Source organism: Staurois parvus, unplaced genomic scaffold, assembly GCF_062004578.1.
Source record: "Staurois parvus isolate SC_StPar_1 unplaced genomic scaffold, SC_StPar_1.0 ptg000155l, whole genome shotgun sequence".
In the NCBI taxonomy this organism is placed as follows: Eukaryota; Metazoa; Chordata; class Amphibia; order Anura; family Ranidae; genus Staurois; species Staurois parvus.
In genome coordinates this window covers 30,392,344-30,536,522 of record NW_028317951.1, presented here as the reverse complement: position 1 = coordinate 30,536,522, position 144,179 = coordinate 30,392,344, and the positions used below count along the sequence as shown (strand labels likewise).

Genomic DNA, 144,179 nt, shown 5'->3' with positions numbered 1-144,179 from the left:
AGGAGGGTAGCAAGAGTGTGGGTAACAAGACTGGATAAATACACCCCTAAGAATAGATTCATCAAAAGACTGACGAGGGACAGTTGACTAAATAGTCAGTTTGAGCGATTCAGCCTGACTGCTAACATGGATGACTTAAGTGGCTAGGCGCTGAAGGAGATACATTGCCCTGACTTCCTACGAGCTTGCACTGATGGATTAGATGAGTAGTTGATGGAGCAGGGGGTTAGTTTGCCCTTCCACTTAACTCTTGCATTGAGGCAGGAGTGTGCACCAACCATCTGTGGTGTTGTTGATGACAGTGTCAAGAGAAGGTCCATAGAAGTGACATCACTCGATAGACAACGGAGTATGTACCATCGGCGTCCCAGTTCCCTACTCATGTGAATGGACATCAGAACCATGCGATAAACAAAGAAACTTAGAGGTTTTGGACATTTGTGCCAAATGTTCAAAGGATGAGGGTCTACTCTGGCAATGTGAGGGTCCTCTTTAAAAAGGGACTTAATCCAAAGAGATACAGGGGAAAATTCATTAAAAGGTTATCGCATGTGTTATGTCGGTCATCGTCGTAAGCGATAATGAAAATGTCAGTTCACTATTGCTGGTATGCGGTATTTACTGCAAACCGCAAAACGTTTGGCAAATACCTCATAAAAATGCATTAAAGTCAATTCACAGAAGGAAATAAATAAATGTAGTAATTAAGTAGTGGTCCAGGCTTCCAATAAGTATAGGAATTGTCAGACCTGGTTTAGGGGGTCAGGGATTGGATTAAAAAAAAACAAAATAGCCAGGAAAGTGCAAGCTGGACCAGATGACCACTAGATTTCACTCAGGAGTGGTCTCTGGAGGCTGGCAGACTGCATATCACAGGCAATATAGTCCTTTGAATGCAATCTTCAAGAATTTAAAGCAATGCAGAAGAGAAAATAAAGAGTGTCCTTTTAAAAGGAAAAATGCTTTAAAGGAGTGCACTTTGCTGGATAGTTACACGGATGCCCTCCAGTTTTGGTTATCCAAGGCACTAATTATGGAGCTATATGCCCAACTCATAGGTTACCATCAAACCAGCAAAGTCATGCCATACCAGCCATGACTAAATTGTTGGCTGCATTACATTGTTTTGGGAAAGCATCCTATCAGATGGTAGCTGGCAAGATAGTGAGAATTTCTAAAGGCATAATTTTCCCATCTTCTCACCAAAATATTGCATGGTTTTTGCGTAATAGCACTCCAATATACTAACTTTCTGGAATCTTGTCAGAAGTGGGATCAAATTAAAAATGATTTTTATCAAATTGCTGGAATCCCAAATGTGCTTGGTGCAACTGACGTTTATGCAATATGCTTCTGATAACTCTTCGCATGGTTTCATGCAGTATTTACAAATATAATGCATGCGATATATTAAGGAGTGTTTAAAGGAAATTATGCAGTTCTTTTTTCAAAAAACGCTGTTATTTTACAGCATACTTGGATGCGATAAAATATCACTTAGTGAATTGTCCCCATAGTTTCAAAAGTTAATACCACAGCCAACACAGGGAACAAAAGTAATTTCAGTTAAATCAAACTGGAATTTATGTAGGTAATCCAACCGTCAGGGAAAGGAAAGTACACTGTCAACCTGTTTGTAGTATGTCTGTGGATTATGACAGCATCTACAGTGGGAAAAGACCATAGAGCAGTAAACTCCTTTTCTTTTCCCAAAAAGGAAAAGCTCCATCATACTCTCTGAAGTGCTCTGTGGTACTGAATAAAGTCAATAAATTAAAAAAGCATAGCAAGAGAAAAAGCAGAGATGAAGACAAAATGTGTCCCATCTTCCTAGGACAGCAGCAAAAACAAACAAAAAGAAAATTTAAAAAATGCTGGTTAGTGGAGGGGTTATACAGGGGTCAGTTTTCAATGTTTTTTTTGTTTGACAGTGTCCTAACCTCCTGTAGCTGACAGTATAACCCCACTTTAATAGATTTCCTGTGTCCTTCAGTAGCCATTATAGAGAATTATTTAAACATATCAACTATCAATAACTTTTCCTGACAAAGTTAGTTTTTATTTTAGTCTCAAGAATGGCAATATCATCAGTGTACAATAATGTAAATACATTTTTTAATAAGGTCAAAAAAGGAAAGAATCTAGTTAGACTTACCACTTTCTCTGGAATCCTCCATGAAAGCACCAACAACAAGAGTGCCCCATCCTACCTATTGGGACAGGAAGTAGATAGTTCAAAAAGCCCTCCCCTCTAATTCACCTTGGTGTAAATTTAAAGAACAACTTCACACCCAAATACCCATAAATATTAGAGATGTTTAACTGAATACTTACAACTTTAACACAATTCACTGATTTGGCATTGCATGCAAGATCAAAGTCATAAAAATAAAAAGTCACTCTCCTGTAAGTGTTAAGACAACATAGGTGTTCTGCATTTAGCCTATGCTTGAATGTGATAAAAAAAATGTGATATGAGCATGTACAAAAGTCACAAATATTTCTACAGCCATTATATTCTCTAACAAAATTATTATGACCCAATGCCTAGGGCCTTTACCACAAACTTCCTATTGAAAACAGGGAAAAAATGGGTGCTGCCATGGAGGATTCCTGGAAAAGGAATTCTTGATAAGTCTGTATCTGTTTCATAATCCCAGATAGCAACAATAAGACTAAGATTTTTTTTCTCCAAATTCTTTAAAGACGCAGAGGAAAAAAAAGACAGTTGAGTCCAAGGGTTACAGTTGGTACCATGTTATCAGTAAACACGGATGGCTTCCATAAAATAAATATAAGGCATCAGTGCTACTAAGTTAGCATTTTCCACTGTGGGGCTTGTTAAAAAATATTATGGCTGCCATACATGGCTAAAAAGTAACTAGAGGTTAATCTTGGTTAGTGCCTTATAATGGGCCTTCTCTGGAACAGCAAGCGTTAAGTGCTCATGTAGGTTCAAGGTACCATAAAAACTGGATTTTTTGTTACTCACTGCAAAATCCCTCTCATTCATTGATGGGCACAGTTTCTCTTCATTACTCATGACCAAATAGGGATTTGTAGCCCCACCAACAGGAATAGGACACTAGGCAGAAAAAAAAAAAAAAAAGAAGGACTCGGCACCTCCTATGGGCAGTTCCATATGGACATAAAACGCCCTCTCTGCTATAGACCTCCAGTCAGCCACAAGCAGTGTCAAAAGGAGAAAACTCCAATTGAGGGGTGGGTGCTATGTCTGTCAACGAACTCAGAGAAATGGATTTTACGTTAACAAAAAAAAAAAATCATGTTTTCTCTTACATTCATTGGCGGACACAGCCACACTACATTATTCATGACCAAATAGGGATGCCCCCAAGCAGTGCCACAACAAGGAGTGGGCAAACCAACAAAAGGAGAAAACCCAGGTCAACATGCAAACCCCCTCCTGATGGGGTGCCTGAGAGTCCTAAACAGCAGCCTACAAAACGTTGCAGCTAAAATGAGCATCTGAGGATGCCAATACATCAATAATTTTAAAGCCAGTAAACAAGCGCACAGATAACCAGTTTGCTGTCTTGCAAACCTGAGAACCAGACACCAGATAACAGAACACCCAGGAAGCGCCTGCAAATATAAGGGGAAAGGGGAAGTTCCTGCCCCAAAACAGTGTACGCCTACACAATCACCTGTTGATCAAAATGGGCAATAGTGGTAGCAGAGGTCGCCTTGCCTTCCTTTGGACCATCTGTGAGCATAAAGTGTGAAGCAGACCTCTGGAAGGAAGCCAGCACAGAGAGGTACATTCAAAGCGCGCTAACCACCTCCAGGGGGTGCAGCGTCACCTCCTCAGAGTGCGACAGCCGAGAACACAATAAAGGACAATGTCCCTAGTCAATTGAATATCCGACACCACCTTTGGCAGAAAAGGGGACAGCCCAGGCACCACCTGTTCCTTATGCAAAATACAATAAGGAGGCTAACAGGACAAAAGTTGTCAACACAGACACCTGCCGAGCAGAAGTAATAGCGACTAGGGGGGCAACTTTCTGAGATAGTAAGCAAGGCAATATCCCAAATGCTCTAAAAAGGAGGCTTCCAAAGAACCAACAATACCAAGTACCACGGCAGTAACAGAGAACGCAAAGGGAACCCAAGTGATGAACCCCCTGAATAAAAGGTGCAGACCAAGAAATATGTGGCCAAGTGCCGTTGAAAGAAAACAGCCAGAGCAGAGACCTAACCCTCAAAGGTTCTCTAAGTAATCTTCTGATCAACGCCACATTGGAGGAAGGCCAACACCCGAGCCACTGAGAGGGAACGGGGATGGAACCCCAAAGCGGCGTGCCGAACAAGATAGACTATGCAGGTGCGATGATAATCATCCAGGAGGGAGGACTCACAAGCCTTTAAACATAGTTGGAATCACCGCACAAGACAACCCCCTGTCCTTCAGAACCTGGCTCTCAACGGCCAAGCTAATAAAGCCAGCGAAGGGAATGCTGGCTGAAAGACTGGACCCTAAGACAGATGGAAGTTCCAAAGAGGGAGACGCTAGGGAGCATCTGCCACCAACCATACCAGATTGGTGTACCACGAGCGGCAAAACTAGTTCAGGGCCATCAGAATGACCAGGATTCAATCCTGTGCCGCAGATGAGGAATCAGCCCGAGAGGCGGAAAAGTATAGATGAGATGGAACTGACCTTATGGCACTACCAGCTAATCTGTCGTGTTCGCTAGAGGATGCAACTTTCTCGCCACAAATCTCAGAACTTTCCATTTGAGGTAGGATGCCAGAAGATCCAGATCCAGCACTCCCCAGTGAAGACAGAGCTGATGGAACACCTCCTGATGCAGGGACCACTCCCTCTGAACCAGCGTAGACACCTGAGATAATCTGCCTGCTGGCATTCTACACCTAGAACATGTACAGAGAACAAAGTTGGACATCGTTCTGAACCTATGGGACGAGACACACCTCCAGCACCGCTGCTGTATTTCCTGTACCACCATGATGATTGGGAGAAGCCACTGCAGTGGAGTTAGCCGATTAGAGCATCCCTGAGAAAATTCAGCCAGTAGGCCAGGGCCAACCTAAACTCTCAAAGCCCCAGAACATCAATCAGTACTCAAGCTTCCTCCAGGGTCCAGAGGACCTTGAGCCAACCTCAAGCCCAGAGACTATCCTCTGTCTCAACTACTGTCCAGCAATAAGAACAAAGGACTTCCCAGCCCATAGAGATGGAGACTGCAACCAACAGTAGAAAGCGGTGCTTGTTGACCTCTCCAGAGCAATCCAAATTGTCTGAGGAAGTGACAGACCTGTTCTATGTGGATAGGAGTTCTTTCTGTAACTCCCATATAGAACTGGGCATATGGAACCACTCGAAGATAGCCACTATCAGACCTAAAGCCTACATGCAAAAAACTCAGAGAGGGACAATTGTAAGGCAAGAGCTGCCAGGTCACTGACCAGAGCTTCTGGAGTGTGTCTGAGGAGAGGAACACCTCCACCTGCTATGAATCAAGCATCAGTCCCAAATATTCCCAGCGCTTGGGTGAGGTCAACACAGATCTGAACCCAGCAATTTCAGCAAAGTCCTGTAGGAAAATGCTTGTAGATCTTCATACTGTCCATCAGGGACGAATGAGTTTCTACATGTACAGGCCAGTCGTCCAGGTAACCGACTGTCGCAATCCCTCATTGTCTCAGCAAGGCAAGGATTGGGACCAACACCTTGGTAAGCACCTGAGGACAGAGGCCAGGCTAAAAGGAAGAGCTACCCTGAGCAAAACATAGGAAAGACTGCTGTCCCCTGTAGAAGGGAATATGCAGGGAAGTGACCTATAAATCTATGGCAGCCAAACAGAGACAATCTCCCAGTGGAAAGAGACCATAGCTGAGCTAACGGAGTCCATGTGGAACTCTGAAACCCTCAGGCAGACATGCAAAACCTTGAGAACTTGAAACAGCAAACCTTGTCCTTGGGAAAAAAAATTCTGTCCAGCAGGAACAAGAAGAATACTAGCTCCCAACCAGAGGGAACGACTCCGAGAACATACTTGCCAGGGAAGAGGGTGGTCCACGGGCCTGAAACCGGAGGTGAGCCCTCACCCCGGAAATAGGAGAAGGCAAACCTGCATGCCCACAAAGACTCAGACTTGGAGGGCTTTCTGGGCCAGGAACACTTTGCACCATTTGTGGGAGTTTTGAAGGGTTTGGAGCACTAATCTAGGGATCCAGGGGGGTGAAAAATCCATTTATGTGCCAGGAAGGCGGACCCGGACATTGGATGCGATCCCTGTCCTGCCTTGGCCCGAGAGAGGAAGGAACTCTTGCCACCCATAAGATTCCGAGAACATTGTCCTGTGTAACCCAAAACAGGTGGCCAGCCCGATTGGAAGTCTGGGCAACCGACCATCGCTCCAGCCAAGGGACCCTGCCAAAACACCACAGCCGCAACAGAAAAATTGGAGAGGTGAGGAACTGCATCAGGGACACGTCACAAAAGTGCATCAATCCCTGGGACCATATGCTCCCATAGTTCTCCATACACTTGGGGAACCTGACTAGTAGTCAAGCCTTAGCGCAGGACCAATGCCCAGGAGGACAGCATCTGGAAAACCAGGGCCGTGTCCACACCGGCTGAAGTGCTGACCCAGCCATGGAGAAGATAGAAATGGGCCACCGCCCCTCACCCGCAGGGAAAACCTTAAAAGCGAAGGATGTCGATCTGCAGTTGACCAGATGCAACATCAAGGCCCCCTCAGTGAGTACCTGAGGCACTAGGGCCTAGGCCAACACTGGCTGAAGCTCCGAGCTGGCGGAAGCAAACCTGGTGCGGTTGACCGCCACCCCTTCCAGCCCGGATGGCCTCTAACATGCGGGGACCCGCCACCAATTGCTATAATTGGATGCAATGCATCTGTCAACCCATGCTGCTAGGGAACATCATAGAGTAGTTATCCAATTAGCCAGAGCCCCAAAAGGTGCACCAGGAGAGCACCAAGCTGCTGCTGTCAATCTCAGGTCATATGCGAGATACAAACGCATGACCTGAAAAAGGAGACCAGAAAACGCACCAGGGCTATGAGACTGTACAGACGGGGATACGCACCAGGGCCTTCAGACATCTCCCAGGAAGGCAGTGCCGAAGCCAACACGAGCCTCCCCAGCTCATTTTTAAGCACACCCAACTGAGGGCAGGAGGAAGGGGCACATACACCAAGTCCCTGGCTAAACCCTCTTGAGCCAGATCAGGGGCCCGCTCACCTATACAGGGGAACAGGCAGTGCAACCTGATATCAAGTGACACTGTGGCCCCAGAGAGACACCCCACCATAGTACAACCAACCACCACAGCAGGGAAGGGAGAAGGGGGGTAGTACAGCAGTCCAGGCCTGTATGGGAGGATGAGAGCCCGCAGGACAGACCACCACGGGGAGTACCTGCACCCCACATAGCATCCCAATCCTTTGGAGTATGCGGGTAAGGCTCCCATGACAGATCATCCTTTACACCGAAGTGGGGTGCTGTCTTCCAGGATAACAATGACACAGACTATAGGCGCCTGGTCATATGTGTCCCTGCGAGACGTTTAACTCACTGATTGCCCTGGTCCATCATGGGGCATTGTCGCAGCTGACCCAGCACAGTGCTAGCGGTCTGCTCGTTCTTGCTGGTCAGACTGGGGTGACCACTGGATCTAGATTATAAGAACAGATCATAGATTATAGACAAAATCCCAGGAAAATATAAAAAGAAAGCTATGGGACAAGTCCCAACATTAAAAAGTACATCCATACTCCTAAAGACACTTGCCAGAAATGTCTGGAGGCCAACAGCAGAGAGGGGGTTTAATGTCTAGATGGGACTGCCCATAAGAGGTGCCAAGTCTTTTTTTCTGCCAAATATCCTACTCCTGTAGGTGGAGCTATAAAACCCTATTTGGTCATGAATAACGAAGAGAAGCTGTGTCCATCAATGGATGTGAAAAAAGCAGTTTTACTTACTCAAGTGTCCACTTCGCAGGCTCCCTCCACACCGATCAACCAACTCCTATAGTCTCTTCCCTCCTACGCTCCGGTGGTTGCAGGTCCTCTAACAGCACTAAGTACAATGCAGGGCTCAAAGCCTTGCATTGGATTTGAGGATGTCAAAAGGACACTCCGCAAACCAAAGTGAAAGGAGAGTGCTGACTGCGAGGGGTGTATAAGTAAAACCGATTTTCCAAGTCCCTAGCCCTAAATGAGGATTTTAAACCTTGCAGTGCAGATGCCGCCCCACTGAAAGGAAGGATTTTACCTTTCCCTGGAGATTAGTCATCTAATAACCAGTACATTTGTGTCTTTGTGACTAGCTAAAGCTGGGTATAAAAACACACAGATTTTTCTTCAGTCTGCAGGCACCACTGTCTGTGAAAATACCCAAACAGTGCCTGCATCTGATTGGATACAGGCATTGTTAGACCAATAAATTTCCACCTAGCTTCTTCAAATGTTCAAAAGGATGTTAGGCAGGAGGCTGCTAACAGGGCTACCCACAGAGCTAATTCCCTGATGAACTGGCTGAAATTTGTACCATGTATGGCCAGTTTAAGTGATTATGACAACACCTTTTTTTTCTCTTTATCAAACACTAATTACCTTTGGTCTTCTGTATTCTGGACTTTCATCCCTGAATGTGCACAGGGCCCTAAACACGAGTACCACTCACTACAGCATTCAGTCACATCCATCCACAGCCTGCCTTAGACTTTGACAGGCTGCCTGCAGGAGAGCTGGATGCTGCAACTGTCAATCCCAGGGCCATTAAAACACCAGAAGAGATGCACTGTTCCTAGATGGCCCTGTGTGCAAGGGGCGTAAAAAGCATTTTGCACAGCACCCTACATTGGTATGTTATTAACAAAGGAGAATAAAGTCAACAAAAAACATTCCAATGACAGTGAACACCAGCTGAAACATAATGTGCCCTTTCACTGTAAGCATGTTGGTAGGAATTCCTCAGCCACACAGGGGCCTGGACTTTTCTAGTTTCTAAGAGTTCAAGCACATCCAGCACTGAGTAGAATGACAGGAGAGGGGTGAGGGTTCAGAACTTGAAAAAGTGAAAAACCCCTTCCCCAATTACTCAATGGGGCACCTCAGCAGTCAACAGAAGGGTGCCCCATTTATTATTGTGTTGGTAGGATGCACCAAAGCTCTAAGTTGTCAGAAATTAAGCCCCTGCAAAGGAAAAAAAAAATACAGGGCATATTAATCAGATTACTAGATATATTTGACATTTTTTCTTTAAAGCCTCGCTCACACCACGTGCAGAAAAACTGACCCACGGATTTCACTTGCAGAGACATCAGTTTACCTCAGTTTTCATGGGCACTGCAATTTCTATACACGTTGCAGATTCCTATGCAGAAAAAAAATCTGCATGTGAAACCAGTGGGGCACATAGACAACAATGATTTTGTTGTTTCCTTGCAGAACGCATGCAGAAATACGGACCTCTCTGCACCATGGTGTGAACAAGCCCAAAGACTCACTTCAACAGCTAGGGAATCAAAGTGTCAGTTTACCAAACCTGATACAGGTGAAACTCGAAAAATTAGAATATCGTGCAAAAGTTCATTTATTTCAGTAATGCAACTTAAAAGGTGAAACTAAAATATGAGACTCATTACATGCAAAGCAAGATAGTTCAAGCCGTGATTTGTCATAATTGTGATGATTATGGCTTACAGCTCATGAAAACCCCAAATCGACAATCTCAGAAAATTAGATTACATGCAATCAATAAACCAAGGATTGTACATAGAACAATATTGGACCTCTGAAAAGTGTAAGCATGCATATGTACTCAGTACTTGGTTTGGGCCCTTTTTGCAGCAATTACTGCCTCAATGAGGCGTGGCATGGAAGCTATCAGCCTGTGGCACTGCTGAGGTGTTATGGAAGACCAGGATGCTTCAATAGCGGCCTTCAGCTCTTCTGCATTGTTCGGTCTCATGTCTCTCATCTTTCTCTTGGCAATGCCCCATAGATTCTCTATGGGGTTCAGGTCAGACGAGTTTGCTGGCCAATCAAGCACAGTAATCCCACGGTCATTGAACCAGGTTTTGGTGCTTTTGGCAGTGTGGACAGGTGCCAAGTCCTGCTGGAAAATGAAGTCAGCATCCCCATAAAGCTCGTCTGCGGAAGGAAGCATGAAGTGCTCCAGAATCTCCTGGTAGACAGCTGCGTTGACCCTGAACTTAATGAAGCACAGTGGACCAACACCAGCAGATGACATGGCTCCCCAAATCAACATAGACTGTGGAAACTTCACACTGGACTTCAAGCATCTTGCAGTGTGTGCCTCTCCATTCTTCCTCCATACTCTGGGTCCTTGGTTTCCAAATGAGATGCAAAAGTTGCTCTCATCAGAAAAGATGACTTTGGACCACTGAGCAACAGACCAGGTCTGTTCTTCTTTAGCCCAGGTAAGATGCTTCTGACGTTGTTTGTTGTTCAGGAGCGGCTTGACAAGAGAAATATGACATTTGAAGCCCATGTCCAGGATCCGTCTCTGTGTGGAGACTCTTGATGCACTGACTCCAGCCTCAGTCCACCCCTTGTGAAAGTCCCCAACACGTTAGTATGGCCTTTTCCTGACAATCCTCTTCAGGCTGCTGTCATCCCTGCTGCTTGTGCACCTTTTTATTCCACACTTTTCCCTTCCACATAACTTTCTATTAATGTGCTTTGATACAGCACTTTGGGAACGTCCAACTTCTTTTGCAATTACCTTTTGAGGCTTTCCCTCCTTATGGAGGGTGTCAATGATGGTTTTCTGCACAACTGTCAGGTCAGCAGTCTTTCCCATGATTGTGATTCCTACTGAACCAGACTGAGAGACCATTTAAAGGCTCAGGAACCCTTTGCAGGTGTTATGGCTTAATTAGCTGATTAGAGTGGGACACTTTGAGCCTAGAATATTGCACCTTTTCACAATATTCTAATTTTCTGAGATTGTGGATTTGGGGTTTTCATGAGCTGTAAGCCATAATCATCACAATCATGACAAATCACGGCTTGAACTATCTTGCTTTGCATGTAATGAGTCTATCTCATATATTAGTTTCACCTTTTAAGTTGCATTACTAAAATAAATGAACTTTTGCACGATATTCTAATTTATTGAGTTTCACCTGTATTTCAGTTTGCGGTAGATGATTGATAGCTCAACCACCACCTGACATGTACTTGGATCTCTCCCTGTTAGAATGCAGCAGGAGGCAAGGTAGGTAGGTAGGAAGGTAGGAAGACCTAAAACCTCCCAGGTGGAAAAGAGCAAAGAAGGAAATTATGGCAAGGAGATCTCACAGTTGAAATACCCAGAACATATAAGACACTAGCATCCGATTCAGTCCATCAAACTTCACTTATAAATAAAACACCTTTTGGTGGAAATACCAACAAAGCAAATGTAACAAGGACTTACAAGCCAGAAAAGGCATGGCTCATGTCTGATGGATATTAGACTAATTGTTAAAATGTCTAAAAAGCAACTAATTACACCTTAATTTCAAATACCATTGTCTAACGGAGATTTTTTGATTTTTTGCATTGATCCTAAATTTTATATCATCCATCAAAAATAACTGTTTTGTGTGAATGGAGACTGAGTAAATTGTGTGTATCATATATCTGTTTGGCAGCTTCGCTGGCTAGTAAAGCTCTCCTACTCATTCCCACTCCTAACCTGTTTTCTGCCTGTCTGTTGTGATTCTATACAAAAGGTCACTGGGGCAAACAAAGAAATCGGACATGCGGTAACAATACATGCAGCGAAGGGATGAGACTGCTGAAAGAACTACCCAGAGCTGAAGCTAAAAAATGTGGGCTGCAATTTTAAGTGTTCTTAATAAGTGAACATTTATTCACAGCCTGAACCATAGCACTTTTTTGAGCATAGCTTTGAAAACTTGCATATTAACCAGTTAAGTAATAAAAGCATACCACCTATAGGATATAGAGTATATGGTGCAATGAACTACCCAGAAATGAAGAAAAAACCCAAAAAACAAAACAAGACAGCGGAGTGCAAATATAAGTGCACTTTTATTCTGCTCTACGACCTACTAGTCGAAGCATGATAACATTTTTTGAACAGAGCTTTATTAATTTGCATATTAAGCAGTTAAGAATAAAGAGTGCACCAATTATAGGGATCATTTTCAGTAGCTTTAAAGAGTAATCTAAACAAGAATTCCTCTTCAGAGACCAATTGACAGGTGGTTAGGAGGTTGTGTCACTTCCTTACAGCCTGCTTTAACCCCTTGTTCCCTGCACTTGGAAGTGGTTGCAGGGAGCTTGCAGAGCAGTCCCACTCACTTACTGAGCCTTGAAAAAGTATTTATACCCCTTGAAATTTTCCACATTTTGTCATATTACAACCAAAAACGTAAATGTATTTTATTGGCATTTTATGTGATAGTCCAACACAAAGTGGCACATAAAACTGTGAAGTGGAAGGAAAATGATAAATGGTTTTCAAAATTTTTTTTACAAACAAATATGTGCAAAGTGTGGGGTGCATTTGTATTCAGCCCCCCCAAGCCAATACTATAGAGAGTGACATTTTTTTCCCATTCTTTGCAAAATAGTTCAAGCTCTGTCAGAGTGGATGGAGAGAGTCTGTGAACAGAAATTTTCAAGTCTTGCCACAGATTCTCAATTGGATTTAGGTCTGGACTTTGGCTGGGCCATTCTAACTGATGAATAAGCTTTGATCTATACCATTCCATTGTAGCTCTGGCTGTATGTTTAGGGTTGTTGTCCTGCTGGAAAGTGAATCTCTGCCCCAGTCTCTAGTCTTTTGCAGACAAACAGGTTTTCTTCTAAGATTGCCCTGTATTTGGTTCCATCCATCCTCCCATCAGCTCTGACCAGCTTCCCTGTCCCAGCTGAAGAAAAGCATCCCCACAACATGATGCTGCCACCACCATGTTTCACGGTGGGGATGGTGTGTTCAGGGTGATGTGCAGTGTTAGTTTTCCACCACACATAGCATTTTGCTTTTAGACTAAAATGTTCAATTTTGGTCTCATATGACCAGAGCACCTTCTTCCACATGTTTGCTGTGTCCCCCACATGGCTTCTCGCAAAATACAAACAAGACGTCTCATGGCTTTCTTTCCACAATGGCTTTCTTCTTGCCCCCCTTCATAAAGGCCAGATTTGTGGACTGCACGACTAATAGTTGTCCTGTGGACAGATTCTCCCACCTGAGCTGTGGATCTCTGTAGCTCCTCCAGAGTTACCATGGGCCTCTTAGCTGCTTCTCTGTAATGCTCTTATTGCCCGGCCTATCAGTTTAAGTGGATGGTCATGTGTTGGTAGGTTTACAGTTATGTCATACTCTATTTTTGGATGATGGATTGAACAGTGCTCCATGAGATGTTAAAAACTTGGGATACTTTTTAATGACCTAACCTTGCTTTAAACTTCTCCACAATTTTATCCCTGACCTGTCTGGTGTGTTCCTTGGCCTTTATGATGCTGTTTGTCCACTAATGTTCTCTAATAAACCTCTGAGGGCTTCACAGAACAGCTGTATTTATACTGAGATTAAATTACACACAGGTGGACGCTATTTACTAATTAGGTGACTTCTGAAGGCAATTGGTTCCACTAGATTTTAGTTAGGAGTATCAGAGTAAGGGGGGCTGAATACAAATGCACACCACACTTTTCAGATATTTATTTGTAAAACATTTTGAAAACCATTTATCATTTTCCTTCCAAATTTTTGGTTGTAACATGACAAAATGTGGAAAATGTCAAGGGGTATGAATACTTTTTCAAGGCACAGTACATGGGTCACATCCGGCAGGCGCAAAGCCCATCAAAATTGGCAGGCAGTGTAATTCTTGCAACAAACTATGTACACCCCTGGCCACTAGTGTGAATTAGCATAAAGAACAAAAACTTTTTCAAACTTTACAGCAGACTTACCTGCATGTGTTTGTGGAAACCAAGAGTCTATTTTGCCAACATCCCCAAAAGAGACTAAGTGGGAGAGTTTGCCTGCTATAATTAAAGATCAGTCCAATGTGTTGTAAAACAGAAAACTGGCTGTGAAATATAAGATTCATGATTGCTTACCTAAAAGTTATATCGGTTTCAGTTAAAAGTATAGAGGTTTTCCTCCTTTTTCAGGGAAGTTTATCAACGTTTTTGAAGCCTGGGACGAAGGCTGTCCGTACACAGTTAAGATGGTCATATACTAAGAGCTTTGTTCAAAATGTTTCGTTTTAAGAACTGTAATTTGTTTGATTTTCTAATCATTCGTTGATGGGGTCAAATTGACATTTGTTTTCAACTGCAGTGACAACAAAATTCAAAGGGGCAAGATGGAAAAATTTTTTTGAATGAATTTTTTTTTTTTTTACACCATTTGTGGTGTTCATTTCAAAATTAAAAAGTTAAAAGTAAACAAAATTTTGAAGTACTTCAGCTGTCAATTTTGTATGAATGTTTTTTCAAAAATCTACTAGTGTATGGCCAGCTTTCATTTTTTCCCCATTCAGCCGGTGGGCTGTATTAAAAAAAAAAAAAAAAAACACACCTAACAAACTCAGAATACAATAATTATTTTTATGATAGATTTCCTGGCAAGGCAAAAAGGCAAGGAGTACATAATACACCTCTTTACAATGCATAATTTTATTTAACTTTTAAAATCCTGTCACATTACATCTGCTGCCCACCATATTCCAAGTGTTATTTCTGATGCTCTACTCACTTACTGACTGGCCTATTTTACAGGTGTCAGTAAATACCCTGCTAAGCAAAGAAAAGAGAGTAGCATGGGGATTGACAATGTAAACAGGGCCTATGGGTAAATCACAGAAAAAAAGCCAATAAGAACAACTTCTGGCCTGTATCAGCTATTTGTGTGTGAATGCATGGCTTGACAGAAAAGCATCCCACATCAGTTTTGGCCCTACATCTGAAGACCAGTTGAGACATTCATGCTGTGTGATTTCATCTAGCAGTATTCATAGCCAGATGTAGGAAACTACAAAATCAATCAGTAATGACCTTTCCAGTACAATCTGCAGTCAGCTTTTTCTAGAACTACAAAAAAATAAAAATTCTTTAAAAAAAACTTACAAAAAAGGTAACCAGAATTATTATTATTTTTTTAAAACAAATCTTGAGTTTCCCTTTAACAAAAGAAAAAAATTACATCCAGTTTAAAGTGGTTCTACAGGTTTAAGGTTTTTTTTTTTACCTTCATGCATAGCATTCTGGGTACAGCCCCCCCCCAGCCTCCCCCTTATGCTTACCTTATGCTTAGTGAGCCAATGAGGACAGGGTGGGGGGCGGGGCTGAGCCATGCTCCATATGTGAAATGGACACACAGAGCGTGCCTCGGGAGAAAGCATGCTCGAGTGGCCCCATAGCAAGAGGCTTGCTACTGGGGGCACTTGGCGGGGGGGGGGGGGGGGGGGGAAGAGAAGCCAGGACTGTCAGTGGGGGACCCAAAAAGAGAAGGATTCAGGCTGCTTTGTGCAAAGCTATTGCACAGAGCAGAGAACTATAACATGTTTGTCATTAAAAAAAAAAAAAAAAAAAAATAATCTTTCCTTTAGAATCACTTTAAACTTTATGAATCATGCCAAAAACTTCAAACAAAGCTACATTTTTGGCAAGCAGCTACATACATTACTGAAATACATACATGGGAAAGATTAACATGCAAAAGGAATTATAAATCTGTGGTTGTGTTGGCTTTGAAATCCACGCACCCCTGCAACACAGCAAAGTGACTGCTCAAACTCCACTACAGCAGCAGCACAGCTTGAGCAAGAACACGGATCAGAACACCACCTAAGTCTGACTGGACAATGAATCAGTAGCACTCCCATCTGCTTGCTCTTCTATTTTCTTCTGTCAGCAAATGTGTTTGTAACAGAGTTGCATTAAAAAATGTCCTGAATTGAGAAGAGATTTGGATTCCATTCACGAAGTGGTATCTCATGATTCACTGTAAAATAACTTAGAAATTTTAAAAACTGTTTTTGCAATTCCCCCCCCCCCCCAAAAAAAAAACCTTCTAAAATACCGCATGCAGTATTTAGCTCATGATGTTATATCTAATGGGATGGATGCAGAGGAGAGGGATTATAACACCTGTCAATTTTTCTGCTGTCTGTAGCTCCATTAGAGGGCATTCACTCTAACTTTTATGGAAAATAAATTCACACATTTTGGGTTGACATTAAACATGAATAGTGGGGAATTTCCCCATTGTGGCACAGATGGCAAACCACCCCCCCCCCCCCCAAAAAAAAAACAGACAGGTGTTCTAACCCTCCTCTTTCCGATCCAAAATGAAAAAAAGTTTTGCCTTTAGTTACATTTTAAAGTCATTTTTGCTGTGATATTTGGTAATGTCATTGCTATATCTTTGGACAGGTCTTGAAAAGTGTCACTCCTGTATCCATCTGCCTTCAAATTGATGACACCCCCCTCTCCTAACAGCTCAAGTTCCACACCTTTGTAAGAGTACTTATCTATTCCTAATCAGATTCTGTCCTAGGAAAATTTTTGCCAAACATCTTTATAAAGATATTTGTAAAAAAAGTCAATTTTCCCACTACATAGGACATACTGTATGCTCTAAAAAAGGAACTAGACCACTGTGATATGCATGTGCATTGTATTATGTTTTGAGTGACTGGGAGGTTTTTTTTGCAGCAAATGATGTCTCTGCTTGTAAATACGCAAACAAAAGTCTCTGAAAATCTGGCAAAATGACGAGAAAATAAATAGATTTTACTACTTGTAATGGAGTTGAGTTACTAAAGGCAAAGAGACTGTGCACTTTGCTAGTCCAGTTGCTCCAGAGCTTGGTAAATGAGGGGGAGCTCTGACGACTTCCTTCATACAATCATGTGCAAGCAAAAAAGTAGTTTTTAAAAAAATTGTCCTTACATGTGATAGGATACTTTGTAAACTGATGCTTTACCTCATTTACCAAGCTCTGGAGCAACTGGACTTGCAAAGTGCATAGTCTATTTGTGTGTGTTTTTATCCAAATTTAGGTTTCTATGCATTACTATTGAGAGACTACTGATCCACAAAGGTAGAGACTACTCCAAATTGGCTAATATATTTATACATTCCTTCAATGTTGCATGCCTGGACCACTACTTATTTAACACATGCATTTATTTATTTTCATTAGTGAATTAACTTTAAAGCCATTTTATGAGGAATTTACGGAGCGTTTTTGAGGTATTTACCACATAAAAAGGATAAATAATTGACATTTCAGTATTGTATGCGACATTTGGAAAAAATGGGTAAGATCACCTAAATACTATATGCAATCTGCTTTAGTGAATGGAGACCTTTATCACTTACTCTCCTCATTTGCTGCGGGAACCAGGGATAGGGCCAAGCCGCATCTGTGTGTGAATAGACACACAGAGCAGCGGCCCGGGATCAAGCTTGCTTGGGTGCCTCCATAGCAAGCTGCTGGCTGAGGGGACACTTGGCAGGAGGGAGGGGCCAGCAGTGCTGGCGGGTGATCCGAGAAGAGGAGGATCGGGCTGCTCTGTGCAAAACCACTGCACAGAGCAGGTAAGCAAAACATGTTTGTTATTTTAAAAAAATCACAATCACTTTACAGCTGAACTCCAGGAATTCAGACACTTTGCAAAATCTGGTGGCTTACTACATATTAAGGCCAACGAGGAGCATGTCACCTTGTGGAGTTCTTTTTTATTTAAATTTGACAGCTTTACTGAGTGTCAGGAGTACAGCTATCACTCCCGGCACTTTGACAGGAGACGCATCATCTTTTTACACAGTAGTTCTGCTCACCCATCTCCTCTGCTCAACATTCACAAAGCCTTTGTATTTTGTGAATGGGTTCACATAATGAAAAGTGCTCTGTGATTGGGCATTAGGAGGGGAGGGGATGGGAACATCAGCTGCATGCAAATCCACACCTACAGAAGCTGAGATCAGAAGGTCTAGTGTCGGTGTTCCAAAGTATAGTAATAGCTGTACTCCCAGCAAAAAGTAAAAATTTTAACTGTACAATAAAGAAACAAGTCCATGAGGTGGCATGCACATTTTTCAAAGTGGTTGAATTCCTGGAGTTCAGTTTTTACAGAATTTCTGACGGGTTCCACCACCATTCTGATAAAAAGAGTGACAAAGCTAGAACAAGACATTAGTCCCTTGGAAAACACTCACCCCTCTCCCCTATCTGGCTCAAACCCCCTTATTTGTATGGGACAGATCAATTATAGTCAACAAACCTTTACACTGACCTGGCCCTCTCAAACCTCTATTTGGCTATGCTGCTTCCGTCCCTGGAGTTAGGGTCAATGAAGTATCCGAATTTTCCAGAGACTCCTGGCTACAGCTCCATGAAATTGTGCCCACCAAGCAGCAATACGTGCACTACTGTTACCTTACATTTAACAAGCTTGTCCATCTCAACAACTATATAGCTTCATTCATAAAATCAAAAGACACTTGCCACAATCTGTTAAAAACTTAACTCCATTTAAATCTCTTCTCAGCCACATCATCTCCCACTGGATACAGTATCATAGCTGTACCGCATGGTGAGAAAGGACACCTCCTCGAGTCGGCCTCCTTTTATACCTAAATGGGAATATTACTCAATCTTTAAAAGACCACTGGAAGAAATGTTTCATTCTCACTCATAAAACATTCACATCTTCCTGTTTTCAGGAAACGAACTACAAAGTCATCTCCCTCTGGTATCTAACTCCCTGGGTGAACCAGGGTGGATAAAAATCAATGATTTCTTTAAAAAAATCAAAAACAAAATCGGATTTTTTTTATTTAAATCGGATTTTTTTGAATAAAATACTTTTTGAGGAAAACATATTACCATCCAAAGGTTATTCCATCATGAAATAAAGATTAGTTTTTAATTATGTAGAATAAGGCTGTATATGTTTAAATTTTTTGGTAATTAAATTCCATGTCATGCTCTTCCAGAGGTTTTTGTAAGATTATTGGGCAGTTTCTCTGCCTACAAGATATTATCACAGATGCTTGGTTTACTTTTGCAGTTCTCAAAACTGAATTTGACTCAGCGGAGATCACATGCCTCTTCTTCACAGCAAAAATGTTATAACATGAACAGAGTTAAGAAAAAGACATTAATCCTAACTTCTAAAAACCTATGAATACAGAATCAACCCCTTCAGTGCTAAGTTTCAAGAATAGAAACAATATTTTTCTGATTGTTTGGAGTGGAATAGATCTGCACAAGAAGAAAGTGAAACTAAGTGTGAGGAGGAAGGGGCTGACAGTCTAAGTTTCTTAAAATATATATATTTTGTTTTGCCAAATTAGTTAACAAACATGGATGTTTGTTTAAGCAAATAACATATGCTGGAATGTTATTGTTTCAGATGAATAAATCTATTTAAATTGTTATTATTAAGGGAATGATTATTTTTCTCCTTCCTAAGTACAACAGAAAAGTTGTCCAAATATGAATGATTAACCTATTAAACTGGGGATAAAAAAACTAATATGAAAAGTTGTTATTCTAAAAATCTTCATCTACTTGCATATTAAAGTTATACCAGCAATAATTAGTCTATGTAGAAAACTAGGATTTAAATCAAGCCTTACTGACTAGTGATTTAAATCAAATCCACCCTGCTTTGAACTAAGCTGTATTTACCCATTAATCTAGAGCTCTTGCTGGAGATGCTCAGAGAAGTGCTTTAGCTTAATTGCATATTTGATGGGGCTGTTACCTACTCACTCCATTCTGGAAGGCAGTTTTACCACATACAATAACGTGCATATTTTGCCATTTCTTTTATTGGCTCTGCTGCAAAGGATTCCTGGATGCCTAACCAAAATGAAGAAAGGCACCCTGAGACACTACCTCTTAGGAACTTGTGTGACCATTTCTCACCATTGGAAATCAATCTCTCCTCCATATATTGTAGAATGGATCTAAGTATTCAAAGAAATCATGAATATGGAAACCCTGTTGGCAGTCGACAGCAACAACCTAGAGAAGACCCAAACCTCATGGACCTGATGGCTGGCTCAGTCACAGATTCTTTCAGTTATACTTATTCCTTCTCTGTAGTATCTGAAATACACCCTCTGTCCATTCCTTTTCTCCTGTAGGACACTAACGACCCTAGCCTCCCCATTAATGCTTGATCTAGTATAATACCCTCAAAAGCACTACTTAGGTATATATCTTCCCATGTCTGTCATAACCTGTTAATTTATGATTAATGCCTTGTTTGATCTTTCTTTCCTACTCCCCCACCCACTCTTTTCTGACTTCCTTAATCCTTCTCTTCCTTTCCTGATATCTTCTTACCATTTAATGTATACTACAATGTTCTATACTGAATCTGTAAAACTGAATAAAGACATATTTAAACTTAAAATGTCGATTTTTTCCTGAACACACATTAACTGGTGTTTTAATTAGATTTGTCAGAAAGCTTCTAGAGAATTGTTGATAAAATAGTCAAAAGGGCAATAATTTAATGCAGACGTGTAGGAAACTGCTAAATTCACAGTTACAATACACAAGTGTGAACTATTCACACTGCCAAAAAATGTGTAATTCTGTTCAGCTATGTTTCAGATCTAAAACACCCTAGATTATGACTCACTTCTCTCTTAAAGAAATATAGAGCTAGGATTAACTTGGCCTGTGAATTTATTATGAAGAGCAGAAACACAATGGTGAGGTCTAAATTGAGATATTTTATATTTTCTACTTTAAAAACAGAATTCAGAAAAAGCTCCAAAATCTCACCATCGTTACCATCTGTGTCTGTTATATCTTGCATCTCCTCATCTTCATCTTCTTCTTCATCTTCTTCATTTCCTGCAAGTTCTTTTTCTATTAACTGCCTGCCCAGCTTTATATTCATGCCTTCATTGTAGTGGTGTTTTCTTTTCATTTCAAACTCCTTTTTCTTTTCTGAGTTTAACAATAGAAGATTCTGAATAAGTTTATGCATCAGTAAAAATAAACTATAAGCTGAGGCTTCAAAGTAAATCTCTTACTCTAGGAGAGGGCAGTAGAAATGATAAAGGGGCAGAATGAATTTACAGTGGGGAAAATAATTATATGATCCCCTGCAGATTTTGTAAGTTTGCCCACTTACAAAGAAATGAAAGGTCTATCATTTTTATCATAGGTGTATTTTAAATGATAGAGACAGAATATCAACCAAAAATCCAGAAAAAAAACACAATACAAATGTTATAAATTGAGTGCAGTTCAGAGAGTAAAATAGGTATTTGATCTCCAAGCAAAACATGGCTTAGTACTTGGTGGGGAAACCCTTGTTAGCAAGCAGAGAGGTAAGACATTTCTATTAGTTGGTTACCAGGTTTGTACACATCTTAAGAGGGATTTTGGTCCAATCTTCTTTACAGTTCTCTAAATCCTTAAGTTTTCTTGGCTGTCGCTTGGCAACTTGAAGTTTCAGCTCCCTCCATATACTTTCTATAGGATTAAGCTCAGGAGACTGCCTAGGCCACTTCATGACCTTAATGTGCTTCTTCTTGAGCCACTCCTTTGTTGCCATGGCAGTATGTTTTGGGTCATTGTCATGCTGGAAGATCCATCCACGACCCATCTTCAGTGTTCTGGCTGAGGAAAGAAGGTTCTCATCCAAGAGTTTACAATACATGGCCCTGTCCATTGGCCCCTCAATGCGGCAAAGTCAGCCTGTACCTTTAGCAGAGAAACAGCCCCAAAGCATAAGGTTTCCACCTCTGTGGGGATGGTGTTCTTAGGGTCATAGTCAGCATTTTTTTTCTTCCAAACGCGGCGAGTCAAGTAAATGCCAAAAAGCTCAATTTTGGTCTGGTCTGACAACAGCATTTTCTCCCAATCCTTCTCTGAATCATTTACTGTAGAGGTTTATTGGCAAACTTCAGATGGCCTGTACATGCCTTTTTGAGGAGAAGGACCTTGTGGGTTTTGCAGGATTTCAATCCATGGCAGAGTATTGTGTTACCAATGGTTTGTTTGGTGAATGTGGTCCAAACTGCCTTGAAATCATTCATAAGCTCCTCCCATGTAGTTCTGGGCTGATCCCTCACTTTTCTCATGATCATCCTTACCCCATGAGGCGAAATCTTGCATGGGGCTCCAGACCAAGGGCGATTGATGGTTATTTTGTATTTCCTCCATTTGCGAATAATAGCTCCAACAGTTGTGTCCTTCTCACCATGCTTCTTATTGATGGTCTTGTAGTCCATTTCAGCCTTGTGCAGGTCTGCAATCTCGCCCCTGCCATCTTTTGACAGCTTTTTGGACTTGCCCATGTGGTGAGGTTTGAAGAAAGATTCTGTGGACAGGTGTCTTTTATACACATAATGAGCTGTAGTTAGGAGCACCTTCTTAAAATTGACAGGACTAATCTGTGTACCACATGAGCACATAGCAAGTCTGTGGGAGCCAAAATTGTTGGTTGGTAGGGGATCAAATACTTATTTTACTCACTGAACTCAACTCAATTTATAACATTTGTATCATGTGTTTTTTTGGAGTTTTGGTTGATATTCTGTCTCTATCATTTAAAATGCACCCTATGATAAAAATTATAGATCCTTCATTTCTTTGTAAGTGGGCAAATTACAAAATCTGCAGTGGATCAAATAATTATTTTCCCCACTGTAAGAAAACCTTTCATGGAATAAATTCATAGTTTCAATTTTCAGAATGAGATCAGAAATGTCAGCTTATGTATTTATCTCATGACAGGTCACTCTGAATGTAAACCTGTGGTATACGAAAAAAGAAAGCTGAAATAAGGAGAGGAGGACATGCACCATATACCACCTTTATTAATTTGCGCAATTTTGGGACCCCAAGGTACATCATTTACCCAATGCAAGCCCTCAATCTAAAATTCAGGAGGCACAACCCCACCCCACACCACCACATCTCTTCATGTGCTGTGTTTGCTAGTCAGATTTCCAGTATTGCGCATTGCTGGTGGATTATACCAAAGCTTCAACCTTGGAGCTGAAAATGATATTGATATACAGACCACCACACTGGCCGGGGGGATAGGCCAGTAGAAAGAAATTATTATAACATGCAATAGGAAAATGCAGATCAGACTTTTGAAAGTAAACTCAGTATGAAGTCTGTTTAAAAAAAAAAAAAAAAAAAAAAAAAAAAAAGTACCTCTTTCCTCTGGTGTCAGCTCTTCCTCCTCTTCTTCACTGCTCTCCTCTTCAGCCAGGAATTTTGGATCCATTCCTTCTGCGGCAGCTAGCCTAAAGACACCCGAGGCTTTAAAAAACTAAATATGACCACGCTTTCTATATTTAACATCACATAGTGCCAACAGACATGTTCAAAGCCTTTAAGCTGAACTCTAGAACTAGAAAAAAGAGCTAACTAAATACCAATGTATTGCTTCACCTTGACAAATGATTTGTAATTACTGGGTTTTGTAAAACCAGATTACAAACTTTTCCCTTTTAACATATCATAAATGGGCCTGCTGGAAAGCATACTAGGGAGTGAGCTTTGTATACTGGGGTGCCGATCTCACTAGGGACAGACACCAAGTTGTAAGGTGTGTATTGGGGTAAATAAAGTGTACTGGATTGCAGATCTCAGTGGTCACATGAATACTGCGAACTGAGCCATGTGTGCGGAGAACATGTATACTAGTGAGGGAGCTGTGTGTATGGGGGTTGATCTCACTGCATACATGACCATTAGAGAGTGAGCTGTTTGTTTTGGACGGCATCTCTCATTGAGAGGAATGCTAGGTAGTGAGCAGTTTGTACTGAAGCATAGGCTTCACTATATGGATCCTGAACAGTAAGTTGCACATGCTGCAGTACAGATATGATTGGGAAGCAGGCATGTATGTGTTTAGTACCAGTTCAATATGTGTTTGGGGCTCAAGCAGTGCATAGTAGGGGTGCTATTGAACTAGTGAAGCACTGTTCAGCTAAATTCATTACTGGAGGAAAAATATCAGAAGTTGTAATCTCCTGAATCACTTTAAATATTAGTTAGGAATAGAAAAGGATAACCTCCAGTGGACTATTTAATTTCTACTACTTACTATTTTGACCTGAAAAGGTTTATTTTTCTGTAACTTTGTGAACTTAAGTCATGGTAATTTTTTTTACTGGGCATGAGATAACAGAAGACATACTCTAGCTGAGAATTATTAAGGTAATTTATTAAGGACACCACGCACTTGGAGTTAAGTCAGAAGGAAGTCAGAATCAAAACATACAAAAAAAAAACAAAAAAAAAAAAAACAAGCCAGTTTTAAAAGAAATATCCTTTACTGATCAAGGGTTACTACCTTGATGAAAATTCACATTAGAGTTTTAACCCCAACCATTAATTCTTACTTCTCTGCCAAGACATCTGCTGTCAGCGCTTCATTTGACTCCGAATCACTCATGGCTCCTTCATCATCATCATCGCCAACCATTCTGTGAGGAAAAGTTATACTGCTGTCACTTCAGAATTAGATGCTGTGAAAAAGCATCCTATTTAGTAAGCAAATCTACCCAAGCCTTAAAATCAGGGTTAAACTTTTAAACCAAACTTTCTAAACAAAGGGACAAGTTTTCTGTCCTTCAGACTTAAGGGGGCCGGAGTGCAGCCGGCAGAAGTAGAGAAAACCCTAACCCCAGTGGGAGTAAACCACACCCCTTTGATATTAAGGGGAGGAATAGTGCCCCATCGTTGGTGCCAATGGCAGGAATAGTGCCTCATCGTTTGCGCCAATGGCAGGAGTAGTGCCCCATTGTTGGTGTCAGAGAACAATACCCCATTGTTGGTGTCAGTGGAAGCAACAGTGCCTCATTGTTGGTGATGTAGGAGGATAACGCCCCAAGGGCCAGATAAAACAAGCAGAGGCTCACATCAGGCCCCTGGGCCACAGTTTGGAGACCTCTGCTTTAAATGATAAGTTCACCTTTGGCAACATGTTATATCCGTATTCAGGGTGTAACATGTAACATGTTACTAAGTCAGCAGCTCTGCACCCCCCAATCACTCAAAAGGCAGGGGATCCTCTCCCTACATACACTGTCACAATTTGCACAGTGTACCTGTGCAGGGCTCCACTCACACAGCCGCACCATTTATTCACACAGATCTGAATGAATGAGCTACAAAAGTCCCATCTGCCACTGCTACAGACAGCTTGTAGCTCTCAAAGAACTGCAAGGAGGCTGGTGAGTGCTCTCGTAGTTCATGGATTCTTCCTGCAGTTAAGTAACTGTCTGAACGTACTGTACAATTAAGACAAATTTAATTTTGACTTGCATGTAAATTCTTTATGATTGAGTGTACAGTACAGATCACCCTCCTCTATACCTGTGTTACTGCATTGCTTGCAACAAAACTGAGCACTCAGTGTGTAGCAGATTTATAGTGCGGGAAGCTTTGCAAGTGTGCAGTCACCTGAATGCACTAGTCTCTCACCCAGGGTCTATGAATATCAAGCCTGTGTCCTATACTGTATTCCAATTTACAAAAGACTAAGTACACCTTTCTGAACATGTTACACACGTATATAGGGTGTAACATGTTCAGCATGCAACCCCTCTCCCCTGAATTCCCCCTTTATGACTCTGCCCACACAGTCACATCCATCATTCACAGTTTTCTGTGAATGAATAGACTACAAGTACCATCAGCCATTGTGGCTAATGGCTTGTAGCTCTTAATGAGCTACGAGGGCGTTCTCACAGTTCAATGATCTTCCTGCTTTTAAATAGCTGCCTGCCCGTTCGAGGTATGGGCAAACAGCTATACTAAGAGTCTGCAGGAGCCGAACATTGCATCTACGATCTGTTCATTGCGGGTGCAATGATTTCCAGGCTGCAGTGTAAAAAAAATGACTGCACATTTTTGTTCTTTACCTGCAAAATAATGTGCATTTATTATTATTATTTTTTTTTTTATACAAAAGATTAACTTATCCTTTAAAGGACAACTCCATCCTTTGCACCATGTTACACACACATTTAGGTATCATAGCACAAATGGTCCTCCCCCCATCAAAACTGCCCCCCACCACAGTAGAGCAAAGAACTTGCAGTCCATTGACACTCTCTCTAGTTCTCCTACTGAAAGTCCATACCTTGGTACGGACATGGAGCTGGAGGAAGAGTCTGGCAAGACAGGCATTGCAAATGCGATGGTTTGCTTTAGAGTTCCAAAGCAAGTGAAGCACCAAGCACATTTGTAAAGCATACTACTGGGCTATATATAGGTGCCTTTTATGGCCATACTTCTGCTTTATAGATCAGTCAAGGTATACTTTGTTATAAGCAACATTACATTTTAGCTTCTGTCTTTTGAAAAGAACCAACCAGTAATCAAAAACCCTTGCTGTTGGCTATTTAACTCTTTCCCTGCCAGGTTGGTATGTCATTCTGCCTGTCAGATGGACGTAATCTGGCAGCTACGCAAGTGCCCAATTGCTCCTAGACCTCTCTGGTAACAGGCACCCTCCCCCACCATGTATCCTGGTCTGTGTGCGCCCATCAATGCACCTGGGCCAGCATGGTGGGTGCCACCGGGTAGAGGGGAGGGAGCTGAGTGGACATGCGTCCACTTTCCTTCCCTTCCTCGTGCTGACCTGCAAGCAACATGTTTTAAATTTGTAAAAAATGAAAGTTACACCCAAGCACATAAAATCCCCCCCCAAAAAATTTTTTTTTGAGGTCTCCCCACCCCCACATGAGCATAAATGCACGCTTTAGGGATGCCTATGCACAAAAAAGTTGATTGCAATACTCCACGCACATAACAATTCTAGTTCCAGAGCTCCTGCGTAACACTAAACTGATGACCTATAGAAGACTTTTGAAGTGCTGCCTATGGATAAGATACGGTACTAAAATTGTCACCATTTCACGGGCGCATGCAAATTTAAGGGTGTACATTGACTGTATCTAATTAATCGGTGCAACCTCATCTTTTATATTTTACAAAAAAAATGGTTCATTTATTCCATGCCCTAAAATTAACTTTAGTGTATTTTTTACTCATATTTTGCATTTCCTAGACCTTAAATAAAGTAATATTAAAAAATTGTAACTACCACTATTTTATTCTCTAGGGTGTCTGCTTTCAGAAAATATATAAATGTTTTGTGGATTTTATGAAATCTTCAGGACTAAAATTATTTTTTTTTTAAATATGTGTGCAAAAAATGCAAAAACTGATCTGGCAGCGGAAAGCTTAAAGGGTAATTCATATTTTGCATCCAAATATTAAAATGTTACCCATCGACACCCTACACATTCCTCTGGTCCACCCTAAAAACTTACTGGTTCCTGACAAGTTCTATATCACCCACACCTACCCATTTACAGATCTGTACACTTCTCACTCGTGTACCAGAATAAGACCAGCAGTGGCATGTGGATCTTTGTATGAACAGAGTCATGTGACTGCACTTACCAAGTAATTATGTGAACAGGGCCTAAAAATTAAAGGTCACTCGAAAAAAAAAACAGCCATGGAGTTAGCAATATTCAGGACAGGTCAACAATGGCAGTCTACATACTACAAATTTAGAATCTGCAAATTATATTCACAGGGGTTCTATATTACTCTTCTAGAGTCATCTGAGTTGCTGCCATACATATTTACCAATGTTTGACCATGATCCTTACCTGTGGTAGGGTGTGCTAGGCTCATCGATTTTCATTAATCCATAGTCTTTGTCAGAAGGGTGATATGTTGCCAGAATATTCATTTCATCCCACTTCTGCGATTTCTTACTAGAATGGAACACAAGTAAAACTCCAAGTCAAGATATCTCCAAAATAAAAACAATTCAGCCTCACTCTGAATCATAATATATTCAGTAACTACCTAGTCATAGCCAACAGCTGCCAGATGGCTCCCAATAACCAGTGTACCTGCCACATGGAAAGGTATCCTCCATGTTATTTTATGCTACTATACCTGATCATTAGCTCTGGAAGCTGAATGGGTAAGTAAAGCTACACAAGCACGTAAACATTAGGGCAAAAGACAAAATTAAATGAATAGGCATAGGACAGAAAAAATGTCTGTCTAAGGCTACGTTCACACTAACGTTGTGTGCAGGCAGCAGAGAGGCATTTGGGAAGCGTTTTTACCGCTTCCCAAATGCCTCGGACAATTCTGCACATTGCAGCACATGGTTCTGTTCTAACGGGAGCGTTAGAGTTGCATCGCGGCAAAACGGACTCCTCTGGTCAAGTCAGGAGGCGTTGAAGCCTCATATTCTAGTCTATGGTGCCGCTCCGCAAAAGCCCGGCCGGCGTTTGCGGTGCGGTTGCGGAGTGGTAACACCATTCAAACTTCATTATAGGCGTTTGTAGGGCGTTTTTAACACCCGGCAAACGCCTAGCAACCGCCGCTGAACCGCGCATGCGGCGTTTGCGGAGCATTAAAAAACGCATCGCAAACACCGGACCAACACTTGCCAAACGCTATAGGGGCATTTGGCAAGAGTTGCTAAAACAGTCAAGTGTGAACGAGCCCTAAAAGAATCAACAATAATTGGACTACTGCAAACATCTGAAAATTCAGTCTCAAATGATTACAATTATACCGGCATTCCTATAAAAAAAATGTATATTACTTCCCTTTTTTACTTGAAACTTTTGGAGCTAGATGTGAGGGCCTCTCTAAAGTATGACAATTGCCATCAACGACCTGAATTTAGTCACATAATACAAGCTGTCTGCATGCTGGAACGTTAACAATAACAGCATTGAAACAGCATTGGTTACATTCCTATTAAGGACATGACTCAAGTATGCCATATTGTTCGGCAGGAGACAACATGTTGAGCAGCACATTAACCACTGGTTGAATGTTAAAGTGATAAACTATCGTCTTTTTTTTTTTTTTTCTTAACATGTTAAACTTGCCTGTTCTGTGCAATTGTTTTGCACAGAGCAGCCCCGATCCTCCTCTTTTCGGGTCCCCCGCCGGCGCTCCTGGCACCTTCCCCTGGACCAGTCCCCTCAATAGCACGCCACTTGCAAAGGGGGCACACGTGAGTGCTCGCTTCTGAGCCCCACTCTGTGCATCCTGAAGACACATACTATAGCGCTGAGGTTCAGTCGCACCCCCTGCTCTCTCCTTCCTGGCTGTGATTGACAGCACTGGGAGCCAAAGGCTCGCTGCCGTGCCTCAATTATCACTGGAGGTAGTCAAGTTGGTTCAATCTAACTTTTAGAAAATTATTTTCCTGGATTTCAGCTTTGAAAACTGAGATGTATGTAAATAAAATGCCAAACTCCAATCTGATGTGTTATCAACAGACGCTACTGAAAATTTGACAAAAGCAATAAGCCATACACTCTGTGCGTATTATAATTCATTACACAGCACGGCTGAAAAGACCATAAGACCTAAACGTGGCTCCTCTTTGGATCCGGTGCTGTGCCTGAGAGCAGCATCGCCGCTCTCTCTCCCTTTACAAGCACAAAGACAGCAGAGGAAGCCATTAGTTCCTGCTGCTGTCAATCAAATCCTGTGAAGAGGAACCAGGGCTGAGCTGCACTGTATGTGTCTATGGATACACAGAGCCTGGTTAGGAATCAAGCCTGCACGTCTTCCCCCATAGCAAGCGCTTACTATAGGGGGCAGACACGGAAGAGGAGGAGCCAAGAGCACCAGAGGGGTACCCCAGAAGAGGAGGTTCAGAGACGCTCTATGCAATACCACTGCACAGAGCAGGCGAGAATAACAGGTTTGCTATTTTTTGTTAAAATATAAAAAAAAAAAAAACATTTTAAAACGCCTTTAATAATGCTTTAAGAAACTAGACAACAACAAAGGTACCCTTTTTCAAGAGCTAAAAATCTATTTCTTTTCCCTATAAATCAACACTGACTCATCGTAGGGGGTATGCATTCTTGAAAAAAAAAAAAAACTACCATGTAATGTTTTCTGCAAAAAAAGAAACCAAAACGGTCTGCTAGCCCAACTCAGTTTACAATATGGCAGAGGGCATGTGTGCCGGGATGACTACTTTCCTGTGTATGCTGGCCAATGAGTATGCCACAGCCCAGCACTCAGGAGCAGCCAGGTAAAATATGACGAGTGGGACGTCAGACCATAGAAGGGAGGTAAGTGTCGCCCAGTTTAGCTCCACTTTAAAGTGTGCCTAAAGCCACAGTACAGAATTGTTAAAGTGGAACTAAACCAATCGATTTAATGGTTTCCCTGAAATGCTGTTCATCCCTTGTGATAGCACTGAAGTTTAATAAAAAAAAAAAAAAATAATTAAAAAAGGTATAGTGTAAAAGATGTTAAATAAATAATTAACAAAAAAAGGAAAAAGAAAAAAAAGTGCCCCATCCACCTGTGCTCACGCGAGTGTAGGTCCCGCAAGCATATATTAACGGTGATCACATCACGCGTGAAGTATAGCTGCAAATATCAGCGTGAGAGCAATAATTCTACAGCCAGACCACCTGTGTAACATTAAACTGATAATCTGTAAAGACTTTTACAGCATAGCCTATAGAGATAGCTGCCTGGAGTTTTGTTTACATATGACTGTGACAACACAATCATGCTGGCAACGGTGAAAGGGTTAAATGTATGCATTCTCCCTGGAGTTCTGCTTTAGCCGCTTCCCAACCACACTATAGCAGAAGTACTGCTACAGGGCGACAGGGATGCATAAAATCACGTACATAGATGTGATTTTGTATTTCTGGGTAAAGGGTGCACGCGTGTGCTCCCTACCCGCGCTGATATTGGCTCCTCAGCATGTAAACCTCCGGGTCCTGGTGATCGTCGGCGCAGCTGACAGGGGAGAGGTCTGTATGTCAACAATACGGATCTCTCCCCTGTCGGCACAAACAGGCTGCTTTGTATTGCTCTGCACTGCAGAGCAATGCAAAGCAGTTTGTCTACATTATTATTATACAGGACTTAAATAGCACCAACAGTTTGCGCAGCACTTTACAATATAACGGGAGACAATACAATTACAATACATTTCAGTACAGAAGGAATAGCAGGGCCCTGCTTGTGGAGCTTACAATCTAAAGGAAGGTCTACGTAGTAAAACACACAGCAAAACACAAGACAGCACACAGTTAACCCTTTGATCGCCCCAGATGTTAACCCCTTCCTGCCCAGTGCCATTAGTACAGTGATAGTGCTTTTTATTAGCAGTGATCACTGGAGATGTCAGTTCCCACCCAGTGTCAGAATGCCCGCCGCAGTCCGGCTATAAGTCGTTGATCGCTGCCATTGCAAATAAAAAAAATACCGCCATTTGTAGATGCTTTAACTTTCACGTAAACCAATTAATATGGGCAAAACAGTGGCGTAATGGATACTTGGGTTGTTGGTTCGAATCCCAACAATGGCACCACCTGCCTGGAGTTTGCATGTTCTCCCGGGTTTACTCCGTTTCCTGTGCGGGTTTACTCCGGTTTCCTCCCACACTCCAAAGACATGCTGGTAGGTTAATTGGTTCCTGTCTAAATAAGCCCTACTATGTACACCCCTTGAGGGTTAGGGACTGATGTGAATGTGCAATACAAATGTAAAGCACTGCATAAATTGACGGCGCTATATAAGTACCTGAAATAAATACATTTACACGTATTGTTATTTTTTTTTTTTTTTTTTTAGCAAAGACAAGTAGCAGAACACATTTTGGCCTAAATTTATGAAGAATTTTTATTTTAAAAAAAGGTTTTACTAGATATGTTTTATAGCAAAAAAAGTAAAAAAAATATTGTTTCTTTTTTCAAAATTGTCTGTCTTTTTTTTGTTTATAGCACAAAAAATAAAAACCGCACAGGTGATCAAATACCACCAGAAGAAAGCTCTATTTGTGGGGAAAAAAGGACATAAATTTCAGGAGATAAGACATGGACATTTGAACTATAGGAAGAGCACAGAAGTCAGGACCAAACAGCGTTTTTACACAATGCAGAGGATTAACCCCTTAGGTTCCACAGTGAGTATAACAAGTATGCCTTACTGCATATACAGACTGATTTTACTGTTGTGGGTTTAATAACACTTTAGGAAGATTCACCTTCTCTGTCTCCTGTTCACCATTACCATTGAAAGTAAAAGAAAATCCCAAATTTTGGATTGTCCCCAGAAAAGTAAGAGTGGAAATCTTCCAGTGGGGGTACTAGTTCTGTGACCTGGGGGCCCTAGGGATTCCCTCAATTTGCAGGGATTTCCTCTCACTTCCTGTTTTGCTATGGGACAGGAAGTGAAATCTCCCTAATAAGACACAGATGGCAAAAAAAAAAAAAAAATCTGACAGGGGTTATAACACTGCTTTACTCTATCCAAAATGGAAAAAAAAAGGTTTTGCCTGTAGTTCTACTTTAATGACAAGGCAATTTTTTTCTTTGTGTTGTGCTGTGTGCTTTACACACGCTGCATTAAAACATGTTGCAATTTAGTCAACACAGCATTGTAGTGTAATAGGGTATAAAAGAAACAATTTTCTGATGCTCCTATGTGTTGATCTGAATTTCACAACTTCACTGAAGCGCAGACCAATGCACTAGTGTGAATTATCCCTTATAATGGTACGCCAATGGATGTACATGGCAGCAGAGCATCCCACTACCATGTGTTGTGGCGGACTGCATTACAAAAATGACATTAGGCAGCCCATCCAAATGAACGGGCCGCCCTAACAAGAAGCACAATAACATGCACCGCAACACTGTCAACCAACAAAATGGTAATAGTAAGCTTCACTACAAATGTGTCAGGATTCCCTTCAGGTTCATTCAATTCATCTTGTTCTCTATGAACAGATGTGAATGCACAGTGTCTGCGGTCAGATCTGTACACCCGGTCCTGGTAAACTGTGACGTGTCCGTGCTGTGTGTGCCCACAAGTCTATGGGCTGCCTGCATGCAGTTCCCAGGTTGATGCACACGCAGAGCCTCTGCGCAGAGGACAGGACTCATTGATCATCTGAAATCAGCCTCCTTACATTTTTGTACTGGGATCTGACTGAAGAACTCAGCACCACTAACCGCCAGTCACCTGAACAATAAAGTGAGCCATTGGATCACTCTGGTGGGTGTAGAAATCAGGCTTGTGGTAAAGTGAAACTAGTTTCAGAGGGGTGCAAAGCATGGTAGTAGCAGTCCTGGTGGACAGAATAAGTCGTAATGCCTGTCAGGGGGGATTTACAGCAAAGCTGTCACAGGTGCACAAGGGCCATTCTGTAGCAGTGAAGCTCCTGTTAGGTCTGTCATTTCTATGTCAGGACGATGTGTATGTCATCTCTATGTCAGGGTATGAGTAGTGAGGTGTGCGCAGTGGTCTGTCAGTGATCAGTGCCCCCACTCCCACCTCTGATCATCCTCTCTGTCCTGGGCCAGCTCATCCTTGGTCAGCACACGGACGCCGCTCTTCTGGGAGCCCTTGTTCTTCAGGATGCCTTTGATTGGCCTCTGTGTCCGCTCCTCCATACTCATAGTCGGGGCTCCCACCCGCACTCAGCCTTCACCGGCCGCCTTCCCTCCCTGTCACCGCCCGGACGTCATCGGCGGTGAATTTTACGTCACATCCGGCTTGGAAGGAGGACGCCAAAACACAGCAGCGCAACTTCCTACTCTAATGGGTCACCATGGAAACAGTGACGCTGCTGGGGGAGGCGGGGTGCGCTCTGTATTCCTGGATGAACTAATGGCTTAGGTGGCGCCGATGTGTGAGGGAGTTCAAAACAGAAACAAAACGTCCCGTGTTCCGCCTCGTTCACACAATACGTGCATGGAAACTGACACGCAGATTTCACTCACAGAGACATGAGTTTTGCATAGACTGCAACATGGCTAAGTGTGAACCAGGCTTCAGGTTCACAGGCATGCGTTTTCCAGAAATGCACAGCAGTCCATTTAACATGATTTTCTATGGGACATGTTCACACCTCTGCATTTTCAGCCAGTGCGTTTTGTGGAAAGGGTCAGGGACTTTTTTAAATGCAAAACGTTGCTCTTTTGGTTCAATAGACTTCAGTGGAAACACTGCAGAGATGCATGTAGTGCATTGTTATATGTTTTTGATGTGTTTTATTATTATTATTATCCAGGATTTATATAGCACCAACAGTTTGCTGAGGGCTTTACAATATAACAGGAGACAATACAGTAACAACACAGTTCAATACAAGAGGGATGTGAGGGCCCTGCTCCTTGGAGCTTACAATCTAGGATTGCATTTTAATTTGCCCAGCAACAAGTTGAAAAAAAAGTAAAGCGCATCAAAAAAAGTAAAAAAAATGCATGTGCAAAACACACAAAAAGCAATGCAGAAACGGATCAAACACAAACTGCATAGGTGTGAACCAGGCCTTAGGGTGGCTCCACTCCACTGGAGGAGCAATGAAGAGCCCTTTGGAAAGCAGAATTGTCAATCTGGGCAAAGGGTAGTGTTAGAAGCAATAGCAAACAGACCTGGACTTGATGAGCCAATTAAAGCTGCACTCCAGCTTTCACTTTTTAAAGTATATCCATGGTCAAAATCCTATTTATTTCTACATTGTATTTATGTAGCAATCTCTACTGTGCTACTAGAATAGTATAGGCAAATTTATTATGTATGACTCATGGTAACTGTGGTAGTCTGTAACTGGGTCATGTTACTGCAGGCCAGGCTGAATGACTTAACAGGTTGGGACACTATCACCTCCATCTGGCTCTGGAGGACCACAGAACCTTCCAGAAGCCAGTGGGCGAAAGGGGTGGAGACCTAATCTGCAGGTTTTTGGGAGTCTAACCAATCCCAGGTTTGGAAGCCCTGGTAGAAGGGTAAGACCAACCCATAAATATGGGATAGTCAGGCTGGCAGAGAAGTCGGGTGAAAATGGAGTGCTGAGCAGACTCAGTGGCCTGGGAGGGCTAGCCTCCAGGCTGGCTCAGGAGGATCCATTCATAATCATGGCATGAACTGGATCAAGGCCTGGGAGCAGTGGGAGGCAAGGACAGTGAGTGCATCAACATACCCAGGGATTCACAAGGGGAGAGACTGCCACGTGTAGCAACCTTCCAAAGGACAGCACTGTGCTTATTCCTTTATCCTTGTCCTGGGAGATCATCGGAGCAGCCAGGAGGGCTGGTAGTGTCTGCAGGCTGTGGAGCTGGAGGCAGTTCTACAGGGGAGAGGAGACATCTCTGTGTGTAGTTTGCAACAAGCTGAGCTAACTTTCAGATTGCTGCGAGTCCCTAGCCAGTAAGGGGCAGTTGCTACTGATCCACAAAGACTGATGGCTTTCAAGGAAAAGAACAGTCCAGGATCTGTTTCTGTAACTAGGAAGGAAGTTGTCCCCGAGCATTGATTCAGATAAGCTGGGCATCCCATAATCCCCATTACCCTATCCAAGTTATTTCCCCTAATAAATTAACAAAAATCAAGCTCATGGATGTTCACTGATTTTGGATGCAAGTGTGGCAAATGCGTGTTGCCTCGCTGTGTGTAGCTTAGGGGGACTTTGAAACACAGCAGCCCCCAAAAGTGTATCGCTATATTTGGGGGTTCTTTATCCAGGATATCCCTACAGCAACCTGCATGGTTGTTGCCCCTAGTAACCAACAACCATTGAACCAGAGGACTGATATGCGCTGTCAAGTGATCACAAGTATCAAGCGGGAAAAGGAAATTGTGCTGTACTGCTATGACTGTGCCATGCAAATACTGTTGTCCAATGCTGTCACCCGTAGCAGCCTGTACAAATGTTTTTATGCTGCTCAACAGGTGACATGAGTTAAAGACTGTGCCAATCATCTGTCTGCCTATGTCAGTGAGATCTGCATTGTTGTCCTGTATGCCGCACCTGTAGCAACCATGGAGGGCTGCTGCATTCATATCCTGCTGTTCAACAGGTGGCCTGAACTAAGAATTGTGCTAATTTTCAATTTGCTCGTTCTAAAGAGGACTGTGCTGTTGTTCTGCATTATGTTGCCCATAGCAACCAAAGCGGACCATCACCTTTATGTGGATTACAAATACCCCTCAGCTGCCCAACAGCAACAGGGGTCAAGGATTGCTCTTTGATTCTACACATTGTTGCCCACAGCAACTACAGAGGGCCAGGATCTCTCTGTGGGAAAATACCCAGCCATTCAACTGCGGCTAAGGTTCATGCTCATCTTACATCAAGTCCTGCTAAAGTCAGTGTGAACTGTGTGACCTTACTTGCCGATGCCCACAGCAACTGAGATGGCCTATCGCGTTCTAGATTACAAATGCCCAGTTACCCAATCATGGCTGGGGCCAAGTATCATGTTGAGACAAGTTCTGCAAATATCAGTGAACTTTTCTTGTGTTTCTGCCAGGAAACGGTGTTCCTTAAGCCTGCAACCCAGTTAGTACATGTCTGCTCGGCTGTGCAGGAGTTAACACAAGCGCAGGAAAAGTCCTGCAAAACAGTGCTGCTGGTGGCAACAAGTCTGAGTGTGGGGCATGGCCACATCTTAAAGTCTGCCCAGTACACCCAGCGTGGACAGAGAGTGAGAGAGAGGAGGAACATGGCGGGTTACCTGCAGTCCTCCAACCAGACTACCGGATAGTGGATACCAGTGTGCAATTGGAACACTGGGGGGGATTCGCTCTCAAAACAATCAATGGAATGAAGAGATTGTGCTTGCTGTGTCCTGACTGCCAGAGATCCACTGCAATGATTGGAGCCTGGCTAAGTTGTGGGCACTCTTGATGAACCACTGGTGAGGCTGGTGTCCAGTAACCAGCCACCGGTCATCTACTCGGTGGACCTGAAGTCGGAACTGTGCGTAGAGACCAAAGAGGAATCCCGGTTGGCCAGAGGAAGTTGACAGGTGTGTAGTGTGCAGACCTACAGTCAGACAGGTATCTGCCATTACTCTTGTGGAAGATGATAGCTGCAGCCTGCCTAGGCTAGGAACAGCCATGACCAGAAGTGAAAGTTGCCAGTCCAGCTCAAGTTGTCCCACAGGAGAGATCAGCTGCCGAAATTCGCCCTGTCAGCCCCACCTAGAAGGAGCCAGGTCATGATGACCATATGTCCTCAGGTCAGCCAGTGGGTAGTGACAGGGTGGCGAGATCAATTGGGGGTCTCCCAGACTTGAAGCTGAGGTTGGGCCCCTAGAAATAGAGACTGAGTATTCCCCTGAGAATGAGTCAGATGAGGAATCGGACTAGGGGGACGCTCAAGAGACTGCTAGTCTGCAAACGGGACTATCTGAGGAAGGATGCAGGACAGAGGGAAAAGGCCGTTACCCCTGACCAGGCAAGATGGGCAGCTAGAGTAGAGCTCCCATTACCCTATGCAGATGAACAGACGCTAAACTGACCAGACCTTGTCCGTGCCCAACATCAAGGGTCATCAGACTACCTAATCCAGAGATGTACTTGTGATAATGTTTGGGAAACCACCTTGTGTTTGAACAGTTGCACCAGATCATACCACCCACCCTTTTCTTTTTTTCTTCCCAGTATGGCTCATGAAGAAGATGTGGTGGTAAGCCCCAGAACACTTGTCAGGAATGGACTTGCCAATAATGGTGGGACTCACCTGCCTTGTGGGCTGCAGTACCAGGGCTGGCCAGTGGGTGCTCTCAGCAATCATAGACTCAACCCTGCAGTCAGCCAAACACCTGAGGCTGATTGCAGGTGTATTTAAGGGATGGCCAGACCTGCAGTCTGTGCCTTGGTGTGTGTTTTTCCTGGGCCCCTGTATCTTGTTACCTGCATTCCTGTTCCTGTCTGACTGATTTGTTGCCGACCCTGCCTGATCCGGACCTCTGCTGACTTCTCCTGTTTGATCCCTGGCTTGTGACCCCGACCATTCTCTGCCTGACCCCCTGTACCTACCTGCCCGTTAGTTGCTGTACCCGGCTCGTGACCTTACTACTCTCTGCCTGCTCCTCCTGTTCCTACCTGCCCAATTGTTATTGACCGGGCCTGCCTGACGACGCTTGCATTGTATGTATTGTTATCTGTGGGTGGTTTGGTTTGGTTCGTTTGCACTGTGTTATGTTTTAGTATTGCACTGCGTTTATGTATTGTTAGTATTAATAAATTATATTGTTTATAACATATCTGAAGCCTGCGTTTCCCTGCGTCAGTTCACATACCTCTGGTCATACCCGGAGCCCTAACATTACGCCAAGGCCAATCCTGACCAGAAGTGGCTGCACAGGGAAGCCATCTTGGCTTGTTGCTGGGAAGGATGGATCTTGATGAGGTTGTGTATTTGTCGCTGCTGGTTTTTGATGACAGAGAATATGCTTATCAGACTCTGAGGGAGTATACCCGGGATCAACTGCTAGAATGTATACGGATCGCTCATGTTCTAGTACAGTGGTGGGCAACCTTTTTTTTCAACTGAGCCAAATCTCGCCAAAACCACGATTGAAATTTATTTTGAGAGCCACATTTTTAAAACTGAAAATACATCTCCCATATAGTAATTCATCCCCCATAGTAATTCATCCCCCATATAGTAATTCATCCCCCATAGAGTAATTCATCCCCCATATAGTAATTCATCCCCCATAGTAATTCATCCCCCATATAGCAATTCATCCCCCATAGCAATTCATCCCCCATATAGTAATTCATCCCCCATAGTAATTCATCCCCCATATAGTAATTCATCCCCCATATAGTAATTCATCCCCCATAGTAATTCATCCCCCATATTAATTCATCCCCCATAGTAATTCATCCCCCATAGTAATTCATCCCCCCATAGTAATTCATCCCCCATAGTAATTCATCCCCCATATAGTAATTCATCCCCCCATAGTAATTCATCCCCCATAGTAATTCATCCCCCATATAGTAATTCATCTCCCATATAGTAATTCATCTCCCATATAGTAATTCATCCCCCATATAGTAAGTCCCCCATATAGTAAGTCCCTCCCCCATATAGTAAGTCCCCCCCCATATAGTAAGTCCCCCCCATATAGTAATTCATCCCCCATATAGTAAGTCCCCCCCCATATAGTAAGTCTCCCCCATATAGTAAGTCCCCCATATAGTAATTCATCCCCCATATAGTAAGTCCCCCCTGTGTCAATTCACTTACCTTTGCTCCGCGCGTTCCTCTCGTCGTGCTTCCCGCGCCGTTCTGGTCTTCAGGGCGGACTGTGAGAGGAGAGGAGTTCGTCACGCTGCCCCGCCTACATCCTGGCTGCCCCGCCTACATCCTGACAGCTGCAGAGTCCTGACTTTTGGGGCGGCCGCCCGAGAGGAGGGAGGGGAGGGGAGGCGAGGGGGCGGCCGCCCGACACACGCCCGTCCGAGAGGAGGGAGGGGAGGGAGGGGAGCGGGCGCCCGGCACACAGAAGAGCCGCATTTAAGCTTGTAAAGAGCCGCATGTGGCTCGCGAGCCGCGGCTTGCCGACCACTGTTCTAGTAGATCAGGGCACAGAGTTCTCTGAGGTGCAACCTTTGATTCAGGTTTGTGTAGAGTTGGCTTCATCTGGTACCCCTGAAAGCAGGAATGACTTTTTGCCACCATTTAGTGCAGACCAGGTAGAGTCCCTGGTATGGTTATTAGAGGATGATGTGGATTGCTTCTTGGAGCATTATGCTGCATGTTCACCACAGGTATTAAGGGATTGTATAAACGCAGTGCAACCTTTGACCAGACAGGGTTTGTGTAAGTTCAGCTTTGTTCAACCCATACTGCAGACATGGTCAGACTTGTTGCACCCAGCCTCAGTCAGCTTGCAACGTCATTCCTCTGCTCAAGGCACTCTTCCTGCATCCCCGACAGCACCCCCAGTGATGGCCCAGTATACTCTGCTAACTACCACATACCAGTCCCCTGCTCCCACTCGCTGCACCTATCCTTTCTTTGGCCCTGTGGAGAGGTCCTCTGTGGCGGCTGCTCCCTCCTCTGTTCCATCTTCCAGCTCTTCTCTGTCCTCAGCTGCTCCATTCGTTTGCAGACCTGCGTTTACTTGCAGTGCTCCGGTAGTTAAAACCAGAAAAAAGCGAAAGTTCTTTCCAACCAGTACCATCCTGCCAGTATCCAAACCGGTGAGCCTGCCGTCTGAGAACCTGCCTTCCGTGGTTCAGCCTGGTGCCTCGGCACCCGCACTTCAGCCTGATGTCTCTACCCAGCCTGATGTCTGTACCCAGCCTGATGAACTGATCCAGCCTGATGATCCTATCACGCCTGATGACCCAGTGCCCACTGTCGAGCCGAATGACCTGATGCCTGGTGACCCGATGCCCGTTGTCGAGCCAGACGATCCAATGTCTGACCCAGTGCCCGCGGTCATGCCTGGTGACTCGGAGCCCACTGTCGTGCCTGGTGACTCGGTGCCCACTGCCTTGCCAGATGACGCGGTGCCCGCTGGCGAGCCAAATGACCTGATGCCTGGTGACCCAGTGCCCGCTGTCATACCTGTTGACCCGATGCCCGCTGTCGAGCCAGACGATCCAATGCCTGATGACCCAGTGCCCGCTGTCATGCCTGGTGACTCGATGCCCGCTGTCGAGCCAGACGATCCAGCGCCAGATGACCCGGTGCCTACTGTTGAGCCAGACGATCCGGTACCTGATGACCCGGTGCCCGCTGTCGTGCCAATTGACTCAGAGCCCACTGTCGTGCCTGGTGACTCGGTGCCCACTGCCTTGCCAGATGACGCGGTGCCCGCTGTCGAGCCAAATGACCTGATGCCTAGTGACCCGATGCCCGCTGTTGAGCCAGACGATCCAATGTCTGACCCAGTGCCCGCGGTCATGCCAGTTGACTCGGAACCCACTGTCGTGCCTGGTGACTCGGTGCCCACTGCCTTGCCAGATGATGTGGTGCCCGCTGGCGAGCCAAATGACCTGATGCCTGGTGACCCGATGCCCGCTGTCGTGCCTGATGACCGGGTGCCTGCCGCTCCGCCTGGGGGCCCGGTGCCCGCCGCCCCTCCTGGGGGTCCGGCGCCCACCGCTCCGCCTGGGGGTCCAGCACCCGCCGCTCCGCCCGGGGGCCCTGTGCCTGCCGCTCCTCCTGGGGGCCTTGTGCCTGCCGCTCCTCCTGGGGGCCCTGTGCCTGCCGCTCTGTCTGGGGGCCCAATGCCTGTCGCTCCGCCTGGGGGCCCGGTGCCTGCTGCTCCTCCTGGGGGCCCTGTGCCGCTGCCCGGAGTCCAGCCCGATGTGCCGCTGCCCGGAGTCCAGCCCGATGTGCCAGTCTTTGATATCCCGCCAGTTACCAGACCCGGGTGGTGGAACATTTTGCCCAGCTAGGACTGTTTGGAGCGTCCTGAGGCCGCTCCTTGAGGGGGGGGTACTGTCAGGAATGGACTTGCCAATAATGGTGGGACTCACCTGCCTTGTGGGCTGCAGTACCAGAGCTGGCCAGCGGGTGCTCTCAGCAATCAGAGACTCAACCCTGCAGTCAGCCAAACACCTGAGGCTGATTGCAGGTGTTCCTGTCTGACTGATTTGTTGCTGACCCTGCCTGATCCGGACCTCTGCTGACTTCTCCTGTTTGATCCCTGGCTTGTGACCCCGACCATTCTCTGCCTGACCCCCTGTACCTACCTGCCCGTTAGTTGCTGTACCCGGCTCGTGACCTTACTACTCTCTGCCTGCTCCTCCTGTTCCTACCTGCCCAATTGTTATTGACCGGGCCTGCCTGACGACGCTTGCATTGTATGTATTGTTATCTGTGGGTGGTTTGGTTTGGTTCGTTTGCACTGTGTTATGTTTTAGTATTGCACTGCATTTATGTATTGTTAGTATTAATAAATTATATTGTTTATAACATATCTGAAGCCTGCGTTTCCCTGCGTCAGTTCACATACCTCTGGTCATACCCGGAGCCCTAACATTACGCCAAGGCCAATCCTGACCAGAAGTGGCTGACTTCTCCTGTTTGATCCCTGGCTTGTGACCCCGACCATTCTCTGCCTGACCCCCTGTACCTACCTGCCCGTTAGTTGCTGTACCCGGCTCGTGACCTTACTACTCTCTGCCTGCTCCTCCTGTTCCTACCTGCCTGATTGTTATTGACCCGGCCTGCCTGACTACGCTTGCATTGTATGTATTGTTATCTGTGGGTGGTTTGGTTTGGTTTGGTTCGTTTGCGCTGTGTTATGTTTTAGTATTGCACTGTGTTTATGTATTGTTAGTATTAATAAATTATATTGTTTATAACATATCTGAAGCCTGTGTTTCCCTGCGTCAGTTCACATACCTCTGGTCATACCCAGAGCCCTGACAACACTGCTGAAAGAAACTGTTGCTATGGAGGGGCTCCTCCTTCAGAAACTCTTAAGTATAAAGTTTCCTGCTTGTAGGATCATAACCCCCTGCTATCAGACTGTACAGATAGTTTAGTTAGTGTGAGGGTTTTGTTTTTGGTTTTTCTCAAGGTTCATCATGGACAGTTATCCTCCTGCTCAAATATAACTTTCCTTTGGGAAGTTCGGGTTTCATTAAAAAAAAAAAAAAGTCATACTCAGGCATTTCTCCCGACAGCTCCAAGACTGAGAACTGAGCAATCAAACACCACTGATCGCTCAGCTCTCAGTCTTCAGTCACCGTCTCTCTGCTCTGCCCTCCCCCCTTACCGTGCTTACTGGAGCACTGGACTGTAGAGGGGGTGGGAGTAGCTGGCTCAGGCTCTCAGAGAGGCTGAGACAGCTGCTGGTTCAGGCATCTGGGTGGATCCCAACCATATGGTTGGACTCTTTTCAGAGCCTGGACCAACTCTGTGATGTCAGCCTGTCGGACATCAGTTTTTTCTTTTTGGGTTTAACACCTCATGAGATTATTATTATTATTATACAGGATTTATATAGTGCCAACAGTTTGCTCAGCGCTTTACAATATAAAGGGAGACAATACAGCAACAATACAGTTCAATACAAGAGGGTTAGGAGGGCTCTGCTCCTTGGAGCTTACAATCTAAGAGGAAGGGGCTGGTGGTGAAAAAGGTAATAACTGTGGGGGATGGATTGGTAGGAGGAATAGAAGATTCCGTTATTAGCTGAAGGCAGGATAGGCTTCCCCAAAGAGATAGGTTTTCAGAGATCGCCTAAAAGTGGGCAGAGTAGGTGATAGTCTGATAGATTGGGGTAGGGAGTTCCAGAGGATGGGGAGGCTCTGGAGAAGTCCTGGAGATAAGTGTGGGAGGAGGATACCAGAGAGCTAGAGAGTAGGAGGTAGTGGGAGGAGCGGAGAGGACGGTTTGGGTGATATTTGGAGACAAGATTGGTGATATAATTTGGGGCAGAGTTATAAATTGTTTTATATGTTATTGTTAATGTTTTGAATTTTATTCGTTGGGCAATGGGAAGCCAGTGGAGGGTTTGGCAGAGAAGGATGGCAGATATGGAATGGTTAGTAAGGTGGATGAGTCTGGCAGCAGCATTCATGATAGACTGAAGAGGGGATAGCCTGCGATTAGGTAGGCCAATGAGGAGGGAGTTACAATAGTCAAGGCGAGAGAAAACCAGGGAGTGAATAAGTTGCTTAGTAGTTTCAGAGGTTAAGAACGGGCGTATCTTGGAGATGTTGCAGAGGTGAAGTCTACAAGATTTGGACAGTGATTGGATTTAGGGCTGAAAGGACAGATGGGAGTCTAGGATTTTACCTAGTACCCTGGCATGAGGGGAGGGACTGATGGTTGTATTATTGATCTTGATGGAGAAGTCAGGGGAGGGGGCACGGGCTGGAGGGAATAGTATGAGCTCAGTGTCAGGGCTCCCAGGTATGACCAGAGGTGTGTGACTGATGCAGGGAAACGCAGACTTCAGATATGTGATAAACAATACAATTTATTAACACTAACCATACAAACATAAACGCAGTGCAATACTAAACATAATACAGTGCAAACAAACCAAACCAAACCACCCACAGATAACAGTACATACAAGCAAGCGTCGTCAGGCAGGCCGGGTCAATATCAATTGGGCAGGTAGGTACAGGGGGAGCAAGCAGAGAATGGTCGGGGTCACAGGCCAGGTTCAGCAGGTAGCAAGCAGCGTAGTACAGAGGGTCAGGCAGAGGGATGGTCAGGGTCACAAGCCAGAAATCAAAACAGGTAACAAGCAGCGTAGTACAGAGGGTCAGGCAGAGGGACAGAAACAGGATGCAGGACAGATACAGGGCCCAGGACAAACACAACACCAAGGCAGAGTCTGTGGGTCTGGCCATCCCTTAAATACCCCAGCATCATCAGTTCCAGGTGTTAGCTGGCTGAAAGGTTGAGTCTCTGATTGCTGGGAGCACCCGCTGGCCAGCCCTGGTACTGCAGATCAAAAGGCAGGTGAGTCCCACCATTGCTGGCCAGTCCATTCCTAACAGTACCCCCCCCCAAGGAGCGGCCTCAGGACGCTCCAAACAGTCCTACCTGGGCAAAATGTTCCACCGCCCGGGTCTGGTAACTGGCGGGATATCAAAGACTGGCACACCGGGCAGGACTCCGGGCAGCGGCACACCGGGCTGGACTCCGGGCAGAGGCACACCGGGCTGGACTCCGGGCAGAGGCACATCGAGCAGAGGCACACCGGGCAGAGGCACACCGGGCAGAGGCACACCGGGCAGAGGCACATCGGGCAGGACTCCGGGCAGAGGCACATCGGGCAGGACTCCGGGCAGAGGCACATCGGGCAGGACTCCGGGCAGAGGCACATCGGATTACCAGGCGAAGCAGCAGGCAGCGGGCCACCAGGCGGAGCAGCAGGCACCGGCCCCCGGGCGGAGCAGCAGGCACCGGGCCCCCGGGTGGGGCGGCGGGCGCCGGGCCCCCAGGAGGGGCGACAGGCATCGGGCCCCCAGGCGGAACGACAGGCATCGTGCCCCCAGGCGGGGCGACAGGCATCGTGCCCCCAGGCGGGGCGACAGGCATCGTGCCCCCAGGCGGAGCGACAGGTCTCGGGCCCTCAGGCGGAGCGGCGGGCGCCGGACCCCCAGATGGAGCGACAGGTCTCGGGCCCTCAGGCGGAGCGGCGGGCGCCGGACCCCCAGGCGGAGCGACAGGTCTCGGGCCCTCAGGCGGAGCGGCGGGCGCCGGACCCCCAGGAGGAGCGACAGGTCTCGGGCCCTCAGGCAGAGCGGCGGGCGCCGGACCCCCAGGCGGAGCGACAGGTCTCGGGCCCTCAGGCGGAGCGGCGGGCGCCGGACCCCCAGGCGGAGCGACAGGTCTCGGACCCTCAGGCGGAGTGGCGGGCGCCGGACCCCCAGGCGGAACGACAGGTCTCAGGCCCCCAGGCGGGGCGGCGGGCACCGAGTCACCAGGCACAACCGTGGGCTCCGAGTCAACTGGGATGACCGCTGGCACTGGGTCAGACATTGGATCGTCTGGCTGGACAGCGGGCATCGGGTCACCAGGCATCAGGTCATTTGGCTCGACAGCGGGCACCGCGTCATCTGGCAAGGCAGTGGGCTCCGAGTCAACTGGTATGACCGCGGGCACTGGGTCAGACATTGGATCGTCTGGCTGGACAGCGGGCACTGGGTCACCAGGCATCAGGTCATTTGGCTCGACAGCGGGCACCGCGTCATCTGGCAAGGCAGTGGGCTCCGAGTCAACAGGCACGACAGTGAGCACCGGGTCACCAGGTACCGGATTGTCTGGCTCGACAGCGGGCATCGGGTCACCAGGTATGACAGCGGGCACTGGGTCACCAGGCATCAGGTCATTTGGCTCGACAGCGGGCACCGGATCAGGTACCGGATCATCTGGATCAACAGCAGGCATCGAGTCAACTGGCCTAATAGGATCGTCAGGCTGGATCAGTTCATCATGCTGGGTAGAGGCATCAGGCTGAATGCCGGCGTCCGGCTGAGTAGAGGCTTCAGGCCGAGTAGAGGCTTCAGGCCGAGTAGAGGCTTCAGGCCGAGTAGAGGCATCAGGCCGAGTAGAGGCATCAGGCCGAGTAGAGGCATCAGGCCGAGTAGAGGCTTCAGGCCGAGTAGAGGCATCAGGCCGAGTAGAGGCTTCAGGCCGAGTAGAGGCTTCAGGCCGAGTAGAGGCATCAGGCCGAGTAGAGGCTTCAGGCCGAGTAGAGGCATCAGGCCGAGTAGAGGCTTCAGGCCGAGTAGAGGCATCAGGCCGAGTAGAGGCTTCAGGCCGAGTAGAGGCTTCAGGCCGAGTAGAGGCATCAGGCCGAGTAGAGGCTTCAGGCCGAGTAGAGGCATCAGGCCGAGTAGAGGCTTCAGGCCGAGTAGAGGCTTCAGGCCGAGTAGAGGCATCAGGCCGAGTAGAGGCTTCAGGCCGAGTAGAGGCATCAGGCCGAGTAGAGGCTTCAGGCCGAGTAGAGGCTTCAGGCCGAGTAGAGGCTTCAGGCCGAGTAGAGGCATCAGGCCGAGTAGAGGCTTCAGGCCGAGTAGAGGCATCAGGCCGAAGAGAGGCATCAGGCTGCATACAGGCATCAGGCTGAAGAGAGGCATCAGGCTGCATACAGGCATCAGGCTGAAGAGAGGCATCAGGCTGAGTAGAGGCATCAGGCTGAGTAGAGGCATCAGGCTGAGTAGAGGCATCAGGCTGAGTAGAGGCTTCAGGCTGAGCCACGGAAGGCAGGCTCACCGGTTTGGATACTGGCAGGATGGTATTGGTTGGAAAGAATTTTCGCTTTTTTCTGGTTTTAACTACTGGAGCACTGCAAGTAAATGCAGGTCTGCAAACGAATGGAGCAGCTGGAGACAGAGAAGAACTGGAGGATGGAACAGGAGAGGGAGCGGTTGCTACAGAGGGCTCTTTTACAGGGTTAAAGGCAGGATAGGTGCAGCGAGTGGGAACAGGGTACTGACATGCGGTAGATAGCAGGGCAGGAGGAGCTGTTGGGAATGCAGGAATAGAGTTTTGAGTAAATAGATTAGAAGCAGGACTGGGTCTTTGTAAGCTGACTGAGGCTGGGTGCAACAAATCTGTCCATGTCTGCAGTATGGGTTGAACAAAGCTGAGCTTACACAAAGCCTGTCTGGTCAATGACTGTACTGCGTTTATACAATCTCTTAGTGTCTGTGGTGAACATGTGGAATAACGCTCCAGAAAGTAACCCACATCATCCTCTAATAACCACACCAGGGACTCTACCTGGTCTGCACTAAATGGTGGCAAAAATTCATCCCTGCATTCGGGGGAACCAGATGAAACCAACTCAGCACAAACCTCAATCAAAGGCTGCACCTCAGAGAACTCTGTTCCCTGATCTACTAGAACATGAGCGAGCCGTATACATTCTAGCAGTTCATCCCGGGTATACTCCTTCAGAGTTTGATAAGCATACTCCCTGTCATCAAACACTAGCAGATATAAATATTCAACCTCATCAAGATCCATCCTTCTCATCAACAAGCCAAGATGGCTTCCCTGTGCAGCCACTTCTGGTCAGGATTGGCCTTGGTGTAATGTCAGGGCTCCCAGGTATGACCAGAGGTGTGTGACTGATGCAGGGAAACGCAGACTTCAGATATGTGATAAACAATACAATTTATTAACACTAACCATACAAACATAAACGCAGTGCAATACTAAACATAATACAGTGCAAACAAACCAAACCAAACCACCCACAGATAACAGTACATACAAGCAAGCGTCGTCAGGCAGGCCGGGTCAATATCAATTGGGCAGGTAGGTACAGGGGGAGCAAGCAGAGAATGGTCGGGGTCACAGGCCAGGTTCAGCAGGTAGCAAGCAGCGTAGTACAGAGGGTCAGGCAGAGGGATGGTCAGGGTCACAAGCCAGAGATCAAAACAGGTAACAAGCAGCGTAGTACAGAGGGTCAGGCAGAGGGACAGAAACAGGATGCAGGACAGATACAGGGCCCAGGACAAACACAACACCAAGGCAGAGTCTGTGGGTCTGGCCATCCCTTAAATACCCCAGCATCATCAGTTCCAGGTGTTAGCTGGCTGAAAGGTTGAGTCTCTGATTGCTGGGAGCACCCGCTGGCCAGCCCTGGTACTGCAGATCAAAAGGCAGGTGAGTCCCACCATTGCTGGCCAGTCCATTCCTAACACTCAGTTTTGGAAAGATTGAGTTTGAGGAAGTGGAGTGACATCCATGCCGATATGTCACTTAGTAGGTTAGTAATGCGAGAGGAGACTGAAGGGGTGAGGTGAGGAGTAGAAAGATAGATTTGTGTGTCATCAGCATAGAGATGGTACTTAAAGCCATGGGAGTTTATCAAGTGACCAAGGGAGGAGGTGTAGATGGAGAAGAGAAGGGGTCCAAGGACAGAACCTTGAGGGACCCCTACAGAAACAGGAAGTGGAGAGGAGGAGACAGAGTTATAGGTAACGCTAAAGGAGCGCTGCGATAAGTAGGAGGAGAATCAGGACAAAGCAGAGTCTCGAAGGCCAGGACAGTAGAGTTTTTTGAGGAGGAGGGGATGGTCAACAATATCAAATGCCACAGAGATGTCAAGTAGTAAGTGTATAGAGTAGTGGCCATTGGTTTTAGCAGTTAGTAAATCATTAGTGAGTTTGAGTAGGGCAGTTTCAGTGGAGTGTAGTGAGCGAAAGCCAGCATGTAAAGGGTCAAGAAGGTTGTCAGTGAGGTAGGAACTCAGGCGATTGTAGACTAAGCGTTCTAAGAGTTTAGAGGTAAGTTGTTCAGGTTGGAAGGGTCCAGCAAGGGTTTTTTAAGTATGGAAGTGATGTGTGCATGCTTTAGAGGGGTGGGGAAGGCACCATTAGAGAGGGAAAGATTGAAGATGTGAGTGAGGGAGCATAAGATAGAAGAAGAAGGTGATCGTAGTAGTTGTGAGGGGACAGGATCCAAGGGGCAGGTGGTGAGACGGGCTTCTGAGAAAAATTTTGTGACCTCTTCAGTATTAGCAAGGTCAAAAGAGGAAAGTGTTGAGGGAGGCTTAGTATAAAGTATGCTAAGTGGGATGGATGTCTGTGCAGTGGAAATGCCCCTGCGAATTGCATCAATCTTGTTCTCTAAATGGTTTGCAATCTTGTAAGCAGTGAGTGAGGTACTGGGTGGAGGTGCTTAAGAGACATAGCCGTGCACTGGAGTGATTGTGGCGTAAAACCAAATCTCAGCAAGCATTCACCCTATATAAATCTGCTTTCTTAACATACAATTCCTCCCTCCATGCTCCCTCCAAACAAGCCTACTTTGTCACTCTTATAAATACCTTGTCATTAAGACTTCTGGTGTCGTCAGTCTGTCAAGGTTGTAATGGTCGGGGCCTGATAGTTCGTGTAGTTAGAGGAGCAAGTGAGTCTAGTTTGGATTAAAGCGAACTATTGTAGACAGCAATGGCCAGGTCAGGGCAGGAAGATGGGTCTGTATAGTGTTTTGCCATGCTGTGAATACCATCATCAGGAATCTATTGATTCCTGCTGCTGGGATTGGCAGCTGTGTGCGGATATCCATGGCCCCCAAGCCCATAAAACAAGTCTATTGGAGAAACAATGTTTTTTTATTTTACATTTATGGAAGTAGTAAAGTATTTGGTTTCTCTTTTTAGCTGTATTGAACCCTGTTGTGCTAAGTGAGGAAAGTTTTAAGTACAGTTTACCTGTAGGTAGGTAGAGATGGTAATAGTAAGAAGGGGCACCCAGGTCAGGATGGCGGAGGAGAAGGAGGGGGGAGGAGTGAAGGAGAGAGGCAGGTAGGTAAAAGTAGGAAACAAAATGAGAAAAACACAAAACATTTTAAAATCCAACTGTATGATAAATGTAAAAATAACCCATCTCCCACCCCCTCTATCTGATCACTTGGTTAGAAAAAACAAATCTATGTTTACTTTCTGGAGAGGTCCTTCTTCCAGGTGTCCAGATCACTGCTCAAGTGATGTGGATAATTCCCAGTGGCCAGCCAGCAGAGGGGTCCTCTTAAAGACATTGAGGGTTAACATGTGGCACTGGATTAACAGTCCTTGTAGGTGATCACTGTGTCAGTGAGGGACCTGGATGAAGGGACTCAGGTGAGTATAGCCACTGTTCTCTGCTCTGCTCCTCCAATGCTTACTAAGCGCTTGCTCTGAGCTGTGCTCTGAGAACCAGAGACAGTTGTCAACCAGACAGCTGGGTGGATCCCAACAATATGGTCTATTTCCTTCAAGAGCCTTTAGCCCGCTGTCGGTTCATTTTGGGTCATAGGAGAGCAAAAGTAAGTGCACTTATGTGACCCAAAAGAGAAGTATGGACAAAAAAGCTTTGGCCATACTTCTCTTTTAAGATGTATGAATAACATGTAACAGGTAGTGAGGACTTAAAGCAGTAAAAGGCCTCTAGCACACGGACACAATCCTTAGAGTTGGCGGCTGCATTGGTTTTCTTTTTTTAAGCTTTTTTCCTCTCTGTTTTCACCTGGTGATCTGGCCAGTAACACACCTCCTATATTTGAGTGACCCCTCTCTGGATTAAAGAGCAGAGTATATAAAATGAGAATTCCATAAACAGAACAAAATCCACTACAAATGGTGTTGTGACATTATTCATAGTTGCTCATGTGAGCAGTACACAGAAGGCCAATAACCACATCCTTGAAATAGGGAACTATTGGGATTGGAGGAATATGCAAACAGCAAATGCTGAAAACAACAATTTACGGAATGCTCAATGTTCCCAGAGAAAAAGAAGAACAAAGAAAAAAAAAGATTAAAGAGGTAAAGAGAAGAAAAGGAGAGGCAGTGTCAGGGAACAAGATCGCCGCAGCATAGGCATACAGGCAGACGGGCAATAGGAACCAGGGGCGCCTGTCACCAATGATGGTGCAAGCGGGCACTAGGACCCAGGCGCGCCTGTCGGTGCCGGGCGGGCTATTTAAACGGGCCACTGCAGGATCCAAATTGCCGTATGGTCTTATTCCTCTGCCTGTGTTTCCTGATCCTGAGTTGTTTCCTGTTGCTGAACCCAGCCTGCTCCTGACTATCGTGACCTTCTCCTGCCCTGACCCCTGGCTTGTCTCTGGATATTCTTCTGCCTGCTCCTGATCATTCTGACCTCCTGTTGCTGAACCTGGCCTGTGACCTGACTATTCCTCTGTCTGCTGCTCTGGTCTGCTCTGCCTTCTCGGATATCGAACCCGGCTCGCCTGCCTCCGCTACCTGCCGCACAGATCCATTTGCATCCTGCTCTGGTCTGCTCTGCCTCTTCACGTCAGGCTCACTACTAAAGTACGTGACACTAGCGCTCTCCTCTACCGCAGCTGGGCATACCTGGGGCCGCGACCTGGTCTCAGCCTGCTCCAAGTCCATTCCCACCATCAGGGGCTCTGGTGAATAAGCAGACTGGGGCTTAGACCCCATGCCCTGGGGAAACCCCAAACTGTGGACCTATAGAGCTACTGCTAGAGTCTTGACAGGCAGGTGTAAAGGAATGGGGGGTTACAGGATGAGAGGCATGAGGTACAAGGGCCCTAGTTACCAGCTACGTGAGTTCCATTGTAAACCAATGTTAGACAGTGATAGTTGGATGGCAATATGTGATCGACAGGTCCCATATTTTGTAGAATATATCATGGTTATTAGTAAGAATACTGGTCAATTGCTTGTTTACAAAACAGCTATAAATTCTGGATTCAACCTTTGAGAAATGAGTGAATTGTTTTTTCCAATCCTGGTGATCATTATTTTGGAAACTAAAAGGACAAATTGAGTTAGCTTGAACTGTGTTTTAGTTTTGCCCGGGGGCTTAAATTGTAAGAGTGCCAGCCAATGGTCTCTGAAAATGAAATTCCAAGTAATGTATGTAGAAGTGTGAATACTTTGGTCGAAAGCGATTCAGCATTGGACAGGTCCACCATATATAGAGAACATTGCCTGTGGTCTGGCATCCTCTGAAACAAAGGCCAAAATGTCCAGGGAACATATGAGCGAGTCTGGAATGTACCAGGTACCACCTGGTTAGCACCTTATAGGCTGAGGGTGGTGACATTAATGGTTCACGTAGCAAAAGAAGACAACGTATTTTGCCAATCTTTTTCTGATTTTTTTGGCACGTAGGTCCTCTTCTCATTTTGCTATATAGGTATGTGTGGAAAGAGAGAGTAATTGGTTAAATGGAGAGTAGACTATAGAGATGAGTTTCAGTGCCAAGGGAGAATAGTGACAAATATGCTTGAAAACTGTTACAGTAGTAAATACAGTAGGTCTTTATCTTTGAAGAGTGACATAATCCACTGCCTCAGTTGGGTATACAGGAAAAGCACAGAGGAAGAAGCCTTAAATCTATTTTGAAAAAAGGACAGAGCCTTTCTCTATAAGAGAGAGTAAGTGGTGAGTTTATTTGAGGTCCACTAAAAGAAGGCAGCCAAGAATTCTAAGCCTGGTAGAAAATGTTGATTGCCAGTTAAAAGAAGAAGGGGAATATACTGGTAAAGTAATTAGCTAAAATATTTAAGAGAGTTTCAAATGTTAAGAGTGTGTTTCATTAGAGGGCTAAGGGTGAGAGGTCCTAAATTAGGTTTAATTTTAGGTTCATAGGGGCAATGCAGCCAGCTTCTAAGTCTATCCATAGGGGAGCTTCACAGGCCGCATACAGGGCCACTAGCAGGGTGATTTGAACAGCCAGGAAATATTTTTTAAAGTCGGAGGTATCAAAGCCCTATTGACATCGGTTCATACACATAGTTTGTTTGGAAACCTATGTTTATGATTATGCCAGCTAAAGGATATAATATGGTTTTGCAATGATTTGATGCTGAAGGAGGGGACCAGGACTGGGAGTAGAGAAGAGATAAAATAATTCTGGTAGGATGGTCATTTTAATCAAACTAATTTGTCCTATCCAGGAGATGGGACCAGGAAGAGATTAAGGTTTTGAGGTTACAAATGGTTAGAATATAATTACCAAGTGCAAACCAAAATGGAGTCAGATGGATGCCAAGATATTCCAGGCTTTTGTTGGCCCAGGGAAATTTGAAAGAATAATTGAGAGTTGTGAGAGTAGTAGTTGACGGGGAAGAGAATGCCGAGGGGCTGTTATAGAGGGATTGTAGCCAAGATAAGAAACTGTTTTTGAAGCCCCATTTAAGCAACACAGGGAGATGGTGTTGAAAGTCTTCTGTATATCAAAGGATAAAAGCATATCTTGCAATTTATTTCGATGGAGTAAATGCATTATATGAATTACCCTGCATCGATTATCTGGAGCTTGCCTGTATGGGACAAAGCCCACTTGAGCTTTTTGAATCAGAGAGGTAAGTAAACAAATCAGTCTGGTGTCCAGCACCTTAGCTAAGAGCTTGATATCAATATTAGGCAGGGATATGGGGCATAAATTTGGGGGTCTAACTGGACTTTGCCTGGTTTGAGTAGTGTTGCTATATGGGTTCTGATAGAAATTGGGAGTGTGTCTGGATGAGACTTTAAATGGTTAGATAAATGAGTCAGATATGGGAATAAAATATGTGCATAAGTTTTGTAATAGAGTACTATAAAGCCATTGGTTCCCAGGGCCTTTGAAAGCCTCAAGGGTTTCAAAGGATACCAACATCTGCATCCATTTTGTCCCTCATTTCCCTTGTAAGCGAAGGGAGGGAAAATTGTGGGGGATTCCTATATAAATCAGTGGGCATGGAACTGAAGCTGTCAACTATAGTTTTAGGTTGTTACCATTATTGTGCCAACTTGGTGTCAGAACCTACTAGGGGTGGAGGCTTTCAGATGAGCCTGATTTATTCACTTGTCATTAAGTAAGATATTGAGTTCCGGTCAGATAGAGTTTACTTGTTTGCTGAGAGATGACAGTGACCTTTTAATTCAGATTCCAGGCAAGCCAATTGGGATGACAAAGGTAAAATCTTGGTTTCCAGTTCCTTTTTGAGACAGAAAGCCAAATGACAAATAGAGCCTCGAAACTGTCACTTTATGTGCGTCCTGTAATGAAATAGGGGAGGACACCGAGTCTGTATTGGAGACCAAAATAATATTTAAGGTCATTAGCGATGGGGTCCACCATGGCTGTGTGCGAAAGAAGAGTTACTGAAGTGTCACGTGAAAAGTGGTGGGTTGTGATTAAAAGAACTACTATGAATAAGTGCGAGAGAATGGTCAGACAAAGGGACTGATAAAATCTTAGCTTTGGTTAATGAGGGAAGGAATTGTGGATGAACAAAAACGTGGTCTATGCATGAGAAACTGTTGCGGGGAGCAGAGTGAAAAGTAGAGTCTATAGTTCTAGTTTTGTGGTGTTTCCAAGTATCTACCAAACTATGCTCAGAAAGCAAGCTGGCCAGCTTATTTATTTGGGCTTGGAGAACTTCTGTTTTGCAGAGAGGGTCAGTAGCCTTAGATTTATCTACTTTTAAGGTCAAAGACCATGTTAGTGGTCTTCTCTGGGTAACTGCATCTATCTCCTACCTCCGCTCTTACTAGAAAAACGCATTGACTCCTGCTGTTCTTCTCTGGGTAACTGCATCAATCTCCTACCTCCGCTCTTGCTAGAAAAACGCATTGACTCCTGCTGTTCTTCTCTGGGTAACTGCATCTATCCCCTACCTCCGCTCTTAACTAGAAAAACGCATTGACTCCTGTTAAATTCTGAACAAATGGTGTATTTATATTTGTGTGTATGTTGACCAGTCCTCACCTCTAGGTGCACTCAGGTTTACGACTGTAGCCTGGTTCCTAAGAAACATCCCCCACTATTCATGTGAGCCTTATCAACTTCTAATTGGGGTGGAGTTGAATGCTCATTTGAGCATCTCCCTATAAATTTAGATCAGCTCATGGGGGGAGATCACTGATGGGGGGCAAGTCTCTGATGGGGGTGCTGCTTCTGATTGAGTGCGGCTTTGAACGAGTGCGAAGCAGTTAAACACAGCAGTTGAAATAAAGCAGGAGAACTCAAGCAGCAGGAAGACACAACAACAGCAAGAAACTCTACTGCATGCTGGACAGACTGCAAGCAATCACCCCAGGAAACATCTCTTACATGCCTGAGACCCACTCCGTGTACTTTTTATACAATACATCCCCTCTTCTCCTTTCCATATTACTATCCTCTGTTCCCAAATCTCATTTCTTTACCCCTCTGCTCCACCCCAAAACTTGTACATCTCCCCCTCATTGCTATCATCTCCCTACTATTGCTCTCATCACCTCCCCAAAATGCCTCTTCCATTCCTCCTTCTCATTTTCCTCTCCTCCGTTCCCAAAATCCATTCACTATATCCCTCTGCTCCTCCTAAACAATTGTATATTGTGTCCTCACTGCTTCCTTCACCCCTCTACGGCACCCACCACCTCCTCCTATTACTCCACTCTCCCACTGACCTGAACACCTCCACTAGTAGTTTCTCACGCTCCTGCACATCCCGCTCCCATGCCACCTTTCTCATCCTTCTCCTCCTCATAACCGCGGGGGACATCTCCCCGAATCCTGGCCCTCCACCACCTTCCGCACAACACCCTCCCACCTCCACATCCCGCCGCAACCCCCGCAACTTAGTATCTGTCCCCCTGCTCCCTAAAATCTCCCCCCCCGTTTTCATGTGCACTCCTGAACGCCCGATCGGTGTGCAACAAGCTTACCGCCATCCACAACCTCTTTGTTTCCCGCTCCCTCAACCTCCTAGCGATCACGGAAACCTGGATCCAGCCCACTGACTCTACCTCCCCTGCTGCACTCTCCTACGGCGGTCTCACCTGGACCCACTCACCCAGGCCTAACGGTCGTAAAGGTGGTGGGGTTGGTCTGCTCCTGTCACCGCAGAGCACCTTCCGAGTCCTCCCAAACCCCCCCTCCCTATCCTTCTCCTCCTTCGAGGCCCACTGCGTTCGACTATTCTCCTCAACCCCCCTGAAGATTGCTGTGATATACCGGTCTCCTGGATCCATACCCCGCTTCCTGGATGACTTCTCCTCCTGGCTACCGTTCTTCCTCTCCTCTGAGCTACCCACCATCATCCTTGGGGATTTCAACATCCCTGTCAACCTCGACAACCCGGACACAGCCCGTCTCCTCCACTTAACCTCCTCCTTTGCACTTGCACAGTGCATACAATCCACCACCCACTCTGACGGTAATATCCTTGATCTTATCTTCTCCAACCGCTGCTCCCCACAACCTCACTAACACCCCCTTCCCTCTCTCTGACCACAACCTGATTACCTTCTCTATCTCCTCGTCCTCCAACGCCTACCCCTCCAAATGTCACACTACTACCAGCCGTAACCTTCGCAACCTTAACCCTGCCCCCCTCCACTCTGCAGCTGATCAACTCCATGACAGCATCCTCCCCCTTTCCTGCCCCGACTTGGCTATGACCGCCTACAACAACGCGCTCTCAACAGCCCTTGACTCACTAGCGCCTTTAACCACACGCAACATCAGACCCCGACCGCTCCAGCCCTGGCAGACTGATCACACCAAAACCCTCAAACGACACAGCCGTGCCCTGGAGCGACTGTGGCGCAAAACCAAATCCCAACAAGCCTTCACCAGCTACAAATCTGCCTTCCACACCTACACGCTGCCAAACAAGCCTACTTCCTGACCCTCATCAAGGCCCTCTCCTCCAATCCTCGCCGACTCTTCTCCACCTTCAACTCTCTACTCTCGCCACCCCCACCTCCACCCAGCACCTCACTCACTGCCCTTGAGATTGCCAATCACTTCAAAAACAAGATTGACACAATTTGCTAGGACATCGCCGCAACTCACACGCCCTCTCAAACCGTCCCCTCTCACACAGCTACCCCCTCATCCCCCCTCCCCCTCGACATAACCCGCAGGGACATCGTCGCTGCTCAAACTCCCTCCAACCCCCTTCCCCCTCACTCAGCTACCCCCTCATCACCCCTCTCCCACGGCCCCACCACTGCTCTGACCTCCTCTTCCACCCCACCCTACATTCCTCATACTGAAGCTCCCCCAACACTCCGCACCTTTAACCTTACTACCATCGAGGCAGTCTCCAAGATCCTCTCTGTTGCCCGCCTCACCACCTGCCCCCTCGACCCTATCCCCTCACAACTCCTACGACCTCCCTCCCCCTCCATCCTACGCTCCCTCACCCACATCTTCAATCTCTCCCTCTCCTCCGGTACTTTCCCCTCCCCTCTGAAACATGCACACATCACCCCCATACTTAAAAAGCCCTCCCTGGAACCCAATGACCTGAACAACCTCAGACCCATCTCCCTGCTCCCATTTACATCTAAACTCCTCGAGCGCCTAGTCTACACCCGCCTATGCTCTCACCTCAACGACAACAACCTCCTGGATCCCCTACAGTCCGGCTTCCGTCCCCTACACTCCATCGAAACTGCCTTACTCAAACTCTCCAACGACCTGCTAACCGCCAAAGCTAATGGCCACTATTCAGTGCTCCTACTCCTTGACCTCTCTGCGGCCTTCGACACAGTCGACCACCCCCTCCTCCTCAAAAAACTACACTCCCTCGGCCTCAGAGATTCTGCTCTCTCCTGGCTCTCATCCTACCTGTCACAACGCTCTTTCAGCGTTACCTATAATGCTACCACCTCCCTCTCACTCCCCCTCTCTGTTGGGGTCCCTCAAGGCTCTGTCCTCGGGCCCCTTCTCTTCTCCATCTACACCTCCTCCCTTGGCCAACTCATACACTCTCACGGCTTCAACAACCACCTCTATGCCGACGACACACAAATCTATCTCTCAACCCCCCACCTCACCCCCTCGGTCTCTGCCCGAATCACACACCTGCTGAGCAACATATCAGACTGGATGTCGCTCCACTTCCTTAAACTGAACCTCTCCAAAACCGAGTTTCTTGTCTTCCCCCCAGCCCGGACACCACCCTCCATTGACTTCTCTATCACATCGAACAACGCCACCATCAAACCCGCCCCGCAGGCCAGAGTACTTGGTGTCATTCTTGACTCCAACCTATCCTTCCAGCCCCAAGTCCAATCTTTAACAAACTCGTGCAGACTCCACCTCCGCAACATCGCCAAAATCCGCACGTTCCTAACTCCAGAAACCACTAAACAGCTCATCCACTCCCTCATCATATCACGACTCGACTACTGCAACTCCCTCCTCACTGGCCTGCCTCGCCGCTGGCTATCCCCGCTTCAGTCGTTCCTGCATACGGCTGCCAGACTCATTCACCTTTCCAACCGCTCCGTCTCCGCCACCCCCCTCTGCCAATCCCTCCACTGGCTTCCGATTGCGCAACGGATCAAATTCAAAATCCTAACGCTGACGTACAAAGCCGTCCACCACACTGCCCCGAACTACATCACTGACCTAATATCCAAGTACCGCCCAGCACACACACTCCGCTCCTCACAAGACCTCCTTCTCTCTAGTTCCCTGGTCTCCTCCTCCCATGCCCGCCTCCAGGACTTCTCCAGGGTGTCAACCATCCTCTGGAACTCCCTGCCCCAACCCATCAGATTATCACCTACTCTCCCCTCCTCTCCTTTAGGCACACCCTGAAAACCCATCTCTTCAGGGAAGCATACCCCACCCCCTGCTAACTTGCTGACCTCCTCCACTCTTCCTACCACTCCATCCTCCACAGCTATCTCCTCCTGTGCCACCATCCCCTCCCTCCTAGATTGTAAACTCGAAAGAGCAGGGCCCTCAATCCCCTCATGTTTTGCATTGTATTGGTATTGTTCTGTCACATGTTCTGTCCCCCTTTGTAATGTACAGTGCTGAGCGAACTATTGGCGCTTTATAAATACTGTATAATAATAATAATAGTGTTGATCATGTTAGTGCCCATGAGAAAAAGAGTAGCCCATTTGTGTGTAGATATGAGGCCCAAGAGGTGAGGAAAAAAAAGTGTTGGCGGGAATGGGAAGCATAACAATCAATTATAGTTATCTCCATATTAAAATAAGAGTATTGAAATAGGATATATCTGCCGGTGGGGTATGCAAGTCTAACTTGCATGTGAAAGGCTTATTGTTTCTTTTCTGTGAAGTTAGTTTGATAAACTTGGCAAAAGTTTTTATGGAAATATTTGGGGCACAAGAATATAGAAAGTTTGGCTTTTTGCAAACATACTACGTTGGCATAATGGTAAAAGAAGTGGTTAAAAGCCATTCTACGTTTAGAGGAATAGAAATAATCACAACGGTAGAATAGTACTGCAAAAGCAGAAAGCGGTAAAACACCCAGGCATCATCATATGTGGGGGTCTCCGGTGATGTCCGGGAGCAAGGTGTGTTTAGAAGGGTGAGCTAATGGTTACTATAGAAATAGTATCAACAGGAAACCAACATTAAGGACTGGGATGAAAGCGAGCACTTAGTACACATTGGAAATATCAAATAGGATACACAACGTTATGTAAAACTGTAACAAGAATCTTGGGTGGACACATGAACCAACTACTGAGAGCCAGATGGATGGTCGGCGAGGATGTCAGGCTAAGTTTCCATACCAAGATAAGAAATAACTAGACTTTAACTTATATAAACCCGAAAGGATGTATGGGAACAGGACCATCATAGGGCCTCCATGGCAAGGTGTGGGATCTCAGCACCGTGGAGGCCATTGGTTAGACACAAAAAGGCTGAAAATCACTAAAAGAGGAGAGGAAGGATTTAACCACTAAGCCTAAGGTGACCAAAAAGAATACTGAAATTCACTTTAGGGAGAGAGATAGGGGAGCATATAATGAAAATGTATGCAAGACCTCATATTTCCAAGGGCACCCTCATCAGATAAAAAAAAAATAAACTCAACAAACCCCCCACGAAAGTCCTTTTGAGTGCAGCTAAGGTAAAGTGAGTGCAAAGGAGGTTGAGCAATCATCGTTGTCTGGAAGTAAGGCTACAAAAGGTTGGCAAAAACAGAAAACACCCCACTGAAGGCTAACTGGCCCTCCTAGATTGTAAGCTCCAAGGAGCAGGGCTCTCCTTTCCCTCTTGTATTGAACTGAATTGTTGCTGTATTGTCTCTTGTTATATTGTAAAGCGCTGAGCAAACTGTATATTAATAATAATAACTGTGAAATAATTCAGAAAACAGAGTCCACTCCAGAAATGCTGTTTAAGGGCTTGCTGGCCCACTTTTATTAGCAAAACAGAAAAAGTTCACACATATTATCAGTTTCCCACGAAGGGGTTTCCATCATCATGAACATAAGTAACATTAAGCCTCCTGGCTCTCCAGCTTGCTCTTACAGACAATCCAACACAGCGTCTCATTGCTTCTGACAAACTCTGCACCTCTCTTATCCAGCTCCTTGCTGCTCTGTCACCGACTGCACCTGCACTTTGCAGACATACACAGTCTGGCTGCCCCATGCAGCCTCTCTGATTCCTGGGGAAGGATTGGAGTCTACTGACCTCCTATGCAAAGACTTTCTGTCTCTCAGGAGGAGCCTCGAACTATTGTCAGTTCCTAGATTACAAAGGCCATGAATACCTGCTCAGCCTGCTGATTTCTGGTATGACCCAGACACAGAATTGGAGACTCCTCTCCCAAAACACTTCAAAATCTCCAAACTCCGAACCCTGACTTGGAAAATACAAAACCAAGAGACAGATGAAAAAAACACCTTTCTCTGCATAGAACTCATATTTTGGAGCCCCTCAAACTGTATTCTTGAAAACCCTATATCTTCTTTTACGTTTTCAGTCCTTGCACTGTCACAGGTTAAAAAATGCTCTCGTGAAATTTCAGAGGGCCATGGACCAAACGTTAAGACCTCATCAACGGTAGGATATGGTAATACATAGTACTAACTGGGAGTCTCACTTGCCCCGTGTCTAGGCTGTTTCGAATGCTCTCTTCAAGGAAGGTTTTACAGCAAATCCCCAAAAGTGTACCATTGGTTTAAAGGAAGCCAGGTTTTAAGGCTACACTGTTGCTCTAAAGTGGAAAACCTCAACTGAACAAAATAGAAGCCATCCAAGAATGGTCATGTCCTACAAACAAGAAACAGGTTAGAGCTTTCCTTGGAATAATGGGTTACTATAGAATGTTTATCCCAAATTTTGCTACCCTGGCAGCCCCGTTGACTGATTCTGAAAGGGAAAGACTCAATAATGGTAAAATGGTCCACAAAAGAAGAAGAGTATTTTCATGTTCTGAAGAGAGCCCTGTATGCACAGCCAGTGCTGCCTTCTCCCAACTTTGCCAAAGATTTTGTGGTTCAGACAGATGCATCTCATGTTGGTCCTGTAGCAGGGTTGTCACAGGGATACTGTGGGGAAGAACACCCTGTAGTGTGCCTGTGCAGAAAACTTTATGCACACAAAAAGAAGTATGCAGTAATTGAAAAAGAATGTTTAGCGATAAAGTGGGCTTTGAAAGCTCTAAGATACTATGGGGAGATTTACTAAAACTTGAGCAGGCAAAATCTGGTGAAGCACTGCAAAGAAACCAATTAGCTTGCAGGTTTTATTGTCAAAGGTTATTTGAACAATCTGAAGTTAGAAGCTGATTGGCTACCTTGTACAGCTGCTCCCAATTCTGAGTGCTCCAGATTTAGTAAATCCACACCTATTTGTTAGGGTGCCATTTTGACCTGATCATGCTCCCATCAAATGGATAGCCCAGAAGAAAAAGACCTATCCCAGATTCATTCTTGTTGGGCTACACTGTTTATAGCACTGTACAACACTTGCAAATAGCACACCACTGTTTGTCACTGTATCACTGGATGGTGTTTGTGCCTAAAAGTGATATCCCCCCCAAGGAGTATTGTACCTGCTTCCTATCCCCATCTATATACATGCACACATACAAATATTTTGCCTTTAATTTCTGTTTTAAACTGAATGGGTTGCTTTACAAGGTAAGTGTTCACATATACTTTACATCCTTGCAAAATGTGTAATAAAAATAATTATCTTCCCACTGACAGGAGCCAATTATTTAAGGAAATCTATATGCCCTATGGGCTTTCCATTAACGTGATCACTGTGATTAGGTGTGATAGTGATCAGGAAACCATCTTACCAGCTCCCAATTGTGAACAGTGACTAGGACTGCAGCGCCAGCTGTAGACATATATGTGGCAGCCTGGAGTTAAAGCCCACCACTGCTCTGGCACATATAGGGGTTAGACAAAAAATTGAACTGCAGGTGTGAAAGTAATGACATGTTTCGTGTTGAAATTGGAAGTAATGTATCATTATTTTGCTTCAAAGAGGGCAAATTGTTGGTGCCCACTTAGCTGGTGCCTTTGTGACTGAAGTTGCCAATTTATTTGCCATTTCGTAAGATACAGTATCAAAGATTATGATGGCACATATAGTTTCCAGGAAACGTCATCTGATAAGCATAATCATGGTCAACATGGTCAACTGACCGAAAGAGACAAAAGTACATTGCGCAGAATTCAGTTGACCATGTCGACTACGCTTATGCTTATCTGACAACAATTTACCAAAAACTGCCTGATCATCTTCTAGGAAATTGATTTTTGAGGCAAAAATCACTCACACGAAACACACACTTGGTAAATGTGTCACAGCATCAACACCTTTACTTAGGATAATTTTACATACACTATATTGTCAAAACTATTGGGACGCCCCTCCAAATCATTGGATTCAAGTGTTCCAATCACCTTCATTGTCACAGGTGTATAAAATCAGACACCTAGGCATGCAGACTGCTTCTACAAACATGGTGCTCAGTAAATTCAAGCGTGGTACTGTGATAGGTTGCCTCCTGTGCAATAAGTCCATTCGTGAAATTTCCTTGCTACTAAATATTCTACGGTCAACTGTCAGTGGTGTTATAACAAAGTGGAAGCAACTGGGAACAACAGCAACTCAGCCACAAAGTGGTAGGCCACGTAAAATGACAGAGTGGGGTCAACGCATGCTGAAGCACACAGTGTGCACAAATCGCAAACTGTCTCCAGAGTCAATAGTCTAAAGACCTCCAACTTCATGTGGCCTTTAGATTACCACAACAGTGCGTAATGAGCTTCAAGGAATGGATTCCATAGCTGAGTAGCTTGCATCCAAGCCTTAAATCACCAAGTGCAATGCAAAGCGTCGGATGTAGTGGTGTAAATAGCATGCCACCACTGGCCTCTAGAGTGGAGACATGCTCTCTGGAGTGACAAATCATGCTTCTCTGTCTTGCAATCCGATGGACATATCTGGGTTTGGCAGCTGCCAAGAGAACGGTACTTGCTTGACTGCATTGTGCCAAGTGTAAAGTTTGGTGGAGGGGGCATTATGGTGTGGGGTTGTTTTTCAGGGGTTGGGCTTGGCCCCTTAGTTCCAGTGAAGGGAACTCTTAAGGTGTCAGCATATCAAGACCTTTTGGACAATTTCATGCCCCCACTTTGTGGGAACAGTTTGGGAATGGCCCCTTCCTGTTCCAACATGACTAGTGCACAAAGCAAGGTCTGTAAAGACATGGATGAGTGGTTTGGGATGGAGGAACTTGACTGGCCTGCACAGAGTCCTGACCTCAACCCCATAGAACACCTTTGGGATGAATTAGAGCGGAGACTGTGAGCCAGGCCTTCTCATCCGACAGCAGTGCCTGACCTCACAAATGCGCTTCTGGAAGAATGGTCAAACATTCCCATAGACACACTCCTAAACCTTGTGGAAAGCCTTCCCAGAAGAATTAAACTGTTATAGCTGCAAAGGGTGGGCCAACTCAATACTGAACACTACAGACTAAGACTGGAATGCCATTAAAGTTCATGTGCGTGTAAAGGCAGGCGTCCTAATACTTTTGGCAATATAGTGTATACTTATGTTGATTCCATTCACATAAGCGTTTGATTATTTTATCTGCCAAGAGGGCAGTGTACTGTTGCACTTCCCTGACACTAAGCATTTAGATTTCCACAGGGGATGTGGTAACACATCTTAGAGCATATACATTTTCTTATTCAATTTCATTTAGATTTACCTTCAACTAGTACAAGGGCCTGCTTGATTGTATACAAATTGAATATTTTTAGGTTTGACCTCATATTATACGGTTTTGGTAATTCTCAAGGAATATTGTACAAGAAAATTGTATAATGTATGGCCAGCTTTAAATGTAGCCCTGCTGAGCAACACATACTTTTCCTCCACTCCCCTACCTTATCTACTAAGGCACAGAGAGCAGAAGGATATACCTCTTACTTCCAGAGATGCATGGAGAACCGTGTGACAGCATTAAGTCAGTCAATCTGGTAGCTCAAAGCCATCAAAAAAGGTGAATACTTGCTGCTGGGAAGGGTATCTTGAACCTGATGCCATGCGTGGCCAAAACAAAGGTTCACATTAAGCTGCTAAAGAACATTTTAAAAACATTTTAAGCCAACTCTATGCATCAACCAAAAAGGAGAAATTAATTTATCATTACATACAGTTCTATACAATTCTACATGTTCAATGTACAAGGCGGCATTTCCAATGTCTGTTTAGGGAACAACGCTGGTTCTATATTACATTGCTGAATCCACACACAGGAAATCTTTATAGATTTCAGTATCAGGTCTCAGGTGTACAAAATTTTGTCAATTTCCATTTTCATAAATTGCTCCAATGTCTGTTGACCAAAAGTAAGTAAAAGCATTAATGATTTTTTTTTTAAATATAATGTTAAAGCTGTGTATATTTTAGGTTGATTGACTGTTGTGGGGTTCATACAGGGAAAAACAGTTGCACTACTGGCCCTGGAATCAAGGCTTGTGGCTAAACTAGGCACGTTTACTGCCATGTGTGGTAGGGGGAAGGAGTAGATTCAGACTGTGGAAATTAATGGTCATAGAAAATATATCCCTGCTGTGCCAAAGCCAATAAAGCAAATTACATCTTGAAAGTGGCTGTGAATGTTATTTGAAAGGAATACGCTGTCCTAATTTCTGCCCAGTAAGTGACGAGCCAACTGTTACAGAATAAGTTTTGAGAAGGAGGGCATGTTTGCAAGTTGATTTATTCATCACCAGAGAAGTTGGTACAGTTTTTGTACTAACAGCATACATGGTATTTAACAGAGCACACGTAAATTTGCACACGTCATTTCATCAGTACTTTCAACATTCTTCAGTGAATATAAATCCAGTCTGCAATGCCAGTAGGAAGGTGGGACATAAGCTGCAGCTTTATCCAGTAGTAGGTGTCTATAGGGATGTACCGTGTATAGGGGTATTTCGAGCATAACGCATCTGTGATTGCATTGAGAACAGCAGTCATATCTTTCTGACCAGATCCAACAAAAGCTTTCATGCTGGCAACCTGCTGAGAGAAATGAACACTCCCATAATCGGCACGTACAATTTCTGAGGCTTGCTCCCACATCTCTTCTCTACGTCTTTCTACTCCTTCTTTGGTGAATATTCCAGTGGCAGCTATAAAGTTTCCAGGTTCAATAGCAATGACCTTTACCCCCCAATTGTACATCTCTTGTCGTAGACAGTCAGAAAAGGCTTCTACTCCATATTTGGAAATGCAGTAGCTTGACCGGGATTGGCTGCCCATTCTTCCTAACATGCTAGCCATAGATACCACTCGACCTAATAAGGAAACAAAACCAGAATAAGTGTATGTAAGTAGTTTTCAGCAAAAATAAACAATGGTAAGAGTAAAAGTATCCATAGTATCAGGCAATTGTCAGCAGAGCCATTCAGTTTTGGGAAGATGATGCTATTAGACTTCACTAGACTCCAGCTAAATTATCTCAGGGGATATGGCAATCAAGAATGTTGAACATACCATCCCCACTGTGAAACATGGTGGTAGCAGCATCATGTTGTGAGGATGCTTTTCTTCAGCAGGGACAGGGAAGCTGGTCAGAGTTTATGAAAATGGATGGAGCCAAATACAGGGCAATCTTAGAAGAAAACATGTTAAGAGTCTGCAAAAGACTTGAGACCGGGGTGGACGTTCACCTTCCAGCAGGACAACGACCCTAAACATACAGCCAGAGCTACAATGATTAAAGGTTTAGATCAAAGCATATTCATGCGTTAGAATGGCCCAGTCAAAGTCCAGACCTGAATCCAATTGAGAATCTGTGGCAAGACTTGAAAATTACTCTTCACAGACATTCTCCATCCAATCTGACAGAGCTTGAGCTATTTTGCAAAGAATAATGGGCAAAAAAAAATCACTCTCTAGATGTGCAAAGCTGGTAGAGACATCCCCAAAAGACCTGCAGCTGTAATTGCAGCGAAAGGTGGTTCTACAAAGTTTTGACTCAGGGGGGCTGAATACAAATGCACGCCACACTTCTCAGATAATTATTTGTAAAACATTTTGAAAATCATTTTTCATTTTTCTTCTACTTTGTGTTGTTCTATCACATAAAATCCTAATAAAATACATTTACATTTTTGGCTATAACATGACAAAATGTGGAAAATTTCAAGGGGTATGAATACTTTTTCAAGGCACTGTAGTTCATGTAAATCATTCAGGTTACAGGAAAATTGCCTAAAACTGTACATAACAGGCAGAAACTAAAGACAAGTGAAAAAAATAGGTTACTTTCGTGATCAATAGTAAAGATTATAACCTTGTTACCAGTGTGTGTTGGACTGTTATTGATGGACTCCACCATCATCTATAATCATTCTGTTTACAATGTATGACTGTTGGTCCTTAGAAAAGGTTAGGGAACAAGAGGAATATGGACAAGGGCTGTTCTATCACAGAGGATAAAGTTAGCCATGCCGACTAGATTTTATCAAAATTCTAGCTAAGGCTAAAGCTTATATAAAGCAATAGTTTTATAGGAGGGGATGGCGGGTTAGACTCTCCCATTTTAAAGTGTTACTAAACCCCAGACCCTGCATTCACTCGATCTGTTCTCCCACAGTACACACAACATGGAAATACAATTATTTAGTATTTAGTAAACATAAACTGCTAAATATCTTTTCTCATCAACAGTTAGAGCAGTCTTGTGACTTTAGCAGAGCACTGGTTAAAACTTATAGGAGGAGTTTTCTTTCTGCTCTAAGAGGATGTGAAACCTCTGACCCCCTGTCTAGACAGCGCTGATTTGCCCTGTGCTGATCACATGCACCCTTCCAAGAAAAAAAAGAGGAGGGTCAGAGAAGAAAGGATCAAACAGCCTTTTTACACAATGCTGAGGATTAACCCCTTAGGTTCCACAGTGAGTATAACAAGCATGCTTTACTGCATATACAGGGTGATTTTACTGTTGTGGGTTTAATGTTTATTAATGTTTATTAATATTTTATTTTTTTGCAAGAAAAGAAGATAGAGCAATGCCTTTTGCACTGCCCCATGTCTTCATCTGTGAAGTCTTCCAACAAACACCTTGATGGATAACAGGAATAGAACAATTTTCAGCAATAAACTCAGGCGTTTCAGACGAGAAAGATAAATTTGTAAGCTCTTACATGTATAACATCAGCAATGTCAATTTTGGATCTACGGCACATGGGAGAGTCCGTTCTTCCCACGCTGGGCAGCTTATGTGGGGTATAGTATATCCTATGCATATATTTTAATTAATATATTTTATCTCTAAAGGAGAGGGCTTTATTCAGATAGAAGTTAAAGTGCATTTTCCCATAAGTTGTCATCAACTGTGGTTGGTCTTCCTTACTAAGGAGTTGTTCTATTTGTGAAGCTTGCAGGGCTACATTGCACAAACTGAATTTAACCATTTGCCCAGCGTACAGCTTTAACTGTAAAGCTAAGGTCAAAGCAAAAAAAAAAAATGCTTAGAAAACAGGATTTTTAAATCTCCTCTGGAGAGCTCTTCACTAAAACAAAGATTCCCAATAAATGTCAATTTTCTATGTTTTGTCAACAAATATGTGCATGAGGTACCAAGTGTACTGTATGGTTCTATATTTTGCTCAGTAGTGTTCTGTAAGTGGCCTCCTGTGGTACCTTAGTTCCACTGACTTTAGAGATACACCCCAGCAAAAAATGCAACACACGATGCAGACCTATGCCTGGAGTCCCCACATCAAACAATTATTTAAGGATAAATTAATCCTTTAAATCCTGTGACATAAGTGTTTAAAATCTTTTATTGTGGCAAAATTCTATTTTTGTAGATAGTCAGCTTTTGATGAAAGCACATACCCTTTACAATGAAATGTCTTACTCCCACTAGCCTTTTATTTCCAACTGAGTTGATTAAATACAACCTTTTCATTCAACTCACGATAGAATCACTTGATAATTTTGTTGGCTGTACTGCAGAGAGGTTTTCTCAGAAGCAGTTTTATTTTATACCATGCCACACTATGGTGCCTAAAACACATCTTCTAAAATTAAAGCAAGTCATATTATTATGTTGGTGTCAAATAATTCTCAAGAAAGCCACGATATATCAGTGAGAGAGGCTGAAAAAAAAATAAAAGAATAACTGCCATATTCAAATAAATCTTGGAAACCGGAAGATACCAATTTCCTTTCAATACATTTTTATTGAATCTTGTTAAATTTAAATGGTACAGATGCAACCGCTATCATGTATATCATGTATCGATGAAGTAACGAGAAACAGTGTCAGTCAATTGTGGTTGTACATTGGAACATATATCCATTAAAAGAGACAAGTAATTTGTATGTCAAGGGAGAGATAACAGAAACATCAAACATATCATGTCGATACTTCAGTATAAAGGCATAAGAAGAGCTATACACCCATGGCCAAGCAGCCGACAACAGCGAAGAAGATAATGACATTTGAAATGCACAAAGAATATAGTTAAAAAATCTGAAACATCATGAATCATCCCTGTGGAAGAGCCAGTAAAATAATAAAAGAAAAAGGAAAAAAGAGATGAGGAGAAGGAGACCAGAAAGGATGGAGAGGAGAACGTCTAAAGCGCCCGAGTCTGGGTTATAGGGCCACCAGAGTTATAGCGAAGTGAAATTATCTATTGATATGGCTGGATGGACATGCTGGATCCATGAAGTCCATGTTTTAAGAGGGTATCAGAAAGGATGCTAGAGAGTTTTTCATTTACCAGGAAAAAGTCTAGGCGATGAAAGATTTTCTTAAAAGATATGAATTGTTGTTTCCAGACCTTTGCTATACAGCGATACCTCGGTTCACGAACGCTTTTGTTCACGAACAACTCAGTTCGCAAACAGAAGAGTTCACAAAAATTTGCTTCGGTTGGCGAACACCGCTTCAGTTGACGAACATGAGCCGAGGCCATCTTTCCTGCTCTGATATGTTGCCGTGACTTCCTGTAGGCAAGATCGTGGTTACAGACAGACACTGAAAGTGTACTGTGAAGACACTTACAATACTGAGAAGTTTTTTGGTGTGCTTTTTAGCACATACTGTGCAGTGCTGTACATCCCTGTGCACACTTGCTGTAAAGCTTTTTAGCACATACTGTACTGGACATCCAGTATGGCTCCAAAGAAAATTCAGAGCAAGCATGGTGGTAAGAAGAAAGTGCGGAGCAGTAATGAAGGTGACAAGAATGTGCAGAGGAAGCATGTTGTTGAAAAGAAAGTGCAGAGTGGTAATGAAGGTGATCAGAAGGTGCAGAGTGGTAATGAAGGTGACAAGAATTTGCATAGCAAGCATGGTGGAAAAAAAGTGGAGAGCAGTAGTGAAGGCGACAAGAATGTGCAGAGCGGTAATGAAGGTTACAAGAATGTGCAGAGCAGGAATGAAGGTGACAAGAACGTGCAGAGCAGTAATGAAGGTGACAAGAACATGCAGAGCGGTAATGAAGGTGACCAGAACGTGCAGAGCAGTAATGAAGGTGACAAGAATGTGCAGAGGGGTAATGACGGTGACAAGAACGTGCAGAGTGGTATTGAAGGTGACAAGAACGTGCAGAGCGGTAATGAAGGTGACAAGAATGTGCAGAGCGGTAATGAATGTGACCAGAACATGCAGAGTGGTAATGAAGGTGACAAGAATGTGCAGAGCGGTAATGAAGGTGACCAGAATGTGCAGAGCGGTAATGAAGGTGACAAGAATGTGCAGAGCGGTAATGAAGGTGACAAGAACGTGCAGAGCGGTATTGAAGGTGACAAGAAGGTGCAGAGTGGTAATGAAGGTGACACGAATGTGCAGAGCAAGCATGATGGTAAAAAGAAAGTGCAGAGCAAGAATGGTAAGAACAAGGTTGTAAAGAAAATAACCATTGAGTTGAAGAAGGAAATTGTAGAAAAACATGACCGTGGTATTCGTGTGAATGATCTGGCCTCGGAGTACAAGATGGCGAAGTGGACAATCTCGACTATTTTGAAGAAGAAAGCTACCATCAAAGGAGATGATGTGGCAAAAGGAGTAACAATGTTAATCAAGCAGAGGACGCAAGTGCTGGAAGAGGTGGAAAAACTTTTGTTAGTGTGGTTGAATGAGAAACAGCTGACAGGTGATAGTGTTAGTGAAGCTATGATCTGTGAAAAAGCCAGGAAATTGCAAAGTGATTTACTGAAAAAAAACCCTCTACAAGTGCAGCAAGTGAAGAATTTAAAGCCAGTAGAGGGTGGTTTGAAAAATTCCGGCATCCACAGTGTGACAAGACATGGTGAGGCTTCCAGTTCTGACAAGGCTGCTGCAGAAGCCTACCAAAAAAAATGTGCGGAATTCATGAAGGCAGACGGATACGTTACGTTCAACTGTGATGAAACAGGGCTCTTCTGGAAAAAGATGCCGAACAGAACCTATATCAGGAGGAAAAGGCACTGCCGGGGCACAAGCCCATGAAGGAGATCTCCCCAATGTCCTTATGGAGGGGTACTCTCCCTCCAAACAATAACAGCCTCCCACCCACCTTCCTGTCCTCCGCACCAGAAGTCGTCTCAAGCAAGGTTAGTGTTCTCTCTCTTCATACTGTACTTTGTTTCACATTTTTGTGGTTCAAAACCAAAAAAAAAAAAAAGTTCAGAACGGATTAACCTTATTTACATTGAACATTATGAGAAAATTTGATTCAGTTGGTGACCGAATTTGGTTCGTGACAACATCTGTAGAGGTCTGAACAGATTAATCTGATTTACATTGAACCCTATGGGAAAATTTGCCTCGGTTTGCGAATTATGGAACAAATTAAGTTTGTGAACCCAGGTTTCACTGTAGTTTATTTATCCGTCAATAATACGTATGTAGCCAACTTGAATTGGTGTTTTGAAAGGCCTAAGGGTTTCAGGTGAAGGACATGCCATGGATATCTAGGGAAAGGGCAAGCTAATAGTGAATGCAAGAATTTAAGGACTTTTGACCAGAACCGAGAGAGCATAGGGCATGTCCCCCATGTATGTAGGATGTCTCCCGGGGTAGTACAGCCTCAGAAGCAGGTACCAGCGGCAGAAGAGTGGAGGTGCGCTAAATGGGACAGGACCAAGTACCGTCTTGTAACAGTTTTAAAGGCTGATTTTATTAATAGATATTAATAGAGCAGGAGGTAAGGGTTGTCCATGTATGTGACCAACAGCCCATATCTTTGGTGCTTTTAAGGTCCTTTTCCCACCTGGAAACGTAGCTGTGATTATTTGGGAGCTGAAGATTAGTCAATTGTGAGTAAAGGATAGAAATAAGTTTGGGGGGGAAAGGGGCATCCGATGAAAAATGTGTTCCATAGGGAAACCTTTTGGATTCATACTCTTGATACACTGTCCCCTGCTGGCCTCAATGAGGAACTGGATATAGCTACTATATTATACTACATTATAATATAATATATACTTTTTTCCTCTGTCAATGATCATGATCATTGTTTTTGTACTACTCTGTGATTCCCCGTCATAATCATTATTCTTTCTCATATATAATAATTTTTTTCGGCTTTTTTAATTAACTAATGATTCATGTGGGTGGTCCACCCATATGGGTGGCCTCTCTTCCTCTTTTTTCCCCCTTTAGTTTTATTGGTTTACAATTCATATAAAGAATGTATTTAATTTGATTACTCATTTATAAATATGATACACATATTTTTTTTATATGAGTCAGCTGATTTGTACGTTTTGTAACCAATCCAACATTTGCTGGTCTATACATGGGCACACATCTTGCTTGTAAATGGTTTATATACCTGTCTTCATTATTTACTCAACATTTTGACAGGTTGTCACTTGTTATAATTCTTTACTGCTTCCATACCTTTTAAAATGTATATCCATCAGCTATCATTACCACATGTACAGTTATAGAATATTTTAACATTCATTTATATGTCGTATTAAAAAACAATATAATTTTATACCTGTTGGATCACGTATCCATGGTCCAGATCCAATTAATAATTTATTCACATTGCCATAATAGGGAATATCTTTTAGCATTCATCGTGGTTATACGTCTGTGACTTGGATTTTTATCTAATTTGTGTATATCAGGATTTCTTACATTTTACTACTTTTTTCACTCTTAATTAGTTTTTTTTACTAATTATTATTTTTAATTCTCCACCATTTTATTATTTTTTATTTAATGGGGTCAGTTTTTCTTGGTCCTTTCACTGTTTTCCTCCTTTTTATTTAATTTTTCGTTGTATTTATCCAACAGACATCTTTTGGTCCCTCTTTCTCCTTTAAGTCATTAACCATGTTTCCCATTCTGTTCCACACCTCCTTCTTCTTAATATTAGGCTCCTCTTGTGTCTGTGTTCCCCCTATGCTTGAGAAAGGAGCGCACCGGTTCTTGGATCCCGTGCATGCTCAGAAACGTGTCGCATGCTTATGACATCACACGCCATCACTGCTGCTGCGGAGTTCACAGAGACTTGCTAGGCTTCCACATCAGGCTTTCCATGAACACCTCTTCAGCGCTCCCTACTGTCCAGCTGGCATTCTTGCTTACTGTTCCTGAACCCAGCTAGGAGGCGTTGTGCACTTTTAACCCATTATGAGCCTACTTATTACCATCTACATGTGAGTTGTTAAACTCATGTTTACCATTAAAAACGTCTAACAGTCTTCACTCAGAGGCGCTGTGTTTTCCTTCTTGATTACTCCAGAGCCATTACTTCACTCTATCACAGCTTGCCAGTTGTTCCAGACTGCATATTCTCCTGTCAGCTCCTGACCCCACATTTATCTAAGAGACTATGTGGACTGCTCATTCCATGCGTCTGCCACCCTCTTGTAGTCAGGAACAAGTGAACACATTGAAGTCTGTGGAAACCCACCAATGGAAGGCGCTGGGGGCCTTGAGTCCAGGAGGAAACAAAGGGTTGCCTAAGAGGGGGAGAAGTGGTAAATGAGGGGATATTAGGTCACTAGAGTATTTAGTGGGGTCCCATATGCGTAACAAGTGGGCCATTAGAGGGCTGATGGTGGTGGGCCTAGATCTTGGAGGGAGCCATAAAAGTGAGCTAGGAGAAACCTGATAGGAAGAGAGTGCTTCCAAACTGATTGGAAGATACCAACTTGCCTCTCTGAATATTGAAGGGATTAGCCCCTAAGTTTGATATCCCACCATCTTGTCTCTCTGAGCCAAAGTCCTTCCATCTTAAGAATCAGTATCCATTTTAAGTCAGTATTTTAAAAGAATTGACTTTCTTGTCTTAAACGGTAATTTGTCAGGAGTTAGGAAGTTCCTCTTTTTTGTCCAGGTGCAACTTCCCCTTTTTCCTTAGCTAGCCTAAGACTGAAAGTCTGCGGTGAGCTACATCCTGTTGAAAGAGTATTAATAATTCTAAGCCAACGGTAAAAAGGAACTGTCTGCTTTCTGAGGTGTCCAAAAGTTCAAGGCTTGACGTATATACTAATAATTAACATATATGCCAACTGATTGGGCATGACTGACGTATGTAATATTCTAATTGGTTAAATGCATACCTGTCAATTGATTGGTTCTTATATTTCTATGCTTTGTTTTAAGTTTCATATATAAGTTTAAACACGGAAGAATAAATTCAGTTCATTCTGAGATACTACCTTGTGTTTGTCGGTCATTTCCTTTGTGTCTCAAGTGAACTCCAGATCTGAGGGTAATTGTTGGTCAATGCCAGGAGGCTGACGGAAGTCAGTGCAAGAAGGGAACGAGATTCAATTCCTTTCAATTGGGGGCTCGTCCGGGATGAGATAATCACCCTTTTTTGGTAAGTAAGATTTTTTGTCATTCTGCCAAATAGTCTCTTGCCGGAAAGGCTCTGATTGAAATCTCATGCCCTTAGGTAAGCACTGGGCTTCGCGTCTTAAGACGTCCGTGGCCAGGCGCAAAAAAGTGCTGTGGGGAGCACAAAGGTCTTTTGGAAAAGACTAGAGGCAGTTTTGGGAACTGCACAATCTCTTATGAGAAGAGATTGAAAAAGAGTTTCTCTGAGAAGAAACCAGGAAAAGCCCGGGGTTGACCACTATTGCCCTGCAAACCTTTGCTTTTCTTCCTATCGCATAGAAGTATAAGATAATTTGTTTGTGTGACACAAGTGCCCAGTTGGTAAGTGTATGGGCCAGCGGTCACTGAAGGTATTGTCAATTTCCGTGTGACATGCCCCACCCCACCCAGATAAGCCTTATTGGTTGATGATCTGGGTGAGGTGATTGCGTGGTAACGCCGAGTTGGGTGCCTATATAAATGTTTTGTTTAAATTGTGTTGTAAGCTAGAAAGGATTGGCAGAATATTATTAGAAAGTATTGTACACCCAGGTTATAATCTTCACTTTTATCAGTCACTAGAGAAAGACTAGAGAAAGTATCTTAGGTCCAGGCATTTTTATAGGATAAATTGTCATTACAGCCTATAGGACAGATTTGTGATACAGATATATTCAAGTGTAAGATATGGGGAGAAGTCAGAGTAGGAATAAGCCCCCTCTCCCAAAAGTTGGTGAAGCGTGTATAGATTATGTAGCCCGTATCTGTGGGACAGATTATTCTTTAATTCACCCCTGGGTAGATAGATTAGCAGAATGGAGTGAAGTAATGGGCAGTGTGGATCCATTTCCCTATAGTGGTGACAATGATATTTTTCATATGGATATGGTTAGGGGACTCTGTCTGGGAGAAAAACAGTCATTCCCATGGTACGAAGGAGACCCCATGTGGGACCCAAGGTATATGGCCAGGGGTGGACAGAATTGGGTGACGTTTGCTCCGCTTTGGTTTTATAGGAAAAATAAGCGGCAAAAGAAGGCCGAGGTGAGGAATGATGATGCAGCGAAAATACATTCATTAGAGTCAGAAATAGACAGATCCACACACCCTCTCATGTTACTCCCTCCACCGTACGGTTATCCCACCCTTACAGAGGAAATTGTTGATTTCCTAACCAACCATTATGTAGTCCAAAATCCCATTCCCACTGCACCTCCCACATCACCAGTATTAATATCTGCACAGACACACCAAATAACTAGTGCAGTTCAGATTTCTGCCACACAGCCTTCTACAGTTCAAGCTCCCGAGGATTCTCGGAGTGTAGTTCAAACTCCTGCCACACATGAAGCCGCAGGGAGAATTGTTCTCACTCCAATTACTGAGGAGGATTTATTTTTTGAAGAATCCTCTGGTTCAGGTTCCCTGGTATTAAGGGAGAGTGATAGTCTGGATGTAACAGACATCCCGAGTTCACCACCTGAATCAGTATGTGGAGAAGATTCGCTGAAAAAGTGGAAAACTCTAAAACTCTCTATAAGAACAGGTGGGAAACCCACCGACATTTTTAAAGCACCACCTTTTTCAGTTTTTTGTTTTGCTGCTAGAGCATTTATTCAAAATCATACCCAATTGTCCAGTTGATTTGTTCTCTTGGGAAAGCTTAGTGTTAATCTAAAACTCTGGGAAAGGAGGTATTGTAGCTTAATCTGCCGGGATACCAACTGTCCCTGTTATGACAGTGTTTATTGAAATATGACCCTTCACTCTCTGCTGGAACAATATAAAGTTTGAGCAGAAAGTTCCTTGGATGTGGGATTCATTTCCTGCATTCCAATACAAGGCCACACTGTGTTTCATAGATAAGGCCCTTTTGTTTAAAATACAGGAGGTAAGAATAGTGTCCGTGGTGGAGCATTTGTTTCAAGGCAAGAATCCTTGGAAAGGTGATTTCACCATACAATAGCCCAATAAATCTACCGTATTTGCCAGCGTATAAGACGACTGGGCGTATAAGACGACCCCCCTACTTTTCCTGCTAAAATGTAGTGTTTGGGCTATACTCGCCGTATAAGACTACCCCTCTTCCAATGCACACCAGTGGGAGGAATAGTGCCCCATCATTGATGTCAGTGGGAGGAATAGTGCCCCATCATTGATATCAGTGGGAGGAATAGTGCCCCATCATTGGTATCAGTGGGAGGAATAGTGCCCCATCATTGATATCAGTGGGAGGAATAGTGCCCCATCATTGGTATCAGTGGGAGGAATAGTGCCCCATCATTGGTGTCAGTGGGAGGAATAGTGCCCCATCATTGATGTCAGTGGGAGGAATAGTGCCCCATCATTGGTATCAGTGGGGGGAATAGGTGCCCCTTCATTGGTATCAGTGGCAGGAATGGTGCCCCATCATTGGCATCAGTGGGAGGAATAGTGCCCCATCATTGGTATCAGTGGGGGGAATAGGTGCCCCATCATTGGTATCAGTGGCAGGAATAGTGCCCCATCATTGGTGTCAGTGGGAGGAATGGTGTCCCATCATTGGTGTCAGTGAGGGGTGGAATAGTGCCCCATCATTGGTGTCAGTGGGGGGTGGAATAGTGCCCCATCGTTGGTGTCAGTGGGGGGGGGGGAATAGTGCCCCATCGTTGGTGTCAGTGGGGGGGGGAATAGTGCCCCATCGTTGGTGTCAGTGGGAGGAATAGTGCCCCATCGTTGGTATCAGTGGGAGGAATAGTGCCCCATCATTGGTATCAGTGACACCAATGATGGGGCACTATTCCTCCCACTGACACTTGCTGACCCTGTTCTAGTACGGTGCTGCTGCAGCCAGCATATGTGGTTGCAGCAGCACCTCTACACAGAGCACTTACCTGCTGCTCCGGCACTCAATTTTCGCGGGGCCGCTCGGCTCCGCCCCCTCGCCGGTGATTGGCCGCCTGTGTGCCTTTCCCGAGCTACAGTTCTGGCGGCCAATCACCGGTGAGGAGGCGGAGCCGCGCAGCCGCACGAACATCCAGTGGCCGAACTGAAGGAGACGCCGCGCTTCCTGGACCGGATCGCCGTGGGACTGGATCCAGGTAAGAGACGTCAGCCCCTGCAAACCCCTGTACTTAATGCCGCAGCCCCCCTAACATGTGTACCGGCGTATAAGACGACCCCCGACTTTTGAGAAGATTTTCAAGGGTCAAAAAGTCGTCTTATACGCCGGCAAATACGGTAGTTGAGAAGCCAGACGGTTCTTACAGATTTGTGCAGGACCTGAGTGCTATAAATGTTCTTGTAATTCTCATTGTCCCAATAGTACCTGACGTACCAATACTCATTTCCTCCATCCCACCTGATGCCGAGTTGTTTTTTTACAAGTGATTGATTTGACAAATTGTTTTTTTTAGCAAATTCCTGTTGTTAAGGAGACATGGCTAATTTTTGCCTTTAACTTTAGAAGTAAAAGTTTTATCTGGAGTGAATTTCTCCAGGATTATACTGTAGTCCTCCAGGCCCCAAGCTATGAACTCCTAGCCATGGTTTAGTTGGTTTCAGTGCGGACAGCCAGCCAGGTGGAGTGTGTATCTTATATGTGATCATAAAGTGTCTAAGCAAAGTTATAATGGTGTTAAGAAACTGTTGAATACCTTGGTTTTGTCCTCACAAAAGGTGATAGGAAATTCAGTCACAAAGAGAGCTGCGGCTCTTATGGGTCTGCCCCGCCCATTGACCAAGAAAGACATGCTTACCTTTCTTGGCATGATTGGTTGCTGCCGCCAATGGATACCTGACTGTTCCTACTTTGACAGTATTTTGAGACAAACCACAGGTTCAGAAATGTCAGATCTTGAGAAATGGTTAATTGAAATGTGTAATGTTTTTGTGTATTTGAAACATGCTATGGTAATAGCCCCTGGTCTTGGTCTGCCCGCATATGATCAAATGTTTTATCTGTATGCTAGGGAAAATTGTAAAACTATGTCAGGAATCCTGGCTTGGGGAGCATGGAGGTACACTCCGCCCTTTTGTTTTGTTTTTTCTCAAAGATGGTTCTGGTACAGGTTCAAGGCATGCCTGTGTGTCTCAGAAGTTTGCTATTATTTGTGATGGTGATTCAAATGGCTATGTCATTTACTCTTGGACATGAGACCACCTTACACACCACCATTTAGTGAATATGAGGTTATACTGTTGTTAAACCCCAAGTTGAGAATAAAATATATTCCTCCCACTTTAGATCCTGCTCCAATTTTAAATGTCACTGTTAGATCAAATATTGCAGTACATTTGCTACTTCTAAAGATATTAAGGGGAATGTAGTTAGTGTGACCAAAGTTCCACTAACTGGACTTTGTGTCACAAGAGGGGAGACCATGTATTCTAGAAGCTAGTGCACCTCTGTTCATCTTACAGTATCATGGGGTAGGTCACAGCTCACAGTATTATGGGATAGGTCACAGGGGATGGCAGGTTACATGTGAACTGCTGGATTTTTTTTTCATCCCTGGCCCCCCCCTTTATGGTAAAATCATATGTGTCTAGATGCATTACATACATTAGGAACAATCCTCACAAGACAAGACATTAACATTTTTTATCCGCTCACAGGTAGATTTTACACACATGCCAGAAGTAGGAAAAGGACAGGAATATTTTTGGGTAATTGTGGATATGTTTAGCCGCTAGGTGGAAATGTCCCTCAGAGTTCAGGTATAGAGATAAGGATGATTCCTTCTAAGAAGACAGGTTACCCCCCCTTTTTTTAGGTTTTAATGGATAGGTTCTTTCCCACTCCCTGGGCCAGACAGCCACTCATGGTAGAAAGAGGGGATTTGGGATTGATTCAGGAAGAATATGTGAGAAAGTTTATTGAAAGTTTGGACAAGGTTGAAAGAAATGTTGCTGGCACTTTTCTCTTTTTTTCACAGGAACCAACTCGTTTCCGTGATCGCTGTCACTAGGACCGCTGTTCTGACTGAGGATTCCAAGGCCTGGATCCATGCCAGATGTGTAAAAAGGGTGAACCAAGCCCCTAAGAAGCAAGACACAGATACAGAAGAAGCAGCCAGAGAAGTCCTGAGAGATTGATCTGAACCACATGGAGTGCTTCGTCAGCCCTGGAAACTTCAACCCATCCAAAGAACTTGAACTGAATGAATCTATAGCAAATGACAAACAATTCCAAATCCCTCAACAAGCCAACCCAGGTGAAACCTTGCATCAAAGGTTCTATGGCCTTTGGGTGGCGTTGCTAATTATCAACTCTTTTATTTTTTTGATGGGCATAATACTGAACAGTTTGGCCCTTTATGTGTTCTGTTTTCAGACCAAAGTAAGGACACCCTCTGTTATTTACACCATTAACTTGGTAGTGACAGACCTTTTAGTGGGTCTCTCTCTACCAGCACGAATTGTTATGTATTACCGTAATGTAGAGACCTGTTATATCTGCTATTATGTTCACAGTTTTACGTATTCTGTGAACATGTACTGTAGTATTCTTTTCCTGACCTGCATCTGTGTTGATCGCTACCTGGCCATTGTGCAAGCCAGAGCCTCACGCAGATGGAGAAATCCCAGTTATGCCAAATGCATCTGTGTTTTGATTTGGATATTTGCTGTAATTGTAACTTTCATCATACTGACCACAACGATTAACCAAAAACATTGTTGTTTTTTCCAGCTACTTATGCTGACAGGTTTTGAGTATTTTGTTCCCTTGGTGATTGTTGTTTTCTACACCCTGCGGATCATGTGGACTTTGTCCAAGTCAATACAAATGAACCAAAGCCGAGAGAGACGGGTGAAGGCGGTACAGCTCCTCATAATGGTGCTGGTCATCTTCACAGTCTGTTTCACTCCCATTCATGTTAGTCAAGTGGTTTTCTGTGTCCGCAGTGAGGTGTCTCGGGATGTCATCCTCATTGTGTACCATGTCACAGTAACTTTGAGTAGTTTTAATAGTTGTATGGATCCCATTGTCTATTGTTTTGTTACTAGCCATTTCCAATCCGCTAGGAATAGTATTTTCAGAGAACAACCGTCACCAGTTCCTTTTAACAGTCCCTGCCCCTGCCGTAGGCAGCTCGCCCTGGGGGCTAGGAATATACAGGAGTAATGATGCAATCAAAAGATAGATTAGGCATTGAGACTGGTTCCCTTTTTTTTTTTTTTTCAGGAAAAAGAAACTAATATGTTCTGTCTAATTAGTGTACAAAGATAATATCACTGAGAAGGAATGTACTGATTTGGTTAAGAAAATTCCCTGTTACCAGATTATATAATTTACTTTTAAGTCTCTAAACCAGTATCAGGAAATTTTGCCTGATTTGAACATAGTAATGTTGTTACAGAATTTGTCTGTATTATATGGGTACAGTTTAGCGGGAATGTAAATTGGGTTAACTACATTGGCTATGGTTAACAAAAGTTTGGTAGAACCATACTGTTTTGATATGTTATTAGCTGATAAAGGGAAAGTATGTAAAATGTTTAACTCCTGCGGTTGTACTCTTATTCCCCATAACACTGTTTCTGATGGAAGTATTATTAGAGCCCTTCACAACCTCCAAATATTGTTTGAAGAATTAGCTGAAAGCTCAGGAGTGGAAAATCCACTGGTCAGTTTATTTGAAACCTGGTTTGGTATATGGGGAACCCTGATTACCTACTAAGGGCCCCAGGTACCAACCTGTGACTAAGGTGTAAGGTCACGTGTGTGACCTAAGAGGGGGTTTGAAGGGATTAGCCCCTAAGTTTGATATCCCACCATCTTGTCTCTCTGAGCCAAAGTCCTTCCATCTTAAGAATCAGTATCCATTTTAAGTCAGTATTTTAAAAGAATTGACTTTCTTGTCTTAAACGGTAATTTGTCAGGAGTTAGGAAGTTCCTCTTTTTTGTCCAGGTGCAACTTCCCCTTTTTCCTTAGCTAGCCTAAGACTGAAAGTCTGCGGTGAGCTACATCCTGTTGAAAGAGTATTAATAATTCTAAGCCAACGGTAAAAAGGAACTGTCTGCTTTCTGAGGTGTCCAAAAGTTCAAGGCTTGACGTATATACTAATAATTAACATATATGCCAACTGATTGGGCATGACTGACGTATGTAATATTCTAATTGGTTAAATGCATACCTGTCAATTGATTGGTTCTTATATTTCTATGCTTTGTTTTAAGTTTCATATATAAGTTTAAACACGGAAGAATAAATTCAGTTCATTCTGAGATACTACCTTGTGTTTGTCGGTCATTTCCTTTGTGTCTCAAGTGAACTCCAGATCTGAGGGTAATTGTTGGTCAATGCCAGGAGGCTGACGGAAGTCAGTGCAAGAAGGGAACGAGATTCAATTCCTTTCAAATATCAGCACTGTTTACCACACATGCCTCCTCTGAGAAAGTCAATTCTTCAAGCTCTACCTGACAGCTTGTAACATGGCCATTTGTATGAAGTCTTTTAAATACAAGTCAATGTGAAAGCAAAATTAATTTGAAAGTATAACTAAAGGCAAAACTTTGTTTTTAGTTTTGAATAGTATTTGGATGGATTAGTACAACCTTCAATTTTTTACTGCCGAGTCCCCTTCACAGACATTCATCTTCTCTATCTCTCCTGTTTAGTGTTATCACTGAGAGTGAAAGTAAAAGAAAATCCTAAATTCTGGGTTGTCCCCAGAAAAGTAATAGAGGGGAAATCTTCCAATAGGTCCCCAAGAAATTCCCTTTAATTGCAGAGATTTACTCTCACTTCCTGTTTTGGCTATGGGAGAGGAAGTGAAGGAATATTTTCCCAATTGGACAAGGATGGCAAAAAGAATACTGTCAGGGGTTACAACCCTCCCTTACTCTCAAGGGCTAGTGCAAGTAACACAAACCTACCTCTGAGTCTGATGACTGCACATAAACCCTAAAAAAGGTCAACAAGATTCACTTGTTAGTGAGACACTAGCTAGCTGCAGCAAGCCCACACTAGAATGATCCACTGACTACATACAGTAACACCAGTTCACAAAGTGTTAGCAGTCTGTTAAGACCATTTTAACAGTTTGGAAAATGGTTTCTAAATAAGTCTTTGTCTATAAAGTACTTCTGTCATGAGATATATTGGAGCTGACATTGCTGGCCTACTTCTGAAAATGCTACTTGCCTGGCTGTGACTGATTTCAATACGTATGCCATACTTGATCCAGGTCCGTAAAGCACATTTGTTCAAAGTCAGTGAATCAGCAAATGCCTAAGGCAAATCTTCAGCACAACAGCCAGGGAACTTACATTCCAAAAAGGTCAGGTCTGTAATAGCAGCCCTCATACAGTATCTCTCTCAGGAGATGGCTTTTCTTAATAACTGTGAACTGTAATAGAGGAGAAAGCAACCCATTTTTTTCCTGATCTCTGTGTAGTTTTACGATCTTAGCCCCCCTATTGGAGTGTGATAGGACTAGTAGAGGGGGGCACTTCTAACTCCACTATGTCTAGCTTTTTTTTTTTTTTAAAGGTGAGATGATGGAAGGTAAGAAAAAAAAAGGTTGTGCTCATTCCTGCACCATGTGGGGCACCTCTAGGTTGAAGCAGGTATCAGCAGAACAAAATTAGATGCATCAGACCATGAGACAGGTAGTGGTACAGTGCCCCTTTGGACTGGGTTTACGGCTTGGTTTCCTGTTAACAGGCAGAACACATGGAAGCATGCCCTGTACATGTTATCATGAACCTTTTTGAGCAGTAATATAGAAATTGCTATTGCTGACCTCCTGAAAATGCTAGTTGCATTACTGTTATGCTAACTCTCTGGCATGAATATGTTCCAATTCATTGACCTAGAACAAGTGTGCATAGCAGAAACATCAGACTAAACTGAAAAATCCTTCTCTACATACTTGTTCCCAGACAAAGATTCAGTATAGAGTATAACAAGGTAAGTATACCAGCCAGGCAACAATCATTTTCAGGATAGGAACTTAGCAATGGCAGCTCCAATGTTTTCTCAGGGAAGGTTTCATTTAATGGCATAGCAGAAGTTTTAACAAATAGAACCATCACTTTTCACTATATCTCTTTTTCTAACATGACAGACTTTTGCACCGTGCAGTACGGATGTGCGAACAAAATCCAATAACACAAGCATATGCGCACCCCAAAAAGAACACTTACGAAAAGACCCTGCACCCTATTGTTCATATAACAAACTACACTGAAATTACTTAAAGTGTTTCTAAAGGCAGAAAGTTTTTTACCTTATTGCATTCTGTGCATTAAGGTAAAATAACCTTCTCTATGCAGTTCTTCCCTCCAGCCCCACATAAACACTTACCTGAGCCCGATCTCAATCCAGAGATGTGCATGAAAGCAGCGGCTCTCTCACTTCTCTCTCTCCTCTTTGGCTCAGAGACAGCAGGGGGAGCCATTGGTTCCAGCTACTCTCAATCACAGTCAGTGAGGAGGGAGTTGGGTGTGGAGCCGAGCTGTGCTCTGTATGTCAATGGACACACAGAGCCAGCTTGGGAGTGAGCACGCACGAGTGGCCTCATAGCAAGTGGCTTGCTATGGGGGTGCTCAGCACAGGACAGCCAGCAGAGAAGGATCCCCGAAAAGAAGAGGATCAGGGTTTCTCTGTGCACAACCATTGCAGCGAAGTATGACATGTTTGTTATTCCCAAAAAAAGTTCAACTTTAGAATCACTTTAAGTCACAATTTTTGGTGCTCCTGAAGACAAGCAGATGTGTATAATTGAAAAAATAAATATCTAATGAGTTATGTTTTGAATACTTCACTTGTTTTTGTTTGTAAGGTTAATCTGGTATATCATCTTGTATGGTGTGGGTTACATGACACAGACATTTGTAGGACATGAGGATGTATCTGTACTGGCAGTTAAAAATGATTCTTCATAACACAGATTATTACCTAATATCCAACTGCCATTAAATGTCAGAGTGGCTTATTGCAAATAATGCTATCCACCCTGCTACTACTTTAAATTAAGGCTTTTGTAGCATAGTGCTGACAACTTACCTTTACTTCGACGTATCAGAGGCAAAAAAGCTTTTGTCACTCTAATAGTTCCCCACAAATTTACATCTGTAACTTCTTTATATGTGTCAAGACTTGTAAACTCCACTTCTCCAAATGTAGCAATGCCAGCATTATTAACCAAGCCCCACAAACCTGAAATGCAACATAAACGCACATGAGAAAGAAAAATCAAGGTACATGCAATAGACATCTTTAATATTTCAGTTACTTCCTCAGTTGTTGCCAAGGCTATTTTTCCACACAGATGTACTTCTTACTTCAGCTAGGTTCAGCTTACTATACAAAAATACCAACCTTAGTGTATCAAGCTCTTTGACTTCTTTTTTAAATTGCTAGTTTGCTAGGACCATATTGGGAAAACATTTATTTTACACATCTTATATACTGTATGTATTGTTGTGTAGTATTTGGAAGGATGCCTAGAATTTGGCCCCAATACCCATCTTAGCAGGGCCATAGAGTGCAATAAAATATGAGTCCATAAGCTAATAAAGATGTTACCAGACTGGCGTGGCTACAGCTATTGAATTACAGAAACTCAAGAGAACGTTAAAAGTATTGTTGCATAATAGTAAGTAATCGTTCATGTAACAAACTTGCAGATATGCACAATGTTATTTACATGGTTGTTTATGGCGTTTTAGAAATACTGTGATAATGGTTTATTGCTCCTAAGTTTCCATTAACTTTGCATCACTAATAGTTTTTTATTTTCTAAAAATATAGTTGACTTATTTATCTCCTTTTTGTCTTGGGTTACTGCTTAGATTGCATCCTTTCCACTTTGACAGTATCACCTTACTGGCTTACTACTTTAGATGCTTACAGTCACATAGGAACTCAGTCTTAAGGACAAGCATCTACGGCAAAAACAGAACAGAACTACCAGCTTCATATACAGGAACCGAAAACCATGGAACTGCTATTAGAAACATAGTTCTCTTTTCAGGTACATTTATGTATGAGGTGAATAAAAGTTTTTTTTTCAAACTCTTACCTTACATAGTTTAGATGTCACTTTTACAATCCCATCATTTCATGGTCAGAGCTCATTGATGTGTAGATGCCCAGGCCAAATTTAGTGATGTCAGCATGGCCCAGTTAAATTGACTATAACCCATAATAAGTAATTGGCCTGCCTAAAAAGACATTTAGCTGACACACTTAAAAAAACACTGTGCTTTGTTATTTTTGTATAGGCCAACGAATGGACAAAATAGAGAAACTATAAATATATACTATACAAGTAAAATGTGTGTCATTAAAGAGAGACACTTTGCCATCTTTAAATCTGCAGGCTAAAGGTTTATTTTTACCAAAAAACTTCCACTCTACATGTGCTCACTAGCAGTTTGCATAGCAATCACTGGAAGCCAGAGTTTTGTCCCCAGTTGTTAGTGGGGACTAAACTATTAAGACTTGTTAGTGCTCCCACTAGATGTCATCTGCATTTCAAAAAAAGTGGATCGAATTTTAGTGCTTTAAAGAATGCTGTCCCAGGAGAAATACATGGGCTGCCTTTGCTAGCTTCATAGCTGACCCACTGCCTTTAATACTTTCTGCATCACTGATTTAAAAAAAAAATACAGGGAGCTTATATTCTTCATCTGCATGCTTATCACATTGCATAATTTTTCTCAAGAGTTGGAGGGAAGTAGCAATGAAACACAGATTTAAAAAAAAAAACTTTTTGTACTTGCCATAAAAAAACATTTCTTGGAGTCCATTAAAAGACACAAGTCCCAAGCCTCTGTTTTTCGTCAGTGAGAGGCTGGTAAAAACAAACCACAAACCCAGGCAGAACATAGCTACTTGATTAAGGAAGAAAGAGACTCACAGCATGATGTGGTCAACAGAAAAAAAAAAACTCTGAGGAAAACCCCAAGAGGAGCTATGACCAGGCTTTCAAGAAAAGACCAGCCGGTATACAAATGAGAAAAACACAACCATCCACTTTAACACTTGGAGGTGTCTCTGTGGCCTAACAGATAAACTCTGCAGGATCTGCCTAATCTTGAACAGTGTACATGGTTCCACCTGCTGACAATCCCAGCAGACACAGAGCTTCCTGGTTGAGGAGAACTAGATTCTATTGGATTTAAGGAAGATAGTGCAGGCAAGAGCAGTACTCTCAGCATTGTCCGATATAGGGACAGGCTACGTATCCTGTCACATACTGGAATCCACACCCTCCTAGAGAAGAAGGCATCACCAACACCCAGGAAGCTGACTCTTGGTAGGTTCTACAACAAAGAGAGAACCATCTTGCAGGCATTAGGTCCTTCAAAATGGTATTGACTGCAAGGATCCAAAAATATCATCCAGGCATTTCTCAATGGAAAAAACAGGAAATGCCACTTGAGCAAACACAAGGGCCAATGCTCCAAGAAGTAGCAGACATTTGAGGGATGCTGAGGGGCCAGGCCCTTATGTAGATAGGAGATACCCAGAACTGGTCCCAGTCACCCTTGTAGGTTAGGAAGTCCTTCTGGGGAGGAGGGATGCTGAGGAGTATCATGTGCCACGACGAGCTTAAAAAGACCAAGGGACAGAGGATGCTCCGAGGAAGGGAGCAAATGTCCAAATGGGGTACAAATCCAAAACCCAAGACTGCATGTGTCCAGGGACAAGGGGTCCCAGAATGCAGAAGAAGGGAGATTGGGGAGGTTGCATTATTTTGTGCAGTAGAGCATAAGAGATAGCGAGGAGCAACTGAAGGAGGTGCCAGATACAAGCAGTTAGCCTGTGGGCTAAAAGAGGTATCCACCACACCCAAATGCCAGACCGTTCAGGATGTTTTCATTCTGCAGAGAGGAATGTCCCAAATATTGAGTGAATTTGTTTGTTTGTTTGCAGTTGTAGGAGTCCTAGAAGACCTAAGACCTGCAACAGCAGGCTGATTCTCCAGATCACATTACACCAATTAGTTCTCTTACAACCCCTTGTAAATTTGAGGTGACATCAAAAGACTGCTGTGCCTCAAAGACAGTCTCTTCAAAGATAGACTGCTGGGGTTCTGAGTTCAAGTCATAGATGGTCACAGAGACCAAAAGCTGATCTAAGGATTTAGGAGGGCTAGAGAGACTCTGTAGTGAAAGGTGCAGGGAGCACAATGCGGGCAGGGTGCCCTAGCAACTGCGCATAACAAAGTAGACAATGGAGCTGAGAGAGATTTTAATGATGATGACCCTAAAGAAATAGGGATTCTAGACAGGTGCTGGATCCTTCTGGGGATACCACGTCAACACCTCCAGAAGCACTAGGAGTGGGGTCACATATGGCAGCAGCACTGTCTCCTCTGTGTCTTAGCAAAGACATTTTGCGTCCACACAGCTATACTGCAGCAAGGTCCAAATGTTAGGCAAGGACTCAAGTATTCAAATTTGGGCAGCTGATACTGATGAGCGATTCAGGTCACTGTATGTAGACAATGGAAACAAACTGGATATCTACACGGCGTTTCACAAGCAGGAGCAGCAGTGGGATAGTGTTTTCTCTAGGCAGAATGGTAGAAATGAGCACAAAGAGTCTGTCACTCCAGCCTGCAGATAATGTTAGCACTTCGTCCCTCAGCCTCACCCTATAATGTAATATAATCAGTAATGTCTGGAATTTTAAAAGGAAATTAGTGGTGTAACAAAAAATTGCCTGATGTTTTAGCCTGAATGGTCTGACTCAGAAAGTGAGTCACACCTGGGGCTGTGCCTGGGCGCTGGACTAGGAAAAAACTCTATTGCTAAATAACATCATAATGGCCAAAGGTCACATTCCAGGCTAGCTCAAAATATCCAGTCCAGCAGGGTCCAGGTACGGTCTCCAAAGCTAGGCTGAGCAAGTACAGATCCAGATAGTTGCTATGTACAGTACAGACCAGCTCAAGCGGCAGTGCAGCAAGGAATCTTGTTTGAAGTCACAGAGGAGAACCCTACAAAGACACTTTCTGAAGAGCTGAAGAAAAAACATCTAAGCTCCTAATACACCAACAAAAAATTAAGGCATACTGGGTAGAAAAGGGATTATATGGAGGCCAGTTTACAATTTTTTCTGTTTGTCAGTGTCCAAACCTCCTGTAGGCAGCATATAATCACCTGTACTTGAATTTGAATCCCTCAATGGAAAAGATAAAAAAAAAAAACACTTTATATACTCCTGTAAACATACTGATGATTAGATTAAAGTTATGCACATGGCAGATTTTTGGATCTATTATCCACCTTTCTTGGGGTCTTCAAGGTGCTCCTTCACAAATTCCACAGCATGTGCTACTTCCTCATCACTGCAGACATTCATCTGAAGGACTTTCATGCGATCACATTGTATTTTTTCCAGCTCCTGAGCTCCTTCTCCATTCTTATCCTAGTAGTATTGCAGAAAAGTGTGCACTGACTAAAGTAATTGGTAACAATTAAATAAAACAGGAATACAGAGCAATATATTTGAATAAACAGGACACAATGGGATCAGAAACATCGGTCCAAACTACAGACATTATATGGATGGAAATCATGGCAGTTACTGCTGTGTCAAATACATCTTATCAAACTTTCTTAATATGGAGTTGCAAGAAGGCCCCCACAATCCATATCAAATTTCACCACATTAAAGACGAACTATCATTACAATGTTTGTACATTGTTCTACCCCCATAGCTAGGTGATTCCAATGTCTAGTTATGAGTCCAACCTGCCCCTCCCCTCCCCTCCCTACGCAGCAAATCCAACATTAGCTTGGAAGTAGATGAATCCTTCATATCTGCAGCTTGTCTTGGCTCTGAGCACTTTCCCAAGACATACTGTGGCAAGAGGAATGCAAAGAGATAGAAGGCTGACACACCCCACTCTCTGTCTGCATTTCTCTTGTCTCAAGAAAGTGCTTGGAGCCGAGACACCCTGCATGGATATGATGGATCCAATTCTGATGGATATGTCAAATAGATAAAAAAAAAAAAAACATCAAAGCTGTTGTTGGATTTGCTGTTGGATAAGTAGACTTAGGACTTTGTTGTTGGATTAGTAGACTTAGGAAGACCCTAGCTACATGGGACAAAGTATTACATGTCCCATGGGGGGGGGGGCAGAACAATGTAAACAATGTAATTATAGTTCTTGTTTCAGCCAGTCAGAACAATGAAATACATTCTAATGGATTGCTTTGGGTTACTGTTCTGTACATATTATTCTTGTCTTTTAAAACTTTGTCTTCCCAAAAAAATTCTAATGCCCAACACATAGTAAAAAATAAAAAAAGTAACTTTTGGTGCAATATTCTTCTCCTCCTTCAGTGCTGTCTTCTATAATGTCACTCAATCATTCAGCTGGTGTTGCTCCTCCTGGTTGAATGACAGAGTGCCCTAGGCACACCCCCTGGGGCATGCATGATCATTATCTCATTATTACCTGGAGCCTCCTGTCTTCTGCTCACATCCTGCTGCATTACATTGAAAGCTGCACCCAGTTTCCACTAGCAGTATCCGGTCTCCATTACAGATGGGAAATTACCATTAAACTTCACAAACAGGAGCTAACTGCTTACTGGTTGCTATAGCTCTACAAATATGCATCTTTAAGGTAACATTTTATTTGCAAATATTATTCTGCTCCAACATTATATACAGTCATGGCCAAAAATATTGGCACCCCTGCATTTTTGTCAGATAATGCACCACTTCCCCCACAAAACTGTTGCAATTACAAATGTCTAGGCATTCTCATATTTTTTTTCATTTGTTTATATTGGTATGACCCAAAAAAAGTGGAGAAATAAAAAGCCAAATCTGACACAATCCAAGCAAAACCCCCAAAAATGGACAAAATTATTGGCACCCTCATTTTAATATTTGGTAGCACACCCCTTCAAAAAAAATAACTGAAATCAAATGCTTCCTGTAACCATCAATGAGTTTCTTACACCTCTCTACTGCAATTTTGGACGGCTCTTCTTTTACCAACTGCTCCAGGTCTCTCCAGGTCTGGAAGGGTTTCTTTTCCCAACTGCTGTTTAAGATCTCTCCACAGGTGCTCTATGGGACTGACATAGGGACTTATTGCTGGCTAGTTCAGTACACTCCAGCACTTCTGGGTTCATTTTGCATGTGCTTTGTGTCACTGTCCTGCTGCAAGACCCATGACCTCTGATGGAGACCCAACTTTCTGAAACTGGGCCCTACACTGCACCCCAGAATTCTTTGTTAGTCTTCAGATTTCATAATACCATGCACATGGTCAAGACATCCAGTGCCTGAAGAAGCAAAGCAACCCCAAAACATAAGTGAACTTCCACCATGTTTGACTGTAAGGACTGCATTCTTTTCTTTACAAGCCTCATTGCTTTTTCTGAAAACAGTAGAATGATAGGCTTTACCAACAAGCTGTAAATTGTTTTGTCTGTCCACAGCACATTCTTCCAGAAGGATTTTGACTTCCTCAGGTAAGTTTTGGCAAACTCCAATCTTTCTTTTTTATGTTTCTGTGTCAACAGTGGGGTCCTCCTGGATCTCCTATTAGAGCATCCCTTTTCATTCAGATGGTGACCTATAGTGCAAGCTGACATAGTTGTACTCTGTGCCTGAAGGGCAGCTTGAATTTGTCGGGAAGTTGATTGAGGTTCTTTATCCACCATTTGAATAATGCTTTGTTGCAATCTTTGATCAATTTTTCTCTTTCATCCACATCCAGGGAGATTAGCTACAGTGACATGGGCTATAAACTTCTGGACAATGTTGCATACAGTGGACACAGGAACATTAAGATCTCTGGAGATGGACTTGTAACCTTGAGATTGTCCATGCTTTTCCACAATTTTTGTTCTTAAATTCTCAGACAATTCTTCGCTGCTCTTTTTCTTCTCCATGCTCCATGGGGCACACAACAGAAAGGTTGAGTCAATTTTTCACCATTTTAACTGGTTGCCGCTGTGATTTCTATATTGTCAGCACCTATTAATTGATACAGTTGAGTTTAATTACAAATTGCAGGAGCATCACAAAGTTGGAATGCAAATATGTCTTACAATTATGAGAAGGTGCCAATAATTTTGTCCAGTCCATTTTTGGGGTTTTGCAGGGAATGTGTCAGATTAGGCTTTTTGTTTCTCCACTTTTTGTGCCATACCAATACAAACAAAAAAATTAAACATGAAAATGCCTAAACATTTGTAATTATAACATATTTCAGGACGAAGTGGTGCATTATCTGACAAAAATGCAGGGGTGCCAATATTTGTGGCCATGACTGTGTATATATATATATGTATTTTTATATATATATATATATATATATATATATATATATATGTACACACACACACACAGTACATGCTTAATCACAATCATGCAGTTACAGTCAGTGCAAACAAATAACAAGTGGGGAAAACAAAAAAGCGTGAAAAAGGTTAATCCAAATCAGTTTAGATATTTACAAGGCAGCTACTGATTAGCAGGCCAGCAGACAAAGCCTCTTTCTCTTTCACTGCTCCAGCAGTTTTCGTCTTAAACTGTTTAAATGTTTACACCTTTAGGTATTTGGATGAATAATTAAATGCACATACTATTAGTTCAGGTGATGGGTGGTTGTGGGGGTACCAAAATCCAGTACAGAACACCACTTGTATAGAAGAAAACAAATCCACAACCCAGGACTTTTGAAAATACCCATACAAAACTTTGTACTAAAAAATAAAAAAATTATACAAATTCATTGCTCTTACACAAGTGCATTTTCATATACTAGAGTACCACAACATTCTATACAGCACATGTATGTGGTTTGCACTTGTTTCAGAACACTCATTGTAACAATAATGTACATTTTTAGTTTTCGCTAATAATGTGGTGGAGTGGAGACCTCTCTTTACATGTTTTTCAGAAATAAATTTTGCTTCTTCAGGAGTATGATTGATGCTATTTTTTTCACAGCTGTAATAGTTTCTGAACATAGTTCTTAAAATTATCCCCCTGCGCAAACCCAGCCACAGACCAGAAGTCAGTAGGATTCTAATGGGCACAAACACAACAATTGTGCTCTATTACAATCCAGTGCCCTACTGTGCGAAGGGTAGGAACGAAGAGGTATTCACAGCAATACCCTGTCTGTTAATAGACCCTAGCCAGGGTGGTATGCTACATCCACTGCTATGGCATCAAAATAGTACAGGAAGAAAGGACACGTGGCCTCTTCAATCCCCCTTGCAAGTCTGCTTTGGATAGGGTACAAGTACATTGAGGTGCTGTAGTACAGAGAATGTAATTATGAGCAATTAATTTTTAAGAGATTTTTTAAATGCAATGTTCTTAAAAATGTAATTTTATTATAAAGCTTTGTCAGGGTACTTTAAAAGACCATGGTTATTGATTAGTTTCTCTATCAAATGTACATACTAGTAAATATTATACACAATCCTAGTCTATTTTGACATGTACGCACTGCTCATAGATGATGTGCAACTAGTAACAAAACAATGGAAAATAACAAAATCCAAGTGGATTTGCTTTTATTGTATGATGCACACCAACATTTGTTTTTTTCTATCTGTTGTTAGGAACCTCCTTCTCCTCCTGCTTTTTCCCAGTTGAAGCCAGACTGCTCCTTAAGCAAACTATAATATATATATATATATATATATATATATATATATATATATATTTATTATTATTTTCTATTTAATTTATTTTTTTGTTTTTTTTTGTTCCAACCAGCAAGCTGAATGAAAAATAGTCAGATTTCTGTATCAACACAAATGAAGTGGATGAAGGATTTCCCCATCCGCCATCCTTGCTGCTGTCAGAATATACTGATAAGCTTTCCAACATGTCCCTTCGACAGGAGTCGATCAGAGGACCAATTTCTGTCTAGCAGATGCAGCCACACACTGATCAGAATTTGTCTGGTCCCTGCTGAACTGGCCCAAGTGTGATCAATGTATAGGCACGTTTAGTGATACTGCATACCTTAAAGCAAACCTGGCCAAAAGTAAACCCCACTCCCTGTTATCCTATGCTAGGCACACTCTAGTACCTTATCCCTCTAGTAATGCTCATGCCATCCCTGCAAAGATCCTCTGCGAAAGTTAACTCTTATTGAAAGTGAGTTTTTGCACACTGTTAATCATGTCCCCACACCCCATATGACAGTTTACAGGCTTGGAGATTGGCTACTCAAGCACATGGTGTTACATTGAGGACAGGGGAAGGGTCGTGTGTTTTCCTATACCTAGAAGTACTGAGATTTTAAACCCAGTGGCAGTGTGGCCTGGGATAGTGAGATATGGCACTACTGTAACCCTAGGAATACTGTTAAAGGCAGGCTTACTTTAAAGTAGTTGTAAACCCTTACATACACCCAGTGAAATGACTTGCCTCTGGTGATACAGAGAGATGAAACAAATCTTCCTACATAAGTTGTACCTGTCTGTCTATCTGCAGTCTTCTCTTCTCTACATTTGTTCAAAGTGCTGAATTTTAAATCTTGTCTAAGACTTCAGAAAAGAGGGGGTGGAGAGCTGAAGTTACACACTGCAGAGCTCAGTGAGGAGAGTTCTGAAAGCTGATTGGAGGGAACGGACACACCTTCCTCCACACAGCACACAGGGACAGAGCTGACACTGTCAATCTGCTGGAGCTCCCTCCCCTGGCACCGTTTTTCTTTTGGTGTCAGAAAAATTTGGTGTCAGAAGTGACTCATGCTGAAATGACACTTAGAGCAAGCACACACACTATAGAGAGATAAGCTTTGCTCATATTTCATGTCTGAGGTTTAAACCACTTTAAAGTGGTCCTTTAGTTAAAACTTGAAGTTTCGCTTTAAGGCTTTGCACCCCGCTCCCCGTTAAGGATTGGCACCTGCTCCCACTTCTGTTGGGATCACCTATACGATCACAAGCGGAAGTTGTCTTCCCTCCCCGTTGTCTTCTGGGACACGTGACAGATCCCAGAAGACTACGGGCCATTCACAAAGTGCATCGCTGCTCACCCATGCAGTTGGCATTCGGCTGTGAAACCACAAGCTGTCACAGCCGGGTGCCCACACTGAAGATGCCCAGTGCCGGGGACACAAGACAGCCAGTGTAAGGACACAGCAGGATTGAGGGCCAGGTGTCAGCAGCTACAGTTTTTAGTGTCTGTTTTTTAAACCTCCACTTTACACTTGCAATAATAATCCTTGGAAGGAAGCCTGGAATGCATGTTCTCTGGTTAATAGTTATTACTGCAGAACTATCTCATGTTCTACCTGATCAGCAAAAAATGAAGATTAAGTTGATGAAAAGAAATAAAACAGGAAAAAGGAAAGACATATTTTAGTCACCCTTCATAACAATGTATAGCCCTGGCAAAAAGTTCTGAAAATGGCAAATATTAATTTTCACAAAGTCTGCTGCTTCAGTGTTTTTAGATCTTTTTGTCAGATGTTACTATGGTATACTGAAATATAACTACAATCATAAGTGTCAAGGGCTTTTATTGACAATTACATAAGGTTTATGCAAAGAGTCAATATTTGCAGTGCTGACCATTCTTTTTCAAGACCTCTGCAATTCGCCCTGGCATGCGGTCAATCAACTCCTGGGACACATCCTGGCTGATGGCAACCCATTCTTGCATAATCAATGCTTGGAGTTTGTCAGAATTTGTGGGGTTTTTTTTGTTCTCCCGCCTCTTGAGGATTAACCACAAGTTCTCAATGGGATTAAGGTCTGGGGAGTTTCCTGGCCATGGACCCAACATTTTGATGTTTTAGTTATCACGTTTGCCTTATGGCAAGGTGCTCCATCATGCTGGAAAAGGTGTTGTTCGTCTGGGATGATTGAGAGAAGTTGCTCTTGGAGGATGTTTTTTACCATTCTTTATTCATGGCTGTGTTCTTAGGCAATATTTTGAGTGAGCCCACTCTCTTGGCTGAAAAGCAACCCCACACATGAAAGTTATCAAGATGCTTTACTGTTGGCATGACACAGGACTGATGGTAGCGCTCCCCTTTTCTTCTCCAGACAAGGTTTTTTCCGGATGCCCCAAACTATCAGAAAAGGGATTCATGAGAGAAAATGACTTTACCCCAGTCCTCAGCAGTCCAATCCCTGTATCTTTTGCAGAATATCAGTCTGCCCCTGATGTTTTTCCTGGAGAGAAGTGGCTTCTTAGCTGCCCTTCTTGACACTAAGCCATCCTCCAAAAGTCTTTGCCTCACTGTGCATACAGATACACTCACACCTGCCTGCGGCCATCCCTAATCAAGCTCTGCACTGGTGGTGCCCCGATCCCGCAGCTGAATCAATTTTAGGAGACAGTCCTGGCACTTTCTGGGCTTTTTGGGCACCCTGAAGCCTTCTTCACAACAATTTAACCTCTCTCCTTGATATTCTGATAAAAGGTTGATTTGGGTGCAATCCTAGTAGCAGCAATATCTTTGCCTGTGAATCTCTTTTTGTGCAAAGCAATGATGACTGCATGTGTTTCCTTGCAGGTAAATTAATATTTGTGTTATTCTCCAAACTTTTGGCCAGGGCTGTATCTTTAGTCTGTGTATGAGCATGGGATAAAGCAGCTAAGACATATTTTTTTAAACAGACCTGTTTTGGTTTTGTAGATTTTGTAATTTCTGGCCTGTGACCCTTGCTAAGGATGCCTATTAGGGCTCATTCAGATGGGCACTGAGAGCAGTCCTCTATGCTGAGATGCTTTTTGCTGTGTCTGCATCCACCCCAGGGGCTGCATGGAGCCCATAAAATGATATGCACACGCAGCAGATTCAGCCACGTCATAACCTGACATGTAGGCACGAGTGGGTGAACAGATCCAAATGCAGACAGTGTGCATTCAGAACAGTGCCCCTGATCATACCTGTATGTCAAATTTTGATATACAACTGGTACTGCAAACAATGCATCTGCATCCACTTCTACAGACTCACTGCGTACAGCTCTGAGGTGGGTGCAGATGCAGCAAAAAGCAGCTCAGCATGGAGGATGGGTCTCAGCGCCCATCTAAATAAGCCCTTACAATCAGAACTCTGTTTATTGTAGCAACATATGAAAATAAGCAATGCCAAGTTTTTTTGTTTTATTTTTGCCTAGTGATGTTTAGTAGCAGGCCAGAAGTAGAAATTGTTACCAAAATTTGGTTAGCATTAGAGTATCAATATTACCTGTGATTGAATGGTAGCAACAACAGTGCCCAGCACTGAATTTCAGGATATCACATCATTATACTCTTCACCCTCACAGAAACTGGAGATTGAAGGGAAGAGAGAAAAATCACTGTTTAAGAAAAATTTTAGTGGGACTCTGAAGGGAGGTCAGGCCATTTGCATTTATGAAGGCAGGCCAGGCCATAAGCAGTTAAGAAGCTAGCTAAAGGAGAGCTTATTGAGTTCCAAGAGAAAGTTTACCAACGCACGTACAAAACAAATCACAAATACAAAATGCAAAATTACAGTACGCAATTGATAAGAATTATTAAAATGTGCAACTATAACCACAGCAGAAACTACTTTGTGGAACATATATGTAATATTATTAGTATTCCTGCAACAAAAGATGGTGTAACTATAATACTTCTCCGCTTTAGCAAGTAGACTACAAACGTGTTTTAATACAGAAGATGCAACCTGCAAAAACAAAATAAATGTAAATATATTGCAGGTACACCAGCAACTATTGTATGTCTGTAAAAAGTGATAAATCTAACCTTAGAAGTGTATAGCAGGAGCCTATACACCCTTTTCACATTACGGTTGATCCACATCATGAGATCTGAAACTCAGGATGCTCAATTCTGCAAACCTTAACTTTTGTATAGAATATCAGGCTCTGGTCTGCCCTCTCATGCACCTCACTACTTGTCATTCAGAGAGACAGGCAACATAAATGGCCTTCAGTAAGGCAGGGAACACAGCAGTCTGGTGATCAACTTTTCATATGGCCTTGTTTAAACTTGTGGTTGGAGAGGTGGTAAAAACCTGCAGCTGAACTATGCCTTTCAGGCACTGGCTCTCTGCTATGCCCCTCCAGCACTCAATGGAGCACCATGCAGGGGGTGCAAGCAGCTGGCTCAGGTTCTCAGTGGCATGCAGAGATGCTGTGCCAGCTGCCAATCAGGGATCTGGACAGATCCCAACATTAAAGTCAGGATGCCTCTAAAGTCTGGAGCGGTTGAGTGATGGGGCTAAAGTTTGTTGTCACCTGACTCTGGGTCACAGAAGTACAGAACTAAGTGCACTTCTGTGACCCACAAGAGAAGTAGGGCCCTACTTTTCCTTTAACTCAGAGAAGTACTTTCAATGGCCCTCAGTCTCCTTCAAATTACTCCTTTTTTGTCACTGTGATTCGACTACCTATTAGTGCATGGCTTAGTTAATTCTCCATGGTCCCACCGTATGCAGAAAGGTAGTCACCCTCTCTTGCTTGTTCCCAAGATGGACTAGAGACTATGGACTATGAACTATGGGATTTGTAGTGTGTATAGAGAAGTAAAAATAACCACAACTATAAAGGGTGTCAGAAAGGATCATAGATTAAAGAAAACTATATCACTGTTACAGATAAAAAAGTTTTGACAGCCTTTGTGGCTGTCGGCTTATAAATTTCAATGAACTACCGTGGCGCTCCACAGTACCGTGGTAGTTCATTGAGCCCTCCTGTCAGTGTCTGTTTGCTCGTACGGGATGTACGAGCAAACAGATAAAGTGACAGGTCAGAGGGAGACCTGCATGGCACCAGTGATCTCCTTTAGATAATACTTTAGAGGCTCCAGAAACAAAAAATAATAAATGCACATTTTTTTTACCTGCACAAAAATGTGCATTTATTATTTTTCATTAAAAGGTGAACTTATCCTTTAAAGTCCTGAATCCACCAAGTTGGTGAAAATTCTGCCTGAATCTCATACATGGGTACAAAACTGACAAACGGGTGGTTGTGGATTTCCATCTTCAGAAACACCATGTGGACAAACATAATTCAGTTGAGCACAGGTGTGTATGCAGGACGTAGAAAACACAGAAACTGAGGGCTTGGAGTTATTGGAGGACTTTTAAACTATCCTGAAAGATGAACAAGAGTTCACCCAATATAATTGCTGGATATTGGTTAACTGTGGGTGGACAACCCATTGGTAAACTATTCATCAAACAATATAATCAATGACCATATATTAATCCTATTTCCATAAAAAGTCCTTGTGCTTCCACCATGTACTAAATAAACATAAAGTTTAAGTCCTTTTTTAAGGCTAATTAATGGTGACAAGAAGATCCGTGTATCCACACCTAGGTGCAAAGACAAACGAATGGCTCACTCACCAGACCTATATGACCCCATGCCGGTGGTCATATATCGCATTGTGTTTCCTAAGCCAGGACATTCTCTTAAGGTTCCTCCAAAAATGGTCTCCATCACCCACACTTCATAGTTGTATACCCAGGAAGACTGATGTAAAATTGCCAATAGATTCACCAAAAGATGTGTAAAGGGATTATGACAGATATTCCTTGCTGGTTATGCCTTATCACTCAAAGGAATCAGAGCAGATAAAGCCGTTCTAAGTGTAGCATTTAATGAGGCAACAACAAAATTATAAACAAACTCTGTACACTCACATATTGAAGTGCCTATGTAGCTGGCACCAGCATGTATTGCCTGTATTATCAATTAAAATGGCCGACGTGCACTGCAAGCCTCTCTTCTGTTTTGGCCGGATGTGACGTCACCGGAGCCTGGATGTGACGGAATCACGTTTGTTTGACGTCTTCAGGAAACACAATGCGATATATGACTGTGAGTATGGGGTCATATAGATCTGGTGAGTGAGCCATTCGTTTGTCTTTGCACTGAGGTGTGGATACAATGATCTTCTTGTCACCATTATTGAGCCTTAAAAAAGGACTGTTACACTTTATGTTTATTTAGCACATGGTGGAAGCATAAGGACTTTTTATGGAAATAGGATTAATATATGGTCATTGATAAGATTGTTTGATGAATAGTTTACCAACGGGGTGTCCACCCACAGATAACTAATATCCAGCAATTATATTGGGTTCACTTGGCTGAAGTCTTGTTCATTTTATGCACAGCACCTACCTATTATTAGTTCACATATAAGTGTCACTTTCACTTTTTAGGGGCAGCTGTAAAACCCCCTGGGGGAGGGGGGGAGAATATTAATTTAACACCAATTTATTGTTCATTATATATTTATTTTATATCTAGTACTTGGCACCACAATAATTTATTATTGTTTGAATATCCTGAAATCACATGTGAAAAATGTTTCTTGAAGGCAATAGGGTGGATTTGATAAAACCGGAGAGTGCAAAATCTGGTGCATCTGTACATGGTAGCCATTCAGCTTCTAACTTCAGCTTGTTCAAATAAGCTTTGACAAAAAAAAACTGGAAGCTGATTGATTTCTATGTAGAGTTGTACCATATTTTGCACTCTCCATTTTTAGCAAAAACAATCCAACATCTTTTTTACCTGAAATATTCTTGTTTTGGGTGTAGTTTAGGGGTGCCATTGCTCTCTATTTGGAAATGCCAGTTGTTTGAGCCCCAGGCCTGGAGCAAGTATGCTGTAAATGAGTGTTAGAACTGCTTATTCAATAGTTTCAGGGCAGGAGCTCAAAGCAGCGAAGCCAATGAATCAGCATGACAATGAATCAGTCAAGCCAATGTTCTCATAAGAAGAGGCTGGCCAGCAATGGTAGCCTGAAAATTTTTCCTATCACAGTGCTTTAAGTAAGGTTCTTCACCACATAATAAATGTTTCTGTTTGATTTCTACAACTAAAAAATACTCAAATTTTTTTAAGTGAGGGTGATTAACCATGTCTCTGGTACTCACCTTTAATAAACAACCTGCAAAAACATTAAATCCCAATTTGTGCAGGTGCTTTGCTAAGGCAAATCCAAACCCTTTGTCACAGCCAGTGATCAGTACTGCCTTTCCTTCCACCTAGATGGAAAAAAAAGTGAAAGCAAATAAACTAAAGCTTATACATTTCAGCTCAGTTATGCAATTATTATTCAACATTATAGGTTCTTTTACCAGTTCTTGAGAAGTAAAAAAAAAGTGAAGTGCTGTTCCTTACATCATACTGTCTACAAGACTATGAGGGCACCTTTAAAGAAGAAATTCCCTGTATGACCAGCAAAGTTATACAGGGAAATTCCTGTATGACCAGCAAAGTTATACAGGGAAATTCCTGTATGACCAGGGAAAGGAGGACTCATGACCACCACTTACAAACAGACCCACCATTCTTGGCTACCTAAATTCACTATTCACCAACTCCAGGGCAGTAGTGAGGCAGAGGAGTGTAATGGTTCCCATTTTACATGGGAGGGGTTACTCATGTGCTGTTCTGAAAGATGACTAACAAAACTTGTAACAAATGATACGATCTGTGCCATTAGGCCTCATGCACACGGCGCGTTTACAGCTGCTGTTTTGGGTGCCAGGCATTTTTTTCTACAGCCAGTAAACTCCCCAGCATGTTATCCTATGTGTTCATGTACACATAGGATTTTATCTGCGTTTTTTGGCAGGGGTGTTTTCAAGCTGAAAAAAAACAGAACTACTGCGTTTGAGTTTTTCATATGTAAAAACGCTCTAACGCTGAAAAACAAAGCTATCCAGTATTTATAAGTGTCTGAGTCTCAAGCTTTTTGTGGGAGTATCGTTTTGCAAATGCTGAAAACCGCTAAAAAATGCTCAAAACGCTAAAAAAAAGCAACAAAACTCATATTTTTAACGCAGCATTCTACAGGTAACACTACTGGTGTGATTGTAACGTCCAGTGTGCATGAGGCCTCATAGTAACTATTCACATCTTTACTTTTCCTCCTATCCTAGTTCAATCTATTATTTATTTTTCTTGCTGTCACCCCATATAATTATCAGGTCCATCCTGTTAAAGTTAGATCAAAAAACAACCTACAGGCAAAATCAACTGTCAAAGTTGAAGTCTCCGAGTCCACTGTTATCATTTTCCTACTAATGCTTAGAAAATCAAATGAATGCTCAAAAAAAAAAACATTTAAATGAAATTCTTCTAGTGTATGACCAGCTTAACATGTATAGCCATCTAGAGGTTGAACCTCCATGGGATGCAACAAGGAGTGTTTGTTAGGCATTTCTGACCAATTCCAAGTGTCCTCTACTTACAACAGTGCGCGTAAAGCTGGCCATAGATGGGTGGAAGTTCGAACAAAAATTCTATGGAAAATAAATTTTTTGTTTTACTAATAATTAATGGGTCAAATCAACATTTGTTTTGACAGCAGTGATGAGAAAAGGAGCAAGATGGAAAAGAAATTTGTTTGTTCAAGAAACATAAGTATATGTGGTTTTCGTTTGGAACAGTCCATCTATTCCAAAATCAAATGTTAAAAGCAGGTGGAATCTTCTGAACAGCAATCGAATGTTCAGAGAATTTTCATATGCATTGTCCTAAGACTTTTCCTAAGAAGTTTCATCCAAAATTCTATCCATCTATGGCCAGCTTTAAGCTGAGCAGCTTAGTGTACACTTCCATGTTCACCAAGCTTTGTGTAGTTTCCCATTGACCTGAATCATGTATGTAGCCTACAGTAGACTAACAAAACGTGTATCTAAACCCTAAAACATAACCTATGCAGCTTTCCCCTCCTTAGATGTGGTGGCTTCATTAGGTTTCATTTTTCAGGCTAAGCATATATACAGCACATACAGAAAACACCTCTTGGTTTTGCCAGAAATTCAGAGTCCTTATCACTTCTTGTGACCCTAAGGGTTCATTCACACTAGGTGTGTTGGGGCTGCGTTGGGTAGTCTTGCCCAGCAGAGTCACAATACAAGATAAGGCAGAAAGCCTTGTTCTCTATCATGCCAGTTCACACTGCAATGGTATGTACTAAAAAAGAAAAAAAAAAGGGGGACAGAATGCAGTACGTCTTTCCAGTACACTGTGGTACAACAGAATCCATCACATTGCACCACACTGCAGTCAACAGAATTTTTTCAAAATGTCACTTTCATGTTCTAAAACCAAAGCAGCTGTGCATAGTAACCAATCAGCTTCTAACTTCAGGTTGTCCAATTAAGCTTTGAAAATGAAAGCCACCATGTAATGGAGAGGATATTAATCTTCTCAATCCACCACATAATGGAGATGAAAAATGTCCACTTTGTGTCACAACCATGGCTCCCTTAATTACAAGATTACCAGGTGTAAATAAAGGGGATAAACTTAAGGGCCAGTAAATGTCAATATACAGTGCCTTGAAAAAGTATTCATACCCCTTGAAACGTTCCATATTTGGTCATGTTACAACCAAAAACATAAATGTATTTTACTGGGATTTTATGTGATAGACCAACACAAAGTGCCACATAATTGTGAAGTGGAAGGAAAATAATAAATGGTTTTTAAATTTTTGTACAAATACATTTCTGAAAAGTGTGGTGTGCATTTGTATTCAGCCCCCTTTACTCTGATACCCCTAACTAAAATCTAGTGGAACCAATTGCCTTCAGAAGTCACCTAATTAGTAAATAGAGTCCACCTGCTTGTAATTTAATCTCAGTATACATACAGCTGTTCTGTGAAGCCCTCAGAGGTTTGTTAGAGAACATTAGGGAACAAACAGCATCATGAAGGCCAAGGAACACAACAGACAGGTCAGAAATAAAGTTGTGGAGAATTTTAAAGAAGGGTTAAGTTATAAAAAAATATCCCAAGCTTTGAACATCTCAAGGAGCACTGTTCAATCCATCATCTGAAACTGGTAAGAGTATGGCACAACTGCAAACCTACCAAGACATGGCTATCCACCTAAACTGACAGGCCGGGCAAGAGAGCATTAATCAGAGAAGCAGCCAAGAGGCCCATGGTAATTCTGGAGGAGCTGCAGAGATCCACAGCTCAGGAGGGAGAATCTGTGCACAGGACAACTATTAGTCGTGCACTCCACAAATCTGGCCTTTATGGAAGAGTGGCAAGAAAGGCATTGTTGAAAGAAAGCCATAAGAAGTCCCGTTTGCAGTTTGCGAGAAGCCATGTGTAGGACACAGCAAACATGTGGAAGAAGGTGCTCTGGTCAGATAAGACCAAAACTGAACTTTTTGGCCTAAAAGCAAAACTGGTGGAAAACTTAACATCACCCTGAACAAACTATCCCCACTGTGAAACATGGTGGTTGTGGGGATGCTTTTCTTCAGCAGGGATAGGGAAGCTGGTCAGAATTGATGGGAAGATGGATTGAGCCAAATACAGGGCAATCTTAGAAGAAAACCTGTTAAAGTCTGCAAAAGACTGGAGACTGGGGCAGAGGTTCACCTTCCAGCAGGACAACGACCCTAAACATAGAGCCAGAGCTATAATGGAATAGTTTATATCAAAGCATATTCATGTGTTAGAATGGCCCAGTCAAAGTCCAGACCTAAATCCAATTGAGAATCTGTCTCAAGACTTGAAAATTGCTGTTCACAGACGCTCTCCATCCACTCTGACAGAGCTTGAACTATTTTGCAAAGATGAATGGGCAAAAAGACATCATCAAAAAGACTTGCAGCTGTAATTGCAGCGAAAGGTGTTTCTACAAAGTATAGACTTGAGATGAATAAAAATGCACGCTGCACATTTCAGATATTTGTAAAAAAGTTTGAAAACCATTTATCATTTTCCTCTGCTTTAACACTGAACATACTGTACGTGTTGGACAGGAGTGCAGCTGCTCCTTCACTGTTCAAGCCACAGGCAAGGGTGGGCTAAACAAACCATTACGGTACTAAGAATTCATGTTAAGAAAGTTAACATGGCAGATACTTACATCTACAACAGTGATGTAGGACATCTAGGTTTCATAAATAAGTGGGATACTGAAATTATGATTTTTAAGTTAAACTTAACCACTTGCCTTCCAGAAGATTGACCCTTCATGACCAGTCCATTTTTTGCTATAAACTGCTGTGCTACTTTAACTGATAATTGTACAGTCATGCAACACTGTACACAAATGAAATTTATATAATTTATTTTCACATAAATGGAGCTTTCTTTTGGTGGCCTTTGGTCATCACTGGGTTTTTTTGCACTATAAATAAAAAAACAATATTTTTTACTGTTTGCTATAATACATATCCAATAAAAACTAAAAAAAAAATGTCTTCATATATTTAGGCCAAAATGTATTCTGTTACATGTGTTTGGTAAACAAAAATCCCAAAAAGTGTATATTAACTGGTTTGCATGAAGGTTATGGCATCTACAAATGGTGGTAGAAACACTGAAATTTTTATTTATACTATTAATGGCGGTGATCAGCGACTGCGGCGGGCATTCTGACGCTGACACTGGTTGGGAACTGACTGCCACTGACATCTCCAGTGACACTAATACTGTACTAATGACACTAGGCCAGAAGGGGTTAACATCTGGGGTGATCAAGGGGTTACTGTGTGTTAGGCAGGGTGACAAATGTGTACTCTGTTGTGCTTTACTAGTTAGTTACTAGTCTCTGCTTCGCAGAGAGATAAAAAGTAGCACATCTCCACTGACAGGATAGAGATCTGTGTTGTTTACACTCAGATCTCTCTCTTGTCAGCTGCTCTGCCGATCACCGAGTCCTGGCCACGAATCGCTGGCCAGGACCTGGTGATTTACATCTTTGGGAGCCAATGACAGCGCGGGTAGGGCAGTACACATGCACACCCCTACCCAGAAATGCAGAATCACATATATTTACGTGATTTTGCACAGAGAGGCCGCCCTGTAGCAGTAAAACAATACATAATAAAGTGGAATTCTAATGACAAAGTACAAATTGGCAATCAGCAGGATTTTCCATGTAGAAAAGACTTACCAAGTCTCTTTTACAATAAAGTTGCTTACCTACCTGTCTGCCACTGTATACTAAGCTGCGCATGCAGAGATCAGTGTTGAATTTCTACAATGCCAAGGTGAATTTACTTCCGCGCATGCTCTGGAATGGCATCATTTCCACCCGGCCAATTAAAATGGCTGGGGATAGATACCTGGAAGCTGTCAGGCTGAAGTTGTCAGCAGCTGGTGGGGAGCTCTGGGAGTTTGTGACACTGGAGTACAGATGAGTATATGTTATAAAAATGAAGAGTGCAACATCTGGTGCAGCTCTGCATAGAAACCAATCAGCTTCCAGGATATTTTGTCCAGGCTTAACTGAACAAACTGAAGTTAGAAGCTGATTGGCTACCATGCACAGCTGCACCAGATTTTGCACTCTCCAGTTTAAATAAATCAACCCCATTGTGTCAAATTCTGAGAGTTATCACATGCTTGTGTCCAGGAGATAGATAAGCCAATCCCAGCCTCCAGAGGTTTCTGAGGGATGTACATCCTCAAGCCTGGGTTCACATACATGCGGTGCAGTACATCGCATGTGATTCGCACAGCAACTGCACTGCATTCCTGTGCAAATCGCATGTGATTTGTGTGCAGTGCAATTGGAGCCATACATTTTGTATGGTTCTAGTCGCAATGCACCGAAAACATGCAGGATCCTTTTTTTGGTCCGCACTAGAATCGGGTCGCATGGGTATTCATACCCATACGATCCGATTCTGCACATTGCACCGTGTTTTGCGGACCGATTTCAGGGTGTTTTTAACTTAACATACACACCCGCAGTGGTTCGCATGAACGGGGTGCGATTCTGATGCGGTGTGGAATTCGCATTGAAAACGCTGTAAATTCCGCACCGCATCAGTGTGAAACAGGGCTTATACTGACCACCAATGTAACGGAGGCATCCTTCCCACTGGCCATCAAAGGATGGGGGGGGGGTCAACCTCCAAACCAGCCACCAATGTAAGGGGGGACATCCTTACCACCGACCACCACTGTAAAGGGCACATCATTCCCATCGACCACCAATGTAAGAGGGACATCCTATCCACCAATGTAAGGAGGACATTCTTCCCACTGACCACCAATGTAAGAGGGGCATCCTTTCTACTGGCCACCAATGTAAGGGGAACACCCTTCCCACTGACCACCAATGTAAGAGGGACATCCTTTCCACTGACCACCAATGTAAGAGGGACATCCTTTCCACTGACCACCAATGTAAGAGGGATATCCTTCCCACCAACCACCAATGTAAGAGGGATATCCTTCCCACCAACCACCAATGTATGAGGGAAATCCTTTTCACTGGCCAACAATGTAAGGGGGACATCGTTCCCACCAACCACCAATGTAAGAAGGACATTCTGTCCACTAGCTACCAATGTAAGAGTGAAATCCTTCCCACTGACCACCAATGTAAGAGGGACATCCTTCCCACTGACCACCAATGTAAGAGGGACATCCTTCCCACTGACCACCAACGTAAGAGGGACATCCTTCCCACCGACCACCAGTGTAAGAGGGACATCCTTCCCATCAACCACCAGTATAAGAGGGACATCCTTTCTACTGGCCAAAAAAGTAAGGGGAAACATCCTTACCACTGACCATACATGTAAGAGGGACATCCTTTCTACCGGCCACCAATGTAAAAGGAACATCTTTGCCACCGGCCACCAATGTAATAGGAACATCCTTGCCACCGGCAACCAATGTAAAAGGAACATCTTTGCCACCAGCCACCAATGTAAAAGGAACATCCTTGCCACCGGCCACTAATGTAAAAGGAACATCCTTGCCACCGGCCACCAATGTAAAGGGAACATCTTTGCCACCAGCCACCAATATAAGGGGAATATCCTTGCCACTGGCCACCAATGAAAAAGGAACATCCTTGCCACCAGCCACCAATGTAATATGAACATCCTTGCCACCGGCCACCAATGTAAAAGGAACATCCTTGCCACCGGCCACCAATGTAAAGGGAACATCTTTGCCACCGGCCACCAATATAAGGAAAATATCCTTGCCACTGGCCACCAATGTAAAAGGAACATCCTTGCCACCGGCCACCAATGTAAAAGGAACATCCTTGCCACCGGCCACCAATGTAAAAGGAACATCCTTGCCACCGGCCACTAATGTAAAGGGAACATCTTTGCCACCGGCCACCAATATAAGGGGAATATCCTTGCCACTGGCCACCAATGTATAAGGAACATCCTTGCCACCGGCCACCAATGTAAAAGGAACATCCTTGCCACCGGCCACCAATGTAAAAGGAACATCCTTGCCACCGGCCACCAATGTAAAGGAAACATCTTTGCCACCAGCCACCAATATAAGGGGAATATCCTTGCCACTGGCCACCAATGTAAAAGAAACATCCTTGCCACCGGCCACCAATGTAAAAGGAACATCCTTGCCACCGGCCACCAATGTAAAGGAAACATCTTTGCCACCAGCCACCAATATAAGGGGAATATCCTTGCCACTGGCCACCAATGTAAAAGAAACATCCTTGCCACCGGCCACCAATGTAAAAGGAACATCCTTGCCACCGGCCACCAATGTAAAAGGAACATCCTTGCCACCGGCCACCAATGTAAAGGGAACATCTTTGCCACCAGCCACCAATATAAGGGGAACATCCTTCCCACCGTCTATCAAAGTAAGATGGACATCTTTCCCACGGACCACCAATATAGGGGGCACACTCTTCCCAGCAGCCATCACTGTAAGAGGCACACTCTTCCCCCCAATCACCAATGTCAGGGGCATTTGTTACACATGGGGTCAGATTGTTGAGAAGGTAAAGGTTGGGGTGAATGGCACCTTTGTGGAAGCCCTTCTAGGTCCACCATGAGCAGTAACAGACCTACATTTCCATTCATAAGCTCTGCCAACACACCCCCATCCGTTCCTCAATGCAGTCTGCTACACATCATCTGTTCCTGAGATCTCCCTTACTGGAAGTACTGGGGATCCAACATTTGGATACAGAGGCCAGTGCCACCTTCCGATGTCGGTCAGAGAGCAGTGATCGCACACATCGCCCATCCAATGCCTAGTAAAGGAGTAGTACTCACTGGTAGTGTGCCCCTGGGGATGGATGGCATGGCCACACACAGCACAAACACAAAGTACACCAGGACAATGGCATGGGACGCATGGTCTGTAGGAAAGCCCAGAACCCTGAACATCAGCTTGAGGATCTCCGGGAGTACGAAGCCTAGAGCCAGGGTCAGTCCGATGGAGAGCAGCACCAGCAGGACCGTACTGCGACTGGCTATAGGGAGCGCCATCCTTCCTATCCTCCCCGACACCACCAGCCGGTCTGTTATAGAGAAGGGGAGGAGCCGGGGACACTGTATATCACTTCCGAGAGAAAGTGACACCTCCCTCCCAAACTGTCATCCTCCACTGTAGAGTCAAGGGCAGCTCAGAGAGAAGACTGGGACCGGTCAGGTTTGTCTTCGGCCTCTGTGTAGAACACACGTCTAATGTCTCCGATCCCTCCTAGGAGTGATCATTGTATAGATAGGCCGGGGTGTGTGCCCATACACGGCACGATCTGTCAGCTCTGCAGCCCAGCCGGACACGTGGCTCTGCCCCTTCATGAATTAGTAATAGTGCCGGGATGACAGGGGGTCGGGAGAATAATTCACAGAGCTCAGTGAAGCGACAATCCTGGTTACAGATCTGCTGATGTATGAAAACGCTGCTACTGTCTGGGCAAGCAGCCATCTTCATGTATCATCCCTGTAGATCAGGTTTGGGGCTCATTCACATGGACGATTACTACCATATGCCAGATTTCTGGGTGTCCTGATCACCGCAGACAGTAAGCCTGTACGAATCGATGATCGGGTGACAATGTCCATGTGTAATTGTATACTGTGCGATTATCTGTAGTTACGGATTGGTGCGCACCCTTGGACGCAAACAGTTTGCATGCACAGGTGCACATTTGTCCCTAAGGGAAGCGCTCCATGTGAGATTACACATGGCCAGTGTCAGCCGGTCATTGATTTATGGCTGATCGCAAACTGCTAGACGTACCCAGGATAAGGGGGTACCACCAGTCCTCCTGTACGGGGCCCAGGCCAGCAGGGGGGCCTGGCAGCTGGGTGAATTTGATGTGGGCAGAGAGGGTGATCGGCATGGCAGGAGGGATAATTACTGTAACTGATTCCCTGTATGGCTCCCTGCAGCAGCTGAAAGCTGGCTTCTTCTCTTCTCCCTCCAGCTAGCTGTCAGCTGCTGCAGAGAAAATCATACCATAGCAGTAATTGCCCCCCACCATGCCCATCACCCTCCCTGTGAACCATATGTCTCCCCCTGCTGCCCAGTCCCCTCTGTGTGCCCCCACCTCCGCAGTGCTGCTGGTTTGTCACCTATACTTCCCACCCGCAGCTGCAATCATAAACGTTCAGGATGGAGAACGGGGGAAGTGTCCGGTAACAATGTCACATTTACCATCCTCTTCCTTTTCTGAATGAACACAATGAGTGATTGGTACCGACAACTCACAGTGTTCACTCATAGCTGAAGCATAGTAAACTGTTTTTTGTGTGTGTGGGGGGGGGGGGGGGGGAGGCTGTCAGGTTGGCTGTATGGGGCCCCATGGTTTCTAACAGCAGCCCTAGCCGTACCCGTTGCAGAAATACGCTGATCTGGGTGGTGTATAGCTAGAGGAGCCAATCTCAATCAAGGTGTGACGGATGCAGTGTCGCCTTCACCAGCTTGTGACAAATGCCTGGTCAACCTCACACCACTCTGTCACTGATCTTAGGCTCCATTCACACTTATGCGACTCCAAAGTTTCACAATTTCCAGTGTGACTTTGGAGTGCGACTTTGATCCAACTTTACTCTCTCTGGCACCAAGTCGCATCAAAGTAGTGCAGGAACCTTTTCAAAGTTGCTGCAACTTTACGTCGCATAGATCAGGACAGTGCTACTGAGTGATGTGCAGTGTTAGTTTTCCGCCCCACATAGTGTTTTTCTTTTAGACCAAAAAGTTCACTTTTGGTCCCATCTGACCAGAGCACCTTCTTCTACATGTTTGCTGTGTCCCCCACATGGCTTCTCACAAACTGCAAACGAGATCTCTTTTGGCATTCTTTGAACAATGGCTTTCTTCTTGCCACTCTTCCATAAAGGCCAGATTTGTGGAGTGCATGACTAATAATTGTCCCGTGGACAGCTTCTCCCACCTGAACTGTGGATCTCTGCAACTCCTCCAGAGTTACTATGGGCCTCTTGGCTGCTGCTCTGATTAATGCTTTCCCTGCCCGGTCTGTCAGTTTAGGTGGACAGCCATGTCTTGGTAGCTTTGCAGTTGTGCCATACTCTTTCCATTTTTGGATGATGGATTGAACAGTACTCCCTGGGATGTTCAAAGCTTGGGATATTTTTTTTATAGCCTAACCGTGCTTTAAAGTTCTCCACAACTTTATCCATGACCTGTCTGTTGGGTTTAACAGAACAGCTGTATTTATACTGAGATTAAATTATACACAGGTGTACTAATTATGTGACTTTTGAAGGCAATTGGTTCTACTAGATTTTAGTTAGGGGGATCAGAGTAAAAGGGGCTGAATACAAACGCCACACTTTTCAGATATTTATTTGCCAAAAAATGTGAGAACCATTTATCGTTTTCCTTCCACTTCACAATTATGTGCCATTTTGTGTTGGTCTATCATATAAAATCCCATTAAAATACATTTACATATTTAGTTGCAACATGACAAAATGTGGAAAATTTCAAGGGGTATGAATACTTTTTCAAGGCACTATATATACCATTTCCATCAAACTTTGCAATGTATATAGCAGTGTGCAGAGGGTTCCTCTGGGATTTCTAGTGTTACTATGTGGTTACACTCATTTAGCACCTGATAGATAGATGCATGTACAAGCTATTGTGATTTGAGAACAGGTGTATCTTGTTTCTGTAGAGGGTCAGTAGCCAGACCTAAATCTAGTAGCTCCCCACCTCTTTGTGTCTGCTTGCCCCAGGTTGGCATTGTGTCCACAGTAGCATTTGAAAATGTAATTAGCAGTGTGCAGAAGGTTCCTCTGGGATTTCTAGTGTTAATATGTGGCTTCACCCCTTTAGTACCTGATAGATAAATGCATGTACAAGCTATTGGGATTTGAGTGCAGGTATTTCTTATTTCAGGCTTATGGTGGCCATATACAAGATGAAAAATCATTTGAAAATCTGTCATTTGGACAGTTTGTGTGTTTTTCGTCCAGTTATAGGCACAAATCGAAAATCGGTGAAGACTTTGAGCCAAAAAAAATCGAAGGAAAAGTTTGTAAAACACTTAACAGCAGATGAAACCTCTCCTACTTTTGCTTTAGATAATCTTTAGCTATGTGTAAATATGTCCCTTTTTTTGATTTGTTCTCAATACTAAGGTGGTTTTATTTGTGAGTTGGTTCATTGTGTTTTTTATGAAAAGGTATGTATCACTGGGTGAAAGATCTCCTTGATCAACATACTAAATACACAACTTTATCTGCTAACTGACATTGGGACTTGCAGAAGCCAAACAGCACATACACTGCTGCCATCTGCTCTGCTGTGCAGAATATTTCAATCACTCTGTTTTTTTTTACAATTGGCAAAGGGACATTATTAGCAAGCAGGGCTTTATTTTTCAGCGGGAACGCAGTTCTGGCATCCCCAGCACTGAATATATATATAATTGCAAGGGGTACTGGAGGGTCTATTGATGCTGGCTGCTGGGGGATCTATTGTTGCTGGAGAGGATCTATTTTTGGCATTGGGCCTATCGTTGCTGGGGAGGTCTATTGCTGCGAGTGGATCTATTATTGCTGGAGAGGATCTATTTTTGGCATTGGATCTATCATTGCTGGGGAGGTCTGTTGCTGCGAGTGGATCTATTATTGCTGGAGAGGATCTATTTTTGGCATTGGGTCTATCGTTGCTGGGGAGGTCTATTGCAAGTGGATCTGTTGTTGCTGAGGTGGGTCTTATGTTGCTGGGGCGTAAGTCATTGCATGGGTGGATCTACTGTTAAGGGAGGGGGGTCTATTGTTGCATGCTGTTGGGAGTCTATTGTTCCTGGGGTGGATCTTTTGTTGCTAGCTACGGGAGGTCTGTTGTACTGCCAGTAGCAAATTCTATAAAATTACTTAGCACCACAATATACTCCACCACAAAATACTCTAAAAGGAGCAGTACTGGGAAGCGGATGGGGGCTGGAACCAAGAAATGGTGTTCAAAGGTGAGTAGGAGGTGGACACATGGGTCGATTTGGAAGGGTGGTGTTCCTGTACCTGAAAAAAAAGCCCTGTTATCAAGTATGTATGTTTTTATGAAAGTGATCAGCGGTATGAATTATTAGCCTTAAAAAATTCCCCTGGAGGTGTTTAGTCCAGAGAAGCCTAGACAATAGTCTAAGTAAAAAGGTTGAAGCCGGCTGTACATAGATCCAAATTTGGACGGTTAACAATCAATTAATATTCCTGCCAATATATTGAATTGGCGCTAAGCGCTCCTAAATGCGCTACACGTGTCGGGCTTTTTTTTTCTGCCAAAACACCACTGCCGTGAGAAAAGTTGACTAGGAGAGATAGCCAATCCTCCTGTGTGCATGAGGACTGATAAATAGAATATTCAAAAGAATTCCTGACTGCTTATTATCTGCAACAGAACAACAGAAAGTGTTCCCAGATGACTAAAGCAGAGGCGTGTTCTGTTCTGTTGTAGAAGTCAAGGTGAATTGGAAGTGACATAGGAGAATGCTGGCTGCCAGGACCTGCCTCTGCTTCCCAACAAGGACATTACAACTGAAGGATCAAGCTAATCATGTGAGGTATGCTATGTATAGAGAATATACCATGAAACAGCTTTCATTGCAAGGGCCTGTTATACTTAGAGAGCTTTTTTCATGGTCGGTCATAACTTTCTTTACTTTGTTTATTACATAGCTTGCTAGAAGTGACAAAATAAACAACATATATTTTATATCACAGTGTATGTATTTGTGTTGTGACCGGAGCAACCTTTGTGCAAATTAAACAACAAGTTCTATGTGATTACATACAGAATAACACTTTATAGTGAACCTTTTGTTAGGCTGCTTTCACACTGATCCGTTTTTCTTCTGTTTTTGCATTAAGAAAAAGGCATGACCAATAAATTCTGTGAAACTCTTCACACTGGTCAGTTGCCAGTGCGTTGTAAGTCCTGCTTGCTGCATGTTTGGTGCAGTAAAAAAAAGGCACTGCTCTATTGAAATGCATGGGGAATGCATCCAAAACACGGCAGCAGCAAAAAAGCATTAAACATGCACCCACCCTTGGCAAAAAAAACTATCAAAAACGTACCTGCGGTTGTGTTTTTGGTGCTTTTGTCAATTGGCATGCCAGGTGAAAAATGCACTGGGAATGTGGCAAAACCGCTGCATAAAAGCACACGCATTTTTACCATGTTTCTGAAACTGAGCAGTGTGAAAGTAACCTTAGGGCCAAACTACATGGGTGATCTTATACTACGGAGCACTTGTTGGCAGTTACTTATTTGCAACAATTTAAATACAATTTGTTGTCAGTGAAGTGACTGCAAATAAGTGGTCAAATAGCTCACGCGCATTAGAGCAGTGATGGCGAACCTTTTACAGAGCAAGTGCCCAAACTGCAACCCAAAACCCACTTATTTATCGCAAAGTGCCAACACTGCAATTAAACCTGAACACTGAGGTTTTACTTTAGAAAATAACAACCCGTACATTAACATCTTTTGTCTTTCAAAGAAAAACACAATAACAGAGCTTTCACTGACCACCAGCACAAGGGGGCAAAGTCGCACTGACCACCAGCACAAGGGGGCAAAGTCGCACTGACCACCAGCACAAGGGGGCAAAGTCGCACTGACCACCAGCACAAGAGGGCAAAGTCACACTGACCACCAGCACAAGGGGGCAAAGTCCCACTGACCACCAGCACAAGGGGGCAAAATCCCACTGACCACCAGCACAAGGGGGCAAAGTTCCACTGACCACCAGCACAAGGGGGCAAAGTCCCACTGACCACCAGCACAAGGGGAAAAGTTCCACTGACCACCAGCACAAGGGGGCAAAGTCCCTCTGACCACCAGCACAAGGGGGCAAAGTCCCACTGACCACCAGCACAAGGGGGCAAAGTCCCACTGACCATCAGCACAAGGGGGCAAAGTCGCACTGACCACCAGCACAAGAGGGCAAAGTCGCACTAACCACCAGCACAAAGGGGCAAAGTCCCACTGACCACCAGCACAAGCTAAAGTCTTGTGTTAATAAAATGTATTACAATGTATTAAAACTCACAGCCAGTAAAATATATATATATCCTTGCCAGCGCACTGTCTGGCCATGCGAAATCTCGGAGGAGTCGCAGCTAATTAGTCGTGGCTCGTGATGTCATCGCCTGGTGCCGCTATTCCTTTCCGAGCATTCACATTGGCCCCTATGTGCGCTGTTATCCAATGCTTGGCTGCTGGGGCGACTTGGCTCGCGTGCCAACAGAGAGGGCTCTGTACGGTGTGCTGTACAGGACATTGCTAACATTGGTGTGCTGTATGGGACATTGCTAACATTGGTGTGCTGTACGGGACATTGCTAACATCGGTGTGCTGTACGGGACATTGCTAACATCGGTGTGCTGTTCCTTCTATTGCCAACATTGGTACGCTGTACGTGACATTGCTAACATCGGTGTGCTGTACAGGAGATTGCTAACGTCTTGAGTGCTTTACATGACATTGCTAACAAGTGATTTAGTTGCTTGGTAGCATAAGATCACATTTCTAGGCAATGCCTGTTGCATTGACATTGGCTGCCACACCTGCACTGAGGACACCTCCCTGTATCAGGAGGCAAAGCAGCACCCTTCAAAGCCTTATCTTGAAGGAGCATCTGGGTAAGGGGGGGGGCAGGGAATAGGGAGTTGAGCTACAGTTTTACCATTTCTCAACTGCCTATCCCTAAGTTAACGTGGCCAAATGGCAGAAATTATACCCCAGTTCATGTTTGGTGGACAATACCTCTACTAAACACAACCCATTCCAGTGTAATGGGTTTCTAGGGTTAAACAGGTGTCTGGGAGGTGACACTTGCCTCCCAGCTGACTCTCAAATGTCCCTGAAAAGTGGATCATTTTGCAGAAGGCGGCAATAATGGTCACAAGTGTAAACAAGCCCTAATGGTTGCTCTGGCTAAAGCTGCTCTCTCAGATATCGAAATTGGCATAGTTCAGCAGAAACCAGCCAAATTTTGATCTGTGTGTAGCTGTCGCTGTTCAATAGAAGACAATTGTTAGACCAGCTTCTGTTGAACGGTTGTGCTGGAAAACCAGCATTCAGTCAAGCGCTGCAGCCAATGGCTGATCAGTGTATTCTGTTGGGAAAGGGGGGGGGGGTTCTCTGTAAAGCTGGTCATAGCAGCCAATCAAATGAAGGGGTGTTGACAAGTTTGATCATTGGCAGAGAGCAGGCTGTGTTCCCAGCACAGCTAGAAAACTGACCATGCTTTGTTTTCATGCCTAGTGTGGTCAGTTTTTATAGGAAAGCAGAGGGACTGGCAGTAACATCAGACATTTCACACAGAGTAAACAATACAAAGAGAATAGGATACTTTTCATACAAGTAAATCTTGTAGTAGTTACATATCAGGAATCTGAAATGTTGGGTTTACATATTCTTTAATCCAAATAGAAAAATATGTGAAAATCTTAGGTGACAGTTGTGTAAATCTTGTGTGAAAACATTTATTAATCAACCCCTTAAAGCGAACTAAAGGCAAAAATACCTTAATTTCAATAGTCTGACTCACTCCAGGAAGGTAAGTGTATTTTATTGCAGGAAAGATATGCAATGCAATGAAGAGCGTGTCTGTTTGAAGTTCCATGTTAATTTGGCAAAGGTTGCGAACCCTGGTCTACATCAGTATTTCAGTTCCAGTTTCAGCTGGTTTTCAGTTGACATGGGGTGGAATGCAGTTGTGTGGCATTGTGTTCTCTTAGATCAGGGTTCCATGGAACCCTAGGGATCCTGCAGAGGTTGCAGGGCTTACTTTTCAGATGGAAGCATTCAGGCAGCAGCCGCATATTTGCTTTCATATGCCAGTAAAATGCCCCCTGTTATGTATCCAGGCTTCTCCTGCCCATCTGCTGGCTCTGTACCAGCACAGCGCATGCCGCTTTGTAGAGGGTATGGAGGAGAGTGGACATCTTGTTCTTGTCCTGGAAGTGACATGTATGACATCACTTCTGGGTTCCCATTGATTGTTTCCTCTGCCAGCATGGCCGGGAAAGAATGTAATGCAGTGTGACCGGCATTGCATTACATTTAAACCCAAAAACTAAAGGAGCAGTGAGTGCTTAGAGGTGAAAAGCTGCTAGCACTGAAAAGTAAATTAACCAAAATAAATAAATACAAACATAAAAGTGCAGCCGTGAAAAAAAACAGTGTACAAAATTCATATAACTGCAATAGTGCTCAAACAAATTACGTAGTGCATATTACTGCATCCTACAAGATAATAAATAATCACCAAATGCAGTAATCAATAAATAAAAAATAAAAATGAATATCAATACACCACTATAGTGAAAAAAGTGCCAGTGCAATTATATAATAATTTATAGAAAGTCCAAAGACAAAGATAATAAATCAGATGTTCTTCGCTTTAAGTGTTTCACAATTATCGTGCATCCAAAAAATGTGGCGATCTTCAGTGCAACTCCTCCACCATTATGCACTTCCCAGAAAATAAAGAATGTGCAGCTCCACAGAAATCTCCAGTCAACAAGGACTCTTCAGATCCCTTTCACAAATGGATAGGAGCTTGAAGTAAGCCCTATGAATTCACCACAAGTAGGCCATGATAGAATACATAGTGTAGTAGTTTAATGACTTTATCAATTCAAACAGAACATAAAATCCACGTGGAGTAAAAAAAACCTTTTGCTGCAGGACTTACAAATATGGCCGCCAGCCCCGCATGGACTCAGCGGCGTGACGTCAGCACATATGGGAGGGGCCATACGTCTTTGTATTGCATTACAATTAGTGGAGCACAGAGCTTTGTCTTTTTGCCTTGCTAGAACATTGCTAAGACACTCCCCGTCAACACTGCTTACCTCCACCATCACAGGAGCATGCTCTCAAATCCCTGCACATGTGTGGTCTGTTATCCCCTCTGTTGCAGCATTGTTGAGCTCAGCTACTGCGACACAAAGGAGAGAGGGGGTTTGAATCAGCGGGGAGTGTCTTGGCAAAAGTAGGTACGTAAACGGTTTACCCCTTTAGTACGGGCATCATTTATTTAATAAGCTGCACAGTTTGATTTTATCTACAGGCACCGCTTACTTGCTTTGGCAGTTTTTTGGTAAAGGTGAATCGGCTCTTTAGGCGTCACATCAGAGCTTAAAGTGGTAGTAAACTTTGTGTGAATTTTTTTTTTTTTTTAAATCATACCCTTGCATGTTAATGCTAGATTGTAAGCTTGAAAGAGCAGGGCCCTCGATACCCTCATGTTTTGCATTGTATTGGTATTGTTCTGTCACATGTTCTGTCCCCCTTTATAATGTACAGCGCTGAGCGAACTATTGGCGCTTTATAAATACTGTATAATAATAATAATAATAATAATAATGTACTAGTATTCACCACATCCCACAGGTCCCAGGCGCTTCCATCTATCACCTGGTCTTTCTTCTGGGTTCTCTTTATTTGTTTGAATGGCTATGCCTAGATGACATCACTGTTGCACATGCGCATAAAGTCACATCATCATGGCATAGATTGGGTGTCGTTAAAGCACGTTGAGCTGCGCATGCGCAGCTCAGTATAAATTACAGCTGACAGGCAGTGGAAGCATTTAAAAGCCCTACCTGTCAACAATTTTTTTTAAAAAGTGAGTTTAATACCACTTTAAATCTGTCATATTATTATAGGTGGGAATCGCTCTTCCCCATCACACAGCTGTGGTAGAGAGCAGTCTACATTAATAACTAGTACATGCTGAGTTTTCTGAAGTGGTTGCTCTGCACCCCAACTTTATATGCCAGAGGATGGGGATATACAAAACTCATCGCAGCCATTGTTGGATTATTCAGTGCAGCATGGGGAAAAGATTCTGTGACTGTAAAGTACAAAAATGACAATGATTAAAAACCCTGATCTGACATCCCTCTGAATCCTTGTTGATGTCTATGGTAAAACACATTTTATGAATCAAAGTCCACTTTACCTGGCAACCCTCAGTACAGGAACAGCCAAGAAACAGGTAATGGGTAACCAAGCAGATACAGTTCTTTTGAGATTTTATTTACATCAACCATGCAGTTCCTCACTCTGTGCTTTTGAGAAGGCAACACTACCGTGTGGGGGGAAAAAAAACAATATTTTTATACAATGCTACTTCTAAGTTTGTCTTTTTTTTTTTTCTTGGAAAGAATATTGAGGGTTTTTTAATGCTAGAATAGGATAAACATAGATTACAATCCCAGAACATATCCAGAGGATTAAATAAAGTAGTATGGTCAGCTTACTGATGCGTTTCATAGATGAGTTTCTTTCCTCAAAGCGCCCCCGAAATGCATCAGCAAGCCAACCACACTGACAGTCGAACACCCCGCCACTGTTATGGCCATGTCTACCACTCTTCTGAGCTTTACATGTATGCCATGTTTGTGAGTATGTTTCCATCCTCTTTACCTTTAATAAACCTTGGGTAATGCACTAGGGGTTTGCGCCTCCTGTTTGCTCTCTTTTCTCATTACAAAGAACTGATTGTTTTGACATAATGTTTCATGAATTGTACTCAACCTCATGCACACAGACATTAAGATACTGAAAATATGCTGGGCATAAAATTCCAGGTGCTTTCCTGCACCCAGAGAGCCGTAGGTATTGTATACAACCTGCCAAATAAGTGAATGGCAGTGTAAACACTGAAGCTTTTGTTCTTCAGCATTTCCCTGCATATGTGCATATGATGTATTCCCTGAATGCAAACATCTGTGATCAGGAACTACGTAGTACGCACATGCATGGATAAACGGCGATGGTTCTATCAGTACGGCTGCATATAGCCATTCACTTGTATGGCAGGCTGTATGTGGCACCTGCTGACACCAGCTGCAGGAAAATGCCCCACATTTTACTCCCAGCATATTTTTTAGCCTTTCATCGCCCATGTGATGGCAGATATTTGTCTGTCTGACATTCTCTGGAAAATGTTTGCTTTGTCTATTGCCTTTTTCAGATCAGTGAATTATATGATTGTATTACTGTTACTGTATTTGCAGTATTATTTACTAGTTATATGTACATACTGTACACAACACTCTGCATGCTTGTCTAATTTCTTTATTTATTTTTTTAATTTCTAGAATGATTTTTTTGATTTATAAAGATACCTATATATAAATAAAATAACGTGACATAAATGGCAATATTGTGTAACAACATTTTTTCAATTTAGACTTCTGCAGAGGCTGTCTTCTGCTACTACCTTAGCTGCAAGTCGCTCCTATGCAAGTCACACAGAGGGGGTATGTCATATTTGGTACTTAAGTATGCACTGTGTGTACTTGTTACTCGCTCATACTGTAAGTCTAAACTTTTGTATTGCAGGGCAATAAAGCTGTGCTCATCACAGGATGTGACTCGGGATTTGGATTTTCAATAGCTAAGCATCTACATGATAAAGGATTCTCGGTATTTGCTGGTTGCCTGCTCAAGGTATGAGGTTAAATCCTCCTTTAGCACTTTCAGTAGCATTTTAAAAAGACACATCTGTTTCCTGTCAAAGTAATGCTGGCCATACATGTGTCGAAATTTGACAAATTTTTCGTCCGAAATCGGCTGATTTTCCCTCTGTTAGTGGGTCAATGGCACCGGATGATTTTCGTGGTTTGTCCCCTTTTCGGTGATCGGGCATGTTGGAAAATTCGTGAAAAACAACCGATTTTAAACTCAATGATGGTCAAATCGTACGATCGTTTTTCCGAAAAGAATATGCGCATGAGCTGTGACCTGGAAGGAACAGAAGTTTCGTCTGTTCTATGGGGTGAATTTTATGACTTGGTCGGACGATTTTCGAAATCATTTATGGCACCATCGGATTATCAAGCGAATGACGTTTTCGATTTTTGGACAAAAAATCATTTGGAATTCGACCCATGTATGGCCTGCATAATGGGGAACTTGAAACACTTTGTAGGGATCCAAAGTGGTCCTAAAGTCTAATTGTTTTTTTTTTACCTTACTGCATTCCCCACATTAAAGTGGTTGTAAACCTCTGACATAAAATATGAACAAAGCATATCCATCTATATTGTGTACTTGTCTCAGTCCAGAGCACCAAGGGGGATATTTACTAAAATTGGTGTACTTGGAATCTTAGTAAGAATGTAATTTCTCTCTGCTGTCTAGTTCCTCTGCTATCTGCATTAATCACTTTGACAAACTATTCTGACACCAACAGAAAAAAGGTGACAGGGAAGGGAGCTCCAGTACACAGCCTGTGATTGACAGCCTCAGCTCTGGTACTGTATGCTGTCTGAAAAAAGGTATCCCTTCCCTCCAATCAGCTCTCAGAGCTCTTCTCACTGAGTTCTGCAGAGTGAAAATTCAGTTCCCTGCCCCCTATTTCCTGACAGCTCAGACATGCTGTAAAAATTCTAGACTTTGAAGAAATGTAGAGAATAGTTGGCTGCAAATAAACAGGTTTAACTTATGTAGGAATATTTGTTTAATCTCTGTGTATCACCTGAGGCCAGTCACTTCACTAGGTGTATATATAAGGTTTTACAACCACTTTAAGGTAAAAAAATGTGACACTACATGTTGTGCCCCCCCCCCCATCCCTAAATGCTTACCTGACTCCTCTCTCATTCAAGAGCTGTCCTGTCTCCAGCACTGCTCCCTATTCCTAGTCCCACAGGAGACTCTTGAGAGCTGCTGCTGTCAGTCAAATCCTGTGCGGAGGGATCAGGGGGCATGGCTGAGCTGTGCTGTGTGTCTATGGACTCGCACAGCCCAGCTCCAGATTGCGTCCGCACTCGTGTACTCTCAGCACATGATTTGCTGAGGGGACACCTGTAGGAAGAAGGAGTGGAGAGTGCCAGTGGGTAACTCAAGAACAGAAGGTAGGGGACCACTCTGTGCAATACTTTTGCACAGAGGAGGTAAGTGTAACATGCTATTTATTTTAATTAAGTATTTTCTTATGGCACTAGAAACTAGCATGAGTGGTGTGTGCCACATTAACAAAACAGATATTTTAGGTCTGTCTGTGCCACCTGCACCATTTTCTACTTTAGAGTAAGAGTTTTGGCTTTTACTTGTGTTTTATCAATAGGCAGAAGGACTTCAGGTCTCCTATTGTAGCTTTTGCTTGTGATAGAAAAAGACAGGCATACATTGGCAGGCTGGGTCACATGTTGATCATCTCGTATTCATGAGTAAAAAATTGTCGAGATCCCTGCAGAGCCAATACTGGCTCTGTGACGTTAGCCAACGTCAGATTTTAGCCAATTGTTGACTGAATCTGGGTCACAGGAGTGCAGAACTAAGTGCACTCCTGTAACCCACAGGAGAAGTAAGGCCAAAAGAGCTTTGGACATACTTCTCCTTTTGAGCAGACATTATTTGGTTCTCTTATGACCCTTCGGCATTTACAAGCATTATCAGATTCTTGGCTATGTTTTTGTCATATATATATTTGCAGGCTTATGTTATTGTTGGTATTTTGTAATTTCCGACTTATATTGCTCAAAAGGATTAGAACCCTGTAGGATCTTAAATGCTGTTTGCATCCCTGGAAGGGAGATTTCCCTCCACGTCCTGCCCATGGTCACTGGCATAAGAAAGTAGAAGGTAAATCTCTCCAGCAGAGGCACTATTTGAAACTTTTTTAGTGTCCTGTCAAACGGGCCGTGTCCAATCCAATCTGTTGAATCAGAGCAGAACTTGACATCTGTGCCCATTCAGTTTTTTTCTATATTTTGATAATGGGCCAATCCAGGCCTGTGAATGATCTATGGGTGACTGAGTGGAAATAGAATTGTTTCCATTGACATTAGGCTTTTCCAAACCTGGACTGATTGAGGTAAGCAAATGTAAATGGTTGTGCAGCTGACTGGTTTCTATGCAGAAGTGAGCCTGATTTTGCACTCTTCAGCTTTAGTAAATAAACCCCTATGAGTCGGTATCTGCACAGCCCTGATTGGTGCTGTGCCAGTCACATGACTAAAATAAACCTGTTTCAGAAGAGCAATTCAAATTAAATGATTAATATCAAATTGCTGTTGTTTTATAGCTCCCTATAAATCTTTATTGAACATCAAATACGTGTTTTTATGCATTAATATGGTGTAGGCAGAGTCAAAGGTGATTGACATTAGATTTCATTTTTAGACAGCATCTACATCCAATGCTCTTTTTTTTATTTTACAGGCATTAGCATTTGACAATTTTTATACTGATTTCTAAATACTAAGCTTTTTTGTAAGTTTCTTAGTGAATGTAATCAAATAGCATACTGTATCCCACTCCCATAGTGTTTAGCAATAGGAGGACGTGGATAAGGAGGGAGGGAGGGGAGTGTTATTTTACCACTGTGTATACACCCACATGTGTGGCTCTGTAGTCATATGGGCTGCACAGATGAGAAAATAGAGAAAATAAAGAGCTTAGAAGGGAACAAAAATGAGAGCATGCTCAGTAGAGGACACCAGTTGGTCTAATACTTTAATTGGGGACACAGAGAAGATGGGAGGGACAGCTGAAAGCGGGACCAACCAAGTATATTTAAAAAAGAATGCACCTGTTATATAGCATGTCATGAGAATTTTGCATAGTCTGGCTTTAATGACATTTTAATGTATTTGTCTGTGCACATGGTATTTTGTTGCAGCATATGAAAATATATACTAACTACTTTCCAACTGCAGGACAAGGGAGACGCTGGTGTGAAAGAACTCGACAATATGAAGAGTGATAGAATGAAGACAGTTCAGCTGAATGTGGTAAAACAGGAAGAGATAGACAGGGCTGTGGAAATTATTAAAGAAAATGTGAAAGACAAAGGTAAATGTGTTTCCATATTCTTGGGCTTCCAGTTTCTGTTTTTTTTAAAATAATAAATGCCACTCTTTTTTATTTATATGCTTTGACGGGCAGATGAGGCAAGTTTAAAAGGAGTCTCAACTGCCTGGTTATGCCGCCTGACAGTGCTCATGTGAAAGAGGCATTAAAGTAGAACTATGGGCAAAACTTTTTTTTTCATTTTGTATAGAGTAAGTCAGGGCTATAACTCCTGTAAGATTTTTTTTTTGCCATCTGTGTCCCATTGCGGAGAATTCCCTTTACGTCCTGTCCTATAAACAAACAGGAAGTGAGAGGAAATCCCTGCAAATTAAGGAAATTCCTTGGGGGACCCTCGGGTCACCAGAACTAGTTTTCCCATTGGAAGATTTCCTCTCTATTACTTTTCTAGGGACAACCCAAAATTTGGGATTTTCTTTTACTGTCAATGATAATGGTAAACAGGACAAAAAGAGAGACGGTTACAGACCGCAACAAAAACTGACATCTGTTCTAATCCTTTTCCACTCTATCCAAAACTGAAAAAAAAAGTTTTGCTTTCAGTTTTACTTTAATCTTTATTTAACTAGCAGTGTACAGTGTGTATGCACTAATAACCTTTCTTATAGCTCCCAGTATTCATTATATCCTTTAAAGGGATTGTGTAACTGGTCTCTCACTGGAAACCCGGCCACATAGCACAACATAACAAAAAAGACCAATTTGCTTGGATTTCCATTTTTGAAAACTTTAGTTTACATTGCATTTCGCATATTAAGGATTTTTTTTTGGCTTGTACGGTGGTTCTGACATTGATAATCTCAAACACAATTGTTGTGAATGTAACATTATTTTTGCTCTTGTCTAGGTTTATGGGGCGTAGTTAACAATGCTGGAATATCAACATTTGGAGAAGTGGAATTCACCAGTATGGACACTTATAAAGAAGTAGCTGAAGTGAACCTTTGGGGCACCGTTAGAGTTACCAAGGCATGTCTCCCTCTCATCCGCAGAGCTAAAGGTAGGAGACTATAAGACCTTAAAGAAGATCTTTACTGGACTTTTTAAGAAATAAGTCAGCAGTTACAAATACTGTAGCTGCTGGCTTTTAGGAAAAAGACACTAACCAGCCCATCGAGTCCAGCACGGTCTTCCTTGGAGCCTATTCTTTGCCGGGGTACAGATATAGAAGCTAACTATGACCTTCTGAGCTGTCAAAGATGGCTCCCCACTGTGCATGCGCAAGGCACTGGTCCTGCAAATTCTTGGGATGCGTGAAGTGTCCCAGGAGGTTACAGCAGGAGTTGGAGTGGGTACCCATCACAAAAAGTTACCTGATCCCAGAATAAAAAAAAACATTTTAATTAAAGGATAGGAGGTTGGGGGAAGACAAGCGGTGCATTTACTTAAGTTGTACTCCAGGCAAATCTGAAAGACCCAAATTTATACAGCTATGTATTTCTTAACATATTATTCAAAGTAATTTCCAAATGCAACTATTGTAAGCACCTGAATATATCCCAATATCATCCTCCTGTGATCCCCTGTACAACAGCGACAGATTGCTTAAGGGACTAGCAGTGCTATGAGCCTAATCAGGTGTACTGAATGCTATAGTATTGACAACGACAAGCAAATAGGAAGTGAGAGCAGTGATCAGAGAGATGACCTCATCAGTCTGCTGCTGCTCCTTCACTCTCTAATTATATGTATTGTTATCTGTGTATTTAAATATTTGCCTGGAATTAAACTTACATATTTAAATTGACATTAAAGTAGGTATGACCTCTTAAGAAGACACATTATCATTTCAGCTCATGGTATGAAAGTGTATCTAAAGCCCAAACGTTTTTGTAATTACAGTATCTATCTCACAGAAGTGAGTACACCGCTCACATTTTTGTAAATATTTTATTATATCTTTTCATGTGACAACACTGAAGAAATGACACTTTGCTAAAATGTAAAGTAGTGAGTGTACAGCTTGTATAACAGTGTATATTTGCTGTCCCCTCAAGATAACGCAACACACAGCCATTAATGTCTAAACTGCTGGCAACAAAAGTGAGTACACCCCTACATGAAAATGTCCAAATTGGGCCCAGTTAGCCATTTTCCCTCCTTGGTGTCATGTGACTCCTTAGTATTACAAGGTCTCAGGTATGAATGGGAAACAGATGTGTTAAATTTGGTGTTATCGCTCTCACTCTCTTACTGGTCACTGGAAGTTCAACATGGCACCTCATGGCAAAGAACTCTCTGAAAATCTGAAAAAAAGAATTGTTGCTCTACATAAAGTTGGCCTAGGCTATAAGAATATTGCTGAGACCCTGAAACTGAGCTGCAGCACGGTGGCCAAGAACCTACAGTGGTTTAACAGGACAGGCTCCACTCTGAACAGGCCTTGCCATGGTCGACCAAAGAAGTTGAGTGCACGTGCTCAGCATCATATCCAGAGGTTGTCTTTGAGAAATAGACATGTGAGTACTGCCAGCATTGCTGCAGAGATTGGAGGGGTGAGGGATCAGCCTGTCAGTGCTCAGACCATACGCTGCACACTGCATCAAATTGGTTTGCATGGCTGTCATCCCAGAAGAAAGCCCCTTCTAAAGACAATGCACAAAAAAGCCTGCAAACAGCTTGCTGAAGACAAGCAGACTAAGGACATGGATTACTGGAACCATATCCTGTGGTCTGATGAGACCAAGATAAACTTATTTGGTTCAGATGGTGTCAGGCGTGTGTGGCAACAACCAGGTGAGGAGTACAAAGACAAGTGTGTCTTGCCTACAGTCAAGCATGGTGGTGGGAGTGTCATGGTCTGGGGCTGCATGAGTGCTGCCAGCACTGAGGAGCTACAGTTCATTAAGGGAACCATGAATGCCAACATGTACTGTAACATACTGAAGCAGAGCATGATCCCCTCCCTTCGGAGACTGGGCCGCAGGGCAGTATTCCAACATGATAAAGACCCCAAACACACCTCCAAGTCGACCACTGCCTTGCTAAAGAAGCTGAGCGTAAAGGTGATGGACTGCCCAATCATGTCTCCAGACCTAAACCCTTTTGAGCATCTGTGGGGCATCCTCAAATAGAAGGTGGAAGAGCGCAAGGTCTCTAACATCCACCAGCTCTGTGATGTCATCATGGAGGAGTGGAAGAGAAATAATGATGGCCACATAAAATTTTGACACTTTGGGCCCAATTTGGACATTTTCACTTAGGGGTGTACTCACCTTTGTTGCCAGCGGTTTAGCGCCTCCCTGCCCTTTAAGAGTTTCAGAAGCTGGGAGGCGGGGTGGGGTTTTAGGGTCATGTGACCACCGTAATTCACTGTCACGGCGGTCACCTGATCGGAAAAGTTCCCAATCGCAAGGGGAGATTGGGACCTTTCCGTGAGTAACGGACACGTGCTGGGAGCGCGCAGGGCGCGCGCTCTCAGCACATATGTATATTCAAATGGTACGCAAATATGCGTCTGCTGGGCGCCAAGGCCCAGAGGCCGAGAGGCCACATATTTGCGTGCGCTTGGCGTCTAGGGGTTAATGGTTGTGTTGAGTTATTTTAAGGGGACAGCAAATTTACACCGCTATGCAATGTACACTCACTACTTTACTTTGTAGCAAAGTGTGATTTCTTCAGTGTTGTCACATGAAAAGATAGAATAAAATATTTACAAAAATGTGAGGGGTGTACTCACTTCTATGAGATATTGTATGTTTTGAATTCTTTTGAATAGAGTAGGAAGGGTTAAAATCTTAGTTTTTTTTCTAATTTTGTTTTATGTGTTTTTAATGCAATTGCCCCTAAGTAAGGGAATATCTCTTCAAACTGAGGAAAATATGTTTTCTTTCATCACAGTAAGGCTACGTTCACACTAGCGTTGTGTGCAGGCGGCAGAGAGGCGTTTGGGAAGCGTTTTTACCGCTTCCCAAACGCCTCTGCCAATTCTGCACATTACAGCACATGGTGCTGTTCTAACGGGAGCATTTGCGTTGCTTCGTGTTGCGTCGCGGCAAAACGGACGCCTCTGCTCGAGTCAGGAGGCGTTGAAGCCTCCTATTCTAGTCTATGGTGCAGCTCCCGGCCAGCGTTTGCGGTTCGGTTGCGCCGTGGTTGCGGAGCGTTTGCGGAGCGGTAACACCATTCAAATTGCATTATAGGCGTTTGTGGGGCGTTTTTAATGCTCGGCAAACACCTAGCAACTGCCGCTAAACTGTGCATGTGGCGTTTGCGGAGCGTCAAAAAACGCTCTGCAAACGCGGGACCAACGCTTGCCAAACGCTATAGGGGCGTTTGGCAAGCGTTGGTAAAACAGCCAAGTGTGAACGAGCCCTTAGTGTCCTCAATGAATCCCCTTTTTTAGCTTGCCATACACTGATAGATTTGTTTTCATTGAGCGAAGACAATTTAACCTTCATCCAGAATATACAGCACAGATGAACTAATAAGCAATGCTGTCTATTGTATTCTACCCACAGCCCATATAGTAGAATTAAACTGCTACACACAACCCAGTAATACGTAGAAATCCTTCTGAGCTGAGGGGCGCATGATGAGCAGTCGCACAGCTGCAGGTACAATTGTGAGGGAAGACAATCCGCAACTCTGTACATGCTCTTATAAAATCTTATATAAAATCCTATGATTTATTGATTCTCCACAAAAAGGAACAATGCAGTACAGCAGTTGTTAACGTGTTTCAGCCTTGTCTGCCTTTTTCATAACCATTTTGTTCTATGAATAAGGCCGTCAAGGCTGAAATACGTTAACTACTGTACTGACATTGTGCCTTTTGCGGAGAATCAATAAATCTGAAGCTTTTTTTTGCAGGTTGTCTTCCCTCATGATTCTACAGTCACCAATGATACTAAGAGATTTAGGGCAGGATGTTTGGCTTTGGGGTGCTGACTCCAGTTTTAATTAGAACACCTTGATGCATTAAGCCTGCTATGTGTAAGGAAGCAGAGTAGCTTCTAGGAGAAACATTGTTTTCAACACTGAGGTCGCACTGGGCTGGGGTATGCAGTACACCATTAAAGCAATTCTGTATTTAGAAGACAGTGTTAGAACAAAGTGATAAAGTAACAGTACAGCTTTATCGCAGGTGCTTGCTCTTACATTTGCATCACACCTCATGTACGCTCATCTGGTGACCCAGTTTTCTGACAAGCTCATGCAAAAACCAGCTTTCTGAAAGTATTTGCATAAGGGAAGACAAAAACATAATGTCATAGTGCTCAGGGGGGATGCTTGTCCATTTAGGCAGAAAGTGCTGCGTTGTGGGAGGTGGGGAGAGTGCGTTTATATACACTATATTGCCAAAAGTATTACGACGCCTGCCTTTACATGCACATGAATTTTAATGGAATCCCAGTCTTAGGGTTCAATATTGAGTTGGCCCACCCTTTGCAGCTGTAACAGCTTCAGCTCTCCTGGGAAGGCTGTCCACAAGGTTTAGGAGAGTCTATGGGAATGACCATCCTTCTAGAAGCGCATTTGTGAGGTCAGGCTCTGATATCAGACAAGAAGGCCTGGCTCGCAGTCTCCGCTCTAATTCATCCCAAAGGTGTTCTATCAGGTTGAGGTCAGGGCTTTGGGATGGAGGAACTTGACTGGCCTGCACAAACTCGTTCATCCATGTCTTTATTGACCTTGCTTTGTGCACTGGTACGCAGTCATGTTGGAACAGGAAGGGGCCATCCCTAAATTGTTCCCACAAGGTTGGCAGCATGAAATTGTCCAAAACGTCTTGATATGCTGACATCTTAAGAGTTCCCTTCACTGGAACTAAGGGGCCAAGCCCAACCCCTGAAAAACAACCCCACACCATAATCCCCCCTCCACCAAACTTTACACTTGGCACAATGCAGTCAGGCAAACCCAGACACTTTGCATTGCACTTGGTGATGTAAGGCTTGGATGCAACTGCTCGGCCATGGAAACCCATTCCATGAAGCTCTCTACATACTGTTGTGCTAATCTGAAGGCCACGTGAAGTTTGGAGGTCTTTAGCTATTGACTCTGCAGACATTAGTAAGGAAATTTCATGGATGGACTTATTTCACAGGTGGCAACCTATCATGGTACCAAGTTTGAATTCACTGAGCTCCTGAGAGGAACCCATTCTTTCACAAACTTTTGCCTAGATGCTTGATTTTATACACCTGTGGTCATGGAGGTGATTGGAACACCTGATTCTAATGATTTGGAGTGGTGTTTTAATACTTTTGCCAATATAGTGTATGTGCCAATACTGTACATGGAAACACTGTTTTCTGTTGTTCTGGACTATGCATATGTGTAAAACAAATTTTTTTAGCAAAATACATAATTGTCAAACAGGTTACAGAGCGGCTATGAGATAGGTCCCTTTAATCTTCAGCTAGGTGGTCAGATAATGTTTATCATCTTTATATGCATTCTACACAAAAAGCAGACACTGGGGTTGATTTACTAAAACTGGACATCACAAAAATCTGGTGCAGCTGTGCATAGAAACCAATCCGTTCCAATTCTTTTTTTATTTTTTTATTTTTTGTCAAAGCTGAAGTTAGAAGCTGATTCGCTACCATGCACAGGTGCACCAGATTTTGCACTCTCCAGTTTTAGGAAATCCCAAAAGTGTACTGCCATTATTTTAAAGAATAAGTTCACCTTACATAATATGTTACACGCGTATTCAGGGTGTAACATGTTATGAAAGCACTGACCCCTGCTCCCCGCCAATCCCCCGCTTTGACAAGGCTGTCAATTTAAAAAAAAGTGGCCGTGCAGGGCTCCGCCTGGCCGGCCACGTCACTCATTCACAGTCCTCTGTGAATGAGAAACTACAAGTCCCGACAGTCTTAGCTGTTGATACCTGCAAAAAAATGTGCATTTATTATTTTTTTTTTACCAAAGAGTGAACTTATCCTTTAACCTCCCTAACGGTATTCCCGAGTGTAGCTCGGGGTAAAATGTCAGTACCAAAAGCGGTAACCCCGAGCTACACTCGGGCTTACCATGCGGCGCTGCATAGGGAGTCCCTGCAGCACTTACCTTGTCCTTCGCTCCCGCGATGTGTCCCCTGCAGCGTCCCCGGCCATCTCCTCTGGCTGATGCCGGCATCCGGCTCCTGTATTCCGGTCCCTGTGATGTCGGGACGTACGGGCACCGCCGACGGCGGGAAATTTGAAAATTTAAAAAAAATTTCTTTTTTTTTTAAAACGATTTTACTTAGTAAAACATTGCTGTTTCAACCCATTTCACATACATTTTGTCCCTAGTGCTCTGTCCTGTCCCCTGTCTGCATTTTGAATGTTCTTTCTGCCTGGAAACTGAGAAACGTCCATGGCATCCAAAAAGTGTCCCTTTAGGTCAAAAGTGGTTTTAGACCAGCTAGAGAACAGCGATAGTAAATGAGAACCACTTGCAGAATTGAGTGATAATGATTCGTGGAGAAATTCGTCATCAGACACTGAAAACAATTTTGTGACTTTGCTCAGCGATGTGCAAAGTTGGCGCTATATTTCAAATTTCAGTGTTTTGGTTTGATTATATTATTGAATTAAATGTATTATTATTATATTATTATTTTTTATGATTATTTATTAAATTATAATTTATGATTTTGTGTTTCAAATTTTATCATACCCGGGATGTTTAATAGACTCTTGTTCAGACAGATTTCAGTGAGTTATTCCTAAATATTACAGCCTACAATAAAAAAACTACATATTTCCATGCAAAATAATGGTACCGCTTTCAGCACCAAAAATCTGAAATAATCATACCGCCAGGGAGGTTAAGTGCTGTCATAGCCATCTGCTGCATAGATAAGACAGAGTTGAAAATATTAGTGCAGTTAAACTACTTTATAGCTATGATGACCAAGTCTAACATGTTTGCTTATAATACCTGACTTATGCCCATGCATTTATTATAATCTTCCTTGATATCTCTCTTTTCAGGTCGTGTGGTGAATGTTAGCAGCATGTTGGGACGCATGGCAAATCCAGCTCGTTCCCCCTATTGTATCACCAAGTTTGGGGTAGAAGCGTTTTCTGATTGCCTGCGCTATGAGATGCACCCAATGGGAGTGAAAGTCAGTGTGGTTGAACCTGGAAATTTCATTGCAGCCACAAGCCTGTACAGTCCAGAAAAGATCAAAGCTATTGCTGATAAGATGTGGGCTGATTTACCTGAAATTGTGAAGAATGATTATGGGAGAAAATACTTTGATGAGAAGATCGCCAGAATGCACACATATTGTAATAGTGGCTCAACGGATACGTCGCCTGTCATTGACGTTATCACCCATGCTCTAAGTGCTACGACTCCTTACACTCGCTACCACCCGATGGATTATTACTGGTGGCTTAGAATGCAGGTCATGACCCACCTGCCTGGTGCTATATCTGATAGAATTTATATTCATTAGGGATGATAATTAGGTTTAGGTAGTTTCTAATCAAATTTGATTTTGTCGCCAGAATTTCTTACCTCATTTCATATTGTTGCCAGCACTTAGAATGTTCTGTCTCTTTATCCTGTGCCTTTGGTCATGGGAAGACAACGTCTTCCTATTGTGTCTGTGTGTAGCTTATAACATGTAGACAAGACAGGGATGTTTCCTGTTTTTAAGACATCTGTAACTGTTTTCACTCTCTCATTATAAGGGATGTATTAATGACTGACTTTAAAGAAGACTGTGAAGAGCTTCAAGTTACCAAACCACGTATATGATGCTAAAAGCAATAAAAAAAACATTAGTTTTTGTCATGTTTTTTTTTCCTAAGTGCTGACGTATGATGCTAAATTAATCGCCTGCTATGGGAACACCTACCTCATTCTTCGATGTGTGACTGCAGAATATTGATGAAATGCATACTGAGTTGCACAGTCTTTCCTGCTCAGGGAAACATGGTCATTTTGCCTTTTATGTCAAATTTTTACAATAAAATTACCAAGTAATTCTGATGGAGTCGTAACAGCTGCTCTTTAAACTCAATACTTGGCTTCATGTTGCTTCTACAAACCTTACTACATTCTTTGATGCATTTTATATAATTTTAGAACTACATAATAATGTTTAAACATATGCATAAGTAATATTATACCTGTTCTGTAGCATAGCTGAATGTTATAGTAAAATTATTTGTAAGCAGATACAGATATGTTTAGCATTTTATTTGTATGTGTGTGTATATATACAGTCATGGCCGAAATTGTTGGCACCCTTGATATTTTTCCTGAAAATCAAGTATTTCACACAAAAAAGGTATTGCATTAACACATGTTTTGCTATACACATGTTTATTCCCTTTGTATGTATTGGAACAAATATAAAACAGAGGCAGAAAAGCAAATATGACATAATGTCACACAAAACCCCAAAAATGGGCTGGACAAAAGTATTGGCACCCTTAACTTAATATTTGGTTGCACACCCTTTGGAAAACATAACTGAAATCAGTCGCTTCCTATAACCATCAATAAGCTTCTGACACCTCTCACCCGGAATTTTGGACCACTCTTCCTTTGCAAACAGCTCCAGGTCTCTCTTATTGGAAGGACACCTTTTCCCAACAGCAATTTTAAGATCTCTCCACAGGTGTTCAATGGGATTTAGATCTGGGCTCATTGCTGGCCACTTCAGAACTCTCCAGCGCTTCTTTGCCATCCATTTCTGAGTGCTTTTTGACGTATGTTTGGGGTCATTGTCCTGCTGGAAGACCCAGGATCTTGGACGCAAACCCAGCTTTCTGACACTGGGCCCTACAGTGCGACCCAAAATCCTTTGGTAATCCTCAGATTTCATGATGCCTTGCACACAGTCAAGGCACCCAGTGCCAGAGGCAGCAAAACAACCCCAAAACATCATTGAACCTCCACCATATTTTACCGTAGGTACTGTGTTTTGTTCTTTGTAGGCCTCATTCCGTTTTCGGTAAACAGTAGAATGATGTGCTTTACCGAAAAGCTCTATCTTGGTCTCATCTGTCCACAAGACGTTTTCCCAGAAGGCTTTTGGCTTACTCAAGTACATTTTGGCAAACTGTAGTCTTGCTTTTTTATGTCTCTGTGTCAGCAGTGGGGTCCTCCTGGGTCTCCTGCCATAGCGTTTCATTTCATTTAAATGTCGACGGATAGTTCGCGCTGACACTGATGCTCCCTGAGCCTGCAGGACAGCTTGAATGTCTTTGGAACATGTTTGGGGCTGCTTATCCACCATCCGGACTATTCTGCGTTGCAATCTTTCATCAATTTTCCTCATCCGTCCACGACCAGGGAGATTAGCTACAGTGCCATGGGTTGCAAACTTCTTGATAATGTTGCGCACTGTGGACAAAGGCAAATCTAGTTCTCTGGAGATGGACTTGTAACCTTGAGATTGTTGATATTTTGCCACAATTTTGGTTCTCAGGTCCTCAGACAGTTCTCGTCTCCTCTTTCTGTTGTCCATGCTTAGTGTGGCACAGACAGACACACAATGCAAAGGTTAAGTGAACGTCTCTCCTTTTTATCTGCTTTCAGGTGTGATTTCTATATTGCCCACACCTGTTACTTGCCCCAGGTGAGTTTACAGGAGCATCACATGCTTGTAACATTCTTATTTATCCGCAGTTGTGAAAGGGTGCCAATACTTTTGTCCAGCCCATTTTTGGAGGTTTGTGTGACATTATGTCGAATTTGCTTTCTTTCCTCCCTTTTTTTGTTTTGTCCCAATACACACAAAGGGAATAAACATGTGTATAGCAAAACATGTGTTAATGCAATACGTTTCGTGAGAAATACATGATTTCCTGGAGAAATATCAAGGGTGCCAACAATTTCGGCCATGACTGTATGTATGTGTGTGTGTATTGCCAAAAGTATTGGAACACCCCTCCAAATCATTGCATTCAGGTGTTCCAATCACCTCCATGGCCACAGGTGTATAGAATCAAGCACCTCAGCATGCAGGCTGCTTCTACAAACATTTGTGAAAGAATGGGTCGCTCTCAGGATTTCAGTGAATTCAAGCGTAGTACTGTGATAGGTTGCCACCTGTGCAATACGTCCATCCGTGAAATTTCTTTGCTACCAAATATTCCACGGTTAACTGTTAGTGATATTATAATAAAGTGGAAGCAACTGGGAACAACAGAAACTCAGCCATGAAGTGGTAGTCCACGTAAAATGAGCAGAGTCAGCGCATGCTGAAGAGTACAGTGTGCAGAAGTCGCCAACTGTCTGCAGAGTCAGTAGCTAAAGACCTCCAAACTTTGTGTGGCCTTCAGATTAGCAAAACAGTACGTAGGGAGCTCCATGGAATGGGTTTCCATGGCTGAGCAGCTGTATCCAAGCCTTACATCACCACATGCAATGCAAAGCGTTGGATGCAGTAGTGTAAAGCATAGCGCCACTGGACTCTGGAGCAGTAGAGACGTGTTCTCTGGAGTGACAAATCGCGCTTCTTTGTCTGGCAATCTGATGGACATGTCTGGGTTTGGCAGTTGCTAGGAGAACAGTTCTTGACTGACTGCATTGTGCCAAGTGTAAAATTTGGTGGAGAGGGAATTATGGTGTGGGGTTGTTCTTCAGGGGTCGGGCTTGTCCCCTTAGTTCCAGTGAAGGGAATTCTTAAGGCGTCAGCATACCAAGACATTTTGGCCAATTTCATGCCCCCCAACTTTGTGGGAACAGTTTGGAGATGACCCCTTGCTGTTCCAACATGATTGCGCACCAGTGCACAAAGCAAGGTCCATAAAGACATGGATGAGCGAGTTTGGGATAGAGGAACTTGACTGGCTTGCCCTCGACCTGATAGACTCTAGAGCAGTGAAGAAGTGTTCTCTGGAGTGACGAATCAGGCTTCTCTGTTTGGCAATCTGATGGACGTGTCTGGGTTTGGTGGTTGCCAGAAGAATGGTACTTGCCTGACTGCATTGTGGCAAGTGTAAAGTTTGGTGGAGGAGGGATTATGGTGTTGGTTGTTTTTTAGGGGTTTGGCTTGGCCTCTTAGTTCCAGTGAAGGGAACTCTTAAGACGTCAGCATTCCAAGACATTTTGGACAATTTCATGCTGCCAACTTTGTGGGAACAGTTTGGGGATGGCGCCTTCCTGTTCCAGCATGATTGCACACCAGTGTACAAAGCAAGGTCCATAAAGACATAGATAAGTTTGGGGTGGAGGAACTTGACTTACCTGCACAGGCTCCTGACCTCAACCCAATAGAACACGTTTGGGATGAATTGGAGTGGAGACTGTAAGCCAGGCCTTCTCTCCTACACAAGTGCCTGACCTCACAAATGTGCTTCTAGAAGAATGGTCAAACATTCCCATAGACACACTCCTAAACCTTGTGGACAGACTTCCCAGAAGAGTTGAAGATGTTATAGCTGCAAAGGTTGGGCCAACTCAATATTGAACCCTACAGACTAAGACTGGGATGCAAGTTCATGTGCGTGTAAAGGCAGGCGTCCCAAACCACGAGAAGGTAGACTCTTTTAGGGCAGGATCTACACTAAACAACACTACACTTAGCCACTCGATGCTAATTATGGTTTCTTCAGTGTTGGATACCTGTTTGTAATAGGCACCAAACAAAAAGAAAAAAGCCACCTAATATGACACGTGTATCCGTGTCAAAATAATATCTCCACTTCACTTATAATATAAATGTGGATTTATAAACCCAAGGTACATAATAGAAAATATGGCAGTATGACAAGAGCAACGCTGCCTACAAAAAGTGGTTAATTGAAAATCCAAGTGGAGTAATATAACTGCGTTCAATAGCTACAAAAATATTTCATTTGATCCCATGGATCATAAAGAGGTTGGACATAGACACAGTGAACTAATCATGATAAAATTACAAAATTAAAAACATTCGACATCTTCAAATCTGGTTATTTATCGGTGGAAGTGAGCTGTGACTCTAAGTCGCTCGGCGTCTTCATAGGGAGCGGTGCCCACGAGGAGGGAAGAAGCATTTTGCTTCAGCTCCATATTGGAAAGGCACGAGGCATTAAAGATCGCGATGAGGCTATCATCCTAAGCAGCCCGCACATGGCGACTTAGAGTCACAGCTCACTTCCACCGGTGGCAAGTTATTAGTCTGTTTGGCTTAGATAGCCTCTATTGCTATTTATATGCGGGGAGCATACTCCACATATTGGGAACCATGTGCCCATAAGCCCCTTTTTTGGGGGGAATTTTTGAACTCCTTTTGGAGAAATATGTTTACATTATGCCACATACGTGCTGTGGTATGTGATAGTAGCCTCATATATCTATAAGGAACCGCATCATCTCTCAGTAAGAGTAATTTTTGGAAACCCTGACTGGGGTATATACACTCAGGTATATTTTGCCTGTTACAATCAGCTTGGATTTTATATACAAAGACCACCTGGTTTTCCACCCCCATATTCATCATTAGAAACACTAAGACCTGATCTCATTTCAAGTGAGGTGGAGTCTCCTTGATCCTACTTATGGTAATATATATTTTTTACCCTTATATTTATTCTATTCAGGTATTTTGTTTGATACTCATGATTTATGTTTATACATTCTCAGAATCACTTGCTATTGTGGATTCATTTCCACTTGGGGTGGTCACCCAGGAAGGCCTTGCATTCATCATTTTTTCATGATGGTCATGCTCATGAGAAGGTAATGGAACTATTAGTTTACCATTCAGTTTGGCTGCCTTGTTCTAGTACATGACTTGTGCATACATTGTTCTTTTTATGTTTCCACTACTATGATCCTTCTTTGGTTTCCATTATAGGAAGTCATTCCGCTTATTGTGGTGTTTACCAAAGAATATCTTTGAAGAATGTTCTCCCTATCCAGATATTATGTGGAACCATATGGAAATTTAAGATCACGTAGTCAGGAAACTCTATTGCCTTATGTGGATTCCTGATTGCCAATAAATAACCAGATTTGAAGATGTCGAATGTTTTTAATTTTGTAATTTTTTCATGATTAGTTCACCGTGTCTATGTCCAACCTCTTTATGATCCATGGGATCAAATAAAATATTTTTGTAGCTATTGAACGCAGTTATATTACTCCGCTTGGATTTTCAATTAACCACTTTTTGTAGGCAGCGTTGCTCTTGTTATACTGCCGTATTTTCTGTTTGTAATAGGCCCTATCCTATAACCTGCCTTCTTCCTTTCTACACTTATTTACCAAGATCTACATAAGAACAACCATTTTTTAGATACAAAATGGAGAACAGATTTCAAATGGCTGATACTGTTACAATATGGCAGGTGATGTGGTGGTCAGCAATGATGATCTGCAATTTCCCTACACATTTTTCCCTTCTTTGATCATTGTTGAGCACTCTTCCATATAAATCTGTGACGGACCGCCTGGAACCCTGCTCGAGTGCCTCCGCTAAAGAACTGCTTCCTTGCCACTGGACCAAGGTATTATAGCTGGGCATCGCACCCAAGACTAGGCAACAGTAACTTAGGTGCAAACCTGGAACTACTTTATTGAACAATAATACAGGTTTTTATACATTTCAGAACCTGAGGCAGTCCCCAAATGAACAATAAAAACAAATACTGCACATTGGGATAAATTTCACACACAGATTAGTTCAGAGGTTGATCACATTATGCTAAACAGTGCAAAGGGTAAACAGTACAGCTAACAGTGATCTAATTAACAGTAAGCTAAACAACTAGCAAGTAACATTTAACAGTGATCTAATTACCGCTTTCTGTCCGCCCTATAGCAGAAATACTGCTACAGGGTGGCAAGGGTGCGCAAAATCACATATATATACGTGGCTTTGCAGTTCCGGGTAGGGGCGTGTGTGCTCTACCTGCGCCGTCATTCGCAGCATTGGCTGTCAATCACCTTGTCCCGGCCAGTGATTACTCGCCGCCACCCGGTGAGCAGAGCCATAAAAAGCAGTGTGCTTACAGTTGAAAGCACACACAGCACATAATGTGAAACAGCACAGTTAACCCTTTGATCGGCCCACATGTTAACCCCTTCCTGCCCAATCCCATCAGAACAGTATCCGTACTTTTTATTAGCACTGATCACTGTATTGGTGTCACTAGGGTTGTCAGTGACACCAAGTCAGTTCCCCCCAGTGTCAGAATGCCCGCCGTAGTCCCGCAGTCCCGCTATAAGTCGCTGATCGCCGCCATTACTAGTAAAAAAAGAATTAAAAAAATTCCAGTATATATATCGCCATTTGTTAACACTATAACTTTCATGTAAATCAATTAATTTACATGTGGGATTTTTGTATTAAAGACATGTAGCAGAATACATTTTGGCCTAAATTTATGACAAAATTTGATTTTTTAAATTTTTTACTGGACATGTTTAATAGCAAAAAGTCAAAAATATAGTTTTTTTCTAAAAATTGTTGGTCTTTTTTTCTTTATAGCGCACAAAAATAGGCGCTCAAATACCACTGAAAGAAAGCTCTATTTGTGGGGAAAAAAGGACATAAATTTCATTTAGGTGCAGCTTTGCATGAGCGCACAATTGTCAGTTGAAGTAACGCAGCACCATAATTCAAAAAATGGCCTGGTCAGGAAGGGGGATAAATCCTCTGTAGGGCAAGTGGTCATCAGTAACCTAATCAACAACCAAGCACCCGGACAAGCTAAGGAGCCCACCAAAGACAGCCTGACACATCCAACCCTGAATATACAAAGTACATTCCACATGCTGTCTTTCAGGTGTTTGCTTTCACTTGTATATTCTGTCCTTCTTAAGACAAAACTCATACAATATTCCAACAGTCTAAAAAAAAGTCGAATTCATCTATCATCAGAGATTCCTTGAGGGAGATTGTTGATAAATATTTCTGTCCCAAGTGGAGGAGCTTCTCCAACCAAGTCTGCCGGAGGGCCCCATACTTCCACTGACTATTAACCTGTATAAGATTAATATTACTGTACTCCTTTCCATCCAATCCAGAAGGGAAGCTGTATTGTCTTTACTCAGAGAAATAATCTGAGCCTCGCTCTCAGCGTTCATCACAATGTTGTCCATCATTAGAGAATGATCTGCTCTCTCCATGGGCCATAATCAGTGGGTAGAAGGTTAGCCCCTAGTCCCTTCCAAAAGCCCCTGTCCTGGTTGGGTCTGTCACAAAATCCATCCAAATTAGCCTGGAATAACACAGATGAAGTGTACAAAATGGGAGAGTCCCCAAGATTTGTCTATTACTTTGAAGAGACACTAGGGGATATTGCCACAGATCTTTCACACATATTCTCACCTACTGATCCTGTAATGTGGATGGATGCACATATATTTGTCTCTTACTAGCCTACCTATTAAAAGGCGGTGTCCTTTCCTGTCTTCACCCAAACCTATAGACAAGTATGTTTACGTAGACATGGGAGACATATCCCCAACGAGGAATGGAAAGGAATAGGACAAAGCCTTTACAGTCATCCAGTTTACAAAAGCTCACACTCTAACTAAATATAAGATAAGATGAATTCAGCACTTCTCATTCTGGCGTCCAGCTCCGGGCGGGTTCCAGGTGCTAACCAACATCCAGCTGCAAACTCCAGTTTTTTTTCACTAACCTGACACTGAGATTTTAGCGGGTTAAATTCTCATTCCTCCTGAAGGTCTCTCCTTCAAATAGCCAGAAGCAGATCTCCAATGCCTCCAACCGGAACAGCTTGAGGACTCAAAGATGAACGCGGTACCCTACCTGGAGACCTCATCAACAGCTGTTTCTCAGCAGAGAAATCTCCAGATTTGTGGTGTGGTCAAGCAAGTTGCCCTCTTCACACACTGGATAACATCATTCCAACATCACCCTAGACATCAATCAGACTTCTTCCCTTCCAGATTTCTTTACCAAGTTTTATAGTGTTACTATTGTTATGGATTTCTAAAGCAGCAAAAGCTCAGCAAGTGTGCAGCACTGTCAAAGGAGACAGTACTTTTAAAACAATTCAAAATCACTTAATACAATTCACTGATCCTAAAATGCAGATGGATGCACATACATTGGCTCTTAGTAGGTTGCCTAATAAAAGGCAAAGTTCCTTCTTTCACTCACTAAGATCTATACGCAGGCAAGCTAACTTGTAGATCAGAGAAATCTTCTTAACATGAAAGATATCAAATTAAAAATACTATAAACATGCAAGCCAGCTTTAAAATATACATATTACTCTCTGTATCTTTATATATATATATATATATATATATATATATATATATATATATAAAACTACCCCCTTAGGAGTCGCTGAGTTTTGGGTCCTCCTGTGGTCTTGCCCAGCCAGGCAACAAGGATTTTATTCTTGGAGACAGTAAACAGTCCTTGAGCTTGTGTTTTTTTTGTTTTATTAAGGGGTATTAAACTTGGATGGAGTTGAGGGATGTATGGGATGCCCAAAGGGATTGCAACTTGAGGACAACTCCTTAGCAAACTATGTACAAGCCTAAAGACAAAAATTCTCTTATTGAAGACCTCTTTAGCCCTTCTAAAGGACCACCTCAGACCCCAGATATTTTATCCTCTTCACCCAGCTGCCCAAGGGAATTCCTGGACAAGGGGATCCAGAAACTGCCACTTTAGAATTAGCAGTCTCGGGTGAGGAACTAGCCAGGTTTCCCATCAGAATGCCCTCTCCCCTTATGTGGCCCAGGGGGTGTGGGATCCTTCACTCAGTCCCCTCCTGCAAGCTTGTGCCTTCAGGCCTTATGCTGGGCTGGCTTCTTCCCTGCTTCCCAGGGTGCCCTCTCTCAGGGGACATTTGAGGCTAAGAGATCCTCCCTTCCAGCTCCTGCCTGCAGGTAGACCCTCTACTGGGCTCCCTCCCAGGTTCCACAATCCAGCCTTCACTCCATCTTCCACCCGACACTACTCCTACTGTTCAGCAGTCTCAGTCACACTTATGCAGGCCATAGATGGGTCGAAAATCGGCCGATTTTTCTTTTAAAAAAACGAACAATCGGTCGTTCAAGTGGCTGACGTTACCACCAATGGTAAAAAAAATCGGCCGATTTTCATCCCGTCTACAGTCGGCAAAAAGTGTCCCTGCAGAGAGCTCCGCTATTTCTGACAGTTCTCTGACAGTTCCTTCACATTTACAGCGGTTGAAACATTGTATCTATTTGTTTCCATTTAGGATACAGATGTTTTTATTCGGAAATAAATAGATACAATGTTTCAACCGCTGTAAATGTGAAGGAACTGTCAGAACTGTTAGAAATAGCGGAGCTCTCTGCAGAGACACTTTTTGCTGGACTGGAATTCTTCTTATTTTCATCCTACTTCTTCTTCTTCTTCTTCTTCTTCATCCTCATCCTCTTCTTCTTCTTCTTCTTCATCCTCATCCTCTTCTTCTTCTTCATCCTCATCCTCTTCTTCATCCTCATCCTCTTCTGCTTCTTCTTCTTCCTCATCCTCTTCTTCTTCTTCTTCTTCTTCTTCTTCTTCTTCATCCTCATCCTCTTCTTCTTCTTCTTCTTCTTCTTCATCCTCTTCTTCTTCATCCTCATCCTCTTCTTCTTCTTCTTCTTCATCCTCTTCTTCTTCTTCTTCATCCTCATCCTCTTCTTCTTCATCTTCTTCTTCATCCTCATCCTCTTCTTCTTCTTCTTCTTCATCTTCTTCTTCATCTTCTTCCTCATCCTCTTCTTCTTCTTCTTCTTCTTCTTCTTCTTCTTCTTCTTCCTCATCCTCTTCTTCTTCCTCATCCTCTTCTTCATCCTCATCCTCATCTTCTTCTTCTTCCTCATCCTCTTCTTCTTCTTCTTCTTCATCATCCTCGTCCTCTTCTTCTTCATCATCCTCATCCTCTTCTTCATCCTCATCTTCTTCTTCTTCCTCATCCTCATCCTCTTCTTCTTCTTCTTCTTCCTCATCCTCATCCTCTTCTTCTTCCTCCTCATCCTCTTCTTCTTCTTCATCCTCATCTTCTTCATCCTCATCCTCTTCTTCTTCATCATCCTCTTCTTCTTCTTCTTCTTCTTCATCCTCATCCTCTTCTTCTTCTTCTTCATCTTCTTCTTCTTCTTCATCCTCATCCTCTTCCTCTTCTTCTTCTTCTTCATCTTCTTCTTCTTCCTCATCCTCATCCTCTTCTTCTTCTTCTTCTTCCTCATCCTCTTCTTCTTCCTCATCCTCTTCTTCATCCTCATCCTCATCTTCTTCTTCTTCCTCATCCTCTTCTTCTTCTTCTTCTTCTTCTTCTTCATCCTCATCCTCTTCTTCTTCTTCATTCTCTTCTTCATCCTCATCTTCTTCTTCTTCCTCATCCTCTTCTTCTGCATCCTCATCCTCTTTTTCCTCATCCTCTTCTTCTTCTTCATCCTCATCCTCTTCTTCCTCATCTTCTTCTTCTTCTTCTTCATCCTCATCTTCTTCATCCTCATCCTCTTCTTCTTCTTCTTCTTCTTCATCCTCTTCTTCTTCTTCTTCTTCTTCATCCTCATCCTCTTCTTCTTCTTCATCTTCTTCTTCATCCTCATCCTCCTCTTCTTCTTCTTCTTCTTCTTCATCTTCTTCTTCTTCCTCATCCTCATCCTCTTCTTCTTCTTCTTCCTCATCCTCTTCTTCTTCCTCATCCTCTTCTTCATCCTCATCCTCATCTTCTTCTTCTTCCTCATCCTCTTCTTCTTCTTCATCCTCATCCTCATCCTCTTCTTCTTCATCATACTCTTCTTCATCCTCATCTTCTTCTTCCTCATCCTCATCCTCTTCTTCTTCTTCCTCATCCTCTTCTTCTTCATCCTCATCCTCTTCTTCTTCTTCTTCATCCTCATCTTCTTCATCCTCATCCTCTTCTTCTTCATCCTCTTCTTCATCCTCATCTTCTTCTTCCTCTTCTTCATCCTCTTCTTCATCCTCTTCTTCATCCTCTTCCTCTTCTTCTTTTTCTTCTTTTTGTCTTCCTCTTGCAGGTCACTGCTCATGCGCAGATTTTTTATCGGTAAAAAATCGGCCGATTAGCCCATTAATGCCGCGAAAATCGGCCGATCGGCCGATTTTTTTCCAACTTTACCAAAAAAAAAAAACGGCCAAAATCCCGAAAAACGGCCGACCAAATCGCCCACTAACGATCCGAAAATCGGCCTATTTTATTTTCGGCCGACAAATCGGCCGATTTTCGACCCATCTATGGCCTGCATTAAAGGCTGCCCTGGCCCCAAGCCAAGCCTCCTGCTTGGGGACTGGCCAAAGACCCCTGAGTATGCAGATCAGCCCCTCCTCAACCCCACCCACTGACTTCTAGTAATTCTGCAAGTCTCTAGAGAAGGGGGAGGTATCAGGGAACTGATCTGCAGCGCCCTCAGCCCTGACCTGAAAATGACCTGACTCATCCCAGGCTGACTCATACCAGGCTGTTACTCAGCCTCCAGCTGAAAACCTATCTAGCTCCCCCTAGCTAACTAGAGGGGCGCTACATACAGTTAACAGAGGATTTAATAAAAAAAACGACAGGGTTGCATTATAGAAGATTCTATTTGTGTTGTCTTGACAATGTAACTGCACACCACTGGGTGACAAGTCATTTTAAAACCATAATAATCTTTAAATGACAGGGTAATTTATTTGCATACAATTTACTCTGTGAGTTATCTTTGCTTTCAGTGATTAGATAGTACTCTTATCTATGACTTGCTCTATTCAGGAAGATAACCCTGGGATCCCAATAAACTGCAGTAGTCACATTGATTAAATCACTTCCTATTTGCATTAGAACTGGATTGGAGGTGAGATCTCATTAGATCATGTAGTTGTGCAAAATATTTGCACAAGATCTTGTAAATGGACACAGAAAGGTTGCCCGATTGTAAATGTGAATCCTGTATTTGTGGAGATATGTGCTGAGGAAAGTATGTTAGCTGTCATTTCCAGCTTCCCTTTGAAAATGCTAATTGCCTGACTGTCAATGGTTTCTGTACTATCTGTCCTGGGACCAGCACGCAGCAAGTGCAGCCAGCATACCTAATAAAAATCCTTGTTTTGGGTCAGTACTGAAGTCAATGGATAAGCATTACAGCCAGACAGCATTGTCAGGAGAGTTATGTTTTCATTATCGCGTGTGCAGGGACTATGGGTATGAATTTGTGCAAAGTGGTGAACTAAAATGAAATATCATGTTTGTTATTAAATCACCGTAACATCATCAGTTACTTACAGCAAATGACCTGAGATTTGACCTGAATCGGTTACTCTCTCTGTTTCCATCCACTATAATTAATGTTCTACTCATTGAGCATACTATTATCAGAGCCATAACCATTAAGCACTTATTCTGCTTTTATAGCTCGGTCATACTCATACCAGGGATTTTTGCTGCACAGTGCTGTGTAGGGCCCAGTAACATGCTTCAA

At 43.3% G+C, this 144,179-nt stretch overlaps 4 protein-coding genes across 10 annotated transcripts in view; 2 read left to right on the top strand and 2 right to left on the bottom strand.

Moving 5' to 3' along the window:
• PPP1R2 (protein phosphatase 1 regulatory inhibitor subunit 2) overlaps positions 1–33,610 on the bottom strand; it is a 50,660-nt gene extending 17,050 nt beyond the window's left edge. Inside the window, exons 1-6 of one of the 6 annotated variants that reach the window (XM_089675638.1) lie at positions 33,388–33,610; positions 27,702–27,809; positions 24,414–24,497; positions 23,218–23,309; positions 20,824–20,991; positions 2,156–2,210 (exon numbers count right to left, since the gene is read on the bottom strand). In XM_089675638.1, coding sequence (XP_089531764.1) covers positions 2,156–2,210; positions 20,824–20,991; positions 23,218–23,309; positions 24,414–24,497; positions 27,702–27,809; positions 33,388–33,512 — 632 coding nt within the window. In that variant the 5' untranslated portion in view covers positions 33,513–33,610. Of the gene's footprint in view, positions 1–2,155; positions 2,211–14,671; positions 16,015–20,823; positions 20,992–23,217; positions 23,310–24,413; positions 24,498–27,701; positions 27,810–33,387 lie in introns of those variants that run through there. The other 5 variants (XM_089675640.1, XM_089675639.1, XM_089675642.1 and 2 more) reach the window with 5 other exon arrangements.
• A 31,163-nt stretch (positions 33,611–64,773) lies between these two features.
• LOC149463384 (D-beta-hydroxybutyrate dehydrogenase, mitochondrial-like) lies at positions 64,774–108,190 on the bottom strand. Its single transcript, XM_089675635.1, has 5 exons — positions 107,819–108,190; positions 99,707–99,817; positions 88,091–88,232; positions 83,856–84,008; positions 64,774–65,371 (listed from the first exon to the last, which is right to left on the bottom strand). Exons 1-5 carry the CDS (start codon positions 108,032–108,034, stop codon positions 64,902–64,904), a joined length of 1,092 nt encoding a protein of 363 aa, XP_089531761.1. The 5' UTR covers positions 108,035–108,190; the 3' UTR covers positions 64,774–64,901.
• Positions 78,902–79,966, top strand: LOC149463385 (G protein-coupled receptor 20-like). The gene has a single exon (XM_089675662.1). It carries the CDS (start codon positions 78,947–78,949, stop codon positions 79,964–79,966), a length of 1,020 nt encoding a protein of 339 aa, XP_089531788.1. The 5' UTR covers positions 78,902–78,946.
• On the top strand, positions 108,042–131,993 carry BDH1 (3-hydroxybutyrate dehydrogenase 1). Of its 2 annotated transcripts, none has more exons than XM_089675636.1 (7): positions 108,042–108,197; positions 112,479–112,584; positions 119,236–119,305; positions 119,388–119,495; positions 122,711–122,846; positions 123,712–123,864; positions 130,796–131,993. In XM_089675636.1, exons 2-7 carry the CDS (start codon positions 112,511–112,513, stop codon positions 131,263–131,265), a joined length of 1,011 nt encoding a protein of 336 aa, XP_089531762.1. In that variant the 5' UTR covers positions 108,042–108,197; positions 112,479–112,510; the 3' UTR covers positions 131,266–131,993. The 2 variants fall into 2 exon arrangements, with proteins under 2 accessions (XP_089531762.1, XP_089531763.1); XM_089675637.1 differs by having other exon boundaries at positions 108,170–108,192.
• The last annotated feature ends 12,186 nt before the right edge of the window (positions 131,994–144,179 follow it).

Bases quoted from the DNA above. Each gene is read 5' to 3' on its own strand.
- LOC149463384 (XM_089675635.1), bottom strand. From the start codon at position 108,034: ATGGCGCTCCCTATAGCCAGTCGCAGTACGGTCCTGCTGGTGCTGCTC. The intron at 84,009-88,090 runs GTGGATAATAGA...GTTGCATTTCAG, and splicing joins CCTTGAAGACCCCAAGAAAG to GTTTGTGGGGCTTGGTTAAT. The intron at 65,372-83,855 runs GTAAGTTGTCAG...TTTCCTTATTAG, and splicing joins TCTGATACGTCGAAGTAAAG to GTCGAGTGGTATCTATGGCT.
- LOC149463385 (XM_089675662.1), top strand. From the start codon at position 78,947: ATGGAGTGCTTCGTCAGCCCTGGAAACTTCAACCCATCCAAAGAACTT.
- BDH1 (XM_089675636.1), top strand. From the start codon at position 112,511: ATGCTGGCTGCCAGGACCTGCCTCTGCTTCCCAACAAGGACATTACAA. The intron at 119,306-119,387 runs GTATGTCATATT...TTTGTATTGCAG, and splicing joins ATGCAAGTCACACAGAGGGG to GGCAATAAAGCTGTGCTCAT. The intron at 122,847-123,711 runs GTAAATGTGTTT...GCTCTTGTCTAG, and splicing joins AGAAAATGTGAAAGACAAAG to GTTTATGGGGCGTAGTTAAC.